Raw genomic sequence first — 141,877 nt, forward strand, 5'->3', positions numbered from 1 at the left:
CCCTAGGTATGCTTCCTTGAACTCCATCGTGGAAGAGCAACAAAATAAAAAGGCATGGGAGGTTTCTAGCCCATCAGGGCTTTAGCTCAGTGTAGAGCACATAGCTGCAGGATGCAGTAGCCCCATTCAATCAGGGGCATTAGGTTAAAAATAAAAGGCCCAAACAGCAGGTGAGGGGAACCGGGGCCAGCCATTTCTTGATACCTTGCAGAAGATTTTGCAGAAGAACAGACTTTTAGGGACTTTTAGAGGGAACGATTTCAAACTTTGAACGCTGGCTCTCAACAAGTAAGAGGGAAACTGAGTCATGAGGCAATTTGGGCAGGAGAGGAAATTTCTTCCTTACACCAAAGATAAGGGTCAGCCACTGAAGGCCATTTGACACGTGATGCAGTAACAAATGGGGGATTGCCACTAAGATGTACACTTGACTGTGAGGTGTAGCTAATCCCAGCTTCCTGATTTGTGTGTGTGTATTACAGTATTTTCCTTAGCATTTCAGTTAAGTCTGGCTAAAGAACCTGCTTAACATTACAATTCATTGAATATTACGATATATTAGCATCCTATATCCTATGCACATGCATACCTGGGAGTAAGATCCATTGAAGAAAATTGATTGCTAACATGCATAGGATTGTGCTGTAGGCAGTGGCATCATTAGGGTTTGCATCACCTGGTACAGGAGGCCAGCATGTCACCCTTATGATGGACCTCCTTCCACGCAGTGGGCGGGGCAATGTCCCAGGTGGTGGTTGTGGTGGTGCACCATTGCTCCACGCCTGCTGGGTGTTTTGCTATAACTTTGGATAGAATAGAGATATTTCAACCTGATTTGTTTCATTGCACTGTGCAAGAAATTGCACATCAAGTGATATATAACATGAAAGTATTATTCAAAAATACCAAGATTTTAAAAACTTTGGTGAGTATTGGTGTCACCCTCCCACGCAACACCCAGTGCAGCCTGTATCCCCTGCACCTCCTAGCAATGCCACTGGCTGTAGGATTATGTGGAAGTTCTTAAGGCGGTCTCTTCTTTTCAGATGTAGTTTGGTGTTAGTCCAGGTTCCAGGCTCTTCTAGGCTCCAAAAGGAAGAAGCAGATGGAGTAGAAACTGGCTTATAGTACCTCTTAGTACTTGAGGCAGCAGGCCAGATCTTACCTGGTAAGAGGCTAGCCACCACTTCCACTTCTTTGACTGCTTGGACTAAAAAAGGAAGTGGGGGGATGTAGTGGAATTGCAGAGGAAGTGATGGACAAGACTAGAACACTGGAGGGGTCAGACTTGTATGGTACAGACACCAATCTCCAGCACTGTTTTATCCATTCATGATGCACTTGTTTGCCCTGTTCCCGACACATACAATTGTAGTTCTACGCCTGAAAGATTGAATGTATGAATTAACACACATCCCTTGAATCTCCCCAGAAGGAGATTTTATTGGAACACAAGTACAATCAACTTCTCTCTGCTCAGGACATCATCTCTGATGACCTAGAAACAAGGAAAGCAACTCTTAAGTTGTAGGGAAGGAGATAATATTTTCCATATCCACTATTGCAGCACATTAAGGGCACAAGCCTATGCATGTCTGCTCAGAAGTAAGTCTCACTGTGTTCCATAGGGCTTACTCCCAGTTAAGTGTGTATAGGATTGCAACCTAAAAATAATAACTTGGCATAATCTGACTTGCAATCTATGTGCCACAACTATGTGCTGCAAAACTTTACTCTTCCATTAAGTAAAAACAGGCTAAAAATCTAAAGTAATCTAATTCACATTTATCTAGAACTGAGTCCCACTGCACTTAGTAGGCTTACTTTTGAGTGGACCCAGTGATGTAACTAAAGGAGAAGCAGGGGGATACATTGCCTCAGGTATCAGGTTTGGGAAAGGAAGCCTCTGCCCCGACCGCTGGATCGCTGTTTGGTTTGTTAAATACCCATTCCTACGGCCCCCCGTGACCTGACGGAGAGCCTGCGCCATCTGCTCTCTGGCTAGATCACTGCTTGGTTCTTTTAAAATCCTTTTCTTCCGCCTCTGCCAGATGCCTTAGCTACACCACTGAGTGTAGCACTGAGTATACCCTGCATTGGATTGCACTGTAATTTTGCAAGCCTTTATCTTTATCCTCCATATGCTGCAACTTTTTTTTATCTTTAGAGGGTAACAATATCTTGCCTCTGCTTCATTTTTCCTAAATCTTACATCACAAACAACATTTTCTCTTTGGGGACTGTGTGAATAGTTCCATTTTCAAGATCCCCAGATCTCTTGTTATTTTCAGTAAAAGATTTCCCAGGAAATAATCAGGTCCCCAGTGCAAGATTTGCTTGCTTGATGCAGTCTCCGGCTGAATTTCATTCCATTTCCATATTACAATACATCGTTTGGGTGCCCATTCAGTGTATCTTGAGTAACATCCATCTCCATTGTGAGGCATCAGTGCCTCTTAATGGCACCATTACAAATTTCGTGTTCACACTCTTACTTCCTTCTCTGAAATTTCCATAAAATAACATTGGACAAAAAGGATGTGTGAAACTGCTCTCAAGGGAAATTCCACTGATGTCTTCCCTCCAGTGTGAAATTTTTCATTTTAGTACCTCAGTTTCCATTTATGCATTCTTTACTCACCTTACAGCAATTGCACTGAGAACCTCTTTTCCAGCTGCAGAAGAAACTTCCTGTGTAGATTTTTATCATATGCTCTACAGTGGTTCTCAAACTTTTAGCACTGGGGACCGCTTTTTAGAATGAGAATTTGTCACAACCCACCAGAAGTGATGTCATGACTGGAAGTGACATCATCAAGCAGGAAAATTTTTAACAATTCTAGACTGCAATCCTACCCACACATGTATCCAGGAGTAAGCCCCATTTACTATCGTTAAAAGCATATACATAGTAGCCTGTTAAAAATATAGATCTGTAACATTTCCTCAAATGCAGTTACAAACTAGGGAGCATCAAATCTAATCTATTAAAAATGAAACATTGAAATGAATGGGGACCCACCTGAAATTGGTTCACAACCCACCTAGTGGTCCCGGACCACAGTTTGAGAGACATTGCTCTATGACAATTCAAATAAATTATATCTAGTGCAGGTTTGCATTTTCTTTGCACAAGACACTAATTATCTTGTTTTTAAAAACAAAAATACATACTACTACTATCAAAATTACCCCTGCTAATTGGGTAAGAGGCACTTTTTCAAGTGTGTGCTCCTTTTTTTAGCAGGGGGAGAGTAACTGGCCCACCTCACCCCAGCACTGTCTGTTCTAGTGGCTGTCTGCTGGTATTCCCTGGCATTTTTTTAGATTGTGAGCCCTTTTGGGACAGGGAGCCATTTGGTTATTTGATTTTTCTCTGTAAACCGCTTTGTGAACTTTTAATTGAAAAGCGGTATATAAATACTGTTAATAATAATAATAATAATAATAATAATAATAATAATAATAATAATAATAATAGCAATCTGTTGCTCTACATTAGGGGTGGACTGAAGGTACAGCAAGAATTACTGACAGATCTCTGGGTGATTTATAGTAGATCAGTAGGGATTTTTAATGCTCAGTAGTTTAACATCAGCAAACTAAGAGCCCATTCCTGAGGTCCGCAGCACAGCTCCGTGCCGCGGACTTCACACACAAACATGCCATAAGGCACATTTGCGGGGCTCACCGCCGGGCTCCCACCAGAGCTAGCGGTCGTGCCCGGTGGTCGCCTGGGTTCAGCAGCTCCGCGGTCTCCCAGACCGCTGGGCTGTAGAACAGGAGGCGGGATGTGGCCAGGGGCGTGGGGGAGGTGTTACGGGGAGGGGAGACAAGGCCGAGGGCATGGGGGAGGCATGTCAGGGGGAGGGGGAGAGGCGGATCCACGGAGCTGAGCTTTGCAGGATCCAAGGCGGTCATGCAGGGCTGCTCGCCCTACACGAGCGCCTTTACTTTAGCGCCAACCTTTTGGTCACCGTAGAGTGAGTAGCCCCATTGCAGGGCTGCTTCCCTTACTCGGGGGAAGAGGACAAATGTCCCCTTCTCCTGAGAAGCCTCCGTGGTGGCACAGGATCTGGCGGCAGCCCTCTGTGGAGCTGCCAGGTCCCGGAGCTCTGGGCAGCTCAGGATTGGGCTGTAAGAGCCCAATCCTATGCATGTCTACTCAGAAGTAAGTCCCAATATAGTCAATGGGGCTTACTCCCAAGTGTGGATAGGATTAGAGCCAAAATTTCAAGTAAAGCAAGCTCTCACCGTGGGTGACCTTGCACTAAATGCCAGAGTCTTGGTGTTCTTCAGTGGTAAAAATATCAATGTTAATTGGAGGTTGTTCATCAAGTTGAATGGTAGTGCTCCAATTGCCAGTTCAGCATAGAATCACTGATCTTTCATAACGTGGATGTCAATTTGTACTTGTATACATAAGTCATTCACAGGATGTGCTAGGTAACTGGCTCTGACCCCCTGAGCATTCAATCTGTGTCAGGTTTTGTCCCATCACTGTTTCCCATCTGGCTCTGGTTAGTTTGGTCTTCTGAGTTACTAAGGGTGCAGTCCTAACCAACTTTCCAGCACCAATGCAGCTGCAATCCAGCCTTGAGGTAAGCAAACAAATGTTCCCTTACTTTGAGGAGGCCTCTGTGACTAGCCCCATCACCACAAGATGCATCACACCCCCCATTGGCACTACTGAAAGTTGGATAGAATTGGGGCCTAAAACTCGGAGTTTTAGGGGGGAAAAATTGAAGTAGATCCTGCAAGTTTAAAGTCTGCCCTCACATCTGATCTACCTTTTGTGCACCGCTCCTTTCCTTCTGCTCTACTTGCTATTCTGCATGGTTATTTTTCTTTTAATATACAAATGCTTTACCTGCCACTGAAGTTACCTAAATTATCACAATCACTTATATTCTTTCTCATGAGCAAGATTTGCTGACTGCCTGCAGTGCCTTGGAATTAACCGATTTATTAAAAACTATTTCTAGTGGGGCATCTGTTTTATGTGTCACCTGTGTTAACAGGATGTAGTGGGAGAATGGAGCAGTTGCATCAGAAGGAAATGAAATTCAATACCAAGACTTTTCTACTGAATGTACAGAATTATTTCTAGCAGCAGCTGAAAGTGCTGACACTTTCCCTTGTAATCCTTCCCTGCATGTCAGAATACAGAATGATGTCCTAAATTACAGCTTGTCAAAGATAGTAACAAAGCAGGAGATGCAAAAGCTATTAATTTTCTGTAGCTTTGTTAATCAGAAATCAATTGCATTCACAGTGTTTGTTTTGTGATGTGCTTCTCACGCACATCACACAACAAACACAAGAAGCAACTTCCTCAGTTCCATATGTCCCTCAGTTGCTAACAAAAAAACCCCACCAGTTTTCTGCTGGTCAGATCAATAAAAGTTTCAGCTTTGAAATTTTTCAAGTATTTTAGAGCACAATCCAAACAGAGTGCTTGGCCTTCTGGACTTTCAGAAGGTGTTCGACACGGTCCCTCACCAAAGGCTACTGAGAAAACTCCACAGTCAGGGAATTAAGAGGGCAGGTCCTCTCATGGATTAAGAACTGGTTGAAGACCAGGAAACACAGAGTGGGTGTCAATGGGCAATTTTCACAATGGAGAGAGGTGGAAAGCAGTGTGCCCCAAGGATCTGTCCTGGGACCAGTGCTTTTCAACATCTTCATAAATGACCTGGAGACAGGGTTGAGCAGTGAGGTGGCTAAGTTTGCAGACAACAACAAACTTTTCAGAGTTGTGAAGACCAGAAGTGATTGTGAAGAGCTCCAGAAGGATCTCTCCAAACTGGTGGAATGGGCAGCAAAATGGCAGATGTAGTTCAATGTAAGTAAGTGTAAAGTCACGCACATTGGGGCAAAAAATCAAAACTTCACATATAGGCTAATGGGTTCTGAGCTGCCTGTGACAGATCAGGAGAGAAATCTTGGGGTGGTGGTGGACAACTCAAAGTGTCGACCCAATGTGCAGCGGCAGTGAAGGCGGCCAATTCTATGCTTGGGATCATTAGAAAAGGTATTGAGAACAAAACTGCTAATATTATAACGCCGTTGTACAAATCAATGGTAAGGCCACACCTGGAGTATTGCATCCAGTTCTGGTCACCACATCACAAAAAGGGCATAGTGGAAATGGAAAAAGTGCAAAAGAGAGCGACTAAGATAATTACTGGGCTGGGGCACCTTCCTTATGAGGAAAGTCTACGACGTTTGGGCCTCTTCAGCCTAGAATAGAGACGCCTGAGGGGGGACATGATTGAGACATACAAAATTATGCATGGGAAGGATAAAGTGGATTGAGAGATGCTCTTTACTCTCTCACGTAACACCAGAACCAGGGGACATCCATTAAAACTAAGTGTTGGGAGGGTTAGAACAGACAAAAGAAAATATTCTTTACTCAGCATGTGGTCGGTCTGTGGAACTCCTTGCCGCAGGATGTGGTGACGGCATCTGGCCTGGATGCCTTTAAAAGTGGATTGGACAAGTTTCTGGAGGAAAAATCCATTACGGGTTACAAACCATGAAGTGTATGTGCAACCTCCTGATTTTAGAAATGGGCTATGTCAGAATGCCAGATGCAAGGGAGGGAACCAAGATGCAGGTCTCTTGTTATCAGGTGTGCTCCCTGGGGCATTTGGTGGGGCTGCTGTGAGATACAGGAAGCTGGACTAGATGGGCCTATGGCCTGATACAGTGGGGTTATTCTTATGTTAAGGCAGGCTGGTGTGGAGGTTGGACAGGTGACAGGAGGTTGGAATGGAGGTGGGGAGGAGCCATTTTGGGGCAAAGGAGTGCAGTCTGGGAGGCAGTTTGGGTCCAGGAGAGGGGTTGGACTGGCCACCGTGGTGTGAGCCAACTCTTAACCCCCATTCCTGGACCGTGGCCTTACACAGACTGCTCAGAGTTGCACCAGCAACTTTGCTGGCTCAAATCTGAGTAGCCCCTTGGGTTGGCGGAACAACAGGATAAGGGGAAAAATATCCCCTTACCCTGAATTGACCTCCAGCCAGCACCTACCTTGTGCTGGATACAGAGCAGGCCACTTGGTCTGCCTGTTCCAGAGCAAGTTAGGATTGGGCTGCCCACCTTAAATCCTGTAAATGGAACAGTGCGGCAAGTGAAATGGTAAATCCTCATGGGACCTTCACACCATAAACAATATCTCAAAATAAATGAGATTTTCCTATTGCATCCATCCTAAACAAGAGTAGATAGCAACTGAAACCAAATATGTGTTAATGCACTGCTAACAGAGAGACTGGATAAAAAGCCAGAATCCTTGAATAATTCATGCCAAGATTTTAACATCTACTGCCATGAAACTTTGCTCACTTGCTTTCATTTTAACCAATCAGACAAGGCAAAATTGTTTTCCTATACTTTTTTTTTTTAGCTTGAGCTTTGGCCACAACCAGCTTGATTCCACCAAGTATTCTGGGAAAATCTATCTGTTTAGGTTAAATATCCAGTCTCCACCAACTAGAATCCCCTTCCATTATTTATTTATTTTATTATTATTATTATTATTATTATTATTATTTAGAAATTGCTCCTGGGAGCAAAGTTTGGGCAATCTGCCATTTTCCAATGGATGGTGTTTTGATCCAGCAGTTAAGAAGACACAACTAGACATTCATCACAACAGGAAATCTCCCTGTTTTAGATCAAATAGTATGGAGGTTTGTTTTACTGAAATAGATTGGTGCTCTTAGTGCTTAAAACATGCCAAATACTTCCTTGTTGTGCAACAGTTTGCTCTACAAAATTTCGAACCGCTTCCCAAAATGTGCCAGCCAATGTCACTACCACTCCTACTCTGATTCCCCAAAATCAAAGAGGAGAACAGAGAAGAAGAGGAAATGTGGAGGAGAAGAGAGTGGTGGCCAGAATGTCTCCTGCTCCTTGAATTCAAGAAACAGACACTCTATCCCTGCTCTCCCCTTCTCCTCTTCTGTTCCATTCCCCTTTTCTTTTTTATATCCAGGAAACAGAAGGAGGCTGGCAGGTGGATTCAAGCAGATGGTGGGTTGACCTGCCAAACTCTGATCTGTGGCAGCAAGTGGCCTCATGGATCAGCCAGTCCTGCTCAGGATTATTTTCTATAGAATGTATAGTTCTCTTGAAGTCTAATGACTCCATATTTGAGCTCTGTACAGCTAGGGAAATAATTTAGCTTTGAATTATTTAAAAACAAACAAAACTTGTCTGTCCCCATTCATTATGCCTTGATAATTTAGGAAATCCATCAACTGCATTAAAATTGATATTGTTCAGGTTGATAGGCCACAATCAAATAAAACAGTTGTTTCCTAAACTATCAGCCTGAACAACATTAATTTTAATGCTATGAATGCCACCCAAAATCTTTAGTATTTATATCAATCCATCAATAGTCAGATCTGAAATTCACCTGGTATCTTTAAGATGAATCTTAAAGATGAATCTTTAGTTCATCCATGGATTTGGAGGAATAAATCCCTAGATAATCCATTTCTACTAGGCATCCATTCTCCAAACCTGTCATCCAGAAAAACTACTTTTGACTGTCATAAACTATCTAGTCATGTTTACCTGACTAGATAATTAACCAATGCAATCAATAACCCAACAGCATGAGAAAATAGGTCTGTATCATCCATAAAAAGCTAACAGTGATAGTTTTGAGGCAAGGCACAGAAATGGACCCCCCCCCATATTTTCTGACAAGGGTCACGAGTCTCTACTATCTGTAGAGATCCTTGCTATTTGCAAAATTTAATCATTTTATTAAAACAGGGGTGTCCAACTTTTTGACAGGAGGGCCACATCATCTCTCTGACACTGTGTTGGGGGCTGGGAAAACAGAATTAATTTACATTTAAAATTTGAATAAATTTGCATAAATGAATATATTAGAGATGGAGCTTACATGAATGAATGAAGGTCTCGCGATAAGGCCTATAAAAGACCTTATACAAAGCAAGACTGGCCTTTCCTTTGCTGCCACTGCTGCTTCAGACATGAAACACAAGCAGTGGAAGGAGCCCTCGGCCCGCAGCTTGCGCAAGAGGTCAAACAGTTGACCCTCGTGCTGAGAGTCGTCGTGTTGGGCCAGCATGAGCTCCAGCAAGTCTCTCGAGGGCCAGAGGCTCATTGGAAACTGGGGGCTCCCTGAGGACCAGATTGGGCATTCCAAGGGCTGCAAATGCCCCCCGGGCTGGGGTTGGGGCACCCCCCATATTAGAACACCACAAAACCCCTCCAGTCACCCAAGATGCAGTTGATAGAAATGCTGCTGGTTGGATCAATGCATCTCTCAAGATCTTCCCACTTACAAAGTGAATAATGAAGCACTTTGGGAAGGTCACAATTCAGGTGTTGGGTTTGGAAGTGTGGTCGCCACTTCTTTCATGCTTCACTCAGTAGCTCTGTTCAATTGTTAATCACCTTGTGTACAGAACACTGCTTTATTGGAGGGTAGTAAAGCAAGCCCCACGAGCAGGACCATGCTCTCGTGCCACAACCCCCACTTTCTACAGTTACTGTGATCAGGGAGAGAATTTGGAACAGGGAGAGAATCAGGAGAATTTGGATCATCCCTGAGATTTGGAACACGGTGTTCTGATTCTCCTCCCAGGAACAATGTTTCCCTCTTCAGATAAACACTGTGACAATGGGAAGGGACAGCACTTGCATACCAGCACACTCTCACTGTCCTCAACCATACAGCATTCCTGTACATGTAGTAACAACTGAGAAGGGCCACTGTGAGATGTGTTTTGGGACACTGTGCAATGCAGTGCAGAGTACACTAGGTTTGCATGTGAAAGTTACAGATACAAATTCCTGCCCTGTAATGAAACTTACAGGACAGTCTTGGGCAAAATGCCATCTCTTTTCAGCCTGTTTTATAGGATTGTTGTAAGGACCAATGAGTTAAAAATGTCATTCTCAGAAGTCTTTGCATTGAAGTCTTGTTTTCCAGCGTTTCACCTGCCACGTTTCTTCAAAAGGAAGGGGGCCTTTCTCCCTTGTGCTTGCCCTAGATGGTTGGCTTATCTAAGCGATCCTCAGCTGCTCCTTGCCTTGAGTGGGTGGAAAGATCGACCCTCTCATGGGGGATCTGCCATGCTCTCCAATTCTTGCACCCTGCTTTGGAGGCATTGGGACATTTTGTGGCAGCGCTTGGGCATCAAGGATCACCCCAGTGACCTGGCAGCACACCAGCATGATTTACAGTCCCAATCTTATGCATGTCTACTCAGAAGTAAGTCCCACTGTGTTCAAAGAGACTCAGTCCCAGGAAAGTATGTATAGGACTGCAACCTTAGTTTCTTGGTGCTGTCACTGGTGGAGGGCTTAGCAACCAACAGGTGTTTCCCCAGCAAGTCCCAGCGAAGGATCCCTACATCCTAGTTTTCAACACTTCTACTTAATAAATGGTAGTTAACAAGACCCATAAAGAACAAGATGTGATGCATTTGTCCACTGAGTCTATGATGGTTATTTAGACATCAGGTGAGATGTTACGAAACATATTTCTGTTATTGCTGTCAGGAACTTCGGTGAAGCTAACAGAAACTGGCAAAGCAAGCTCCGACAGGGTCTAAAGGGGGCTGCTGTGATTCATTTCACAGATACCAAGAGTGCTTTAAAAAATCCAGTCATTCTTTTGGGAATTTTCTTTTTTAACCTTTTAATGGAAAAAAAATAACCCAACAGTACTTTCCCCATGCCCAAAGTCATTTTTTTTCTTATTGTGGAGCTTAAATATTTTAACCAAGATTTCCCTCTAAGAGTTCTCACTCTCCAAAATTTAATAAAATGAACCAGAAGAAAAAAAAATCCCTTCTTCACATTCTCCTCTTAAGGAAAAAAACAAAAACAAAACACCAACCCAACTGGAAGGGAGACCAAGCAGTCACCTGTGCCAGCTTATTGCTAGCTACAATCCTGAAGACCGATATATATATATATCCATATATATAGTGAGTAAGCTTGATATGGTTCTCAGCGTGCGGAGTCAATAGCCCACTGAGCCCCACGTTCCCAACATGCAACGGCACAACCCACGCTCGATACATCCAGGATGTCAGTGCTATACTCAAAGAGTAGATGGTGTTTGACTGTACGTTTTTCCTTTTCTTAAAAAAATGTGTGCAAGGCTTGAGCAATTCTTGTAACAGTGCCTATGGAAAAGAAAAACCACTGGGGAGGGCTATAAAAGAAAGAGCTGAGAATCAGGTTCTAGAAGCCACAGACTGGGCAAATAGGCTGAGGATACAAGCTGCAGAAAGATGGGGGGAAAGGGAAAAGGAGCTAAAAAATATTAAAACGAAAGCAAAAAAAAACAACAACCCTATAGCAAGTGAGTGATGGGTATTCTCTAGAATCTGGAGGGTTTGCTGTTTTATTCTCCAGAAAGCAGAATACCAGCTGAGTAGATAAGTCTGTATTTCCTGTGGCAGTTGGGAGCTGGTGAACAAGGAATCTGTTTACCTAGGATCACCTTCGTCCAGCAGTTAGATCAATTTCCAATTTTCTTCTTCAAGTACAACTGAGATGTGACAGAACCTTTTTTCAAACATGAATCTATGGACTGTATCACTCATGGTGCATTTTCATCGATAGTAAAGGCTTGTTTCCCTTCCACAGGGCTGGTTAGGATCAGGGAGGAGATTTTTTCCCCCCTTCCCTTCAGTGATGGCTTGCTTTGTACAGATGGAGCCTGCTCTCTCCCCATGTGAAAATAACTAAAAAAGAGAGACCCATAGGAACTTACCTGGAAGGCTGTAAAAAAAGAAGAAGAAAAAAAGAGTTCGAGATGAACAATTGAGCAAAAGAATAGTCTGGCTTCCTAACTAGTCTTCTAAGACCAATATCTCTACATTGTGGACCTGGTGTTGGTGTTCATCAACCTCAGCCACCACCTTCTCCTCAGTCCTCAATTCTGTCCCCAAAATCACAGCTTTGGCCCCCGATTCCTCTGTCTCGGCTTCTGGGTCAGGGGCTGGGTCTATTTCTATGATGGTCTGTCCATCCTCCGAGGTGCCCTCCACAGCCTGGATAGTAGAAGTCAGCCCAGACTCCATGGCAACCAGTTCCACAGGATTCACCACCGTGGCCACGTTAGCAAGGGTGCTGCTGTCCTGCATGGCTGCTGAACTCAGCAGGGCTAAGCTGGATGAGGGATGAAGGGTCACCGTGTCAGATGAGCTGGTCTTAGAGGAAGAGACCACGGTGGCGTAGCGGAAGAGCTGCGAGCCGGATGGCAAGGTGTGGACAGTCACTGGGCTGGAGCCCTGGCTGATTGTTGCCATCGGAATGTTGCTAACGGAGAACTGCTGTCCCATGGGTGCAATGGTGATGGGGGAAATGACGGTGAACTGAGGCTGCTGGATGGGGGTCGAGGGGCTCAGGACTGTGGCTGAGGCAGGACGCTGCAACCGAGGTCTCTTTGGAGGTTTGGGGGGACCAATGGGCATCAGGACGACATTCTGCACAGTCTGAGTCCTTGCCTTCTGATCCCTGGCAAGTCTCTTCTGCTCCTCCAGCTGGCGGTCTAGGTCTGGAAGAAGAATGTGTTGTTCAGAGAAACATTTAAACACTGCCAAGATTACAGGGTCTCTTTCCAAGCACAAAATAGAGGTGGGGAAAAAGTATATTTTCACAGAGGTAGCAAAGCAGCTTCTTGGCAGGGGGAGATGTTTTCAGCCACGTCTGCTGCTCCCACCACAAGGATGGAAAGGTGGGTGGAACAGACTGTCTCTGCAGACAGCTTCAGTGCTCTCAGAGAACAGAAAAAAAGAAGGGCAGAGAAAAAAACATAAAACCAAAAGCGAAGAACCACACGACTCTCTCCAGTTGCAGATCTATCACAAGGATAGAGAAAAAAGCAACAGAAACAATTGAAAGGAAGGACACATCACATGGAAGCTTGCAATGCGCAGTGTAAAGCCTCACAAAATATTACGAATGTTAAATGCCAGTATACGGCCATGAGACTTTCAGACAGAAACAAGCTTCCATGTGATGTGGACAGAAACATGGAAGATGAGTCACACTCACTGGCAAAGGACAAAAATCCATAACGACAACAAAATGCCACTCTGCTCACCAGTATAAAAGACAGTAAGGCACAAAAAACACCAAGGCACAATCCCTGGGACCAGACAGAACAGTACAAGTTATCCTAAAACAATGGACTGTAGTTCAATGGCAGAGCACCTGCACAGCCCACAGAAAGCCCCAGGTTTAGTCTCTGGTATCTCCAGATAGCGCTGGGAAAGGGCCATATAAGAAACCCTAGAAGGTATGGACTATATGAATGAAGTCATTATCTGCCAATGTAGATAGTTCTGGGCCAGCTAGACTAACAGCCTGAATCAATACAGGACAATTTCATATGTTTGTATGAAAACCACACATTTTACAACTAGAGTAAATGAGGTCAAAGATACATGTTTGTGCAAAGATTCTTGTTTATATACACAGGCATAAGGAGAGGTAGCATTTAATTATGAGGAAGACAGTAAGAATGGAGGGAGCTTTGAATGGCAGGAGGTGTCTGCTCCTTAGGTCCAAATCACTTCAGGACCTCATGCTGAAGAAAGTCTCAAATCTGGGTCCTCCTGAGAGCTGGAGCCTTGCTCCCTTGCCTACTGCTTCTTGCAGCCCAATCCTATGTGGCTGCCATGTTGAGAGGGCAGGAGCGCCAGCATGATGTCCACCAGATCCTATACTCTGTCATGGTAGATTAGTTGGTGGAAGGTAGGAGGAGTAGCACTTACATGCTTGTTTTGGCTGCCACACAGCTCCCTACGGGACTCCTCTGAGCTATGCCAGCTCTGTTGCTGATGTAAAGCTTTGCAGCCGGGGGGGGGGGGGGAAACGTGTCCAGCTCAGGAATAGGATTCAGGATCCATTCACCGACTCTGCCTTGTCCTATCGCACTCTCAGCATTGCTGCAGCCTTTCCACTGACAGGGTTGTACTGGTGGCCACTTTGCACCCCATTAATAGTGGCACATAACTTTCTGACTGCTGCGCTGGGTCTGGAAAGCACCTGCTGACAGGGGAACTTCTGCATTCTGCACTGGCAGGGCTGACTGTATGACATATGTGGCGGTCCATTGGTTTTTCCCCTGGGTTAGGATTGGGCCTTCAGTGTCTATTATTGTTTAAAAAATAAATATACTAACAAAATATCAGGGCACTGCTTTCAGAAAGGGGGAGAGGCTAGCCTTGTGGATGCTCATTGCTTTTATGAACAAAGAAGCACCTTTTAAAGTGGTGCTTCTCTTAAGTTAAGCAGAGGGAGAACAACTGTCCCTTTTTACTCCAGCATGGTGTCTTTCCCAGTGGCTGTTGCTGGTGTCTCTTCGGCATCTTTTTTTTTTTTAAAGACTGAAACCTCTTTGGAGATAGGGAAACATTTATTTAGCTACATAGACTGCTTTTAAAAACTACTTTTCACTGAAAAGCAGTAAATATTCTTGGCGGCAGCAGCCACCGCCTCATGTGAGGTCATGGGTGAAGGGGAGCACAAGGCCTGCAGAGAATATTGGGAAAGTAAAAAATTAAAAAGTCACAAACAGAGGGAAAAGGGCGATGTATTGCTTGCCACTAACTACATCACAAAAATATCAAACAGAAGCCCGTGATACTTACACGTTGACATCGCAACTCCCATAGCAATTAACGTAGCAGTCTGAGAGCTAAGAAACTGCACTTCTCTCTTGGACACATTGTCTTGAAGCAACACCAACACCCAGCAAAAGAAGAAACGAACGCACCCTTACTTATTGCCAGTAGTGTCTACTTACTTACTAGTGTGTCGTAAAAAATGTGCTCCCAATTTTGATCTTACCTGCAAGAGTGTAAAGAAACTGCTCTTCTCCCTGATCTGTTTGGCTTTTCCGGTTCTCCAGCACTTTCTTGACTGTGTCCATCAGGCCAAAAGTGTGTGCAACATTATTTAAAACAGCAGCATCTATAAGAAAACTTCCACAGATTATTGTCTAATATTCAACGTCCACCCAGAGAGATCACCCCACCAAATATAATTGGATCCCTCTGTATTTGCCAGTGTGGGATTACAGTATCTAATGCTTTAGGGGCTGTCACCTGTGACTATAATAATATCAGTATACACCCACATTACGAACACTTGAACACAGGGAACTGAAATAGCTGTTGACAAGTACCCTGGAACAGCAACTGGTGGCAGTGCTAGGAACTCTCCAAGAAAGATATCTAGCATATACACAGAACTACAGTTATGAGGATTGCTTGCAAAATGTACTGACGAACTGCTCCGACATATTATCTCTAGAAGATGGACATTAGTTTTGGAGTTGGGATGTTCAGTGTAAAAAGGGAGATGTGCCAGAATCTCTATCTGCCTTCTAACCGTGCCATGACATTCCCCCCCCATGTCTGCTTAGGAGTAGCCTAAGGCAACATTTCTCAAACTGTGGGTCAGAACCCGCTAAGAGTTGTGAGCCAATTTCAGGTGGGTCCCCAATCATTTCAATGTGTATTTTTAATAGATTTAGACTTGATGCTACCATGGTATGTGACCACGTTGGGGGAAACGTCCCAGATCTGTACTTTGGACGGGCTACTATGTATAGGTTTTTAACAATGATAGTAGGGCTTACTCGCAGGCACGTGTGGATACGATTGCAGCCTTTGGGATTCTTGGAGAATTTTTTTTAAGCCATTTCTGCCCAACATTGCATATACGCAACTGGGATCAAATGTGTACACCTGTGGGCTGGGCAGAAATGAGTTAAACAGATCAGCAACTGCTTGGGAAGGTTAGGAGGGTTCTTCTTTATTTTACACAGATTTTTAAACTTATACATATTGTAAACATTTCATTTACTTATTTAGGGTGCAATACGACCAGCAGATGGGCTTGCGCAAGCCCCTTGTGCTGGCCCATCGTCATCGCAAAAGTGCCGTAAAGTACTTTTGTGCTGACATAAGGTGAGATAGACTGGCACACGGACATGTGTTGGCCTCCCTGTGTTGACGTGGACCCCGGGCAGGGTGAGTTTGTGCTGGCCGAGTTCAACCAGTGTGGGGGGCGGGGGGAGCATGGGGAGGAGATGGGAGGGAGGCATTTCAGGGTGGGGGGAGGGCTGGTGGCAGGTTTTCCTGGGGGTGGGCAGCGGGGCCAGGATCTGGCACTTATGCCAGATCCTAGCCCTGTTCCTCCAGATCCTCCAGATCGGAGCAGTCCTGGGCTGCTTGGATTTGCACCACTGACTTAGTTGAGCTTTTGTGATCAATATATAGGTTGAGTTCCTCTAGGCCTGCACACAGCCCACATCCTTCTAGGGATGGCTCTGTAGGTGAGGTCCTCATGCATGCACAGACCCGACCGTCTTAGCCTCAGCACAGCTGCTGCATTATTTGCTTGGAAATAATGCCATGGTACCCAGGTATGCCTAGAGCTTGCCACATCTCAGCTGGTTGAGACCTGCCAGGAGAGGTAGGTCATCAGAACCCAAACGCTTAAGGAAAGGGTCAGAGTTCTTTAAAGGGTACTACGCAAAGACCAGTTGGGATTTTTCAAACTAGCCAGAATGCTTCCCAAAGGTAAAAAGAAAATGAAAATTGAGCCCCACTGGTAATAATTTATGGACATAGAGACTGCTGACCTCCTACCCACCAGTAATCTGAAAGGGTGACTGGTCAAGGCGCTGCTGAACACCTTTCAGCACCTCTTCTATCTCCTTTTGAATGTTGCAGACAACTTCTTCCATCAAGCCCACATCAGCAATTCCTTTCCAGAACATCAGCGTGTCCTCTGGCACAAGAAGGAAGAAACTCAGGGAAGATGGCACATTTGGCGATTGCATTGCAAAGCTACACTGGTAATCATTCCAGGAACAGAGAACTGACATGCAGCAAGCATCCTTGGAAAGTAGCTTGCAAAAATGCAGTTTGATCGGGGAGGCAGACAGCAGTAGCAGAGAGTGCCCTAGTGTTTTAAAAACTGCATTTCACAGCTTCTGAAACCCTACACAATACAGACAAAACATGACTTTACCCATTGGTTGCACAATATATCCTAGAGACAGAACTGGACCACCCTTAGGGGTTTTGCACATTTTTAACTCTTTTTTGCCATGCCTGTAGGTGTATACATTTGGTCTCGGTTGCCTATATGCAACGTTGGGCAGAAATTACTTAAATTCCAAAACCAGAGAACTTGCACATGAATTACTGCTGGATTGTGCAGTGGGGGGGGGGGGGGGAGATAATGCATTAATGCTCTTGTCTAGCATTGCGAGAGTCACTAACAGCATAGCAACAATAAACAGAAGAGGAAAGTGTATGGCTCATAGCAGGGGTTTGCGTCATACAGCCTTGCCAAGACGTTTCTCTGCAGCCTATGCACCATTGTCTAGAGATTTGCCAGCAGGCAATGCTTTTTCTCTGGGGAAAGGGCTTGTTAAATGGATCCTCCGCACTCAGAGTGCCATTGAGTACCAGTTGCTGGGGTGACAAGAGTGTCAGAAGCCTACTGCCCTCATGCCTCTTTATGTGCTTCTTGGATCCATCTGATTAGACACTGAAGGAAGTAGAATAATGGACTAGGTGGCCCTTTGGTTTGCTCCAGCCACACTCTTCTTCTATGCATGTTCATGACTTCAAGATTAAATGATACCTACAAAACATCTGTCCCTGATCAGACAGCAGAAACTGAACTTTTATGCCGTCTCAGACAGCATTCAACACAGGCAGCACACATGTTTAGATGTATACCACCAAGTATTTGAGGTACTGAGTGATGTACATGCATACATGAAGCAGTCCACAATGTTCCAGTAGTTACAGATGATGACAGGCCTTCAATTACATCTATAAGAATTTTGCTTAGGTCAGCTCTCTCTTCCTTCCCCACTGCTTTCTGGATATGGCATACATTTTTCTCATATAGTTCATTGCCCCATCTCTTACCATCCCAAGGATGCATTTGTAACTCAGGACTCCAATGCGAAATTTGGGAATTCAAATTCTGAATATAGATTTTTTTAAAAGAAAAATTACGTTTGGATTCCATGTGAACATTCACAGTTGAAACATTTGGATAAAATTCCACCATTTGTTCGCCCCTCCCCCGCAAACAAGTATATTTCACCTCTAATGTCAACCTAGTTTTGCATTATTATATTGACAGCGGATGGAGGGGAAGGGAGTGGGCAGGTGGACTGGGTAAACCATGCAAAGAAGGAACATACCTGAAATCTCTTCTGGGTCCTTTTTGATTCCCTCCTCAGTTGCCATGGTGACAGCTGCTGTCAGAGCAGAGTTCCATTCAATCCCTTCCTCCACACTCTCCTCAGACACAGCAATCTGGGCGATGCTTCCTGCAGGAGGAAAGAGACAAGGACGCCTTATTGGAAACTCCTTCCAAGTCAACAAATGGACTAAGAGTTGATTCATCATCACAACAGGCCAAACATTCAAAACTGTTTTCTCAGAGGCATTTCTGTGGATTCCCTCCTTTTTTGCAATTAGCATTCTTGCTGCTAAATCAGATCATATTGGTTATAGACAGCACAATCCTATGTATTTTTTCTGCAAAGTAAGTCTCACTGTGTTCAACAGGGTTTGCTCCTTGGTAAGTAAGCACAATTGCAGTTTAGGACCATAGGTTCCTTGTCATGGATACCCCAGTGTCATTTAAGAGTAACAGTTTGGGCATCAAAACTATTCTTCTCTCCAACTTTTCTGGAATGGCTAAGGGCCAATTTAAGATTAGGATTCCCACACAAAAGTTGGTGAAATGAACATATAACCCAGGCAACAGCCATACCAATGCTGCCCACACATTAGACGGCACATGTGTTAGCCCATCATGGGGAACTCCATTGTGGGTAAAAAAAATTTCGATGTCTCCAGGGGGAGGTTGTAAGTGGTTGGCTAAACCAAATCTCTCCATAACTGCAAGCAGTGCATGGTAGAGGAAGACAGACTACATTTTCCTAATTTGCCTGCAGATGCATGACAGGTTGCTGAAATATCTGCATGGTGCCTACACGCATAAAACCAACATGCAAAGACACAAACCACATAATTAATATTTCTTATACAACCAGGGAGTCAACCACATGATTTAGGCCTATGCATAAATACTATGCACATGTTACATCCATGTGTAGATGCTTGGCAGGTCGCAGAAAGCAGAGAGGGAGATGCGGTGGGCAGGCGAGGAATATCCTTGCTTCTCCACCACACACAGCTTGCATGTGTTGAAAGTTAATTCAAACTGGCTCATTGCTTAAATGCCCTAAGATGCATTTAAACATCTATGGGCACAATCCTAACCAACTTTCCAGCTCTGGCCTAGCCGCAATGCAGCCCCAAGGTAAGGTAATAAACATGCCCTTACCTTGAGGAGGTCCCCCTGACGGCCTCCCCACTACAGGATACTACAGTGCATGCCACATTGGTACAGCTATGTCAGTGCTGGAAAGTTGGTTAGGATTGAGCCCCAAGTTTAAGATATTCTAAAAGAAGGCAAAAAGAAACTGAGCCACACATGCACATTTACTCATAGGTAGGCAGCCATGTCTCAGCTCTTATTGAAGCCCAGGCAACAGGGAATGCAAGGCCACCAGAACGGCCCGAATCCAGTAAACACGGATCTCAACAAATGTTCCAGAAGGTGGCCCCTCCCAAAGTAAAAAGGATAAAAACAGAAGTTTGAGCAGAAAAATCCACATGGTTGTCCCGTTCCTCCTTTAGAGTTTCTACACTTGAAGTGCTTTGGTCTTCACAGAGAGACTACATGGTTCTCTCAAGTGAAATAAAATGAAAGGAGGAGGAAGGACTAGGAGGTGAGCAGAGAGAATGTTAGCATTACATAATAAGTTACAGGGACCTGGTGGACAGCAACGCTACAATAGTAGGAATCAAGTCTACACCTGTTCACCTGTGCCCTACCGTCAGCGGAAGTGGGCGTCTGTACCAAACTTTGCTGCCCTGGCACTGGTGCCCTGGCACTGCTGATCAGGAGGTCAAACTTGGTACTGCGGCAGGTGTTCGTGCAAACCTTGTCATGCTGGTAAAAGTCAATTTGCCCAGAGTCCATCATCTTCCTGCACAGTGGTAAAAAAACAAATTTATGGGTGTGAACTCGGCCTGGATATTTACCTGAAAAGTGCAAAATGGTGGAATGGCTTTGGCAGTCCATTAGAGACATCATCGCTACGCAATTCTTCAATCACACTACACACAGTGGCAAGTCTTGGGACTGAGCATGTTGTCCAGCATCCTGAGGATGCTAAGACCCTTTTCTTCCTGCTAAGATTCTCATCTGCACACTACATACACACTACATGTAATTTTCTTGCACTAAATGCAAACTTGAAAGTACATAGGTAACATCCAAGCATGTTGCTTGGATGCCAAAAAGGAAGTGTGCAGGATTTTCATAGCTGTGCATAGCTCTTTGCCCTTTCTTATGATTTGACAAGGCAGGGAAAGAAAAGACACCCTGTACAAATCTACATGCTTGATTTTGGTTGCAGAATTCAGTTTTGTCTGGCATTGTCCCATACAAACTGCTTGAATAGCAGGAGACACTGAGAGAGGCAGAGAAAAAGCCCATTTGCCTTTGTAGGTCCAACACAGTGGTGTATTACGTGAAAGGAAATAGCCTTTGCCACTCTTCAATCATATGTCTATAGCTCCCAGAGCACCTTTCTTATGTTCTCCTAAGAAGGACCATTCAAATGCTAAAGCATCAAATTCTATCATATCTCAAATGCATCACGCCGAACCCCCCAGTACCACTTGTCACTGATAGGAGATAAAAGGCATAGGGTTAATGAAAATAGTCCCAGCCAGAGGTCTGTGGCAGATGACAGACAGACAATTTCTGTGGCAGACAATTTCTACAATGGCAGAAGGCCATTACCTCAGCATGATTCCTCCCAGGCGAATGGCTCGCTTCCAATCCTTCAGGGTAGATTTGCCAGCCAGATGAACAAAGTGCTTTGGGCTGATGAGCTGGTCGTTGAACTAAAAAACAGATAGAAGAGAGCATCCGAATTCTCAGAAAGAAAAAAAAAACCAGGAGGTGCTTCTGTGTATAACAGATATACCACCCACCTCCATGTCAGTGGCTTAAACCAAGATTCTCCCACCCCAATGACCACAGATGCACATTGTTGGTCACACCATGAATTTGTTAATTCATCCTCAGTCCTAAATGAGGGGAAACGGCACTCTGGCTTGTCCATAAGTGTTCTAGGCCACCAGCCTTCACCCTTTTACCAATGCAGGATCCACCTTTAAGCTATAGTCTGCAACAAAGTGATCTAAAAAAAAAAAAACCTGCACAATCACCATCCTGCTTTTCTCTCTGTGACAACAAGGATGGACAGGAAGGATTTTGTATCTTTAACAGTTTCACAGAAGAGTAAATTTTGGGAGATGCAACTTGTTGAGCAGGCATGAGAAAATCAACCTTCTGCAGAACTATTAAATAGCAACCTTCTCTTTGGCTGCTATTCATCATATCCTTTCCAAAGACACAACAAAATGGTGGTGATGCCACGGCCCATTTTAGACAGGCCCGTGAGTCACTTGGCAACCACTGTTCTAGATAAAACATTACAACCTCTCCTCTTCCAAGACAGCTCTTAGAGCTCAAGGGACCCTGCTTGCCTACACCACCTCAACATGTGGCTCTCTGAGAAGCAGCAAGGGCCTCACTATTGTTCCCAGTCACCTCCTAAAGTTGTTACTACCTTGCTCCTCAGAGAACTCACCCTTCCATTTTCCTAGTAAGCCAACAGGGTTAGCCAACAGCAAACGGAAGATGCAGCTGACAAATCCCAGTAATGTGAAATGGGTTCCAGGCCAGGCTGGCCTGAAATCAGCAGGAGTGGGACAGAGACCAATCAATCAGATTTGCTGACTGCGGCTTCTGCTGCCCATCAGTCAGGACTGAGATTTATTAGGGGATCAGTAAACTTGACAGATGTGCCAGACAAACCTCAGCTACTCAAATACCCACCAACCTGCACTGCATCCATGGCCCAAATATACTGGATTCCTCACCGGTACAGTGAGATCCTTCCTTTCTTGCTCTCTCCCATTCCTCAGCAACATGGACTACAGCAAAGGGGAAGAGTGTATAGAAGACTATAGAAGCCTGCCCCTACAGATTTAGCAGATATGTCTTATGGAGTTCTGCAGCTCAACTTTAACCTGCACCAACATTAACCTGGTAAACACTCTGGGTTGGCGTGATGAGCTTCCTAGCCCTGGAAGGAAGGTGAACCCTTTGTGAGGCGCCTTTCTCCAGACTCTAACACTGAACTTGAACATTTGGTTTTTAAATTTGCTTTTCAAAGATTGATCACAAGACCTATGGACAGCTGGTGCCCCAAGGTATGGTGGAATACCTCCAGCATCCCATAGTCTCTTTCCCCAGAGCTGTCAGGAGATGATATCTACTGGTCCTAGAGCCAAAAGCATGAGATAAATTTCTCAGCATAAGGAACTGTTTAGAGGCAAAAATGAAGGATAATGAATTGAATGGCTTGAGGCTCCCAATGCCCTTATTGGGGGAGGGGGGGCAGATGGGATTCTGCCTTCTGAACTGACACAGCTGAACTTTGCTAGGTGTTCTGCATGTTCCAAACAAACCCAGTGAAGCAAGGAAAATAAAAAGGCCCTGACAAGAGAGACCTTCAACAAACAAGCCACCGAGCAGAGAGAGCAGCTGCCAAAGGCAGCCTGACCATGCTTTTACCTTGACACATTTGACATTGATTCCTGGGCAAACAAATTTCTTCCAGAGCAGTATGGCTTTACTCTCACCGCAAGTAATAGGATAGGCAATCTCAATCTCTTCACTGGTTTCAATGCTGCTGGGATCTGCAGACAGAAGTATGGAAACAGTGGAGATAATTCTTCAGGAAAGCACAAGGCATGCGTGCAAACCCATGAAGTTGCCTGCCTTATACTGAATCAGATCACTGGTCCATCTAGCCCAGAATCACCTGTTCTAGGCTTCAAGCAGAAGTCCTTCTCAGCTTACCGCCTGAAATCCTTCTAGCTGGAGATGTCAGGGGCTGAACTTGAGACTTTTTGAATGTGCTCTAGGAACACCAGAGGGGCCTTGCTGGATCAGACCGTCCTGTCTAGCGTCCTGATTCCAAAGGCGGCCAACTTCTGGGAAGCCCAGAAACGGGACATGCAGAGAGACAGCAGTCTCCTGCTATTACTTCCCCACAACTGGTGCTCAGAAGCATGTAGTCTCTGAACCTGGCATTACCATATATGCCAGATACTCTAGTTACGAACATCTGACTTATGGAAGACTCTTCTGCACAGAGCTGGCTGTTCTGGCTTACACTCATTCCAACTTTCAGACAAACCTCCAGAATGGAACAGGGAAACAGCTTATAGACTTAAGGCCAAATCCTTTCCAACTTTCCAGCACTGGTGCAGCCGTGCCAATGAAGTATGCACTGCATCCTGTTGTAGGGGGGTAGCCACAGAGGCCTCCTCCCAGTAAAGGAATGTTTGTTCCCTTTCCTCAGTGCTTCATTGCAGCTTCACCAGGATTGGAAAGTTGGATAGGAGTGGCCCCTAAGTATATTCATCAAGACAGGTAGCCACTAACAGCCACCATTGCATCTTATGGAAACAATTTCTGTTAATTATGCTTTGAAAAGAAGACCTTTGTTCCTCCACCACTGAGCTTCAGACCCCCTCCCAAAGGAAAACAAATGTGTTGTACATAAACTACATGCTACACTAGCAGGTCCACATGGCATCACATGACGAATGGAAGTAATCCTATGCTTGAAGGGGAAGGAAGTTAAAAGATACAGAAAAAAACAACATTTTAACACTTCAAGAAAGTGTGAATAAAACACGCCAAATTAAGCCTCTATGAAGATATGTAGCTAGATATGTAACTGACAGGTCACTTAACAGTGACAGAAACATTTAAGAGATGTTAAAAATCAGGGGTGCATGGCATGCTTTCTTTACATGCCTTTGGGTCCCTGGATTTTAATATCTGCTAACACAACTAGCTAAGAACATCCTGTTTGCAAAAGCCAAAGTGTCATTGAAATTAGAGACAACACAGCATTCTTGGTTCTACTGGTCTCAGATCCACACACCCCCAACATAGGAGACATTCAGTACATGAAAGTTACAAATGGCACTCAGTTGAAATGGTATTGGTGAACCCAACATTAATGTCAAGGTTAAAGTGTTGTGCTGGGGGCGGGGGGATAAAAATCCTCACCCAATCATGATCACATGGTTTCCTTGGGCCAGTTGCTACCTCAGTCTAACCAACTTTATAGGGATGTTGTGAGAATAAAAATGTGGGGGAGACGATGCTTGTAACTCCGAGTTCCTTGAAGGAAGGGTGGAATATTAAATGCAATAAAGAAATAAAGGGACTCACCGATGCCTTCTTCAAGCTTGTGGATAGTGTGTGTTTCAACAGCAACTACAGCTGTATTGGTCTCTGAGGCCTCTTGATAGATCCTGCTGTAAAAAGTACTCATCAGTAAACAAACTACAGTATATAGAGATGGAAAAGCTAAATATTTACAGTACAATTATTTGCTTTTAGGCACCCAGTTTAGGAAGTTCCCAATTCAAATTTTACTTCTGAAATGAATTTCCTAGGTAGCAAGAGGCAAGCCACACGCTCTCTCAGCCTCCCTGCTGCAATATGGGGGTAGTTCAGTGGTTCTCAAACTCTCTAGGAGAGTTTGACAGCCACTAAGTTCTTGCATGGGCGGCAGGCAGCAGGGGCAGGGGAAGGCAGCGGCGCGATCCCCACGTACCCAAGCCCCTACAGCCTCCCAGGGATGCGGGGAGCCCAGCGTGACCTGCAGCAGGGCTCCCTGCAGCAGTGAAAGTAGATGCGGAGCGGAAGTGGAGCATGATTGGTGATCGCGCTTCTGCCTCCTCCCTGCCTCCAGGCTGCCCCCGCCCCTTAAGGGGGCAGGGGCTAGGGCCCGCAGGCTGGGGTGTCGCAACACCCCAGTTTGAAAAGCCCTGGGGTAGTTGTACAGATCACAACATGATCATGCATATGAAGCACCTTGAACACTTGAACGTGCTATATAAATGCTGACTAGTATTTCGTCACCAGACTCTTACGGGTAAAAATGCTGTGCTACATTAATTTGAGGAGACATTTTTTGCAAATGCAGCCTCTTAAAGTAGCAGGTAGAGGGATCATGTGAGAGCCAAATGGTCCCTTAAACATCCTAAACACAAACCAGGTTAGGGTTTTAAAGGTAAGCTGTATTCAAGATGCAGTTAAGAATCCTGAAGTGGAATGGAAATTATGCCAGTCTTACCCCCTATGCCCATGCATTCCTACATCTAAGAGAATGAAATCACAGCTACAAAGGCATGTTCTCCATCTCACAGTGAAAATGGAATATCAAGATTTGTTATTAAAATTTAAAAGCTGCTTTTTGACCAGAAAGGCCCTCAAATTATCATACAGCAATAATGAAAAACAAATCATTTCCAAACCATTTCAACAGCAACAGCAAGACAGAAATTTAACAGCAACAAAACCCTTAATACAGAGAAACCACCAGCCCCAGCAACAAAACAGTCTGGTCAGGAAAGCAAATTATCTGTTATTATTATTATTATTATTATTATATGTATATGTAATTATACATATGTATGTATAATTATGTACAATATGTTACATGTTACATGTATAATTATGTACAATAATTATGTATAATATGTACAATAATTATATGTAATTGTTATTATTATTATTATTGTCTGTTATTATTATTAAACAAGCTGTTAAAAGCTTGTTGAAAAAAGAAGTTTCTGTGACCTTTTCTAAAAGTTGGGAGAGAAAGAGCCAACCAGGAGTTGGCTCTTAGAACAGGACACCAAAGCTTAAAACAGAGATCAAACTTTTCAGTATGAAGGCCACATTATATATTTTACACATTTTCGTGGGCCAAAAAAAAAAAATCGGTTTTATAAATGAGTGAAATTTAAATTAGCAAACTCTCTGACAAAAAGTTGCTGTGGTTCAGATAAAATCTTGTGGCCTGCCAGATGTGGCTCCCCCAGGCTGTAGTTCCAATATCCCTACCAGTCACACCTCAGAAAGCAGTGAAATGCAGAACAGATCCTCCTCTCAAAGATCTCAGTGTGCTGGCAGAAGCCAGTGGGAGCAAGCTGTCCTTTTAAAACCCTGAATCCAAACTGCTTAGGGCTGTAAAGGGAAGACTAACTCAGACTGCTCATTCTGATTTTATTTTATTGAAAACATCTTTAAAATTCTTCTCTATGTGAAAAGGGGTATATACATGTAATAGACAGATATAGAAATAAAATTTTGTGGAAGGAAGGATCCTGGATAAAGTGATCAGATGCAATAGAAGACAATTCTCCTGTACGCTAAACAGCAATTGTATAGAAGAGACCCTTTTGGTAGGTGCAGATTGTCACGTAGAGAAAAGCAGCAAGTCTTGAAACTCCATCTTCTGCACAACTATTCCTAGCTTGCAAACAGCCACAGAATACACCCAGCCCTAGTAATGGTTATCTCACTTACCCTTGCTGCACTGACTGTAGCTGTAGGATCACCTGGGTTTTGGTATCTTCTGGGTTTCCCCCTTCGTTCCCTTCTGTTGGCACCATGACCACATCCCCTACTGGGATGCTCACTTCGGCATTTGCCATTTGCTCACATGAAGTCCAAGAGGCTGGATAGCGAGCGTGCTGTAGCAGTAAACAAACAGCAAAGCAACTGTTTGCATTGTTTTCACAAGGAAGGCACAGTGGTTTTCACAAACAAACATAGTGTCACCTGCAGCATTAAGGGCAGATATTTTAAGTTAATGACAATTTGTGTGATCATAAAAATAGATTGCAGGTGACCATGTGCATAACAACTCACAGAAACATGTAATCAAAATAAATGTCAGCACCTTTTGAACTTCCTCTGATGGTCCTGCCCACCCCCTACTTCTTCAGGGCTGCCCATTTTTCATTAGACCAGTGTTTCTCAAACTGTGGGTTGGGACCCACCAGGTGAGTCATGAGCCAATTTCAGATGGGTCCCCATTCATTTCAATATTTTATTTTTAATATATTAGACCTGATGCTACCATGGTATGTGACTGCATTGGGGGAAATGTTACAGGTCTGTATCTTTAACAGGCTACTATGTATATGCTTGGAACAATGATAGTTAATGGGGCTTACTCCTGGGTAAGTGTGGGTAGGATTGTAGCCTAACAGCCCAATCCTATGCATGCCTATTAAGTCCCATTAGAATCAATGGAGCATAATCCCAGGAAAGTGTGGATAGGATTGGGCTGTTAAAAATTTTCCTGCTTGATGATGTCACTTCCAGTCATTACATCAGTTCCAGTGGTCCTGACAGATTCTCATTCTAAAAAGTGGGTCCTGGTGCTAAATGTGTGAGAACCACTGTATGAGACCATTAGCTGATCCGGCAGGCCAATATGTCAAGATCACTCTGACTGCCATTAGTTTAAGCTGCTCCAAAAGAGACTAAAGAATTGGGGGGAGGAGCAGCCCTAGCAAGAAGTGAGGCACATGCTATGCTGGGAAAGGAGAAGTCTACAAAAGTAACTTGGGCAGATACCGCTGTCTGAATCACCCCCCTTGACCAAGGAATTAAGTCAGATAGGGGTTTAAAGAGAAGAAATTACAGACCTAATTAACAAATTAAAAATCACAAAAAAATTTGACAAAATTAAATTGACAAAAAAAAACCCAGGCCCTGATGGCGTCCACCCATGGGTTATTAAGGAATTGAAGAATGAAGTTGCTGATCTCGACTAAAATATGCAACTTGTCCTTTAAAATGGCCACAGCGCCAGAAGATTGGAGGAGAGCAAATGTCACACGGATCTTTAAAAAAGGAAGGAGAGGGGACCTACGAAATTATAGGCCGGTCAGCCTAATGTCTGTTCCAGGTAAGATGGTGGAAAGCCTCAGCAAAGATAAAATATTAAAACACACAGACAAACAAGCCTTGCTGAGGGAGAATCAGCATGACTTCTGTAAGGGTAAGTCTTGCCTCAAAAACCTTTTAGAAGTCTTTGAAAAGGTCAATAGACATGTTGATACAGGATAACCTGTGGATATTATATATCTGGAATTTCCGAATTGACATGGTTCCTCACCAAAGGCTGCTGAGGAAACTCCACAGTGAGGGAATTAGAGGGCAGTACTCTCCTGGATTAGGAACTGGTTGAGGACCAGGGTGTCAACGGGCAATTTTCACAAATGGAGAGAGGTGAAAAGTAGAGTGCCCCAAGGATCTGTCCTGGAACGCATGCTAAGGGCTAAGCAGCAAGGTGGCCAAACGTTTCCGAGTGGTGAAGACTAGAAGAGATTGTGAAAAGCTCCAGAAGGATCTGGCAGAATGGGCAGCAAAATGGCAGATGCATTTCAATGTAAGTAAATGTAAAGTCATGCACATTGGGGCAAAGAATCAAAACTTTACATATAGGCTAATGGGTTCTGAGCTATCTGTGATAGAACAGGAGAGAGATCTTGGGGTGCTTTTGGACAGCTCGATGAAAGTGTCGACTCAATGTACAATGGCAGTGAAGAAGGCCAATTCTATGCTTGGGATCATTAGAAAAGGTATTGAGACAAAATGGATAATATTATAATGGCATTGTACAAACTGATGGTAAGGCCACACCTGGAGTATTGTGTCCAGTTCTGGTCGCAGCATCTCAAAAAAGACATAGTGGAAATGGAAAAGGTGCAGAAGAGAGCGACTAAGATGATTACTGGGCTGGGGCACCTTTCTTATCAAGAAAGGCTACAAAGTTTGGACCTCTTCAGCCTAGAAAAGAGAAGCCTGAGGGAGGACATGATTGAGACATAAAATATTATGTAGATGGATAAAGTGAATAGAGAGAGATGCTCTTTACACTCTCACATAACACCAGAACCAGGGGAAATCCACTAAACTTGAGTGTTGAGAGAGTCAGAACAAACAAAAGGAAATATTTCTTTACCCAATGTGTAATTAGTCTGTGGAGCTCCTTGCCACAGGAAGTAGTGATGGCATCATGCCTAGTTGCCTTTAAGAAGGATTGGACAAATTTCTGGAGGAAAAGTTCATCACGGGTTACAAGTCATGGTAGGTATATGCAAGGTAGAGGTAGGCTGCCTCCGAATGCCAGATGCAGGGGAGGGCACCAGGACACAGGTTGCGTCTGTTGTCTTGTGGGTTCCCTGAAGCATTTGGTGGGCCACTGTGAGATACAGGAAGTTGGACTAGATGGGCCTTTGGACTGATCCATCAGGTCTCTTCTTATGTTAACTGTGTGGGTTAACCAAGTCCATGGGACTACATGCATTTCCTGAAATATTCAAGTCTCAAGAAAATCTTTTTTGACATTGTAATCTCCCTATTACCTCTCCCTGTCACATTACAAAGATTGGCAGGAGAAAAGAACATCAGTCCCCCAAACAGTAGACCTGCAGTGATGGAGCGTTTGGCTGTGATAAAGAGGAAAAGCAATTTGCCTAGGGAAGGGAGAAGGACAGGGTTTGCAGTTCTTGTCTCAAAGAAATGTTTATACATGGCACTAAGATTTTGAGGAAGACTTGGCCTCCTTTGCTGTACTCCACCAACTGAAGTCTGCCTTACAGTGAGATTCTTGCAAGGGAAAAATCTTTCCAGGTCCACTTCTTTAGCACATTAGCCTTCAGATGTGGTAAGGCAGAACTTGAGCACTGCAAGAAAGACAAAGGCCAAATCTCTCCAGTGTCCTTTATTAGACAGAGGGATGAAGGAGAGCATTGGTAGGCCAACCTTTGAAACACCAAATTCAGAGCACAAGTCCTTCAAAAACAGTGTCAATCTCCAGGACGTCTGCACGAGATGTTGCCCAAAATTATTTTTAGCTTGCAGACAGCTGCTTGACCAACAAAGATAAGAGCAAAATCTAATCTTGCAGCCCACTACCATGGATTACAATCAGGGTCTTTGGTACTAATGCTGCCATGTTAGAAGACGGGGGGCCTATCTGATTACCGCAAAAAAGCAGCATGCCTTAGTTTTAAGGTGGTCCAAGAGAAGGTACAGTCACTTTTATTCCACCTTTAATACGGTTAGCAGCTGATAATTCTTTGGCCTCCTACCTGCATTTTTTTTTTTTTTTTTTTTTTGGTGAAAGGCTTTTCCCAATTAACAAAAAACACTTCCTCATTTTGGTGTCATCAGTGGGTGGAAAAAAAAGAGGGTAGCATAAGAACAACACAAAAAATATCTGTAAAAGGCAATCAAAACTATTTATTTATTAGGGTTATCCATGTTTGCCTGGTGTGTTTCAGCCAGAGCCTTAGAGACTCCCTCATATTGATACCACTGTGAGAAAATTCAAGTGGGTCCTTTGGCCATGAGACTAAGTGGGTCCTTTGGCCAACTAAGCCATGACCCTGAGACAACTTCATGAAACTCATTCTTTTAGGTGCCAAATCACCACCAATTCTCCATTATTGCATGAAGAACAAAGTTGGAGAAATGAACTCTCATTCATTCATGGAGAGGGGTTTTAAGGAGATGAACTGTCCCCAACTGGGCAAAAAAGGGATCTTCTAAAGTGGGAACTTTCTAAGGCTCATTCTTAGGAGTGCCCCCCAACAAAAAAGGACTTACTTCTGAGCAGATGCACCTGTTAGCATGAAGACAGCACCTGTCCCTATTCAACCCAGCAGTCAGAAGGGCAGTTTGCTGGTACCTCCCTTATTATTATTATTTATTAGACTGAGCGCCTTCAGGACAAGCAATCAGCTCCTTATTATGCTGTTATGTAAACAACATGGAAAATTTTCTGTTGAAAGGGAATATATGCACATTTATCATTCTCATAATCTATAGACCCACAGACTTAAGCATGTAAATAAGGTACAAACCCACAATCAGTCAATTTTTCTCTAATGCATAAGGACCCAATATATGTCCAAGTCACAAAATGTTAGTTTTATTCACTAACTCCAGTTGGTTTAAAACTCCAGTCCTATGCACACTGACCTGGGAGTAAGCCCCATTCAACACAGTGGAATTTACTTCTGAATAAACATGCATAGGATTGCACCTGGACAGTTGGGTCCCGTAACAGTTCTTTAAAAGGTATATATATCAGTTTGGATTCAGGTTCGACGTTAGGCACTTGTATAACATTAGAAGGACAACCAATTGTAATTTTGTACCTTACAATGCAATCTTATGCATCTTTATTTAGATGCAACTCCAATGTCTTCAATGGCACTTCCTCCAAGCAAGCATGCACAGAACTGCAGCCTCAAAATATTTAATTCAATTTTTTTTTTAAGGGGGCTTGCATCTCTGGTATGGTTCACCTTCTGGACTTTCCATTCTTATGGGACAAACTTCCTTTTGTGCAGTTTAAAAAGCTACAGGACTGGCACAAATTCGACAGGTGAAGTTCCCCTAACATGCGATTTCAATGGGTGAGGGCTGCCATTTGAACATCTGCCTGTGTTATCACACCTTGTGCAAAAGACATAAGCAAGCCCTGCCAGGAATAAATTAAAACAACAATAAATTAAAAGGTTGCAGGTTCAACAGGTGAAGTCCCTCCACTTTATGCAGCTTCCATGGTAGTAAGGAAGCCATGTGAAGGTCTACCAGTCACTGCACCTATTCACAGGCACAAGCAGGAAAAATAAAGATAAGATTAAAATTAATAAATTAAGACAAGAAATTAAGTAATAAAAGTGGGAAAAAGGTGTCCCCAGTTGCGCCTCCCTAAAGGCTGCCTCTCTTCCCTTTTCCCCCACAAGAAGGTTTCAGGGGGATTTTCCCTCAAACATCTGCTCTTTATGGCAATTTTTTTCCCTTTTGTGCATTTAAAAAGCTACAAGACAGGCACAAATTCAACTGGTGAAGTTCCCCCTCCCCCCAACCTGCAGCTTCAGCTGGTGAGACAGCTGTCATTTGAACATCTGCCTATATTATCACACCTTATGCAAAAGACACAGGTAGCTCTGCCAGGAACATAAATTGTAACAAGAAATTAAAAAGGTGGCAGGTTCAACAGGTGAAGCACCTCTCAAAAACTGAAAATAAGAAGAGCCCCACTGGACCAGGCCAAAGGCCCATCCAGTCCAGCTTCCTGCATCTCAGTGGCCCAGGGAGCACAAGATAACAAGAGACCTGCATTCTGGTGCCCTCCCTTGCATCTGGCATTCTGAGGTAGCCTACTTTAAAAACCAGGAGGTTGCACATACCCTTCACGGATTGTCACCTGTGATGGATTTTCCTATTTTCCTCCTCCACCACCCATCTGTCCAGTCCCCTTTTCAGGTCACTGAAGTTGCATGGGTGGGGGGGGGGGGGAAACGACTTCACCTGTTGAGTTTGTGCCTGTCTTGTAGCTTTGTCTGAGGAACTCCTTGCCACACAATGTGGCAAGAGGTTCCACAATGTGGCAAGGAATCACGTAGCAAGCAGTTCCACAGACACCCTGCGGCCAGGAGAGCTGTGGCAAGGAGTTCCACAGGCAGCCGTGGCGAGGGGTCCTGAGGCAAGGAGTTCCACAGACAAAGCTGCAAGACAGGCACAGGTTCATCAGGTCGAGTCCCCCCTGCCCCAACTCGCAGCTTCAGTGGGTGCGGCTGCTGCCATTGAACATGTGCTGGTGTGCAGAAGACACGGACAGCCCTGCCAGGACAAGCTGGCAGCAGCTCAACAGGGGGGTGTCCCCGACGGCGCCTCCCAGCCAGAGGACTGCTGGGGCGGGAGAAGCCGCAGCCTCCAACTTCTCCCCAGCACTCAAGACGGGAGGGGGCGTGGCTCCCGGAGGCCCCGCCCTCCCTCGCTGCAGGCCAGCGCACGCCAGGCGCAGCCTCCTCCCCCTCCTCCCGCCTTCCCCCCTCCCTCCACCCCACCCCCCCGCGGCGGCGCGGCGACGTCCGCTCTCCCAGCGGCGGCACGTACGGCGGCCGTGCGCGCTGCCCCCTCCCTCACCCCCCTACGCACTCGCGTCCGCGCCTGGCCCCTCCAGGCTCCCGTAGTGCAGCGGCGCCCTCCCCCCTTACCGTCTCCGAGCGGCCGAGTCCTGGGCTGCGGGGGGGGCAGGGAGCGAGGCTGAGGAGGAGGGGAGTGAGCATGCGCAGCAGCTGCAGCAGCGCGGCCGCCAGCACTTCCGGCCGCCTCCTCGCCTTAAAGGGGCCGCGGACGCCCGCTCCCCGAGCTTGCTTCCCTCGGGGCGGCGAGGCTGAGTGGGGAGGGGCGCGAGCCCCCCATGGGCCTGGCTGTCACTCGTACTGCGGCCGCTCTGAGGGAAGCGCGGCCCGCCAGCCCTGCTCAGGGCTCAGAGGGGCCGTGCGGGGGGGGGCCTAATGAGGCTCCCTCCCCTGCGTGTCACGTGACTGATGTGTGAGGCGACCGTTAACCTGAGGGGGTTCCCGCCAATCTGTTTGTCACGTGACTGAGGTGCGAGGCGACTGTTGGCCTGAGGGGCCTGAAGGGGTTCCCTCCTCGCTGCCTGTCACTTGACAGAGGTGCGAGGGGCTGATAGCTTGAGGAGGTTCCCGCCTCTGCATGTTACGTGACTGAGGTGTGAGGTGACCCTTAGCCTGAGCGGTTCCCACATCACTGCATGTCATGTGACTGGGATGTGAGGCGGCAATTGGCCTGAAAGGGGCCTGCATGTCACACAACTGAAGTGTGAGGCAATGATAGCTTCCCACCTCTGCATGTCACGTGACTGAGGCCTGAGAGGGTTGCACCGCATGGTGCGTCACATGACTGAGGTGTGAGGCAACAGTTGGCCTCAGGTGGTCCCACCTTGCTGCCTGCCTGCTGTGGAACTCTCATGAGGCCTGAGGAGATGTGGCCTTCCGTGGTCCAGCGTCATCCTGGACAGTCCCATCCAAGTGCACGGCATCTCACACGCAGAGAGAAAAAACAAGTCTCTGGCCTGAGGAGCTTACAGTCTACACCAGGGATTCTCAAACCTTTTAGCACTGGGCCCGCTTTTTGGAAAGGCCAGTCCGTTGGGGCCCACTGGAAGTGATGTCTTTAACCTGGTAGTGATATTGGGCCAGAAGTGACATGGTCAAGCAGGACAATGAAGGGATATCATTAACCTGGAAGTGATATCATGGCTGGAAGTGACATCATCAAGCAGGACAATGAAGTGATGTCATGGCTGGAAGTGAAATCATCAAATAGGAAAATGAAGTTATGTCATTAACCTGGAAGTGATGTTCTGGCTGGAAGTGACATCATCAAGCAGGAAAGTGAAGTGATGTCATTAACCTGGAAGTGCTGTCAGTGGCTGGAAGTGACATCAAGCAGGAAAATGAAGGGATGTCAGGAGGTCTGGTCTATAGGGTAGAGCTACTATTACACCCAAAGATCTAATCTGAAGGTCGCCTGTTCAGGATCACCAGAAGTCCCTGGAGTGGCAAGACCTTGACAAGCTGAGCAGAGCTCTTTTGGGTGAGAGCCAAAGAAGCTAGCTCTGAAGCTCTGGAAGGAGACGGCAGCCAGAATGTGACCAGACAGAAGATCCACCTGGAATGTACTCAGTTCTTGAAAGATAGAACTACTCTGTTCATTGTAAAAACTCTTTGGGTGGTTTAGAGAAAGCCTACCCATGTAAATTGCCTTGAATAAAGCCAAATCCATTGTCCATAAAGGGGGTATATAAATGCCTGGTGTTGGTTTTGTGTGTATCCTGGAAGTGATGTCATGGACAGAAGTGGCATCATCAAGCAGGAAAATGAAGTGATGTCATTTACCTGGAAGTGATGTCATGGCTGGAAGTGACATAATCAAGCAGAACAATTTATAACAGCCCCCCCCCTTGACAAAATCAAATCAATTGATTAAGTAAATTTAAAGTTTACAACAATAAGGTTAAAAATTTATTTAAACTAAAGAAGAACCCTCCCAAGCAGTTGATCTGTTTTTAAAAAAATTCCCCAAACATCCCAAAGGCTACCATCCTATCCACACTTACCTGGGAGTAAACTGCATTGACAGTAAACTGCATTGACAGTAAACTGCATATGGTTAAAATCATATAGATTTGTGTTTCTCAACATTTGTCCTCTACTGTACCACTTCACATGGTCCACCTATTCGAAGTACCACTGGAAGTAACGGGATGACATCACTGCCACCTCTGGTTTGGGAGGCCAGATACAATATAACAAACACAAGTAAGAGAGAGGCTCAGGGTGAATGGGAGGATTTTTTTGAGCATGGGAAAGCATGCTTTGGAACTCTGCCCGCTGAGCCAAGCCTCCTCCTGCTGCTTGTTGGGTAACCCCTGGTAATTGGGTAAGAGGCACTTTTTCAAGTGGGTGCTCCTTTTTTTAGCAGGGGGAGAGTAACTGGCCCACCTCACCCCAGCACTGTCTGTCCTAGTGGCTATCTGCTGGGATTCATTTGCATCTTTTAGATTGTGAGCCCTTTTGGGACAGGGAGCCATTTAGTTATTTGATTTTTTCTCTGTAAACTGCTTTGTGAACTTTTAGTTGAAAAGCAGTATATAAATACTGTTAATAATAATAATAATAATAATAATAATAATTGTTGTTGTTGTTGTTGTTGTTGTGTCGTGTTCCTGGTCTCGCTGCCAGGCAGCAGGTGTCCAAGGGTCCCATAAGTACTGCCAGACACTACCTTAAGTATCACTGGTGGTACCTGAACTACTAGTTGAGAAACACTAACAGCCCAATCCTATCCACATTTTCCTGGGATTAAGCCCCATTGACTCTAATAGGACTTACTTCTGAGTAGACATGCATAGGATTGGGCTGTAATATAGATATTAACCTGTTAAAAGTACAGATCTGTATCATTTCCCCAAATGCAGTCAGATACCATGGTAGCATCAAATCTAAGATATTAAAAATAAAATGCACATGGAAATGAATGGGAACCCACCTGAAATCAGCATAATTAATAATAGACTGAAATAACTGTGTTATATAATAAATATGTATAGTAATTAAATATATCAGTATATAATTATTATGTCTATTCACCATTGTTTTAGAGCAGGGGTGTCAAACTCATTTCAAACAGAGAGCCAAATAGCATCTTGCCTGCAGAGGGCCAGTAGAGATGTCATTAAATAGGTCATAACAAAAAAAATAAGCACTTTTTATCACTTAGGAACTCATTAGCTGCAAATGACAGAAGAGAAAATATGCAAATCTTGACCATGTTTCAAGATATGGGAGAGCCCAATTCAGCAGTAACATCTCTGCTGCCCTTTCAGCAGTAACATCTCAGTGGTGCTCAGCAGCTGAGCCCGAGGACCAGATAAAAAAGCTTCCACAGGCCTCATCCGGCCCCCAGGACTTATGTTTGACACCTCTGTATTAGAGAATTATATTATTTGATAATAGTATTTTATAGATATAGATATATATTAGCATGTGTTGATATATATTAGTATGTGTTGACCTTGTTGTTTAATCAAGCCTTCTGACTTCATGGCCTTTTTAACATCTTTTATACATCTTTTAGTTGCTTTTTACAGGCTTGATTCCTCTAAGTACTGCTGTTTTATGCTCTTTTATTCTGACTTTTATCTGACTACTGTTTTTATGGGTTCTGCTAATGTGTTTTTTAATGTGTTTTTATCTGTTTGTGAAAGTATGTTTTAATCTGTTTTATATGTTGTTAGCCGCCCTGGGTCCCTTTGGGGAGAAGGGTGGGATAGAAATAAAGTTTTATTATTATTATTATTATTATCATTATTATCATTATTATCATTATATAATGTAATAACTGTTTACATGTGATAATTTTGTCTAATGAAAAATATCACTGGGAACATCTCATGTCTACTGAGATGTAAATCCTATTCAGTTAAATTAGATTTACTCCCAGGTAAATAGGATGTGTATAGGATTGCAGCCTGAAACTATGCTTATATCATAACAACAAATAAATGTATTGTTGTATAATATTAAAATATAACTAATTCAATGTCTGCACCAGTATCTGAAGGTATGAACCTCCAGGAATTAATAACATGACATATGATGTGGGGGAGAGTTTCCAAGAATAGCTTAATGGCCCAATCCTATCCAGCACAGGAGCAGCAGTACTAAATGGCTATCTAGTTCTAGAACTATAGACAATACCTTGATACCTCATGGTGTATGTGTGCACAGTGCTGGTGCCAGATTGCTGGGAGCCCTGGGACAAAACCCTGCAAAGGCTGCCTCCTGGTGCACTAGACAGTACTGCCGCCATTGATAGTGAGGGTTTAGGGGTTGGCCCAGATAGTGGCCCCCAGCCAGTGTACCACCTGACCAACCTTTGATGCCTCCCTCCTTTGCAAGTGTGTTTGTTTAATTCTCTTGGATGTGCCACTCTCTGAAAATTCTGTCCTTTGCTACATTTTTTTTAAATCTGTCACTTCAGCTTGCAATTGTTCCTTGAAATCACAACTGCGTTTCTGAAGAAGGCCAAAGCAGACATCTCTGAACTCAAAATGTTTTAAAGTGCCCTCCACTCTGTCATCCCCTTGTTTATTTACATTACAGTTTTATGTTTATCAGTATCTTGCTGGGGCCCACAGCCTGTTTGTCTACAGTGCTATTAGTTTGCTTTTGTGATTAAATGTATCTATTCAGTGGAGCAGCAAGCTCAGTGGAGAAGCAATAACAGTGACATTCTGTGCAAATGTATACAAGATAAGCGAAGAGGTTATGGTTCAGCAGCAATAACTGGTGATAATAACACAACTTTCCTAACTTTGCAGTGCTAATCTGATACTTACAAGGGGGGGAACCTTGGTTATGTTTGAGACATAAACAAACACAGGCACCCTTGCTGATAAATTCTAAAAGAACAACATCCAGAGGTCTAGCCGTATTAGGGCGCAATCCTAACCCCTTAGGTCAGTGCTTTCCAGCACTGGCATAGCGGTAACAATGGGACATGTGCTGCATCCTGCAGTTGGGTGTCACTCACAGAGGCCTCCTCAAAGTAAAGGAATGTTTGTTCCCTTACCTCAGAGCTGCATTGCCCTTAGTGCTGGAAAGCACTGACATAAGGGGTTAGGATTGAGCTCTTAATCTGTGCAACAATAGCACACTAGAATCATGTTGCATCTTAAAGGCTAACCAGTGTATTCTAGCATAAGTTTCTGTGTGGAGTGCCATCCATTTCATACATTCATACATACATACATGATAAAGTGGACAGTAAGTTCACAAAATAACTTAATAGCAATAAATTAGGTAGCCTTTAAGGTGGGACAAGACTTGTTTTTGTAAATTCCAGAAAGGAAGCCCTGAGGGAATAAGTTTTCAGTCAATAAATTTTACTCTGATTTTATTGGTTTTTGAGTATTTTTTAAAATCCATTTTGATATAAGCAAAGTAGAGAAAGGTGAGGCATAAATTGAATGTCCTATCTAGACAGAATATGTATGGGTTCCTAGAAGTTAAGTCTTCTAAAAACCACTTATGATGACCAATTTCACGGCCGCATGATGGCGCCAAAGGCCACCTTGGCCCCTTGATTGTCCGCACCAACATCTGTTTTCAGGAAAATATGCCACTGCCAAGTTTTTAAAAGTGGCTGTTTAAATAGACACTGCCAAGTATTAGGCATGAAATGGAAGGAATTTCTGGAAGAAGGTCTCTCATAGCAGTAGATGTCTTGCTTTGGTTCCAAGGGAGGCATGTTAAAAGCAGGCGCAGATGTCTGTATTGACTTTCTGTAGCTGTTGGTGCACAATTTGAGGTACTGATTTTGACCTAGAGAACCCTAAATTGCCCTGTATCTTGACAACATCCTGCCTTTTGCTGTCCCATCACGACCATTAAGATACGTCCCTGTGGAGAAGGTCCACATTAATAGCCATCCAGAAGGAGTGATTGTTGGAACTGTATAAAAGCATTGTGAGGTCCTTTAATTTAGATTGCTTTTTGTCTACCAGACTCAGCTTTTTCAGGCTGTGAGATTTTACCACATTTAGTTTTTAGTTTAGATCTTTAAGGGGCGAAATCCTAACCCCTTATGTCAGTGCTTTCCAGCACTGTCGTAAGGGCAATGCAGTCAGAGGTACGGAAACAAACATTCCCTTACTTTGAGGAGGCCTCCATAAGTGGCACCCAACTGCAGGATGCAGCACATGTCCCATTGGCACCGCTATGCCAGTGCTGGAAAGGGGTTAGGATTGCACCCTAAGATTACTTTTATCAGCGGTGTTCATGTTCACTTATAAACTGCCTAGGTCTTTAAGGATGGATTGAGATATAAAACACAGAGAGCCCCTATAAGTCCTGAGGCATGGAATGTAGTCTGACAAGGGGAAGACTGCAGCAGAAGATGTTTGAAATATACATACTATACCACTTCAACAACAGAAGCAATTTATGTAGCATTCATAAAGCAATTTATGTAGCAAAATTAATGGGAAAATGATTTCCTGTCCTTAAGGACTCACGCTAACATTTAACGAAAAGCACAAATGACACCAGCACACTGGATAAAACATGGTGCAGTGGGTGTCAGTTGCTATCACTTCACGACCAGCCCAAGACCTCCTGGTGTCTGAAGTGGCATGCCAATTGCTGCCTTCCTTTACCTGGTAATGTGCCAGTCTTTGCAATTCCTTCTCCCTGGATTGGAATAGTATGAAGGAGAGTGGTGGGCTCTGGCTCAGCAACAGCAAGTAGACTGAGTAGCCTTCAACAATCTGCTGCCTAAGGTGACCACCTCAGGATGGGATGGCCCTGTCTCCCCTTGCTCAATATAAGAAAACGACCACTTAAAAGGTGCCTCTCCAGTTACACAGGCCTACAAACTTGAGGGTCAGAAAAGTTTCCCCCAAACTTTATGGTGGTTTGATATGAATTTGGGGGTGCAGATTCAAAAAATGGCATCCATTTTGCCCTATCATGTCTAGTTTTGGAGATATAGTATAGCCTCATTAGTGAATGGTTCAAGTAGCTTCCTCATGAGGAAACCATGGTGTAGGCTTCCTCATGAGGAAGCTGCTTGAACCATAACCTAAAGAGGCTATGCCGTGTCTCCAAAACTAGATGTGATAGGGCAAAACGGATGCCATTTTTGGAACCGGCACTCTAAATATACCCAGGAATTGGTGTAATGCTTAAGGAAGCAAAATGTGTGTTGGCCTGTGTTATCAGGGTAAATGGAGATATGGATAATGATTTGATTGATTAAAGAAGATAGATGGATAGAGCCATGGGCAGTAGAGAGACAGACAATGGACACAACATAGACCATAATCAGATAGGCAAAGTAGAGAGAGATAGATTAGATCAGTGGTTCCCAAACTTTTTAGCACCAAGATCCACTTTTTAAAATGACACTGTATCAAGACCCACCTAGCTTTACAAGACTTTTAAAAAGTGATCTAGAAAGAAACATTTGTTTATTTATTTATAAGTAATAATAACCAGAAAAAGATCCTCAAACATTTATCTGCCTCTATTTTCACATTCTTGCAAACTGCAGGAACTCAGCTCCTTGCAGGGCAGTTAGCAGCTATCTTACAAACTGCAAGAGCCAAGTTCTTTGCAGGGTAATTAGCAGCTACAATGTCTGATTTTTTTTAATAGCCTCAGGGCTTGAAGCAATTAGTTTTCTGATCTTTCCATCACCCTTTAGTGACCCACCAAAAATCAGATTGCAACCCACTAGTGGGTCCCAACCCACAATTTGGGAACCACTGGATTAGACAGATTAGTGGTTCCCAACCTGTGGGTCCGTAGCTCCCCATTGGTCAAGATCCAATTTTTGGTGGGACGTGAAACTGATACAAGGCAGATTAGGCAATGTGCATCAAGGGATAAACACCCCACTACTGGGGGGGGGGGGCACTGCTGCCCAGTCACCGTCGTAGCTACAGAGGCTTGAGAGGCAAGTAAAGTGAAACTTTGTGGGTACCACAAGGTTTGGGAACTACTGAGAAAGTTGATTAGATAGAATCTGAAAGTGGCCTCCATCCCACTCGGAGTTCAGTGTCAAGTGGAGGTGTGCGCGCGCGTGTGAGAGTTGCAGCTCAAGCCTATGCATGTCTACTCAGAAGTAAGTCCCATTATGGTCAGTGGGGCTTACGCCCAGGAAGGTGTACATAGGATTGGAGCCTTAGGCGGCAATCCTACGTAGTACAAACTTTCGTAGGAGTAAGGCCCATTGAAAGCTACAGGACTTACTTCCAAGTAGACATGCACAGGATTGCACCCAGGTCCACCCCACTGCCCAAACTTTCCACTCCTGCTGCTCGGGACCCCCAGGTGCGCCCCCCATCCCATCCCATCCTGCTCCCCTCTTCCACAATAGGACAGCCAGCAGCAGGGAAACCTCCCGGGCGGGACTAGTAGCCGAGGGAGGCTTGGCGCCTTCCAGCCAATCGGGAGGCGGCGACTGGCTCCGGGCGCTGCGAGGAGGCGCCGCTGCTGGAGTTGTCCAGAAGGGGGGAGAGGCACCCGCTGCGAGGACGATGCGCGCCCGGCTTGGCGCCCCGGGGATGCTCCAGCTGTTCCAGTTGCTGCTGCGCCTGGATTCCTGGCCAGTTCGCGGCCAGAGGGGTAAGGAGCGCACCTGGGACAAATGAGAGGCGGGGGGGGGAGAAGAAGCCACCCACCCCCACCACCAGCAGCCATGCCCAATGGTTCGAGCAACCATTTTCAACCACCGTGCCATGGCACATTGGTGTGCCGCGAGTGGTCCACAGGTGTGCTGCCGGAATTTGGGGGAAGGTCATTTATTAGAAGGGCCAGTGGGGGGTGTGAGCCCCCCCCCCACCGGCAGCATGATGTGCCTTGTCAGTGGTCCAAAAGTGTGTGCCCTGACAATTTTAGTGCCCTGTCAGTGTGCCATGAGATGAAAAAGGTTGAAAATCGCTGGGTCAGAGGCGGCACCAATCCCCGGCAATTCTTCAGGTAAGCTGGTGGGATGGAGAGAAGACAAGCACCCCTTGAGGAACATCTGGCTACTGCTGTCTAGCACATACCCTGCTGTTTATCCCTTAAGGCAGTGGTCTTCAGCCTTTTTTTCATGCCACGACCCCAATAAATAAATAAATGAATAATGAGCCTGGGGACCCACTGTTGATCTCACCCCCTCTCAGGACCCTATCTGCCCACCCCCACCAACTCCTCACCCATTTCACCCTCCCAGCACTGTTCACTGTAGCCAGATATTCTTGTTAGAGAGACAGCAGAAAAGCCTGGCACTGGTAAAAGCTATTGAAGCAGAACTGCTAAGAACTTGAGCAGGACTGGGACACCGTCTCCTGGTCCCTGAAGGGGTGCATCAGATGCCTCCCCCTTTACTGGTGGTGCTCTAACCAGTAGCCTTCAACTTTTTTTCAATCCTGTACGTTGCCACGACCCATAACTGAGGTTTTGTGACCCCATTGGGTCCCCAGCCCCAAGGTTGACCAACACTGACTTATGGGAAAACTCAAGAAAGATGAACTGCCTCTTACTTTCGATTGCTACATAGGAGGAGGAGGGAATTAGCAGTGCCCATATCCTGGAGAGATAAATGCAAGAGCCTCAGAAGAGTTCTCTCTCTCTCTCTCCCCCCCCCCATCACAGAAGCTGTACAACAGGATACAGGTCAAGGGTATGTGTGGAGCAACCCTGAGCAAGACCTGCTTGTGGATGAGAAGGCACAGATTCAGTTGTGGCTTGGGAAAGTGGTGGATTGGCAGGAAGTGCCCTATGCGCCCTGTGACTGCCACAGTAGTGGACCTAACACTTTTGGGGTCCTGCAGCTTGAACTGTTATGGGGGTTCCTTTGCAACCAGCAACAAGATCTGGTTAACCACTGTTATCTTCTTCAGTGGGGTTGTTCCACAACAGATCACAATTTTTCTTTTTCGAAATTAACCACTACTGTAACAGTAGACTCTAAATCAGCCATTTTCAACCACTGTTCCGGGGCACACTGGTGTTCTGCCGTGAATGGTCTGCAGGTGTGCCGCGAGAGTTTGGGGGAGGGTCATTTGTTAATAGGGCCAATGGGGGGTGTGAGCTCTCCACCAACAGCATGGTGTGCCTTGTCAATTTTAGTACCTTGTCAGTGTGCCATGAGACGAAAAAGGTTGAAAATCACTGCTCTAAATTTTTAAGTAATGTGCACTAAAGTTGCTTCTGCGGCCCCTCCAGGATTAGGGGCCCTGAAGCTTAAGCTTCATTTGTTTCATAGTTGATTCCCCCCCCCCCCCCGGACTGCCACCAGGCTCTGGATAGCAATCAGGAGAAGGTAATTGTGATGGTTGATGATGATGGCAGAAATGTTCTGGGGGGCAGAAGCCTCAGTCTGTACCATCCCTTCCCATCTTGATTGCTTTTTAGCTTGTGGAGCGTGATTGAAGAGTGGAAAGCATGACTGAGAGCCTGCAGGAGCATGAAACCATCCCCTGGGTAATCCCCCTCCCCGCCCTTCCTGTTCCCTCTCCAGAGCCTGAAGTTCACTTTTGCCAATACTCAAGCCCTCTTCTCCTCCACACTTCCTGTTCTGCTCCATTCCTCTCTTCTTCTTTTTTCAAATCGAGGATGTGCAATAGCAGCAGCTGGCACACCTCTGGTTCAGGGGAGTGGCATTTGGTGTGCTGCTACATGGGTGCCAAGGGATCTTGGACCCATGCTCCCTGGACCTGTAGCAAACAAGAAGCTGAACTCCTCACATTCAGCTACTCTTTCATAGCACGAGACCCCAGGCTCTAAACCCGGCAATTCATTCCCAACACCGCCCCAGTCATATCACCCCACATCTCCCAGCCTTGCTGCGCGTTAATATCTGACCCCAGAGAACATTGGCAAAACTGGACAGATCCATGAAAGTTACTAAATGTTCCCAGCTGTGGTGACTCTTCTCACCCAATAGGCTGAATATATGGAAAGGCTTCCATACATTTAGGGGTGGAATTCTAACACAAGGAGAAGGTTAGCTAATGAACCATTCTGGGCAAGAAGTTGGAAGGTGTGTGCAGACATCACATGTGCCTGAGAATTCTCCTGCACAACTGCTTGATGATAAATTAAAAATACTAATCAAAATTATGTTGCTGGTGGGCAACATTCATTACAGTGGAGAAGTAATGGAGCATTTGAGGGGGTGGAATGGGAAACATATCAGGGGAGAGAGGGGGTGGATCTAGTGACACCCAGACACGACAGATCCTATTCCCCATTTTTCAGCCTGCCCTACCCCCAGCTCTCCCCAGACTTAACGCCAGCTGTAGATTGCAGCATAGCTAGTGTAAGTCTGAAGAGACCCATAGTTTCATCAGGGGGTTTATGTATAGGTAAGAAAAAAATACTTCCCCTTAAGTCTCTCAGGTCTCCTGATTGTCCCGTCCCCCCCACCATAGCACTCCCCACCATAGCATGCAGTGCATGCCTCTGTGGTGCACCAGCATGATACAGTGTGACGGGGGTTAGAACTGGACTGTAAGCCTAAGAATTGTTAGCTTACAATTCTGTAAGCCTGTGAATTGTTCCTCATTGGAAATCTTCAAGCAGAGGCTCCACAAGTACCTGCTAGAAATGCTCTAGTAGGATTGCCTGCTACAGGCAGGGGGTTGGACTAGATTACCTTTTAGGTCACTTCCAACTCTATGTTTCTATGATTCTATAAGATGCACATCAAATGATTGCACATTATTTTGTTCAATTTAGTTCCATCAATGTACATGCCAGTTTACACAGAATGAGAGGTCTCAGCCCCAAGGGGTTTATAATCTAAATAGTTGCAACAGAGGAAAGGGAGGGAAATAAAGCTTGGGGGAGGAAGCTGTACTCCTCTCTCTGTCTCTGTTGTGTCTCTTATTAGATCTTATTAGAGGAGGATAAAAATCTGCTGAATAAACAAATGCAAAATATACTGTTATCAGTAGCTGTGGTACACTTTACTTTGTTTTTATTTAGCAAATTTATTATTTTATTTCTTTTATATTTCACATTTTTATACTACCCTTCTTCCATGGAGTTCAGTTTCTTCCCTCTCTTTGTCCTTGCGACAACCCTGTGAAGTAGGTTAGGCTGACTGGCCCAACGTCACCCAGGAAGCATCTTGACTGAAAGGGGATTTGAACCTTGGTCTTCCAGGTCTAAGTCCAACTCCAGAACTGGCTCTTCTCACCCTCTGTTCTGAGCAGCTTCGACCTGCTTTTCCAATTGCAAATATTTCTGTCCCAAAGCGGCTCACAATTTAAATGGCTGGGGGATAAAAGAGACCAAGGGCCCAGGGCTATCCCACTTTCTAGCACCAATGCAACCACAATGCACCCCAAAGGTAAGGGAACAAATGTTCCCCTCTTTAGGATGATGTGCACACCCCCATTGGCATGACTACATCAGCCAGTGGTGGACCTGACTCCTCTGCTGCCTGGGGCACAGAACTGCAACTCCCCCCCCCCTGGAGACTCACTAAGCTGTACAAAGACTCACATGATGTCCCCATGCACTTCAAAAGCATTCTGAAGCCTCCACAGTGCCATTAAACAGTACTTCCGGCCACTTTGGAGGCCTCAGAAAACTTTCAGAGTTTCCAGGGATGCAGTGTGGGGCCTCTCTGGCCGATGTAATGGCCCCAGAGAGCTGGGGGGCAGAGGCGGAAGCAGCGGCATGGCAGGCATGGTGGTGCCGCCCCACAGTCATGGCACCAAGGGCTTTTGCCCCCTGACCGTCCTCCCCCCCCTGCAGAACCACCACCGACATCAACCCTGAAAAGTTGTATAGGATTGGTCCCCAAATCATATTTATTATGGTTAATGTTGCCATTGATAATAATGCAGATATTAATATTGTATCCTGATGCGTGTGTTTTTGTCCAGTGCCATTACAAAATGTTAATTCATAGCTCTGTCAGGTCCCATTTCAGTAGACACTGGAACAGATGGGGAGAAAACAGAAACTGCCTTTCTGTGGAGCTGTCCCATCCTTACCATGCTGAGCCAGTGCAGTGATGATATGTGGATGGGCTTCGCATCACTACTGAGAATCAAAGCCAATGAATTACATATCAACCTACCAATACGCCCACTGCAGGCCACAGTGGCCACAGGAAAGCATTCCTGGTCTTTAGAGGTTTTATGTCTAAGCCAAGGGGGAGCATTTTTCTGCAGCATCTGTTCTGTTTTGTCTTTCCTGCATCCTGTTGAAAGATATGCTGGTAGGAACTTGCTGACCAACATCAAAGGGTTTTCCTGCTGAACAGGGCCCAGAAAAAGAAATTTTGTGACGTGTGAGTTAAACACACTTAGATCTGCATTGCAGTGTCTTGAAAGGGGCTTTGGCACTGATGTGTCTCAGGAATCAGGATTTCAACACTCCCTGGGAATTTCCCCTGTAACATTTTGGGAAAAGGTCCTCAAGGCCAGACATGGAAGCAGACTTGGGACAATATTTTGTATCTGACTCAAGCCACAAGAGATCTTGGGGGCAAGGGCAAGAGGACCACAAAAGTGCACAAGGAAGATAGTACCCATTAGGAGAGCCAATAGGAGGCTCTCCTGAGGTACTCATTAGGAGGCCAAGGGTAGACAACACACAATGCTAGAGGTACGTGGCTGGATATGACCACGTTTTCCTTAAACATAAAGGCAGTTTTGGATGGGGTTCTCCATGGGGAGAATTTCACTTTGTTGAAGGCAATGACCTGGAGTGGTGAGACAAAGCATGCGGCCTCCCCAGGCCTCAGAAAGCATCCCTTGGTATACAGAATTTTCCTACTCCAAATCTATCCCTCAAATCACCCCACCGGAAAACAACCAGGCAGTTCTTGGGCTGTATTTTTCAAGTCCTCACCGATCAACTTTCCCTACAAACGCTTACCATCGTCCATGCGGGATGCAGATGGAGGCAAATTCTATTTATTCAATGTTATGTCTCTGTGCATTTGCTTAGGATAAAACAAAAATATTCTATAGACACAAGAAACGTGTCTTATTTCTTGCTTCATGCAGTAGATATAAGACATAAGCTGATAAATCAGAAAAGCCAGCAACTTGTGGGATCATAGAAAATCTTCCAGTCACCACTTTTGCCAAGCAGATAACCCTCTCTCTCTCCCGGACCCTTGATTAAACTTTAACCCTCGGGCATAATCTCATTCATCTGCATCTTTAGTCAGTAGGGAGTTGTAGTCATAAAACCAATTCTCGTAAATCCCCTGCTTCCCAACCAAAGGAAAATTACGCTGATTCCTCCTGCTCGACCGATTACTAAAAATGAAGTGGATGAAATGACTGGATAGCTTAAGGCAGTGATTGTCAACCTTTTTCATCTCACAGCACACTGGTAAGGGGCTAAAATTGTCAAGGCAATACCATCAGTCTTTTGACAATTGACAAGGCATACCAAATGGCTGGTGGGGGGCTCACATTTCCCAATGCCTTAGTAATAAATGACCCTCGCCCCAAACTCCCATGTCACACCTGTGGCACACTGAAAATTGCTGGCTTAAGGGAACTGAAAACAGACCTGAAGGGTGCAATCCTAAACCCTTATGTCAGTGCTTTCCAGCACTGGCATAGCAGTGCCAATGGGATGTGTGCTGCATCCTGCAGTTGGGTATCACTCATGGAGGCCTCCTCAAAGTAAGGGAACGTTTGCTCCCTTACCTCAGAGTTGCATTGCCCTTATGTCAGTGCAGGAAAGCACTGATATAAGGGGTTAGGATTGCGCCCAAAAGTTCTTTCCGATCCAATACATCATGTGTAATGCAATCATTGTCAGGCTGCAGGAGGGGACTGCTCCAGGTGGTTGGGTTCTGAGACCCAGAACCCAGGGCTGGCTCATTCATGAGGCCAACAGAGATGGTTGTCCAAGATGGCTCTCACCTCCACCTACCCATCCATCTCCACTGCTCTTCCCACTTCATGATTTCAAAAAGGAAGAGGGACGTGGGAGTGGAGGAGGTAGAGTGGTGAATGAGAGCACTGCAGATCCTCCAACATTGTGTCTCACATTAGCCCACCACTCTCCTCCACACTTCCTCTTCTGCTTCATTTTCCTCTTCCTTTTCAAATCCAGGGAGGAGGTGTGGCAGTGGTGGCTGGTGCATCCACTTGGTACAAGGGGGTGGCATTTGGTGTGCTGTCCCGGTGAAGAGTTCTTGGGCCAAGTTTGTCTGGGAGAGCTGACTGTCAGCCCAGGATATGGAGACAGGGGTGGAGTCCAAACAGGGAGGTTTAGTTGTAGAAAAAGTTAAATCAGGATCCAAGAGAGGTGGACAGGGCAGGTGCGTAGCCAGGCAAAAGGTCAATTTCTGAGGCAGCAGTACTGGAGGGGAAGGACCAGAAAGACACTGAGGAGATGTCAGGCCCAGCCGGAGACATGGTGCAGAGGTCAAGGTCCCAGGAGCAGAAGCTAAACAGACTGAGGAATTAGCTCTGGTGCAGGGTTTACTGGTGTGCTGGGGCTGGCCAAGGGGTTGAAGCAAGCCGGAACCTAAATCAAGAGACTGACTGAGAGAGGTGTTTTCAGTGAACTGAAACTGAATTCAAACCTAAAGCCTTGAATTCAAAGTGGAACCAAACTACTAAGCCGTGAAACATGGTTTTTGAAATAAGTGGTTCGCTAATTGGATGGTCAGCTTTCAATAGTATGATGGATGTTTTCTTTCTCTGGTGCTTGTCCGGTTGTGGACATTTTGCATGTAAAATGCAAAACTTTAAATATTCAAAAATTGAAAAATCATTGTTTTCTTGACATAGATGGTTACTGTGTTCATTTTGTAAAGTTACCCTGCAAACAAAAACTTCAATATCTGTGGATATGAAATATGTCTAAACCGATTCAAAGTGCCTCTCCGTAACTTCTGTTCTACAAATCAGGTTACACCACTCATGGTTTGAAGCGGACCAGACCATTCTACCCCTTCAGGACTCTGCTGCTCCTGACCATTTCATTCTGTTGCATGCTAGACCTACCCTTAGTCTTGACTGCAGCTTCCTCCTTTCTGTTCAACTTCCCTAGCCATTTTGAGACCGTTGACTAATATGATACACAGTACTGAAGACATGTATGTACCTGATCATATCTCATTTCCTTCCAGGGGATGGTTGTGGCCACTCAGTGCTGACACCTTACAGTGGGACTCTGACCTCCAAAAACTACCCAGGCACCTACCCCAACTTCACATCCTGTGAGTGGAAAATTCACGTGGCTGTGGGGAGCTACCTCAGCCTGACCTTTGGTGACATGGACATTGAAGCCTCAGAACAATGTAAATCAGGCTTCTTATTACTCTTTTCTCCATCTGATGGTTCCAGCTATGGTAAGGACGTGCTTGATTTGTTTTTGTTTTTTTAATGGTGACAAATGCAGAAGTAAATGCATGGAAAGCTGAGGCCAGGAATGGCAGTGCACCTTGCAATGGGGTTGGGGAGGTAAAATGATGGGCGGTGCAATCCTAACTTGCGCTGGAACCGGCAGGCTGACTGGCCTGTGCTGTATCCAGTACGAGTTTTGGACTGGTTGTGGCCCGGCCCAAGGCAAGGGGAAGTAATTCCACTTACCCCATGTAGAGCTGCAGCAGCCCCCATGGGGCTACTCAGATCTGTGCCACCTGTGGCGCAGATCCAAGCAGCCCCAGACAGCCCTGGGCTGCCCAGGGATGGCGATAGGATCTGGCCTAACATCCCCCTTTCCCTCCCAGCCCGCCCATGGGCCCACCTGCCACCCACCCTGGAACACTTCCCCCCCCCCGCCCGCCCTCCCAACCCCTGCACTGGCTGTGCTCAGCCAGTGCAGACTCACCTGTTTTCATTGGTGTGGAGGCTGGATTCAGCTTCTGTGGTCCCACGGCACACTGACATGGCACTAAAATGGTCAAGGCACACCATCAGTTTTTTTGCCAATTGACAAAAATGAGGTTCACCTCCCACAATGGCCCTACTAATAAATGACCCTCCTGAAAACTCTTGTGGCACACCTGCAGACCATGCATAGCACATCAATATGCCACAGCAGAGTGGTTGAAAATTGCTGCTGAGTGGTTCTTACAAATATTAGGTGAGTATGTAAACCTGCGTTGTAGCTTGCTTCCTCTTCTCTTGCAACACTGCATGTGCTGCAGGTGGGGGAAATCACATGATGCGCTGCTCCTGCATGGAAAAAAAAAATTCTGCCTTGGGCTGTATGAGTTTGAGTTGATGCATCAATCCATTAGGGCACCAGCTGAAGCCTTGCACTGCCAAAACTAGCATTCTAGCAGTGCAACACCCTTTAGGGCAGAGTAAAAGCAGGGCCACTGCCATGTGCTTCCAGGCTGCTGCCACAAATGGGCAGTGGCGCTGTGCATGTAGCAGCTGATCCAAAAGTCTACATTGGAGCTGGTAAGTTGGTGGTGGAGGCATGGCATTCATGGGGAGGGGATGTTTCAGGGTGGTCTGGGGGAGAGCAGAGGTGGGGAGGATGGATCTTGGTAGCATCGGCATGTACTAGAGCTTATGCCCTTTTTCCCAGGCCGCCCCTCTCCTTTCCCTCCTTGGATGTATGCAAGCAAAATGGCTGGGATATGCTCAAGGAGACCCACAGGTGATTGGGCAGCCCGATCTTGTCTGATCTCGGAAGCTAAGCAGGGTCAAGCCTGGTTAGTACTTGGATGGGAGACTGCCTAGGAATACTGGGTGCTGTAGGCTTATACCATAGTCTTTCGAGACTGAAGGTTGCCAACCAACCAGGGAGTAAGTAAAAAATATTGTTATTGACTGGCTGTCCAATCCCCCTCCCCACCATTGGATGCACTGGGAACTCAGCCAGCACAACTGCATTGGCACCAAAGGATTGGGCAGTAAGTTTACAAATGAGAAAACATAAATAGTTCTAAGAAGTTCAGATTTGCTGTGGCTTTCCCAAATAGAAATGACAACCAATGGAGACCCTCTGCAACAGGGCCAACCTAAGACCTTCCAGCATGTGACCTGGGATGTCAAATGCTTCCCCCCAACCTGGTGATATGACAACCTCTGGTCCTCCCACTCCCTGGATTAGAAAAGGAAAAGAGGGACCGAGTGGAACAGGAAGTGTGGAAGAGAGGAGATGGTGGCCTAGAGCAGGGGTGTCCAAAGTTTTTGGCAGGAGGGCCACACATCATCTCTCTGACACTGTGTTGGGGGAATTAATTTACATTTAAATTAATGTAAAGAATTAATTTACATTTAAAATTCTTAATGTAAAGAAATAATTAACAATTAAAATTTGAATAAATTTACATACATTTACATTAATGAATATATTAAAGATGAACTTATATGAATGAATGAAGGTTTGCAATAGCTCAAGACCTATAAAAGGTCTTGCCCAAAGCAAGGCTGGCCTTTCCTTTGCTGCTGCTACTGCATCACAGATGTGAAACAGCAAGCGGTGGAGGAAGCCCTCATCCCACAGCTCATGCAAGTGGTCAAACATTTGCCTTCATGCTGTGTTGGGCCAGTGCAGGCTCCAACAAATCTCCAGAGGGCCAGAGGCTCATTGGAGACTGGGGGCTCCCTGAGAGCCGCATTGAGAGGCCTCGAAGGCCACATGTGGCCCCAGGGCTGGGATTTGGGCACCCCTGGCCTAGAGCATTGAAGACTTTCTAGATAACCACTTGCCTCCTCCTCACATCCTCTTTCGCTTCATCCCCCTGTCCTTTTCCAGTTCAGGAGCTGGAGGAAGAGCAGTACAGATGAGTGGGTGGACCAAGATGGGCATCTCCCATCAATCAGCTGCCTGAGGCGACTGCCTCAGTTGACCTCACGGATGGGCCGGCCCTGTTATGTAAAGTTGACTGAGGGACCACTTTAAACTGTAGGGAACGATCCAACCCCGCTTCCTTATTCTCCTTAAAATGGGAGTCAATGAACTGTTATGTGTTTTCCTTCTTTGATTTCTTTGAGTATTTAGCCAGATGAATGACTACCCTGCAGACTTCAGACGTCACACTGAGGGAGCACAAAAGGGCCTTCTCTGTGCTATCCTCTGGCATTCCTAGATCCTTGTCACTTCAGTGCCTCCTTGTCTTGCAGTTTTCTTTCTGCCATTTGCTATATTTAGCTCGGCTTCCTCTTGGTGTGGCGGAGGGGGGGGAGGCTTGTCCACCCTTCCTTTCACCCCTTGCCTCTCTGCCTCCATCACCTCCCATTCCTGGCAGAAGGCCAAGCAGGATTCTGCGAACAGCATTACAGGCAGGCATTTCCAAAGGTCAGCCTTTATTTCTTCTTTCCTCTCTCAGCTCCCACTCTTCTCAGGTCTATCCAGTCCCTCTTCAACCCATTAAATCTCTCCCAGGAAATCCCGAAAACATTTCGGCTCCTGCTCCTCAGGGGCAAACTGAATGGATTGGCAGACACATCTGCTCCTTGTGTGAGCTTCTTCTCTGCAGTCCATTTCCTGCACAGAAAGAAAAAAACTAGATTTTTTTTTACCCTATTCTTGCCTAGATCATTGAACGTTGCCCATTGCACCCCTTTGGAGGTTACATCTCTCTATCCACTCTGTCCACCCCCTGCATAATTTTGTATGTCTCAATCATGTCCCCCCTCAGGCGCCTCTTTTCTAGGCCGCAGAGGCCCAAACGCCGTAGCCTTTCCTCATAAGGAAGGTGCCCCAGCCCCGTAATCATCATAGTCGCTCTCTTTTGCACCTTTTCCATTTCCACTATGTCTTTTTTGAGATGCGGTGACCAGAACTGGACACAATACTCCAGGTGTGGCCTTACCATCGATTTGTACAACACTATTATAATATTTGGGATCAGAGTTTTCCTTCTCTCAGATGAGCTGCCTTCCCAGGCAGACGAGTCCCATCTACCCGGTGGCTGTTTAGTCACCTCTTACGACAAGTACAGCCAAACTGAGGGCCTATTCTTATCCCAAACCTCCACTGCCTTGTGGCTACATCCTGTTATGGAAAAGGCTTCAGGAGTCATCCTCGAGGCAAAATCCGGAGCCGGAGTCCCTGAGGCAGTTCATGGCTGAACACAGTTATGTTCTGGCAACTCCTGCGACTTCTGGCTGGAACCAACCGTATTGGCCTCTGCCTTTCCATTGGACCATTTCAGCAACGTGGAGAGGGGGGATTTGCTGCATGGGTAACAGCCTGTCCTCCATACCTACTTCACGCAGGCTTCACGCACTGGAGAGGACACTCTGTTCCAGAACACTATTCAGAGCGTGATACCATAGTCTTCCGAGACTGAAGGATGCCAACATTATATTAGCTGCTTTGTTCTCAATACCTTTTCTAATGATCCCAAGCATAGAATTGGCCATCTTTACTGCCGCTGCACATTGGGTCGACACTTTCATCGACCTGTCCACCACCACCCCAAGATCCCGCTCCTGATCTGTCACAGGCAGCTCAGAACCCATTAGTCTATATGTGAAGTTTTGATTTCTTGCCCCAATGTGCATGACTTTACACTTACTGACATTGAAACGCATCTGCCATTTTGCTGCCCATTCTGCCAGTTTGAAGAGATCCTTCTGGAGCTCTTCACAATCGCTTCTGGTCTTCACCACTCAGAAAAGTTTGGTGTTGTCTGCGAACTTAGCCACCTCACTGCTCAACCCTGTCTCCAGGTCATTTATGAAGAAGTTAAAGAGCACCGGTCCCAGGACGGATCCTTGGGGCACACTGCTTTTCAGCTCTCTCCATTGTGGAAATTGCCCATTGACACCCACTCTCTGTTTCCTGGTCTTCAACCAGTTCTCTATCCAGGAGAGGACCTGCCCTCTAATTTCCTGACTGTGACTATGGAGGTTTTTCAGTAGCCTTTGGTGAGGGACCATGTCGAACACCTTCTGAAAGTCCAGATATATAATGTCCACGGGTTCTCCCGCATCCACATGCCTGTTGACCTTTTCAAAGAATTCTAAAAGGTTTGTGAGGCAAGACTTACCCTTACAGAAGCCATGCTGATTCTCCCTCAGCAAGGCCTGTTCGTCTGTGGGTTTTGAGATTCTATCTTTGATGAGGCATTCCACCATCTTACCCGGAATAGATGTTAGGCTGACTGGCCTATAGTTTCCCGGGTCCCCCCTCCTTCCTTTTTAAAAAATCGGTGTGACATTTGCAATCGATGTGACAAGAGGAAAAAGGAGTGTTTACAAGAAGGAAAGGGTTGTTGGTCCAGGGCAGTAGGCAGCCACTACACAGAACATGACTTGGGAGCCGCAAGTCTCAAGCCGCGCACTGCAAATACGGTGGTTGCACAAAGTGTCAGCCTGAACAGAAGGCCTTTATAAGTCCCTCATTAGGCTGAGCTAACTGCTGGCTTGGGTGCTTAGCCATAGAGAGCAATAGTTTGTCCTTGGTCTCCTAGCTGAAGTCTGCCAACCAAAGCCACAGAGAAGCAGCAGTTCTTTAACTCTTATAATGCCTATTTTTGGCATTCGCTTGCATGAAATACCTGTGTATCGTAATGCAGCAGACAGGTGCTTGTCAACAGGTGCATCTTGCAGGTAAAGTCGTCAGGGGGTTGGGACTGGCTGAGCATCCCTTTGGTGGCAAACCCAGGGTTGCCTCTGCAGAATGTGTGACTGGTCAGGGCTGGCCCTACCACGAAGTAGGGTGAAGCAGGCCATTTTGGGCAACAGACTGTGGGCCGTTTCTTGGGGTGGCAAGAAAAGGAAGGCACCATGCTGCATTCCTTCTCCTCCTAAGAGGAGAAGGAGGAAAGGAGAGGACTTTGGATGTACAAAGGAAATGGGATTGTGAGTGTGTGTGTGTGTGGGGGGGGGTGTAATTGGGCGCTCAGCAAAATGTACAGGCTGGCACTGGAAAGGAGACTTCTGTGAGTAACACTTTTCTTTTGTGTTGGCTGGACTTTTTCATCCCTCCCTTAGTTGGCCTGTCCTTACTTCTGGCAGAGGCACCAATAGCAGCCTCTGGCTCCAAAAGGCGGGGGGGGGGGTGTCTTTTGATGGATTTCAGCTGTCAGCAAAGCTGGGTTTTGGCTGCCTTTCTGGGAAGTTCTTCTCCGTGCCGGAAGTTCTGTGCAAGCATGACCTTGGAGCGACACGATGTGTGCACAGCGAGGAAGAGAGAGACGCTTTTGGCCGTAACTCTCTATCATTGTTTTTCAATCGGCTCGCTGTGGGAAGTGATGCAGCTGGCAAACCCCATAGGCTGAGGCAAGCAGTGAGGAATGAAGGATTTCACACCACGGTGCGGCGGCCAGGAAGAACTGTGAACAAATAGACCCAAGAAGGATCTTGCCTTGCACACATCTGCAGTTGAGGCTGATCATCACACAGGCGTCACACTCACTGGGCCAATCTTTTTCCTTGCAGAGCATTCAATTTAATCCAATTCAAGAATATTTGCTCTAATACAGTGTTTCTCAAACTGTGGGTCACCACTGAAAATACAGGGTACAGAGCTACTGGGCAGGGCATGCTCCTGGTGGGAGACAGACATGGTGCTTTACCCTGAATAAAGATGGGACACTAGAAAGGGGGGAGGGCTGTGTGGTTGGAGAAGGATCCAAGTCTGCATTCTGCCTTGACTTCCAAGCTGGAATGTTTGAATTCCAAGCTATGCAAAATAACAGGACAAGTGTGTAATCGGACCTTTGACTAATCACAGCTTAGGTTTCAAGCCTAAACTTGATGATATCACTTCCAGCCATGACATCACTTCCAGGTTAATGGCATCACTTCTGGTGGGTCCCAAGAGTTTGTCATTGCAAAAAGTGGGTCCCCAGTGCTAAAATGTTTTTAGCACTGCTCTAATTCTATAGGTCACTCCAAAGCAAAAGAGATTTGGTTTTGGGGAGAGGCGTGGAGGCATTTATGACAGTGTAACCCTGTTCCGCTGTTATAAAATGGCTGCTAAGGGTGCATGCAGTGCTCCATTGGTGGCCCTTTTTCATGCGCTGCTGCAAAAGTCAGCAGTGCTGCAGCCTCACTACTAGAAACCGCTGTGCCCACCAGAGCCAGTATGCCGGTGATGGGGGTAGGGGGTGGGTGGAACGGGGTGAGAGGTGGGCAGACTGGGGATTGGGGCCTCAGGGGGTGTGACATGAGAAGCTGGTGGGTTGGTATTGGTAGAGCCTTCTCCATCGATATCCCCTGACCACCTTGTCACCTTTGACACGCTCCTTTGGGTCTGCTTAGACTTGTGCCAACAAAAAAGCTGGTGCAGATCCAAGTAGACCCATTGGGAGAACAGTAAGTGAAAAAATTTTTTTACTTTCATCTCTGCCCTAGAATTGTCTCCAACTGCCCATAGGATGCAGCAGAGCCTGTGCATTTAGTTAGGATTTAGTTAAGATTGGGCCCTAAGATAAATGCACAACCACCTCAGTCAGTGGTAGAGCACCTGCTTTGCATCCACAAGGTCCCTATTTCAATTCCTATAATCTTCTGGTAAGGCTAGGAAAGACGCCCCATCTAACCTTACTGGAAATACCAAGCTAGGTTGGCCAGTGGTCTGGCCCCATAGAAGGCGTCTCCTTGTGTTCCTAATTATAACTAGGGTCAAATTAGATATGTGTCTTGTTGCACAATGGGGGCTGATGACCCAATCCTATCTGCATGGTATGTTGGTGGATCCTGGGGAAGGGGAGGGAAGTGGAAGCAGGGAGAACCTGGGGAAGAACATGAAGTTATTTCATGTTTACATATTTAAGCTTAGTTACAGTTTGATGCAAGGACCGTTTGGACAGCCATGCCTGCCACCTTTTCTTCTTCCTGGGCGTTGTGGGCTTAAAGGCAGTGAGCTAGTTTTTGAGTGAGTGGAAGAGACTCCACCAATTCATGCTGGCATTATTGCTGGGGTCAGGGTGGGGTGGGAACTAGGAATTTTTGTTTTTTTGCAAAGCAGTGTTTGGTTAAGATGAGGATGTGGGAAACATTAATTCTGACTCAACCATGGTTTGTGGCTGCAGATTGCCTTAATCAGAGTGATGGATCATCAAGATAGTTTGGTGCCAGAAGTTGGAGTCACACTCTAAGTGCAGCTTCACCTCAGGTGTCCCCAATTGTTCAAATTAGCCTGTGGATCTATAGGCAGTCAGAATACTATATGTTAGAACAGTGATTTTCAACCTTTTTCATCTCGCGGCACACTAAAAGGACCCTAAAATGGTCAAGGCACACCATCAGTAATTTGACCATTGACAAGGCACACCATGCTATTGGTGGGGGACTCACATCCCCCAAGGGCCCTACTAACAAATGACACTCTCCCAAATTCCCGCGGCACACCTGGGGACCATTTGCGGCACACCAGTGTGTCACGGCACAGTGGTTGAAAATAGCTGTGTTAGATGGGTTAGAAAAAAATGTCATTTTCTGCCAGACTCTAGTGGTTTAGGACCACTGACATTGTCAGTGATGAATACCTGTATTTATATACTGCTGTTCAACAGAAAGGTTCACAAAGCAGTTTACTTCAGAGAAAATCAAATAAGTAAATGGCTCCTTGTCCCAAAAGGGCTCACAGTCTAAAAAGATTAAGGAGAAATACCATCAAGAGCTGCTAGAAAAGACAGGTAGTCTCTGCCTGCTAAATGTAAGAGGAGCTTTGCTTTAAAAAGTGCCTCTTTGTCCAGTTAGCAGTGTACATTTACAATGCAATCCTATGCCTGTCTATTCAGGAGTAAGTCCCACTGAGTTTAATAGGATTTACTCCCAGATCAATGTGTATGTATTGGCAACCTTCAGTCTCGAAAGACTATGGTATCGCGCTCTGAAAGGTGGTTCTGGCACAGCGTCTAGTGTGGCTGAAAAGGCCAATCCGGGAGTGACAATCCCTTCCACACCGGGAGCAAGTGCAGTCTGTCCCTGGTCTGTCTCCCTGGCTGTGGGCCTTCCTTCTTTGCCTCTTAGCCTCAGACTGTTGGCAAAGTGTCTCTTCAAACTGGGAAAGGCCATGCTGCACAGCCTGCCTCCAAGCGGGCCGCTCAGAGGCCAGGGTTTCCCACTTGTTGAGGTCCATCCCTAAGGCCTTCAGATCCCTCTTGCAGATGTCCTTGTATCGCAGCTGTGGTCTACCTGTAGGGCGCTTTCCTTGCACGAGTTCTCCATAGAGGAGATCCTTTGGGATCCGGCCATCATCCATTCTCACGACATGACCAAGCCAACGCAGGCGTCTCTGTTTCCGCAGTGAATACATGCTAGGGATTCCAGCACGTTCCAGGACTGTGTTGTTTGGAACTTTGTCCTGCCAGGTGATGCCGAGGATGCGTCGGAGGCAGCGCATGTGGAAAGCGCTCAGTTTCCTCTCCTGTTGTGAGCGAAGAGTCCATGACTCGCTGCAGTACAGAAGTGTACTCAGGACGCAAGCTCTGTAGACCTGGATCTTGGTATGTTCCGTCAGCTTCTTGTTGGACCAGACTCTCTTTGTGAGTCTGGAAAACGTGGTAGCTGCTTTACCGATGCGCTTGTTTAGCTCGGTATCGAGAGAATGAGTGTCGGAGATCGTTGAGCCAAGGTACACAAAGTCATGGACAACCTCCAGTTCATGCTCAGAGATTGTAATGCAGGGAGGTGAGTCCACATCCTGAACCATGACCTGTGTTTTCTTCAGGCTGATTGTCAGTCCAAAATCTTGGCAGGCCTTGCTAAAACGATCCATGAGCTGCTGGAGATCTTTGGCAGAGTGGGTAGTGACAGCTGCATCGTCGGCAAAGAGGAAGTCACGCAGACATTTCAGCTGGACTTTGGATTTTGCTCTCAGTCTGGAGAGGTTGAAGAGCTTTCCATCTGATCTGGTCCAGAGATAGATGCCTTCTGTTGCAGTTCCAAAGGCCTGCTTCAGTAGGACAGCGAAGAAAATCCCAAACAAGGTTGGTGCAAGAACACAGCCCTGCTTCACTCCGCTTCGGATGTCAAAAGGGTCTGATGTGGAGCCATCGAAGACAACAGTGCCCTTCATGTCCTTGTGGAAAGATCTGATGATGCTGAGGAGCCTGGGTGGACATCCAATCTTGGGGAGAATCTTGAAGAGGCCGTCTCTGCTGACCAGGTCGAAAGCCTTTGTGAGATCTATGAAGGCTATAAAGAGTGGCTGTCGTTGTTCCCTGCATTTCTCCTGCAGTTGTCTAAGGGAGAATACCATATCAGTGGTGGACCTGTTGGCTCGGAATCCACACTGCGATTCTGGATAGACGCTCTCTGCAAGTACCTGGAGCCTCTTTAGTACAACTCGGGCAAACAACTTTCCTACAACGCTAAGGAGAGAGATGCCGCGGTAGTTGTTGCAGTCACCCCTGTCACCTTTGTTCTTGTACAGCGTGATGATGTTTGCATCCCTCATGTCTTGAGGTACTCCACCTTCTCTCCAGCAGAGACAGAGGATTTCATGCAGCTCAGTGACGATGATCTCTTTGCAGCATTTTAGGACTTCAGCAGGGATGCTGTCTTTTCCAGGTGCCTTGCCAAAGGCAAGGGAGTCCAGGGCCACGTGAAGTTCTTCTAGGGTTGGTTCACTGTCAAGCTCTTCCAGCACAGGCAGGCACTCAATGTTGTTCAGTGCTTCTTCGGTGACTACATTTTCTCTGGAATATAGCTCAGAGTAGTGCTGCACCCAGCGTTCCATCTGCTGCGCCCGATCCTGGATGACCTCGCCTGTGGCAGACTTCAGAGGGGCAATTTTCTTCTGTGTTGGACCTAGGGCCTGCTTGATACCATCATACATCCCCTTGATGTTGCCCGTGTCAGCTGCTATCTGTATCTCGGAACAGAGCTGGAGCCAGTAGTCGTTAGCACATCTCCTGGCAGTCTGTTGGACTTTGCTGCGAGCAGTTCGGAGGACCTGCAGGTTGCACTCACCGGGTCAGGCCTTGTATGCTGCTTGAGCTCTCCTCTTTTCCTCAATGACTGGTGTCAACTCCTCAGAGTGGGCTTCAAACCAGTCTGCCGCCTTGTTGGTCTTCTTGCCGAATATGGACAAGGCGGTGTTGTAAACGGTATTCTTGAAATGTTCCCATCTGTTGGATGCGTTTGCGTCAGCCGGGCCTGGAAGAGATTCCTCAAGCGCTTGTGCAAATTCTTCCACTTTTCTCTGATCCCGGGTCTTGCTGGTATCAATGCGAGGCCTTCCTTCCTTTTTCGTGTGATACAGTCGCTTTGTTTGCAGTTTCACTCTGCTGCACACCAGGGAGTGGTCAGTGTCGCAGGCAGCACCATGATAACTGCGTGTGATCTTGATGCTGGGAAGGCTGGAGCGTCTGGTGAGGATCAGGTCGAGCTGGTGCCAGTGCTTTGATCTTGGATGTCTCCAAGAGACTCTATGTTGGGGCTTTGTGTTGAAGAACGTGTTGCTGACACAGAGACCGTGATGACAGCAAAACTCTAGCAGGCGTTGGCCATTTTCGTTCATCCTCCCAGTGCCAAACTGACCTAAGCAAGTGGGCCATGAACTGTTATCAGCACCAACTCTAGCATTGAAATCGCTGAGGATGAACAATGGCTCTTTTACAGGGATTTTCTTGACAGTGGTGGCCAGGTCATCATAGAATTTGTCTTTGGCTTCTGCTGGAGACGACAGAGTCGGTGCATAAGCACTGATGAGAGTGATAGGTCCTGCTGATGACTGGAGCTGCAGGGACAAAATTCTTTCACTTCCCACAGTAGGTGGGATGATGGATTTCAGCAGGGTATTTCTGACCGCAAAGCCAACGCCATGCTCCCTGGTTTCGTTTGGTGGTTTTCCCTGCCAGAAAAATGAGAAATTTCTCTCCTTGACAGATCCGGAATCTGGCAGCCTAGTCTCTTGAAGGGCGACGATGTCCATCTGCAGTCTGCTCAGCTCCATGTCGATGACAGCTGTTTTGCGTGCATCGTCTATTTCTTGCAGGTCATCAGAGAAGCCAGGTGTCATTGTCCTAACGTTCCAGGTGCCCAGCTTTAGGGCAGTAGTTTTCTGTTTTCTGTTGCATGGTGCAGAGTTGTCGATCCACTTGTCGGTTTTCACCCTAAACCCCACGCACCCCATGAGGTTAACGGACCGTGGCGAGGCAACACCTTACTGGCTGGGGACTGCCCAGCTTAAGGCGGGCGGTAGCTGCCCAATGAGATGCAATGATCTCTCCCACCGTCGGAAGCAGCCCCTGGCGTCATGCTCTACGCCAATCGAGCAAAGACTTATAACCGGTAAACCTCTGCTTCCCGTGTTGTGCCGACGCCGTATGGTGAAGTTGGAGTGTCCTCTCCAGTGCGCGAAGCCTGGGTAAAGAAGGTATGGAGGATAGGCTGTTACCCATGCAGCAAATCCCCCCCTCTCCACATCGCTGGAATGGTCCAATGGAAAGGCAGAAACCAATACGGTTGGTTCCAGCGGCGTCGCAGGAGTTGCCAGAACATGACTGTGTTCAGCCATGAACTGCCTAAGGGACTCCGGCTCCTGATTTTGCCTCGAGGTTGACTCCTGAAGCCTTTTGCAGAACTGGATGTAGCCACAAGGCAGTGGAGGTTTGAGGTCAGAGTTTCCTTCTCTTAGATGAGCTGCCTTCCTAGGCTGATGAGTCCCATCTACCCGGTGGCTGTTTAGTCGCCTCTTACGACAAGTACAGCCAAACTGAGGGCCTATTCTTAGCCCCCAGCCCCCAGGGTATGTGTATGTACAACCTCCTGATTTTAGAAATGGGCTATGTCAGAATGCCATATGCAAGGGAGGGCACCAGGATGAGGTCTCTTGTTATCTGGTGTGCTCCCTGGGGCATTTGGCAGGCCGTTGTGAGATACAGGAAGCTGGACTAGATGGGCCTGTGGCCTGATCCAGTGGGGCTCTTCTTATGTTCTTATGATAAGGATGATTTCAGTATTTACCCTTTCTTTCAGCTGAGCATTTTCTTGTCATCTGTGGGATGTCAAGTTGCACCTGCTGAAATTCTCTCTTCTATACACTTGTTAAAGGTCCAGCATCCCTAAAGTTGAAAGTTTGAGTACCCCTGGTAGGAGAAAGGTGGGATATAAATCATATAAATAAATAAATAAATAAATAATCCAGACAAGAGAGGTATTGGCTGGCGAATTGGTCACTCTGGGTGAAGGAGCACAGCCTTGTTTCAGATGGGATTGTGCTCCCCTGAAAGACCAAGGCTGCTGTCCAAGTTCACCATCTTTGTTTAGGGATTTCAAGAGGCGATTGTGGGGTTGCTGTAACACAGAGGGAGTCCAGGCATGTGGCAAGGGATATACAGGACGGTTCATCCAAGGTTGATGCCTCCGTGACTCAGGGCACAACCCTAACCCCCTTTCCAGCATCAACATAAGGGCAACGCAGCTCCAAGATAAGGGAACAAACACTCCCTTACTTTGAGGAGGCCTCTGTGAGTGACACCCAACTGCAGGATGCAGCACATGCCCCATTGGCACTGCTATGCCAGTGCTGAAAAGCTGGTTAGGATTTGGGTCTCAGTGCCTCAAGCTGACAAGGAAGGCCTGCCTCTGTCCACTTGCTGGCCTCCACCAGTTCTCCTCCCACTGCCTGTATTCAAGGAGGGGAATGGAGCAGAAGCATGGAGCAGAGAAGAGCAGAAGAGGGGAGAGGAGAGTGGTAGGCTGGAGGGGTGCTCTAGCCCACCACTCTACTCTCCTTTACATGTCTCCTTTTGCTCCTTCCCTCTTCCTTTTCAAATTCAGGGAGCAGGAGACGTGATGAACTGTAGCATCATTGGTGGCATTGATTCATTGGTGGTGGCATTCAGCATACTGCCTTGGGCATCAGGATTTGGTACATGTCTAAGTCCTTGGCTTCAGTGGGGTCTAAGGTCTAAAAGGGGAAGCTAATTTTTCCTGGTCTCAGCAGGTACTGGGATCTTCAGGGAGCTTACTTTCTTCTTCTGAGCAGGTCCCATCTGCCTCAGGCTAGCAAGCTGTAGCAGAATGGCACAAGCCCTTATTGGATGTTCTGCTAGAGCAGGGGTGCCCAAACCCCTCAATGCAGCCCTCAGGGAGCCCCCAGTCTCCAATGAGCCTCTGGCCCTCTGGAGATTTGTTAGAGCCTACACTGGCCCGACACAACTGCTCTCAGTGTGAGGACAACTGTTTGACATCTCACGTGAGCTGTGGATGAGGGTTCCCTCCACTGCTTGTTGTTTCACATCTGTGATGCAGCAGCAGCAGCAGCAAAGGAAAGGCCAGCCTTGCTTTGTGCAAGGCCTTTTATAGGCCTTAAGCTACTGCAAGACCTTCATTCATTCATATAAGTTCCATCTTTAATATATTCATTTATGTAAACTTATGTAAATTTATTCAAATTTTAAATGTAAATTAGTTCTTTTTTCCCCTGGCCCCCGACAGAGAGACCATGTGGCCCTCCTGCCAAAAACTTTGGACACCCCTGTGCTAGAGTAAGAGTCAAGCTTTCTAGCTCAACCTTACCACATCCTAAGGAGGACTTTCCCGCCAAGTGGTTTGATGCAACAGCACTGACAGTAACACTCGCAAACAATACAGCAGCAGGATCATGTTACAGGCTTTGGAGTGGGTTTGGACTATTTTGGTGCGTCTGCAGAGTGAAGGGTTTTGGCACCGTGGGTTGGGAATAGCAGATTTCCACACAGCCTCCCGGCCCCTGCCTGGCTTGGAATGGCACATACCAGAAATGTCGGTCATGCTTGTGTAACATCTGGTGCGTGCGAGATGCGTCATAGGCCACCAGCCGGCAATAATGCAAACCGAACAAAAAGCGGAAGAGAGTGAGAAGCATCTCCAGATCCAAGAGTGGTGGCTCCTTCTGCCCTGTTCTCCCACCCCGTTGCCAAATCCAAGCCTTTACTGGAAGGAAGTTCATCCAGGCAGACGTTAATGATTCTTTGGGGATGATTCATTGGGGAGCAGAAGAAGCCAAGAAGCTTTCAAGAGTAGGAAAGTGAAGGGTTCTGAAGAAAAGCCTTGTCCTCCCTCATCTACAGGCTGACTTACTTTTCAAACGTAGAAAGCTGACTTACAGCACATCAGACCGTTCCTCCATCTGGCTCAGCGTTGTTATCGTGACCGACAGCCATTCTCCAAGACTTCTGAGAGGAGACTTGCCCAGCCCTACCTGGAGAATCCAGGGATTTAACCTGGGACCTTCGAAATGCTAAACAACTGCAGCCCAGTCCTAACCTGGACTGGAATAGGCAGGCCAACAGGCCTGCGACAGGTCCAGCACAGGTGAGAAGGTAGAAGAAGTGCAACTCAAAGTAAGGGGACATGTCCCCTTACCCCGAGTAATGCCCCAGCCACCACAATGAGACTATTTGGATCTGTGCCAGCAAAATCACTGGAGCAGATTGAGCAGCCCAGTGTAATGCCAGGCTGCTCAGGAAGGGGCTTAGGATGGGCCTAAGTGCTGGAGGCTGGTTCCACCCCTCTCCCGTGCCTGGTCCACCTTCCCCCTGCCCCGAAACGCCCTCCCCTTCCCAAGCCCCCGTGCCATCCTCCCCAGGCTTCACAACCTTACCTGCTCAGGCCAGCGTGAAGGCCAGATGTGGCCTCCGCTGGCTGGTGCACAATCTCGCACTGGCCCAGCTGACTCTCCCGGAAGTGTAAACATGACTTGGGGCACGCTTGCAACACTCTTGCACCAGCCCTCATTCATTCCAGGATTGTGCTATAATCTGCCCCACTTAGCTGCACCCCCCCCCCCAAAGGGTGGTGCCTTCCGCTCTCATTCCTTTTGGCCAGCTCTGTCAGGAGGCAGATTGGTGGAGGGTGACCACTTCTGTCCATCCGTTGGCTTCCACTGTTGTTCCTCCTTGTCTTGCTCCCTGGATTAGAAAAGGAAAAGGTGAATGGAGTGGAAGGAAGTGCGGAGGAAATGAGAATGAGTAGTGGGCTACAGCTTTGGAGAGACTCTTCACCTCTAATGCTTCCTTTTCTGCTCTGTTCACCTCCTCCTTTCCTAAACCACAGACCAAGAAGAGGAAAAGGAACAGCACAGGCAGTGGTTGATGTGCCCAGTAGCGTAGCCAGAGGGGGGAGTCGTGGTAAGTATTGCAGGTGCCACAACATGTCATGTAAACGGCCCCTCTCACCAACCATCAGAGCAGTTGGGGCAGTGACAGCAATGCACAGGCGCTCACATTTTGACAAGTGCCTGCATGTTGCCATCGCTGCTCCAATGGCGAGTGGCAAGGGGCACTTCAACAGTGTGTTGTGGCTCCTGCAACACTTACTGTGCGAACCCCCCCCCGTGGCTATGCTACTGGATGTGCCACCTCACGGGGGTGGTTTATGGGGTGTGCTGTGTCAAACACTGAGAAGTTTGGGGCCAACTTTGTTCCTTCTTTCCTTCCCTTCTTAATAACAGAGACAAAAACTCTTCTGTGTGTAACTGGGGACAGGCTGTTGCCAACAAACAAGCAAGCAAGCACTCTGTTTGGAAGTTTCAGGGCATAAACACAGACCAGCGCAATCTAAAATAACCAGACATTTGGTTTGTCATCCAGCTTAGCTCACTGCTGGCTCAACTCAGGCTGCTTGTTAACACAGCCAATCAAGCATGCCCCCCCCCCCACTGGGGCCACATGCAAACTCTTACCCCTTTTCCTCCCCAGCAGCGGTGGCTTTCACTGCCTCATTCCACTTCCCTTGGCAGAGCCTGGGGAGCAGAAGAGCAAGTGAGAAGAGTAGAATGGTGGTAGCTTAGAGTGTCTGTTTGGAGACACTCTAGCCCCCAACATTCTACTTCTCACTTCATTTTCAGAAGAAGAGAAGGGGCAGCTGACTCAAGCCCCTGGCACTACATGAGAAATCAGCTGGCCAACAGAGGAGAAGGTGGGCAGCTTGGTGGCAGAGACCCATAGGGCTCCCACTGCCTCTGCCATTCAAAGCATTTGCTTCACCCAGCCCCATCAGCAGACGGGCCTGCGCAAATCCATGTGTGGCTGAATCCAAGGGCTGCATTATTGCTTGAGCTCAGTAATCCCAATATGAATTCTGCCCCAACTGCTTTATTCATTCAGGCTGCCCTTCTTCATGGATATTATATGATTGGTTCAAAGCACTGGCTGCTTTTCTTTTAAGGGTTTGTTTTTTAAAAAAAGAAGAAAGTATTTTCAACCATAAAGGGGCTTTTCAACATCAGTTCATTGGGTTTCTTTTAAGTCAAAGCCAGAGCAGAAGCAGAGTAGATTAAAATGGGTTTTTTGGTTCTTGGCTTATAGGCCGAAATGACAGCTGGGGGCTGGGGGAAGGGGAGACGGTGATGGGCAAATCTGCCCTTTCGCAGACTGAACACTAAGCAGACCCTCCCCATAAAACGCCAAGCAAACGCAGTTTGTTAAGCTGCCGTCTTAACAGGCAGAGGGAGATTGCAAATTAATTTGGATTAAATGGGCTGAAAGCATAAAGGATTTATTTTTGGAGTTCTTTGGAGCCAAGCAGAAGAGGATCGTGATGCTGAAGAACCCCTTCTGTAGGCTCACTGAACATATGAGGAGAACAAATGGACAGATCCCTTTCTGGGGGTGCAGTTGACCCACGGGGGATATCATGGCATGTGACACAATCTTCTCCTCTGGGCTAGACATGAGAGTGAACTAGGCTACAGCAGCTCTCCAGGTCCATAGCAGATGCCATGTGGGAGAACCATGATCTGACTTGAAATATATATTTTAAAGTCAGAATGTTTGTGGGAGGAGCTCCGTTTGTTAGCAGAGCAGTGGCTCTAGAGAGGGTGTTTAGATCTTTTTCCCCTGCACTTTTTTTCTCAGTCTAAATGAGATGCATGTATACACACATGGGAGGGGGGATATAGATATCATACAAGCACGGGGTGATTTGCCCAATTTCTTCAAACTGCGCTTTGGAGGGCCTTGCACTGGTGCGGTGGGCAGGTTGCCTACTATCACAGTTAGCATCTCAGCATCCCCCCCAGCCTGGGAGGGCAGTGCAGTGAGCACAGCGTAGGCTCTTTTAGACCCACTGGGACCCACTGCCCCCGAGTCTATTTATGGGCCTCTCCAGAAGCAGTTGGCAGTGATATGATGACACTAACTATTGTGGGGTCCCGCACTTTGCACGTGGGAAAGCCACAGGTGTCTGGCTTGCCACAGCTGCGTTGCCGCAGCTGCCTGGTGAGTGGGCCATGGGGAGGAAGGCCCTGTGTGAATGCTCCACATCGGGGTCCACCACTCCTGGGTCCGGCCCTGTACCTTGGTTGTTTCCCATTGAGTTAAAAGCAATTGTGGGGTATTTAGACAGGATAAATGGGGTGCGGGGAAAAAGTTAAACTTCCTCTCCCACAATGTTGGTGCGTTCACAAACATCAGAATACCTTTCCATATGTGCTTTAAACGTTTTTTTTAAAACCATCCAACCATGGGAGGGAATGATGTGTCATCACTGTTTTGGCCCTTGGGTTGGGGCGATTCTCTGCTGCCCATCTGATGAAGACAACTCGTGCTTCCTGAGCACTGCAGTCCAGGGATCTGCTCTCTCTCTCTTTCTCTCCAGGCCCATACTGCAGCAACTCGATTCTGCCACGCACAGTCTTGGTGCTAAACTCCAGCTCAGTAACCGTCTTGTTCAACAGCACGACCCATCGCTCGGGACGGGGTTTCCTGCTTTCTTACGCCAGGGGCAACCGGTCAGGTAAGGATCGCGGTTCCACTGCACGCAGGAGAACAGTGAGGCTGAGTGAGGCAGTGCTGGAGGTGAGCAGATGGGGCTGGCAGGCGGTCAAGCCAGGCAACAGCAGGTGCTCTCATGCCGCATGCAGGAGCAGGAAGGCAGGCTGGTGCTCTCTTGCTGCCCCACCCCCTAATAATCCTAAATGCCGTACCTTCCAGTCTTCTGCAGTGGAAACTTTGTTCCCATTTGGTACTGTTTTCTCTCTCAAGATGTCATATGTTTATAATTGAATGATAGCTGGGAACCTTTTCCAATGGAGGATATTGCCTTCCCAGGTGGCCCACCCATGAGGCCAACTGAGGCAGTTGCCTCAGGTCATGGATAGGCAAGGGTACCTCCCACTTGCTGCCACCCACTCACCCCTGTCCTGCTGGATCCCTGGATTCAAAACAGAAGAAAGAAGCGGAGCTGGACATAGGGAGGAAAGTGCTTGGCTAGAGTGTCTGTAGTGTAACACACACACACCTCTCCTTCACACTTCCTCTTCTCTTCCGTTCCCCTCTTTTCAAATCCAGGAAGTGGAAGGGACAACAAAGTAAGTGTTGGCTGATCTGCTGCTAGGTAGGGGGTGAGACAGGAGGTCTTGGGCCTGTCCTCCCTCCCACGGCGAAGGACAGCAAGAGCTTATGGGGCAAGAGCTAATGCAGCTCCAAAATGGTACAAACGAGCCTTTACATAAATGAGAATCCAGCCTTGGGCTTTGATTCTGTTGTGGGCAGAATTCCCAGGGGAGCATCTGCAGCTTTTGAAGGGTTCAGGCATCAGTCATTAATTGGGTTCATACCACAAAAATTCATGAGTCATTTCCCCCCCCCCCTCTTCAGTCCTTTGTGATTTGTGGGTGGAATTGTGAGAGGAGGCGGTTGAAAAGGAATGACGGGAAGCTTGGACTTCGGATCTCTTGATGCTTCTCTGAGTGGGAGAAACAGCACCCGCTGTCTCTCCATTGTGACAGGCTGCATTCTGGAATCTAAATTACCCTCCAGTCAATTCCATGCTTGCCTGAAGTAGCAGTTTGCTCCTCTGTTTTTCTTTTTTCTTTTTTAATCTCTGGTTCAAGTACTAACTGTAAAAAAAAGTGGTTGGGTACCACTTTGAACCAGTTCTGAAACACTTGAAATACTCATATGGATAGGTTTGTCAGGGTTCCCCTCCTCCCACAAGTCCCCAACTTACCCAGGGAGAAGGCTTCTGGGCCAGAGGATCAGGGAGGAAGCCGGTGGAACATGGGCCCACCTCCCCATAGGCTGCTGGGGCACTCCTGTAGGCGGCAAAGCGCAGCAGAAGAACATGGCGCGCTGAACCCCCCCGCTTATCCCTCTGCCTTGGAGGAAGGAGGGGGGAGACAGGATGCAGGCCATTCGGCTGCTGGGCAGTCACCCCTCCCCTGCCTCGGGGGAAAAGGGGAGCACTCCCTCACCCAGCCAGCCGGGACCTGCCTTGCCGGGCAGGGCACCTGGCTATGACGTCGGGGGCCCACAACTGGACCTCCCGACGTCATCTGCAGAGCTACAGGACCCAGGTGGGCAAGGCCAGCCCAACCCCCAAAGGCAGAGACCAGAGCAGAGGCAGCAGCCCTCTCAGGAACAACCCTGGCAGCTCCAGGTGAGAGGAGGTGGGAGGGAAACAGAGAGAGGAAGGGGAGGAGTGCTGGTCATCCCAGGGGAGGGCAGTCCCAGAGACAGACCCTTTCTGTACCATCCCTGTGAGGGAAGGGAAGGGGCCAAAGGGGAGGGGTCTGCCCTACATAAACCTGGAGGCCAGGGATGACAAGGCAGTGGGGAGTCAGAAGAGCAGGCAGGAGGACCTGCTGCTAGCAGCCCCTGCTCCTGACTGGTGAATGCTGCCAACCCAAAGAGGGGGAACTGGGTGACACAACCCCCCCTTCTTCTGGTGAACTGTTTGGAGGCCTCCACAAGGGGGTCCCCCTTGGAAAGACCGGGTGGGCCCTCCCCTCCCCCCAAAGGGAGGCCTCACAAGGTTCATATTCATGAGTCTGTTCTTAGGGTCCGATTGGTTGATAGATGGGCAGCTCTCAACTATGGAGCTCACAAAGGGCACAGCTTATACAAGAACCTAGTAGAAAGTGGGCAAGATAAAGTTCAGTGTTCTTGGACCAAAGAGCTGGATTTGCTTCCCAAAGCTGTTGAAAGGTGCTTGCATCCTGACATTTGGCATCTGGAGGGGGGGGGTGCATACTGCCCACCCCCATTCCCCAGGTACTCATCCCCCAACCCTTTATCCTGCCGTTCCTGCCACACCGACTCTGCTCTTTGGTGCTGTGTTGGTGACTTGTGGAAGCAACGCTGTGGCCAGCAGTGGCAGCCACGTAAAAGCAGGAGAGGAGACAAAAAGAGTAGTCCACTAATCTTGGCCTGGTGTGGTGCTACCCTCTGAGTTGGTTAGAATGCTGCCACCATCTTGGTGGTTGGGGCCAGCACAACCATGAAGTGACTGAGATGCTTGCCTCAGCCAACATGCTGAGAGGCCCTCCGCCTACCTCCACCTGCCCACCTGCCTGTGGCTCTCCTTCTCATTCCGTTCCCTGAATTGAAAAAGAGCAGAAGAGGTTAGAAAATGCAGTATGGAACAGACTACAGTGTTTGGGCTAGAGTAACCCACCACTCTTTTCTCCTCTACACTTCCTCTCCTGCTGTTTCCCTCTTCCTTCTCTTTTTTTCAGTCAAATGTAGACTTATTTTTTTGAATCTAAGGAACAAAAGGCACTGGGGGAGTGGAGGTATTTTATCATCTCAGGCACTGAGAAATCTTGAGTCAGCCCCCTCTGTGATGCTACTAGCCACAGCAGAGGTGACTAAGAAAAGGGATGATGGCATCTGGTGGGCCACTGTGGGATACAAGAAACTGAACTAGATGGGCCGTTGGCCTGATCCAGCTTTTTTTATGTTCTTATACAGGTGTGCGCCACTTAACAATGGGGATACGTTCTCCAATCCCTGCTGTTATGCAGTTAGGTTGTTAAGCGAACATCCCACCCAATCTAGTACCTTTGATGTGTAAACAGACACTCCTTGCCAGACACCTGCTGACTGTACAGGCTACTGAAGATAGACTGCCACTTCTTTGCATTCAGAGCCTCTCTGTTGTGTAAACACTCTGCTGCAGGCTATGAGAGACTTGATTGCCTCATTAAGAACCTCTTTGTTGTGCTATGGCCACCATCATATATTAGGTCCGTCATTATGCGGTCCATTGTTAAGCAGCACATGCCTGTATTCTTAAGACTTGGTGGAGAGGATGGGATGGGGGGAAGTCTGCCTGCCCCGTGCTAGGCCAAACCAAGTCAAGCTCCCAGAAGGCTGGGACTAGGAGTGATGGGGAGAGTGGCAAGTAGGGGTCCAGGTAGATCCCTTGTCCAAGGACCTAGAGCTCTCTGGCACCAACCCTGGGTCTCTCCCCTGCTGTCTTTTAGATTTGATTTCCTGCTTGCAGAAGGGAATCCATTACTACACCGAACAAATCAGGTAGGTGTCTCCTACAACCACTATTTACTATCCCGCTAAAGTAGCCATTTTAAATCTTTTTCATCTCATGGCACACTTTAGAAGGCACGAAAATTATCAAGGCACACTATCAATTTTTTTGACAATTGACAAGATAGGGTGCACTGCCGGCCGGGGACTCACATCACCTTATGGTGATGTATCATCAATATATGACACCCCCCCACAAAGCCTCATGGCACACCTGCAGACCATTTGCCATGCAGTATGGCACAGCAGTTGAAAATCGCTGCACTAAAGTATGATAATTACAAGAGTTATAAAACAAACACATTCACAAACCTCCATCCATCCATTTATCTCCACCACTCCCTGCAACATGAGGCAGAAATGGCTTAAAATGTGCTTACAGTAGATCCATTTGGTCCATTAATTCACATGCACTTTTTAAGCTCACAATTTTGATTGCTTTCCTTTCGGCCATAGAGATATAAAGTCTATGCAGTTGGCCCTCGAGATTCACAGGGGACCTGTTCCCAGACCGCCAACATATACCAATATCTATGGATAATGGAATCCATGGGGAGGGCCTCAAGGACCTCCCAGATGCAACTAGAAATGCCTTTCAGTCATGTCCAGAAGGTGTTCTGAGTTGCGGAGAAGCCACTCTTGGCCTCCCTGGACCTCAGAAAGCTTCCTGGAGGCACCTGGAAGGCACTTCTGGTTTTGGCTTTCTGAGACCCGGGGAGGGCAAGCATCACCTCAGAACACCTCTTAGTCATGATCAGAAGTCACATCTGGTCACGTCTAGGAAGCCTTTAAGGCCTTCCAGATGCAGCTGAGTCAAATCCAGCTGCAGTTGAGTCAGCTGGAAGTTGAGTCAAATCCAGTGGGTACCGAACCCACAAGTAAGAAGGGCCAACTGTAATGCGTTTTATTTATATCTCTAAGGGCGCAATCCTAACCCACTTTCCAGCGCCGACATAAGGGCAGTGCAGCTCCAAGGTAAGGGAGCAAACATTCCCTTACCTTTAGGAGGCCTCCACGCATGTCGCCCAGCTGCAGGATGCAGCACATGCCCCACTGGCACAGCTATGCCAGTGCTGGAAAGTGGGTTAGGATTGCACCCTAAGATTCTACAGACCTTGGCTGTGAACATGGGGCCTGCCAAAATATGTTTCCAGTTGGGCCCCACAGCTTCTATGGCCAGCCCTGCTCTCATGCTTTGCCATTTGACTAAAACAAATTCCTTGCACAGTATTTCTCAGCCGTATAAAGGATCCCCTCCAGCATCATTGTTACTACCTGATGCAGCTGCTAGCACCCTGATGTAAGGGCTTGATTTTGCATGCAGCTCACTGGGATAGCTCACTGGAGACTCCTAATGGGTTGGTGCCTTCCAAGTGACCACAGGACCCAATTCATTCCAAGTGCCTGACAGAGCCATTCTTTGTAGTGTGTATCTCCAGCCCAACTGTGGACTTGTCAAGTTCCCTGAACAAGCTGCTGAATAATTCTGTTGGTTGGCATCCAGACCTGCTGCCACCTTGGCAGGGAGGGGGGGGGAAGGAGCTCTCATGATGCTATCTGTTATTCTGTTGTAGAGCATTTTGTCCTGCAGGCTGCAAGGGAGTCACAGGAGACATCTGGGGGAACACAAACCAAGGCTACCGAGATGTGAGTACCACTGAGCTGAACTACATGTTACATTCATAAGTGCTTGACCCCTGATGGTTTTCCTTTCTTTTTTCAGTTAAACGTAGGCTTGCTTTTTGTTCACAAAAGAGAACAAGCAGAACAAGGCCAATACAACATGGCGAGAGTGGGGGAAAGACATTGGATTGGGACTGCAGGGAGCTAAGGGTTTGGCGCATCAATGAAAGCTTCATTCCCAGGGCTAATATCCATAGTGGGGAGGTCAATCCTGATTGGAACCATCGTGGGGCAAAGTGTTAAAGCCTCCTTTCTCATGCCAGGCTCTAGATCAAAGCTCTCCCACCATGCTGTGCTCCCAGCCCAGATCCTTGTTGCCTCCTGTACCTGATGTTTAGAGGGCAAATAACAGTCAGTAGGTTGGAGAACTGCTGGACCAGGGGCACATAGCCTCTGCCAGAAGGGGCTGTTCATACAAACTTGAGTTCTGCTGGAATATATTTTTACTGAGTCAGATCTTTGGTTCATCTAGCAACACTGGGAGGTGGTGGTTCTCCTAGGTTTCAGGCAGGAATATTTCTCTACCCTCTAAGGATGCTCTAGAGATGCTCTTGTCTCTGAGTGGACCCTTCTGTGGGTGTAGGCTACAGGCCTGTGCCTGAGAAGGCCCCTTCCAGTGACACCACCTGCCCTCAAATCATTTTTCTCTTTGTGTTTCCTTCAGACATCAGTTCTCTGCAAAGCTGCAGTTCATGCTGGGGTGATTGTGGACGAGCAAGGAGGACAGGTGATGCTGTCTCAGAAAAAGGGAATCACTCTCTATGAATCGACCTTTGCCAACGGACTCACCTCCAAAAGGTGAGTGGCCAACAAGGCTGATAAACAATCTCACAGCAGCCCTTCCAAGGAGTAGGTAGGGGGGGATGCTCTGCTTTTGACTAGAGAGGTGGCACTGGGGGAGAAGGGATTTAACTGTACCCCATACCATTTCTGAGATCTAAATCCCCTGCCCTCTCCAAAGCTGTTGTTAGCCCTGCTGGGGAAAAACACAGGCCTAATTTTTGTCCCCAGCAGAGCTAACAGCAGCTCTGTGTGTATAGAGGCGCTTCAATCAAAATTGAAACTGCTTGGAAATAAAATAAAAAGTTAGCTGATAAAAAGAGAGCCGATCATATATTTGGTCATACGTTTATTTGCTGCATTGTTCTATTTTAGTCTGGATGGGGGGCTCTATATCCATCCTGTTGTCGGTGCACATGGGCTGGGAAGTTGGTTCAAGTGGGCACTTCTCATCAGTTGCGCAGCTTGGTCCAGGCTGAATGTCACCATTATTCCTGGAGTAATGAAGGGGGACTTGGTGAAACAGGAGTCCTGCTGGGTGATGTTGGATTCCCTGATTCCTTGGGCTTCACAGGGGTGTGTTCTACTGGGAAAATAGGCTTTGGCTGCCCAAGGCTTTGGCTGCCCAAGCTCTGCTGGACCCTGATCTTCCTCTAACTCTGCAGAGGTGGTCTCCTTGCAATATGTGTCTAATTGGATCCTGACACTTATCCCTCCTTTTTTCCCTTCCTGTTGAACAGGGGACCCTTATCTGAGAAGCGGCTCATCTTTCACAAAGGTATGTCATGCATAATCATTCTACCCTTTGAGCTGAGTAGGTTGGCTCTCTTGACCACCCAGCTCAGTGCAGAGAGCACCAATCGGCTTCAATGCATCTCTCTCTCTTTCACTGATCAATTTCAAGATTTGTTCCTTTCTTTACTTTTATTCATTGATGGCATCAGTACATCCCCGGTCCATAGTGCTTTCAGTGAAAATAATGTCATAATGTGATGTCATAATGACTGCCTCGCGGTGACTTGCCGGGTCATGAAGACCAAGAAAGAAAATTAATTTGCTTCTTTTTGCAGCCTGTGATGGTGCCCTGGAAATCGCCAATTTCAACGCTTCGTCCTATTGGCGTGAGCAGACCGTCACAGGGGAGACAAAAGCCTGGACAGCTGAGAAAGCAGCTTTCAGTGCTGATGGCACCTCCTGGGTTGCAGATCAGAGTTCTGCCGGCGAATGGCTGGAGATAGACTTGGGTGGAAGGAAGAACATCACAGGTCAGTAAGTATCAGCAGCCTTTTTCTTTGCCTAACTGGGGAACACAGTAACAGTGGCGTCACTTGGGTTTGCATCACCTGGTGCAGGAGGCCAGCATGTCACCCCTGTGATGGACCTCCTCCCATGCAGTGGGCGGGGCACCTCCCTGAGTGGTGGGTGTGATGATGTACCTTCACCTCACACCTACTGGTTTTTTGGCTATAACCTTTGATTGATTAGAGATATTTCAACGTGGTCTGTTTCATTGCATTCTGCATGAAATTACGCATTGATTGATATATAACATCATGGTATTATTTGAAAATGCCAAGATTTTAAAAATTTTGATGAGTAGTAGTGTTACCCCCTGTGCGCGTCACCTGGTGTGACTCGCACCCCTCCTAGCAATGACACTGCACAGTAATTATCAAATTATTTATCAAATTATGCCTTGGGTGGAGAAAGTAGACAGAGAGACATTTTGCATCCTCTCTCCTAATAATACTTAACATCTTAGTAGCACTTTCTGAGTGGGCAAAATGCTCACATATATTATCTTGATGTCCTTACGACAACTCTCTTGGAGGTATAAGTAGCAGTAGGGGTTTTTCTGCAGCTTGTCAGCAGCACATATTAAAAGGATCAAGGTATCTACCCAGATCTGGGTAGTCAAGAGAGCCCACATGCTCAGGCTAAAAGGGCCCGATGGCAAACCTTTGTGAAAAATGAGATGCTTTTCAGATAATGGTCTTCGATTCAAAATGAGCAAAACAAACAAACAAAAAAAGATGGATTGGTGTCAGAATTTAGTCAGACACATATTGCAATGAGATCACCTCTGTGGAGAGAGAGAGGAAGATCAGGGCCCAGCTGAGCTTTCCAGCGCTGATGGGACTTTCCAGCAAACTGAATGGGAGCCTGCAGTGTGGTGCAACTGCAATAAAAGCTAATGCAATGCTGGACTGCAGTAAGAGAGACATAGAAAAGTGATCCTGGGAAGTGATCATTCCACTCTTTCTGCGCTCGTCAGACCTTACTTGGAGTAGAGTGTCCAGTTTTGGGCACTGTATTTTAGGAAATATGTTGATACACTGGAGTGGGTTCAGAGGAGGGAAATTAAAATGGTGAAGGGTCTGGAAACCTATGAGGAACAGTTAAAAGAGCTTGGTATGTTTAGCCTGCAGAAGAGAGAACTTGAGGGTAGATGTGATGGCTTTTTTCAAACATCTGAAGGGCTGTCATGCAGAAGAAGAGGAGGACTTGCTCTCTGTGGTTGCTGAGGAGAGGATTAGAATCAATGGACTGAAACTTCAGGGAAGTAGATTTAGGTGAGACATGAGGAAGAATTTCCTGACTACATGAGCTGTCCAGCTCTGCAACAGTTTGCCTCTTGCAGTTGTGAACTCTCCTCATAGGAAGGTTTTTAAGGAGAGGCTGGGAAGCCACACACTAGGGATGCTCTAGCAAGTGCCTGCAATGAGGAAGGGGTTGGACTAGAAGTTCTTCAAGGTTCCTGTCAAGTCTAATACTCTGTCAAACTCATTTCATACAGAGGGCCGATTAGCATTCATGATGCCTGCTGAGGGTCAACAGTGATGTCATCAGGCAGGAAGTGATGTCATTAAACAGATTATAACAAAAAATAAGCACTTTTTCTCACTTAGGAACTCATTAACTGCAAATGACCGAGAAAATACGCAAATCTTGCTCTTATTTCAAGATATGGGACAGCCCCATTTTCATGTGGGCTACCCTTTCAGCAGTAACTCCTTAGCATTGCTCCGCAGTTGAGAGCCTGAGAACCAGATATAAAACTTCTGCGGGCCACATCCGGCCCCCAGGCCTAATGTTTGACACCACTGTTCTAAGTATTATTCATACCATATTGCAGATGGAGAATATGGAGGCAAAGAGGGAATGGCTTTCCTAGGGCCCCCCAAGTAGCATAGGCAGGATTCAAACCAGGAAAATTCCCATTTGCAGTCTAGTCTCCTAGCTCCTCCTCTACAGCACCTCTCAATACTGAAGTACTCAGTAGTACTAGAACTCTGGGTCATCCAATGAAACTGACTGGCAGAAGATTCAGGGAAGACTGAAAAAGGACTTCTTCGCACAGTGCATCATGTCTGTGGAACTCACTGCCACAAGATGTGCTGACATCAACCATTTAAAAATGGGAGGGGAGCAGAGATGAAACCCCTATCAGTTTTCAGGGGTGGATCTAAAATTCACTGTAGTATGGGGGCAAAATTACACGTTTTTAACCTTGCATGTAGTTTGGCTCTGAATACTAAATTTTTCATGGCAAACCAGTCCTTCTCATTGGACACTACTGCCCTGTTGAAAATTGCTAAGCAGCCTCAGAGCCTATAATGATCCTTTATACCCTTCTCCTCCCTCCCTCCCTCCTTTCTTTGTATCCATTCAGTCCTATTAGTCTTTCCTTCCTTTTCCTTCCTTCCCCCACCCCTCATCCTGGTAACCTCCTGGATACAACTGTTATTGCTCTGAACAAGTTTAATATTGTGTCCCAACACATTCCCTTTCTTGTTTCCAGAGGCTTGTGGAGAAGTGGCGGCTTTTGTGCATAAGCCCCAGAATGTGCTTGTTAATTGGCCTCACGAAAAATAGATGCATTGTGAAGCAGTGTAGCTGGAGGCAGAGTGGAATGCAGGAAGAGAACAGACTGGGGTGGGGAGGAAAGGGGGTGATCTGATCGCCTCTCAAACTGGTGCTTAGGCTTAAGCATTCAAGTTGTTGGCCTGCATTTCTGGATTGGATCTCAGTGGCCAATGGAAGTGGAAGCAATTGAACATGGACATGTAATTGGGCTAGAAGGCTGAAATCAGGATTTCCTAGGTTCACATCTCACCTCTGCTACTAGATGACCTTACAGAAGCCAGTTTCCATCTCAGCGGCTGTAGGGGGATATTAATAATTACCTTACAGGGTTGTTGTAATAGTTATATTGAGAGAATACCTGTGAATGTCTTTTTGGGGAGGGGACATTAGCAAACAGGATCAGGCCAAGAGTATCCTGTATCTAACAGTGGCCCACCAGATGCCTCTGGGAGAACACAAGATACCTATATCCTGTTGCTACTCCCTTGCATCTGGCATTCAGAGATAGCCTACTTTTAAAACCAGGAAGTTGCATATACGCATTCTTGTTTGTAGCCTGTGATGGCCTTTTCCTCCATAAAACTGTCCAATCTCCTTTTAAAGACATCTAGGCCAGGTGCCATTACAACATCCTGTGGCAAGGAGTTCCACAGGTTAATTATGAACCTGGGTGAAGGAATCTTTAAAATGAAGAAAAAGTAAACATTATTAACAGTGCAATCCTATGCATGCCTACCCAGAAGTAAGCCCCATTAAGTTCAGTGGCACTCACTCCCAGGGAGGTGTGTGTAGAATTGCAGCCTAAGTCCTTCTGAGGGAATAATTTGGCCTAAGTGTCTTACTTATGCATCATTCACATATTTTTAGGTACAAATGTCACTGTTATCTATTCCAGGAATTATAACAAAGGGATCTTCTCATCAACAAAACTACTATGTCAAATCCTACCGTATTCTCTCCAGTAAAGATGGCAAGAACTGGAAAGTCTACAAGTCCAGCGATGGCAAGGAGGATAAGGTGAGACTGTTGAGAGTTGGGGCTTGGTTATCATGCAGAAAGTGGAGAAGAGGGATGGCCAAGTGCACACTGAAGATGTGGTTGAAGGCTAAAGGCCACAGGGGTCTGAAACACCTGAAAGTTAGGTTCAGAGACCTAGGAAGAGTTAGGAAAGAGACCCTCAGAGTAATCCTGTGCATGCTTACTCAAAAGTAAGTTCACTGTCTTCAGAGAGGCTTACTCCCTAGTAATTGCAGCACCTGCCATGCACAGCCATTATTATAAATCCAAAGCCAAAACGACAGATCCAATTTCTCAGTCTACCTAGAGCAGGGGTTGGCAATCTATGGCCCATGGGCTGGATCTGGCCCATGCAGAGTTTGGCTTGGGAGGCAAAGTCTCCTGCCCAATTTACAGTGTGCAAGATGGAATGGCAGAGTCACCTGCCCGAGCCCACGGAGTCCCTGTGCCACTGCACACAGGGACTCTGAGTGCTAACCTGAGCAGATGGCTCTGCCGTTCCCTGAATGGGGGATGGAAAATTGGGTGGGAGTCTTTGCCTCCCCAGCTGATCTCCATGCAGACACTTCCGGGAACTTGGCAATCCTGAAGTTCAGTGATGATGTGATGATGTCATTGCTGGACCTTTGGCCGCTTTGCTGAAAAGGTTGCCGACCCCTGACCCAGAGGATGCAGTGATTCGTGGTTAAGGTGAGGCAAGAGCAAACAGAATCTAAATGAAAATGAGGCCAGAGGATAAGCCTGGTCCATCCGTCCCCCATGCTATTCTTCCTGCTTCCTGGATTTGAAAAGAAAAAAGGGAATGGAACTGAAGAGGAAGTGCGAAGGAGCAAAAGAGGAAGTGCCTCCAATATTCTTTCCCAGGCCTCTCTTCTTTTCTGCACTTCTTCCATTCAGTTCCCTTCTTTATTTTTGAAGCCAGGGAGCAGGAAGTGGAGAAGGATCAGTGAAAACAGCAGGTTGTGCACCACTGGGTAAGGGAGAGGGGCATCATAGGAACATAAGAACAGCCCCACTGGATCAGGCCATAGGCCCATCTAGTCCAGCTAGACTTATTTGCCCACCAAATAAGGTGGCCTGGGCATCATGAGGCCTTGGGCCAGCTCTGCTTGGAGTAAGCATGGCACAGTCTCTGGAATTGTCTCCACCCAGCTCCTTCTCTGGAATTTTTTTTAGGAAACCGAACAAAACACTGCTTTATTCCTTTTGGGTTTTAATGGCAGTCAATATGTGTTGTTGGGGCTGTTGGCTGATGGTTTGGCACTGGTTCAGCACTGGTGGTTCTTACTACTATTCTTATTATTCTTATATTACTATTCTCATTAGTTGTTGTGAAAATCCTTATAGTTGAGAAGGATGTAACTATCTTAACTAAATAAGACTACGGGAGATGTGAAGATGAAGAGTGGACTGAGATGATGACCTGCATGCTCCTGTCTTAAACTTCTGCAAATCTGGCCTAACAACATTAATTTTTATAGGGTTACCCTGGCTTGACCAGCATAGCCCAGGTCAGCATCAATCCCCAAGGAGGGCATGTTAAACCAACTTTTGTACTGTCTGGAACAAAGATGTAGGGCTGGCCTAACATCAGTGATTTCATTTCTGCTACTTTCTTCTTCTGCTCTCTGGAATGAAGAGGGGAACAAAACAGGAGAGGAAGTGTGGAGGGAGAGAGGAAAATGGTGGGCTAGAGTGCCCCTGATGAGAGCCTAGCACTCTCCTCTCCTTCACACTTCCTCTTCTGCTCCATTCCCCTTTTCCTTTTTGAATCCAGGGAGCGGGAAGAGGAAAAGAAGTGGATGGGGAGGCACTGGCCAGCACCACCAATCTATGGGCTGACCCTGCACTGACAAGAACAAAAGAAAGGCATTGATAAATCATGCCCCTCTTGCATTGTCACTAGTAGTGACCCTCTGCTTGTTGACTTCTGTCTCTACTTCCTCCTCCTACCAGATCTTTGAAGGAAACAGTGACAGCCATGAAGAAGCCTCGCACACTTTCATGCCTCCCATCCTGGCCCAGTACCTGCGCATCGCACCTCTGAGCTGGAACAAGAAGGTTGCCCTGAAGGTGGCACTGTTGGGATGCCAGGCCGCTCACCAGAAGGCTGTGCGCCCATATAGCGACAGTGGAAGTAAGGACCATAAGGAACATAGACAGGCTATCCATTTGGATTGAGACTTGTCCGTCAACTGATCCAGCCAGACCCTCTTCCTTTAGTCAGACTGGATTAACTTGTAGCCATTATAAGTTTGCAATCCTGTGCGTACATTCCTGGCAGTAAGCTCCATTGAATATAATGGGACTTGTTTCTGAGGAATCTGTATAGGACTGCTGCGTAAGGGGATTAACACATGGGTTGCATATATGTTAGGGAGAGTCCCATGCTTGGGATGCAAAAGGTCTTGATTGCCCTCTTTGGGGGGGGGCCTGATTTTGAGTTGAGCAGCTGTACTAGTGAAGGGGGTTTTAGAACTCCTATATGCTACATATAAGAACATGAGAAGCAGGAAGACTAATGGAGAGGAAAGAAGCAAAATGGACAGAGAGAAGAGGGGAAAGATGGAGATGAGCAGTCTGTAAACTCTTTGGGGTAAGGCCTGGGATTAGAGACTGTGCCGGAGGAGTGGTATGTTAAAGAACCTTCATGATACTTTTCTCATTGCAGTCCGCAGTGCCCCCAAAGAGCTCCCCATCCTGACCAGCAGTCCTGCCATTTTCACTCCAGTTCCTGGAATAGTCATCAACCCAGAAAAAACAGGTTTGTGTTTCCCAGCTTCTTGGTCACAACAGGGTGGAAGGATTTTTTCTGGTGCCTCTGACACTGGTGGTGGAGTGGGGGTGCTGCTTGCCACATTATATGTTTTAGACCTCCCATGAGCCATTGGAGCCTGTGTCTGCATGTGCCCATGCTCGTGCACACATCAGTGCATTTCATCTGATGGGTGCACGTGATAAGAACAGCTCACCAACACAGCGTGGAGCTTCAAAGCTTCCCCAACGGTGCAATTCTGTGTGCAGCTGCTCGGAAATAAACCCCACTGATTCAGCGGGACTTACCCCAGGTAAGCGCATATCAGATTGCTGCCCAAGTCTTGCAGTTTGCAAGCATGGTTGAAAGCTCCCTTCTGGCATCACTTAGACCGGAGAACTTCAAGAGACAGGTCAGGATGCAGAAGTGGGTCACGTCTGGACCTCAGGTGGATTCTGGCAGCTGTGTTCTGTGGCTCAAGCCTGGACAGTTTGAACTGTAGCCAATGCTGGGGTCTTAGAGAAGGTAAATCCCACCTCTACCTGGTCTGTACAACTCTCTACTTGGGGTTTGGTGGGGTTGCTTTGGTCCAGCCCCCCCCAACCTTCAACAGGCTCCCTTGATCTCCCACTCATCTGCTTGCATTTCCCTGCTCTATCTTGCCTTTCTGCCTCTTTCTCTTCCCCCTCCCCCATCTCTCAAAACTGAGTGCACACAGTTAGTGTGCCACTCCTCGCCTTCCAACTGACTTGGAAGAAAAGACAGATCAAAATGACACAGTAACGTCACACGTATTGGCTGACCCCAGGCAGGAGAAGAGGAGGAAAATGAGAAGGAAGCAGAACCATTGTCCTTCACTCATCCATCCCTCTCACCCGCTGGTTCTCAAAGCAAGGTCTCATGTTGCAGGTTGGGTTTGAGGTAGCTCCCAACCCTTCATAAGCTGAAGACTTGCCTTAGGCAATTGATATTCAAAGATGTGATGTACTATTTATATATCCAGGTAAGGATGGTGTAGTGGTTTGGGAGTTGGACCTCGACTTGGAAGATCCAGGTTCAAATCTCCACTTGGCTTCCTGGGTGACCTTGGGCCAGTCACTATCTCTCAGCCTCACCTACCTCACAGGGTTGTTGTGATGACAAAAGGAGGGAAGGAAGTATGTACACCATAGGGAGGTATAAAAATGTGAAAAATAAACAAATATCCCCACCAATGCAGGGTTTTCAAATTACCCGAGAACAAGTCTCTGTCCCACGAGCTTATAATCCCCAAAGCATGCTATAAGGACACAGAAGAGTGAAACGGAAATGGAGGAAGGGGGAGAGAGAGAGGAAGAATGTGTGTTTATTTGTTATGTAATCCTATACATGTCTACGCAGCAGTAAGTCCCTTTGTGTTCAATTAGACACTCCCAGGAAAGTGTGCATAGGATTGTAGCCTTAATCACAGATGTGTACGAAGACAGGGACGATGTGATAAGCTGGCAGGAATGATGGCCTTGGCTGGTCTTGAACTGGCTCTGCTACTGTGTTCACAGCAGGTGCAGGAACATCCTGTTCAAACACTACAGTAGCATCTTCCTGCTTGGAAACCCTTCCTATATCCTCTGCCTAGTCAAACACCCATGTGCTGATGAGTTCCTTTTCCTGTTTGGCAGTTCGTATCAGTGCTTCATTTCTCCTGCCGTGAAGAACTGAGTGAAACTCAGTGAAACTGAGCCAGTGGTGCTTCCTTTGCTGGCCCTGTCCGTCCTTGTTGTCTTCTTTATAGCCTCTTCTCAGGTCTTTCCTGGAAGATCTCCGTTGGCTGCTTGTGGTCTTAATGGATGATCCAGATATGACAAGATCCAAAATAGACATGAAGCAGGCTGCCTGTGATTAGATCTCCCGGCTTTTTAATTTAAAGCAGCTTTGGAGGGGAGTATCCAATTGTGATTGGGTGCAGCACAGGGGAAGGGTATTTAACCCCTTTCACCTTGTACTTTCCCCCCAGATTTAAATCCTACCCTACCCAACACTGCTATTAGAAGATGATGCTATTAGTTCCAATATACATATATTAAGTGTGGATAAAATCAGTTAAAGGGGCAGAACTTAGAAGTGAAGCTTTTAGTTAAAGACATAGTAGCCCTCAAAAGCCACAACAGCACTGTGCTAATCTACACTTTAATTGAATTATATTGCACACATTACAGATCAGAAAAAAGCAGCACAGGAGGACAAAAGAAAAAATATGGGAATGTAATGTAATAATGTGGTTTCCCGCAGTTGGTTTCCTGTAAAAAGTGAGCAAAGAAGGACTAGTGTGGAAGTTAACCACCACCATCTTTCCCTCCCAGATCAATTATATTGGTCTTACTGATCTTTCTTTTTCAAGAAGATTCTCAAAGTCACTTTTTACTCATTGAACTCATTACTCATTGATAAAACTTGGAGCTAAAGACTCTTGAGCTGTGGGTCTTCCTTTGCCAGTATGTACATAGAGTGGTGGAGGGGGGGAGACAAATTCAACCACTGTTATCTACAGCTATGTTCACCCTTACCCATCCTATCTTCATAGTATGCAACCTTTTCCTCTATCTAACAACAAAACCACTAAAAGGACACCAAAAGGGCACATTGATCCCCTGGATAGGTGGTAGCTCAGTGGCAAAAATGCATGCTTTTGCATGGCGCAGGCCCCAAGTTTAGTCCCCAGCATCTCCAAATCACTCCTGTCCTGACTATAAGCCCACAGTGATGTCTGAAGATGAAGAAAACAGGCCTACTGTAGACAGCTACAACTAGAGGACCTTGGTTAGTTCAGCATAGACTACCTGCTCCAGCACTGCAAGGCTCAACTGAATTCTTAAGTACTTCTCTTGGTTGATAGCCCTTCCCAGGTTCCACCTCCTTTCCTGATGAGCCTACAGCCTGTGGAATCCCTGACAATTTCCTTTAAAGGGCAAATAGCCCAATCATATCCACATTTTCCTGGGAGTAAGCCCCATTGACTCTAATGGAACTTACTTCTGAGTAGACATGTCTAGGATTGGGATCTAAATCAGGAACCAGGCCACTCCTTCACCTCTCAGATACTTCCTTCCTGGTACACTGTCAGAAGAATTGAGCAGTGCTGAGTGTAAGGATGCTGGTGCAGAGGAAGCCTGTCCATCCAGAGGCTCAAACACAGGAGACATAGATCCAGTCACAGGAGATCTCCACTGACATGCCCAGCTCTTATTGGGGTGTGGGTCAGGCTACTCTAGAGTTGGTGCTGCCATGTTTCCTGGCCTGGTTAGCTCCTCCCCCATGCCTCCTAACGTTGGTGTCACAACACCTTGTGTGAAAGCCTGTCAGTCAATATTGAGCTAGAGAGACCAATAGGCTCACACAGTACAAGACATCTTTGCCTGTTCAACCGCATTCTCTAACTTAATGGTGGACCCAGTTCTGTGGTCCAGCCCAAATGCACAGTTGGTGTCCAAGAGCTTTTGCTGAATTTACTCCCTTTTCCCTCCCAGGACCCCCATTCCTGGTGATGCTGTTGATTGGGGGGGCTGTGCTCATCTCCTCTTTCCTCTTGCTGCTGGTTTTTCTCTGTCGCAAGAAGAGGTAAGAAACACATTCACTTCCTCAACCCTGCTGTTGGTGGGAGCCCCTCCAAACCCAACCTTTTTGGTGGTAGCCCCACAACATTAGAACTCTCCCTTCAGGGAGCTACAAGAGGCTCCCTCTCTCCCTGTCTGCAGAAGGTTCTTGAAGTCATCTGTCTTTTGCAAGACCTTCAAACAGTTGTTTTGAATCAGTGAAAATATGGTCTTTTTATGCAGCTGTTTGAATACTGTGTTCTGTTGCCTCTCTTCATAATGAGACAGTTCATGCGTTATTTAATGTTCTGAAATCTGGGCTCATTTTATGAGGAAGGGTGAGCTATAAATCTCTGAAGCAGACAAATAAATACAGTGACAGCGGTTGGGAAACGACCAAAACTGAAATGGTAAACACATGCCTCAGACAGGATCCTATACATGCGAACGCAGAAATAGTCCCATTGTGTTCACTGAGGCTTACTCCCTGGAAAGTGTGTATCAGATTGCAGCCCAAACGTGCAAAGCCTTAGTGTTGCTTGCGTCGCACAACACTGGCACAAAGTCTTTTGGGTGTCACTCGGGAGCACTGAATGCTTTTCTGACTTGCGATTTAAAAGCAGATCTCCTTGCCTCTTTTCCAAAAGGGGCTACAAAACTGCACCGTGTGCTTTGGGCGCACCAGGCTCTGTGTGCAAGAGCTGCTGTTGAATTCATGTAATTCTTTTTTCTTTCTCTCTCTCCCACAGCAGGAAGACAGCAGTTGACCAGGAGTGCAGCCTCATGAAAGGTAAAACACCCAACAGCGCACAAAACATGCATTAACAGAGAGGCAAGGTGATCACTGATCATATTCAGGAACTGGCGATGAGCAGATCATCCTGTATTTCCAGCCATGAGGCAGAACAGGCTTGGATTTGGTGGTGTTGAACTCAAGTCTTGAAGTAACTCCCCAATTCATTTTTAGAGATAACAGTCAATTCATTTTGGGCAGTTACTGAAAGCAGGTTACTTTTCCTTGCCACAGTTATTTCTGAGTTTTTATAATAAGAACCTTGATATCATCCTCGAAACTATTTACTACAGTGGTTCTCAAACCTTTTAGTACCGGGACCCACTTTTTACAATGACAATCTGTCGAGACCCACCGGTAGGGATGTCATTAACCTGGGAGTGATGCCGTGGCCAGAAGTGACATCATCAATTTAGGGTGCAATCCTAACCCCTTATGTCAGTGCTTTACAACACTGACATAAGGGCAATGCAGCTCTGAGGTAAGGGAACAAACATTCCCTTACTTTGAGGAGGCCTCCATGAGTGACACCCAACTGCAGGATGCAGCACATGTCCCATTGGCACCGCTATGCCAGTGCTGGAAAGCACTGACCTAAGGGGTTAGGATTGTGCCCTTAGGCTTCAAGCCAGGATCAGCCAAAGTCCCATTGCACTGCAAGCTTGTATTGTTATTTTGCATAGTTTGGTATTCAAGCATTCCAGCTCTGAAATCAAAGCAAAACACAGGCTTGGATCCTTCTCCAACCACACAGCCTTCTCCCCTTTCCAGTGTCCCATCTTCCCACTTATTCAGAGCAAAGCACCCTGCCTCTCTCCTACCAGGAGCCTGCCCTGCCCAGTAGCTCTGTACCCTGTATTTTCAGTGGTGGTCGAGCTAGGTGCTACATGACTCACCTGAAATGGTCTCATGAGCCACCTAGTGAGTCCCAACCCACAGTTTGAGAAATGCTGACTTACTATGTATTTATAGCCAGGGCTGGCCCGTACCTTAGGGAACAGCAACTGATTGGCTGTTCATGTGTGTGTCATTTCTCAACTCTATTTTTTTCACTTTGCATTGAGTATCAAACCATCCCTCCTTCCCTCTCATCTACGGAACTGGCGCTTCTAAACACTGGACTCATCGTAAAACCATTAAGAAATATTGCAAGAAGTATCATCGCCCAATAATTTGGTTCTTTTTCAAGAGGGAAAACAGGTCTGCAATGGCTGAGCTGCTCCATCCTTTTATTGCTTCTGCTGACTGTGAATTCCGTGTTAGGTTACTCAACATCAGAGGCCAGCCAGGTTTGTTCCGGAGGGAGCCTGCACCTGTCTACCTCTGAAATGGGCTCATTTCCTGGAGCTGGAATGCCAGGGGACCTCAGCGAAATTCAGTCCCCAGGTAGGTTCCATCTGTCTGCCTGTTTGGTTTATTGGAAGCTCTTGTGCCCTGCCTCAATCCAAAGGCACTGAAGGCAGATTAGAAAGATATTAAAAAGCAACAATTGAATCAGAAACACAAAGCACAAACAACAGGAGACAGCTGATTACAACCAAGCCCAAAATTCATCGCCCAGAGCGAGGCCAAACATTAACAGCAACACTGAGGAAAAAAACTCTTTCACTTCTTGTAACATCAGCAGGAAATAAGTCATTCAGGAAAGGTCAGAAGGTTGGCTCAAAACCTCCTAGCAGCTAAGGCAGCGCATCAAATGTCATTCCCTCCTTACCAAGCAGCACACCAGCAACAACCTCCACCAGTCCTCTTCCTCCCCCCCCTCCCAGAATTCAAACAGGAAGAGATAGCGGGGTGAAAGAGGAAGTGTGAAGGAGAGATGAGTGGGAGACACGCCAGCCCAGTAGTTCCCAAACTGGTGAGTCGCGACCCACCAGGGGAACCTGAAGAGGTTCATTCCCCCTTAAGAGGAGTGGCCCAGAAATGGGTGCCCCAACAGCACCACAGCAATCACGCCACCGCCAGAAGCAAGGGTTTTTCTTAACTCACCCAGGTGAGACTTGCTACCCCCTCTGCAGGCCTTTCCGCTGCTCCAAATAGTTCAGATTGGTGATCAGAGCACACTCGTGCGAGAACTGGAAGTGAGCCCTGATCCCCCATTGGAGCTATTTGGAGAAGGAGGGAGGCCCGCAAAGAGGGCTTTGAGCCTCCCAAACTGTCCCAGAGGCCAGCGCAACCCTCCCCCAGGTAAGTTTTAAAAATCCCTTGCTCCTTTAAAATCCCTTGCTCCCTTTAAAAATTGCTGCAGCACCACTGATGGCTCCCCCTCCCTGCCCCCACCAATACTTACTGTGGTCCCAAAGTCCAAATAGGGCTTTGGAAACCACTGCTGTAGCCCATACCCTTCTCTTCTTCTGTTACCCTGCACATGCCCGATCTCGTCTGATCTCGGAAGCTAAGCAGGGTCAGGCCTGGTTAGTACTTGGATGGGAGACCGCCTGGGAATACCGAGTCCTGTAGGCTTATACCATAGTCTTTCCAGACTGAAGGTTGCCAACCATCTCCCTATACTGAACACTATCTCCCGATCTTGTCTGATCTCGGAAGCTAAGCAGGGTCAGGCCTGGTTAGTACTTGGATGGGAGACCGCCTGGGAATACCGAGTGCTGTAGGCTTATACCATAGTCTTTCCAGACTGAAGGTTGCCAACCATCTCCCTATACTGAACACTATCTCCCGATCTCGTCTGTTCTCAGAAGCTAAGCAGGGTCAGGCCTGGTTAGTGCTCGGATGGGAGACCGCCTGGGAATACCGAGTGCTGTAGGCTTATACCATAGTCTTTCAAGACTGAAGGTTGTCAACCAGTCTCTCCTCCACACTTCCTCTTCTACTCTGTCCCCCTCTTCCTGTTTGAATCCAGGAGGGAGGAGGTTAGGAGGAGTGTTAGTTGGACAGGTGCCCCCATCAAATCTGCTGCCTGAGATGACCACTTCAGACGGCCTTGAGGAGCCATGCTGATCTCTTCTGGGAAGGAATTGCCAAGATCTAGACGTGGTCACGCAAAAGAACCTATTATACTCTCTTGTCCCAGTCAAATGTCAGATGACAACAGGATATGCAGAAGAGCCCCCCCCCCCCCCAACAATTCTAGAGAGCAAGCAGGTTTGTTCAGGAGAAAAGAAGTGATGAGATGTGCAAGCTAATATGAACCAATGGAGTTGCACATGTTTCAGCAAATTCAGAATTTTCTGATTCTGGACATTGTCCAAAGAATGCTAAGTCCAGAGTCTAACATGTCATGCTCATTTCAATGATGCTTATTTGAGATTGACTTTCTCTGGATACAACCATGAGAAAGGAAAGGGCTCCTTAGTATTTAAGTGCTATCTGTGTGCAGGGCACTGTAAACTGAATTGGAGGAAGGTCCCTGTCCCAACAGGCTCACATGAGAAAGAGGGAATTCAAGAATGTGGTGGGGAAGTGTGTATGCAATGCAATTATGTGCATATTTATGAGCATTGGTATTCTGAGTGCATCCACATCACCTCTGTCTTTTTCCCTTAGTATTTCCTTTCCTCCAAAGCACGGGGGGGGGGGGCAGTCCTGAATGGCTTGTTTGTTCCACCTTGATGGAGCAGTCAAAGGCTGAATTCTAAGAGCCTGGGTTTGTTTGTTCATAAATCAGTCTCAGGCCAATGCTGCACATTGTCCAGAAGCAACTCAGCAGGCCTGGAGCTTAATTACAGTCCCAAGGGCAACCCCATACATTTGCCCCACACAGATGGGCCCATTGACTGGTGATTTCCATCTGTGATGCAGAGTGGGGCGGGGGCGGAGGAATTGGGCCCAAGGCCAACAGCAAACATCTGCATTCTGGAGCAGCTGGGCATAGATGCCATTTGCGCAATGAGCCAGGCCGCCACAGAAGCAGGAAATGGGGGCTTCAGAGAAAGTCCCCTTGGCAGTGCATCAGAGTCCATCACAGCTGGATCCTATGGCTGAGTGTTGTATTCAGTACAGGGCATATGAGTCGTGCTTGCAGGATCTGGGCCAAAAGAAGTACTCACGCAGTGCCACCCTGGACATGTTCACTGTTCATTGTGGGCAATGGGACTTACTCCCAGGCACAAACAGGCAGTGTGGGGTAGCCGGTGAGGCAGAACAGCTCCATTGTAATCCATGAAAAAGCACTGCAGCTGTCCCACCTACTTACACCTGAGGAAGCTCTCTTTACACCCAAGAAAGTGGATGTAAAAGAGCTTCCTCAGGTGTAAGAAGGAGGGGCAGCTGCAGTGCTTTTCCACTGACAACAACTGGGCAGTTCTGCCTCACCTGCTGCCCCTGCACTGCATGTCCCTACTCCCAGGTAAGTATACATATCATCGAAGCCTACTACAGATAGTAACAGAAAAATAAGCCCCAGGCAATGAGAATCAGTTACGGTAAAAAGGCATGATAATGAATGAGGCAATCAATGCTGGACATCACTTGGCTCCTAAAAGATAGTCATGAAGGCACCAGGTTAATGTCTCAGGATGTTCCACAATTTGGGGGTCCCCTTCTCTCCAATAAACTTCCGTTTGGTCCTGAACTACAAATCCCAGGTTTCTTGTTTCTCAAGTTCTCCTTTTTGCCCCTTGACAGAATATGCGGAACCAGATGTGGTGCAAGTGAGCCCCGTCAGCCAGACTGCGCCCTCCACTTTTAAGCCTGCTCCGGATGAAGGCTACACACTCCCCCTGGTGGTGAATCACTATGATGTGCCAGGGAAATATCATGAGTACGCGGAGCCCTTGCCACCTGAGCCAGAGTACGCCACCCCCTTCGTTGAGCAAGCCGCAGAGCCGGAGGGAGGAGCTGGCCGGAAGAACATCTGTGTTGTCAGAGTCATCCCCTCTTCTCAAAGCCAGGCAGGGCAGCTGTCCTCGCCGGGATGCCCGGAGCCTCAAACGCAATATGACTTCCCCACTCAGCGGCCAGTGGGGAAGCAAGACAATGCAACAGGTGAGGCTGGCCCTCTGGAAGGACCTGTGGAGGCTGGCACCCTCTACATGGAGCCCCAAGGCGATAGGACTCTGAGCCCAAGAGATGGGCACCTCGCAAGCCAGCCAGCGACCTCTCCGCAGGGTCTGAGCGTCCAGCTCCAAGACTCCCCCCTTGCACACGTCTATCACGAGCCCTTGTGAGCCACACAGGAGGAGGCCTTGTGTCCAGGCTGTGTAGAAAGAGGTGGCCAGCACTGACGGCACAGCTTCTTGCCAAGGACTCTCTGTTGTTTCTCCCACCAGCAACACTATATGTTAGGGAAGCACTTCCTGGAATCTTTGAATCCTCTTCAAGGAAGTCTCAGCCCTTTGGACTCTTGGGGTGTTCAGTTCCTTCACCATTGCCTGCCCCCCCCCCCCACTGATTTTCACAAACACCTCAGGGTCATCTGCACTAGGACTTGAAGGAACCAACGGTGGGAGGGAATTCATATAAATATGCATGTGTGTATATAATTCCTGCTCTTTACATTGTTGTTATAAAAATGTTTTTTGTTCGTATGACACATATAATATATATTGACATACAGTCATGAACTTCCTGTGTGGAGGGGAAAGAGCCAGACCTTGTCCCGTGAAGCTTGCTAACTCCCCCCTTCCCCCCCGTCATCCCATTATTAAAACCTTGAAGGTGTTCTCCAAACCAATTCAAAATCCTTTGCTTTTTCTACCCCCCCCCCCGGGGGGCCCTGGTTAGTCCTTATTTCCATTTTTGGGACATAATTTTTCTCCATGTTCTGATTCAAGGCAGGCTATTTTTCCCCCTTGGAGTGCTGAGAAAATATTCCTTCACTATGTAAGAAGAATATAAAAAGACTTGGCATGTGTCCACCTCTCAAAGCAAGGAAAAGAAAAAAAAACACATTCAATTTGTTGTTGGCATCCTTCAGTCTCGGAAGACTATGGTGTCATGCTCTGAATGGTGGTTCTGGAACAGAGTGTCCTCTCCAGTGCATGAAGCCTGGGTAAAGTAGGTATGAAGGATAGGCTGTTACCCATGCAGCAAATCCCCCCTCTCCACATCGCTGAAATGGTCCAATGGAAAGGCAGAGGCCAATACGGTTGGTTCCAGCGGCGTCGCAGGAGTTGCCAGAACGTGACTGTGTTCAGCCATGAACTGCCTCAGGGACTCCAGCTCCGGATTTTGCCTCGAGGTTGACTCCTGAAGCCTTTTCCTTAACTGGATGTAGCCACAAGGCAGTGGAGGTTTGGGATCAGAGTTTTCCTTCTCTCAGATGAGCTGCCTTCCCAGGCTGAGGAGTCCCATCTACCCATCTACCCCATCTTCCCCTGGGGGCTGGGGATAAGAATAGGCCCTCAGTTTGCCTGTACTTGTCCTAAGAGGTGACTAAACAGCCACATTCAATTTAGTGAAAGGAATATTTGGTGAAGTTGCAGGAACTGTACGATATGAGAAGTGGCAATTCTAGTGAAGCCCTTTCTCTGCTGCTTAGTGTTTTTGAGCATACAGAACTGCTGTCCATAGAGTCACTACACTGGCTGGTAGCAGATCTGCAGGATTTCAGATGAGGCTCTTTTACAGAAGACATCAGAGGTGGGACTTTGGGAGAGTTTCTGTCTGTCGTGATAGTCCTTGTAGTAGCATCACAGGGGGCTGTGGGAGGGGTGCAAGCTGTACAGGGGAGGTGATGCACAGCATGCGCAGGGGAGGTTCATATAACCATCATCCATGCTCAAGGGTGCTGTGTACATGACTCGTGACTCACGCAGCCTTGAACAGATAACCGGCAATAGCTTCTTTGAGCTTCATCTTCCCCATTAGCACAGAATGAAGTAAGAACCCACTCTTATGCCTACTCTGCTCGGAAGTAAGTCCTGTTACAGTCCATGGGGCTTACTCCCAGGTAAGTGTGGATAGGATTGCAGCCCAAGACTGCAATGAACCTCCCCTCTCTCCCCAACCAGATGTGCAAGTGCTGAAGAGGACAGAGGACATCTATTGGGCATTTAGTTTTGAGCAGCTATGTACGAGTCTATGTATGAGTCTCGTACTTCCAGACTGGGGAGCCATATTCCAGAGTTCATGGCCATGACATCACTTCCCAACAGATTATCATCCCAAAAGTGGGTCCTGGTATAAAAAGTATGAGAACCACTTTATTTTTAATAGAGTAAAAAAAAATATTAATGAAATCTACACAAAGTTGGGAATTTAGCAAAACAGGTCACAAACCAATTTCTGGTGCGTCCCCGTTCATTTCAATGTGTATTTTATTGAAATGAATGGGTATGCACCTGAAGTTGGCTCATGACCTGTTTGGCTAAATTCCCAACCACCCAGAGAACCTATGCCCGTTTTAAGCTCATCAGCTTCCCTGTGTTCCCCAACAATGGCCCTAGGTCTGCATTGCAGCACGGCTAGACACCACCACCAGGGTAGCTCAGCTGTTCAACCTGCAGAGGTCCTCCTTCCTCCCCTCTCCTGCCAGCAGCTTCTCCAGCCACCACAGCAACACCTTGGTCCTCAGAAGCTCTTGGGAGTGGCACAGGGCCTCTGAGAGGAATTTTAGCAGGGGGTACAAAGTTTCTTTTGAACCCCTTTGCAAAGGGGGAAGGGTGAAAGAGCGGAGGAGGGTAGTGACAGGTGAGTAGAATGGGGGCAGGGAGGGGTGAAACAAGATGGAGGGAGAGTGGAGATAGCTGGAAAAGTCTTTGGAGCCCTGGTCTATCCAACCACGTGGCATCAGCAACTAGATACAGTAATACGGAAAACCAAACACACTCCTAAGTCTCTCTAAAATCTTTTAAATATAGAAAACTACGCAGAAAATTAGCATCATTGTATTTAGGCTCACACTAGAATGGAAAGTGTCCAGTGCAGACCAAAACTTGCTCTTGCAGCAGCTGTAGTCTTGCAGCTGTGCCCCTGAGCTCCTACACACTCCTTCAAGGCAAGCAGATCCACAAGCCAAGGAGCTACTGCAGCAGGCCAGTTTCCTCCCAGATTTGACACTGTGTTAAGGAATGTCATGTATGCATTCCTAGGTCCAAGGTATATGGCTTTCCAGTGGCTGCAGCCACGCGCTTGTGGTAGTGTCCCCAGCATTCTGTGCAGGCAACAAGTGTGAGTAGATGGGAAAATATAAGATCCCAGGAAATTTCTGGGCCCCCTCCACTGGCTCCTGGGCCCCTTTTGAGCCTGGGCCCAGGTACAAATTATCCCCTTTGCCCCCCTCTCGTCAGCCCTGGAGTGGCAACCACACACCAATCTCCAGTGTCTCCAGCAGTCTTTGTTCCAGCAATCCTCAGAAGTCCATTCACCCATCTGTCCATTAGTCAGTTAGTCCATCAGCTATTAGTTCCTCAGTCCATTAATCCATCAATTCAGTCCAGTCTCCTTCCTTCAAGCTCTCCTCCTCCTACTATCCACCAAACTCTCCCTTCATCAGGTGTTGCTTTTATCCCTTAATGACCTGCTTGCCTCTAGTGCAGTGATTCTCACACATTTCGCACTGGGACCCACTTTTTAGAATGAGAATCTGTCAGGACCCACCGGAAGTGATGTCCTGACCAGAAGCAACATCATCAAGGAGGAAATTTTAATACTTCTAGGCTGTAATCCTACCCCCACTTACCCAGGAGTAAATTCCATTTACTAAAATAATATAGACTGTAATTTGTTAAAAGCAAAGGTCTGTAATATTTCACCAAATGCAGTCACATACCATGGTAGCATCAGGTCTAATATATTAAAAATAATATTGGAATGAATGAGGACCCACCTACTGCATCCCAGCCCACAGTTTGAGAAACACTGCTCTAGTGGTTGCAGCTGTGCAGCAGACCCACTGCTAGTTAGAGCCCTGGGTTTAACCCTATGCTTGCCTGCCAGAGCAAGGGGCCATTGCTGACACTACACCCTATCTCCTTGAGGGGTCTTGCGCATTTCCATTACGCAACCCACCTAGTGGGTCCTGACCCACAGTTTGAGCAACACTGCTCTATGAACTTTGAAGTAGCTGAATATCCATGGGAGCAGTGGTTCTCAAACATTTCACACTTTTTAGAATGAGAATCTGTCAGGACCCACTGGAAGTGATGTCATGACCAGAAGTGACATCATCAAGCAGGAACATTTTTAAGAAGCTTAGGTTGCAATCCTACCCACACTTTCCCAGGAGTCAGTCCCATTTACTACCATTGTTAAAAGCCTATATAAGTTGTTGGCAACCTTCAGTCTCGAAAGACTCTGGTATCGTGCTCTGAAAGGTGGTTCTGGAACAGCGTCTAGTGTGGCTGAAAAGGCCGATTCGGGAGTGACAATCCCTTCCACACTGGGAGCAAGTGCAGTCTGTCCCTGGTCTGTCTCCCTGGCTATGGGCCTTCCTTCTTTGCCTCTTAGCCTCAGACTGTTGGCCAAGTGCCTCTTCAAACTGGGAAAGGCCATGCTGCACAGCCTGCCTCCAAATGGGCCGCTCAGAGGCCAGGGTTTCCCACCTGTTGAGGACCACTCCTAAGGCCTTCAGATCCCTCTTGCAGATGTCCTTGTATCACAGCTGTGGTCTACCTGTAGGGCGCTTTCCTTGCACGAGTTCTCCATAGAGGAGATCCTTTGGGATCCGGCCATCATGCATTCTCACGACAGGACCGAGCCTGACATGACATAAAAGCCTATATAGCAGGGGTGTCAAACTCATTTCATACAGAGGGCCACATAGCATTCATGATGCCTGCTGAGGGACGGAAGTGATGTCATTAAGCAAGAAGTGATGTCATTAAACAGGTAATAACCAAAAATAAACACTTTTTTCTCACTTAGAAACTCATTAGCTGCAAATAACAAAAGAGAAAATATACAAATCTTGATCATATTTCAAGATATCGGAAAGCCCAATTTTCAAGTGGGCTGCCTTTTCAGCAGTAACACCTTAGCACTGCTCAGCAGCCAAGAGTCTAAGGGCCAGATAAAAAGCTTCTGTGGGCCACATCCGGCCCCCTGGTCTTATGTTTGACACCCCTGCTATATAGGTTCCTCCCAGCATTAAGCCTAGTCGTTTCCGACTCTAGGGGCAGTGCTCATCTCCGTTTCTAGGCTGAAGAGCCAGCATTGTCCATAGACAATTTCCGTGGTCATAAGAACATAAGAACAGCCCCACTGGATCAGGCCATAGGCCCATCTAGTCCAGCTTCCTGTATCTCACAGCGGCCCACCAAATGCCCCAGGGAGCACACCAGATAACAAGAGACCTCGTCCTGGTGCTCTCCCCTACATCTGGCATTCTGACTTAACCCATTCCTAAAATCAGGAGGTTGCGCATACACATCATGGCTTGTACCCCATAATGGATTTTTCCTCCAGAAACTCGTCCAATCCCCTTTTAAAGGCGTCTAGGCTAGACGCCAGCACCACATCCTGTGGCAAGGAGTTCCACAGACTGACCACGCGCTGAGTAAAGAAATATTTTCTTTTGTCTGTCCTAACCCGCCCAACACTCAATTTTAGTGGATGTCCCCTGGTTCTGGTATTATGTGAGAGTGTAAAGAGCATCTCCCTATCCACTCTGTCCATCCCCTGCATAATTTTGTATGTCTCAATCATGTCCCCCCTCAAGCGTCTCTTTTCTAGGCTGAAGAGGCCCAAACGCTGTAGCCTTTCCTCATAAGGAAGGTGCCCCAGCCCCGTAATCAGCTTAGTCGCTCTCTTTTGCACCTTTTCCATTTCCACTATGTCTTTTTTGAGATGCGGCGACCAGAACTGAACACAATACTCCAGGTGTGGCCTTACCATCGATTTGTACAACGGCATTATAATATTAGCCGTTTTGTTCTCAATACCCTTCCTAATGATCCCAAGCATAGAATTGGCCTTCTTCACTGCCGCCGCACATTGGGTCGACACTTTCATCGACCTGTCCACCACCACCCCAAGATCTCTCTCCTGATCTGTCACAGACAGCTCAGAACCCATCAGCCTATATCTAAAGTTTTGATTTTTTGCCCCAATGTGCATGACTTTACACTTACTGACATTGAAGCGCATCTGCCATTTTGCTGCCCATTCTGCCAGTCTGGAGAGATCCTTCTGGAGCTCCTCACAATCACTTCTGGTCTTTACCACTCGGAAAAGTTTGGTGTCGTCTGCAAACTTAGCCACTTCACTGCTCAACCCTGTCTCCAGGTCATTTATGAAGAGGTTGAAAAGCACCGGTCCCAGGACAGATCTTTGGGGCACACCGCTTTTCACCTCTCTCCATTGTGAAAATTGCCCATTGACACCCACTCTCTGCTTCCTGGCCTCCAACCAGTTCTCAATCCATGAGAGGACCTGTCCTCTAATTCCCTGACTGTGGAGTTTTTTCAGTAGCCTTTGGTGAGGGACCGTGTCAAATGCCTTCTGAAAGTCCAGATATATAATGTCCACGGGTTCTCCCGCATCCACATGCCTGTTGACCTTTTCAAAGAATTCTATAAGGTTCGTGAGGCAAGACTTACCCTTACAGAAGCCATGCTGACTCTCCCTCAGCAAGGCCTGTTCGTCTATGTGTTTTGAGATCCTATCTTTGATGAGGCATTCCACCATCTTACCCGGTATGGATGTTAGGCTGACCGGCCTATAGTTTCCCGGGTCCCCCCTCTTTCCCTTTTTAAAAATAGGCGTGACATTTGCTATCCTCCAATCTTCTGGTATTGTGGCTGTTTTGAGGGACAAGTTGCATACCTTAGTCAAGAGATCTGCAACTTCATTCTTCAATTCCTTAATAACCCTTGGGTGTATGCCATCAGGGCCCGGTGACTTATTGATCTTTAATTTATCAATGAGGTCTGAAACATCTTCTCTTTTAACCTCTATCTGACTTAACTCCTCGGTTAGGAGGGGCCGTTCGGGCAGCGGTATCTGCCCGAGGTCTTCTGCCGTGAAGACAGATGCAAAGAACTCATTTAATTTCTCTGCCATCTCTAAGTCTCCTTTTATCTCCCCTTTCCCTCCCTCACCATCCAGAGGGCCAACCGCTTCTCTGGCGGGTTTCCTGCTTCTAACATATTTGAAGAAGCTTTTATTATTCCCCTTAATGTTGCTGGCCATGCGTTCCTCATAGTCTCGCTTGGCCTCCCCTATCACCTTCTTACATTTCTTTTGCCACAGTTTATGTTCCTTTTTATTCTCTTCATTAGGGCAAGACTTCCATTTACGGAAGGAAGCTTCCTTGCCCTTCACAGCCTCTCTAACTTGGCTGGTTAGCCATGCGGGCACCCTCCTGGATTTAGTGGAACCCTTCTTTCTTTGCGGTATACACCTCTGCTGGGCCTCTATTACTGTTGTTTTAAGCAGCCTCCATGCACTCTGGAGAGACTGGACTCTTTTTACCCTCCCTTTCAACCTGGTCATGTGGCCAGTATAACTAAACTAAGCTCACAGAATGCCTTCCCACTGAGGTGGTACCTATTTATCTACTTGTAGTTTTACATGCTTTAGAACTACTAGGTTGGCAGGAGTTGGGACAAGCAACCAGAGCTCACCCTGCCACACAAATTCAAATTGCCAACCTTGCAATCAACAAGCTGTGGACTTAGCCACTACCTCCCCAAAGCCTACATATAGTAGTCTGTCAAAAGTACAGATCTGTCACATTTCCCCAAACACAGTCACATACCATGGGAACATCAAATCTAACATATTAAAAATAAAATACACATTTGGAATGTTGCATTAGAGAAATTTGGAGGAATACTCAACCCAGAACAGTGGTTCTCACACATTTAGCAACAGGACCCACTTTTTAGAATGAGAATCTGTCAGGACCCACTGGAAAGTCATGTCATGACAGAAAGCGACATCATGAAGAAGGAAAATTTTTAACAATCCTAGGCTGAAATCCTACCCACACGTACCCATGATAAGTCCTATTTACTGACATTGTTAAAAGAATACACATAGTGGCTTGTTAAAAATACAGGTCAGTAACTTTTCCCCAAATGCAATCACATACCATGGGATCATCAAGCCTAAAAATAAAATATAGTAATGAATGTGCACCCTCCTGACATGGGCCACCTAATAGTTCTCTTGAGAAACACCAGCCTAGGGCAATTTCTATAGCTAAATGCTACCAACTATAATACTGGAACACAGCTGTAGTTAAGAGACATCCAAAGCAAGTCCAAACCTACTATTTGACTTAGCAAAACAGGGAGCCGGAACAAGCGATTACCAGCTACCCACAGCACAAAAATTTTGCTTCCGAAATCTCTTGATAGCGATTCCGCACAGAGAGCAGTAGCCGCAACCACCTCCCTCCGTGTGCCACTCACAGCAGAAGCCCTTTTTAAACAAAGCTTCCGCGCACCCTCTACTAACTGTTGTCTGACAACCACTGATATCACAGTGAGTAACTCAAAGCGGTACCAACAAGACTAAAAGAAATAAAATGCCTCGAAACATCATTTGCCGGATTTACTTTACATTTTTTTATATGCACTCGTTTATTTTGTAGAACAAAACCTGTTGCTAATCCCGCCCAGGGAATATGCAAAGTAGCACAGGGCATTCTGGGTAAGGAGAGCTGGCTCAGCCTTGCAGGAGGAGGAGGGAGCCTGGAGGGAGCTGCATGCAAAAGGCAACAGAAAGTAGCTTTGGGTAAGATTTCAGTCTTGCAAAGGGATATTTAGGGACCTGTGGGGATAGGAAACAAATGAATCATTGACAACCCAAGCCTAGGCATGTCTACTCAGAAGTAATTTCAATTCTAATCAATGGGGCTTACTCCCAGGTAAGTGTGCATACGATTGCAACCTGACAGTTCAATCCTATGCGTCTCTACTGAGAACTAAGTTCCATTATAGCCAATGGGGCTTACTCCCAGGTCAGTGTGGATAGGATTGAACCTGACAGCCCAATTCTATGTATCTCTACTCAGAAGTAAGTTCCATTATAGTCAGTAGGGCTTACTCCCAGGTAAGTGTGGGTAGGATTGCTGGCTGACTGCCCAATTCTATGTATATCTACTCAGAAGTAAATTCCATTATAGTCAGTGGGGCTTACTCCCAGGTAAGTGTGACTAAGATTGCAGTCTGAGAGCCCAATCCTATGCATGTCTACTCAGTTTAATCAGAATGCAAGTGTGGATAGAAAGTCAGCCTGACTGTCCAATCCTTTGCATGTCTACTGAGAAGTTCCATTATAGTCAGTGGTGTGCTTACTCCCAAGTCAGTGTGGATAGGATTGCATCTTGACAGCCCAATCCTATGCATGTCTACTCAGAAGTAAGTTTCATTATAGTCAATGGGGTTTACCCACACTTACTTGGGAGTAGACGCTCTCTGCAAGTACCTGGAGCCTCTTTAGTACAACTCGGGCAAACAGCTTTCCTACAACGCTAAGGAGAGAGATGCCGCGGTAGTTGTTGCAGTCACCCCTGTCACCTTTGTTCTTGTACAGCGTGATGATGTTTGCATCCCTCATGTCTTGAGGTACTCCACCTTCTCTCCAGCAGAGACAGAGGATTTCATGCAGCTCAGTGACGATGATTTCTTTGCAGCATTTTAGGACTTCGGCAGGGATGCTGTCTTTTCCAGGTGCCTTGCCAAAGGCAAGGGAGTCCAGGGCCACGTGAAGTTCTTCTAGGGTTGGTTCACTGTCAAGCTCTTCCAGCACAGGCAGGCACTCAATGTTGTTCAGTGCTTCTTCGGTGACTACATTTTCTCTGGAATATAGCTCAGAGTAGTGCTGCACCCAGCGTTCCATCTGCTGCGCCCGATCCTGGATGACCTCGCCTGTGGCAGACTTCAGAGGGGCAATTTTCTTCTGTGTTGGACCTAGGGCCTGCTTGATACCATCATACATCCCCTTGATGTTGCCCATGTCAGCTGCTATCTGTATCTCGGAACAGAGCTGGAGCCAGTAGTCGTTAGCACATCTCCTGGCAGTCTGTTGGACTTTGCTGCGAGCAGTTCGGAGGACCTGCAGGTTGCGCTCACTGGGACAGGCCTTGTATGCTGCTTGAGCTCTCCTCTTTTCCTCCTCTTTTCCTGCGTCTATCCAGAATCGCAGTGTGGATTCCGAGCCAACAGGTCCACCACTGATATGGTATTCTCCCTTAGACAACTGCAGGAGAAATGCAGGGAACAACGACAGCCACTCTTTATAGCCTTCATAGATCTCACAAAGGCTTTCGACCTGGTCAGCAGAGACGGCCTCTTCAAGATTCTCCCCAAGATTGGATGTCCACCCAGGCTCCTCAGCATCATCAGATCTTTCCACAAGGACATGAAGGGCACTGTTGTCTTCGATGGCTCCACATCAGACCCTTTTGACATCCGAAGCGGAGTGAAGCAGGGTTGTGTTCTTGCACCAACCTTGTTTGGGATTTTCTTCGCTGTCCTGCTGAAGCAGGCCTTTGGAACTGCAACAGAAGGCATCTATCTCCGGACCAGATCAGGCGGAAAGCTCTTCAACCTCTCCAGACTGAGAGCAAAATCCAAAGTCCAGCTGAAATGTCTGCGTGACTTCCTCTTTGCCGACGATGCAGCTGTCACTACCCACTCTGCCAAAGATCTCCAGCAGCTCATGGATCGTTTTAGCAAGGCCTGCCAAGATTTTGGACTGACAATCAGCCTGAAGAAAACACAGGTCATGGTTCAGGATGTGGACTCACCTCCCTGCATTACAATCTCTGAGCATGAACTGGAGGTTGTCCATGACTTTGTGTACCTTGGCTCAACGATCTCCGACACTCATTCTCTCGATACCGAGCTAAACAAGCGCATCAGTAAAGCAGCTACCACGTTTTCCAGACTCACAAAGAGAGTCTGGTCCAACAAGAAGCTGACGGAACATACCAAGATCCAGGTCTACAGAGCTTGCGTCCTGAGTACACTTCTGTACTGCAGCGAGTCATGGACTCTTCGCTCACAACAGGAGAGGAAACTGAGCGCTTTCCACATGCGCTGCCTCCGACGCATCCTCGGCATCACCTGGCAGGACAAAGTTCCAAACAACACAGTCCTGGAACGTGCTGGAATCCCTAGCATGTATTCACTGCTGAAACAGAGACGTCTGCGTTGGCTTGGTCATGTCGTGAGAATGGATGATGGCCGGATCCCAAAGGATCTCCTCTATGGAGAACTCGTGCAAGGAAAGCGACCTACAGGTAGACCACAGCTGCGATACAAGGACATCTGCAAGAGGGATCTGAAGGCCTTAGGAGTGGACCTCAACAAGTGGGAAACCCTGGCCTCTGAGCGGCCCGCTTGGAGGCAGGCTGTGCAGCATGGCCTTTCCCAGTTTGAAGAGACACTTTGCCAACAGTCTGAGGCTAAGAGGCAAAGAAGGAAGGCCCATAGCCAGGGAGACAGACCAGGGACAGACTGCACTTGCTCCTGGTGTGGAAGGGATTGTCACTCCCGGATTGGCCTTTTCAGCCACACTAGACGCTGTGCCAGAACCACCTTTCAGAGCGCGATACCATAGTCTTTCGAGACTGAAGGTTGCCAATACATAATACTTGGGAGTAAAATCCATTGACTATAATAGGACTTACTTCTGAGTAGACCGACCAAGGCGTGGCTGTCAGGTTGCCATCCTACCCACACTTACCTGGAAGTAAGCTCCACTGAGTATAATGGGACTTACTTCTGAGTAGACATGCTTGGACCCCAACAGTGGTAAAAAAAGAACTGCACCCTTAGATACAAAAGCATCCAGTTCTGAATTGCAAAGAAAATCCTTTCCCAAAAACCCCAGGCTACAAAGAATCATTTGTTTTTCAACCAAATTGTATGCACATCGGGCATCAACCTATCAACCGGCACCAGGCAAAAAAAATTGACACGTGCCAGCGGGCGCACCAAACAGAAAAACGAAACACGAACATAAAACGGCGCGGGCGGGCGCAACAAACCAGAAAACAAAGCACCGCGCTTCACTGTGCCAGCCGCCCGAAAAACACTTGGCGCATGCGCAGTTTGAGAGCGGGCGGCAGAAATACGAGGGCGAGAAGTCGTCTCTGAGTGGTTAGTGGGTCGGCGGGGGGCGGAGCTTTGGGCTGGCACGTGTTTCCTGGCGCTGGAGGGTCGTGACCGCGGAAGTGTTGTATAGAGGCGGCACAGAGGGAAGGAGGAGCTGGAGGCAGAGCGGCAGTCGGTGGGCGCGCGCGAACATGGCCGGATAGGCGGCCGAGGCGCCGGTGCGTGGCTGGGGCAGCGCGGGAGGGCCGGGCAGCGCTCACAAGGTCTGTGGTCACTGTGGGAGCCTGCAGGCCCCCCGCTCCTCCTTCCCCCCGGGTTGGCTCCCTCAGGTGCTTCTCTGCCTGGCCACAGCCCCCCCTTACGCACAACAGCCCTGCTGGGTCGGCCAGAGGCCCACCCAGTGCCTCCCTGTGGCAGGGGGTTCCACAGGCCAGTCCTGCAGAGGCCCATCCAGTGCCACCCTGTGGCAGGGGGTTCCACAGGCTAGTCCGGTAGAGGCCCACCTAGTGCCATCCTGTGTCAGGGATTCTACAGGCTGTAGGCTCAGAAGCTAGATGAGGCTCTGCAGCTTTATGGGAACTGACCATTCTGGGAGCACACAAGAGACTTGCTTTCAGGTGTCCTCCCTTGGTTCTGGCGTTCTGAGGTAGTCTCAGCTAGATCAGGATTTTGCACATGGCCTATAACCTGTGATGAACTTTTCCTTCAGAAATTTGTCCAATCCCCTTTTAAAAGAATTCAGGCCAGATGCCATCACTACATCCTGATGGCAAGGAGTTCTGCAAACCAATGGAGCAGAAGTGACAGAAATGAGGCAGGCAGGTGCATATGGATCCTTCAGGGAAGCTGGTGAGGAAGGGCTTTGCTGCAGCCTGGAATAAAACCCACACCCTTGGGAGAGGAGAGATTCTCTCAAAGAAGATATAAGAACATAAAATATGGTTTTGAATCCAGGGAGCTAGAGGAGGAGCAGTAAGAACATAAGAAGAACCCTGCTGGATCAGGCCAAAGCCCCATCTAATCCAGCTCCCTGTACCTCACAGTGGCCCACCAGGTGCCTCAGGGAGCACACAGGACAACAAGAAATCTGCATCCTATTGCTTCTCCCTTGCATCTGGCATTCTGAGGTAGCCTTCTGGAACCAGGAGGTTGCACATACTCATCACAGCTTCACACCTGTGATGGGGTTTTCCTCTAAAAATCTGTCCAATTCCTTTTTAAAGGCTTCTAGGCCAGATGCCATCACCCCATCTTGGTGACAAGGAGTTCCACAAGCGCGTTATACACAGGATAAAAAAAATTTCCCTAACTAAGATCAACCTCCTGAATCTTCTAGTAGCTTAGCAGAGAAATTAAAGGCAGTTCAAATGCAGGTACCTGGCCTTCTACCCCCTTCTCCCCAGAATCTTGTAAAGTCCATGAACAAATCACTGTCTCAGTTCACCCCCAATGGCAGGCACACTTTCAGCAGCCTTGTGGGGAATGCCTGTCCTCTCATTGTGTTGTGCTTCTGTTAACAGTACTATTTTTTGCAGCCTTATCGAATGATGGAGAATTATAATGGTGGCAATATTGACCATTCAGGGTGTGTTTGCTTATGTAATTGCTATGTGATCAGCAGATCTTCAAATCAATTTCCTGATTTTTATCTTTATCATTCAGCCTTAGCTTCTTGCACACTTGCAAGTCCAGGACCTTAGCCCTCACTGTGGGCTGTGGTTCTACTGTAGCCATTTGCACCACAAATTCTTTTTCCAAAAAACTCACATAGTGTTCAAAGCATGTGCAGGTAGCATTTTGAAAATCCTTACAACTGTTCTGTTAATTCCTGCTCATATATCCTACATTGCAGATAAGGGGGGGCTGAGACCAAGAGAACATTAGCTTGCCACCTGGTAAGTTTCTGACTGAGGTGATTCCCTGCTTTACAACAAACCTGCTTGCCCACTACACACTTGACCAGCCAAAATTGATGTTACACACTTGGATATCCTCCAAAGCAGCAGCTGGATCAGTGGAACCACACCGTGCACCTTTGCATAAATCAGATGTGGGTGATAAGAACAAGCTCTCAAGGCAAGACTGTGTAACATCATTTTAAAATGATTTTATTTCCATTTATTAGGTTCCCATTAGGGCCACATTTTGGACAGTGGCCCCTGTGTAGCAGTGGCTTGTTGTCTGTGGAAGTCTGTAAGCTTGTATAGTGGCAGTGATGCTTTGGGGAAAGGTTGTATACTGTACATTGCAGGGGTGGTCTGGGGAAGGACAGGTCTGTAGGTTAACCATGATTGTTTACTTTCAGGATCTTTTTGGGGGGAGGAAAAATGGCCTCTCCATTCACTGGGCCCACAGCAGTTTCTGATGTAATTAAAGATCTAGATACTCAGATAGCAGTAAGTAAGCTGGCTTGTGCTCACCCTAACATTAGCATGCTGGCATCCTGGTGCAAAGCAGTAGACTGGCTTCTTTGGCTTGTTTTGGTCTTGTGACAAGTTTGAAGTGTGATGATAGCAGGTGGACTTCTGCAAAAAGGTATTGCCTTCCGCAATACAATTTGAAAACTCTTTGCTCAAGGTCACCTGGCCTGTGTTGGAGGCATATGCTCTCCCTAAAGCTTAACTTAAGGCAGAGGTTTTCAGACTGGGGCATCGTGATGCTCCAGCCTGAGGGCCCTGGCCTCTTTCTCCTTAAGGGGCAGAGGCAGGGAGGAGGCGGCAGCCCAGTCCCCAGGAGCTCAGGGGGCTTGGCTACACTTACCACAGCCTCCTGGGGTGCGGGGAGCCCTGCATCAGCATCTGCAGGGCTCCCCAGGTCAGCAGCAGTGAAAGTGGAGCAATTGCACTCTACTTCCGGTCTTGTGGAGGCAGAGCGCAATTGCTCACTTTCACTGCTGCTGACCTGGGGAGCCCTGCAAACGTTTGCACCCCAGTCCCTGCAGACCCGTGAGTGGCACAATCCTGGGGATCGCGTTTCTGCCTCCCACCAGCCCCGCAAGGACTTACTGTAGGTTTCAAACTCCGGGACAGTTTGAAAACTGCAGACTTAAGGCATTGCCTTAAGTTTGGTAAAGCTGAGCCCTGGAATCGGTGATTTCCTTCAAGGTGTTCCTAGCCCTGGAACCTAGGCTTATCAACATAGGAAGCTACCTTCTCCTGTGCCAAACCATTGTTTCATCTAGCTCATTGTTGACTACACTGATCATCAGCAGCTTGCCAGGATTTTAGGCAGGACTCTTTCCCAGCCTTACTGCCAGGGTCTGAGCCTGGGGTGTTCTGCATGCAAGGCAGAAGCTCTTCCACTGAGCTATGCTCCCCTCTCTCCATCTTTTCTCCTTTAGGAAGTGCAGCTTCCTAGCACTTTTTTCCTGCTAGTGCTATTTCTGTTCTCTCAAGATGCATGTAAATGATAAACATTTGTAGCTTGTCCCCACTGGGAGGAGAGTAATACATCTTTCCAGTTGCCTTATTTTGATGATTATATAATTGGGCAACTACTGCTGCATACAGGACAAGTTACTAAGGGGCACAGGACAAACTACTTGGCAATTTACTTTCCTCATTTGTCACACTTGGACTTCAAGGACAAGGGGTTTTGCTGAAGGTTGGCAGGTGGAAAGGGAAAAAGTACTGCATGTTCCATTTGAAAAAACCTGACAGGCAAGGTGACTTCTTTGGAAGTAGAAGTGGGTGAAGCGGCACAGAAGGGAATTTGAGAAACAAGGTAGAAAATGGACAGATATGGGGACGATCGGAGAGCGAAGACAGGGCTTGACCAGAAGATTAAAAGTACCTCTGTAAGAGTGGAGGGAATGAGAAAGAATGTAGAAAGACAGGCTGAATGAAAGGGAGCATTATAGGTTGGTGAAAGTAAAAACAGAAAACTGAGGCTCTTTTCATAGCAAGGCAATAGAAGAACCAGTTTTCCTGCTTGACTTTAGTTAGTGTTCATCTTTGGAACCTAGTTAGTATGCATTAACTGGAACTGTCTTAGTACCTACCAGCTGTTTGAGGAGAAAATCTTGGTTAAGCCTGTGTAAATGCCTTTTGCTCACCATGAAGTAGCTAAATGTGCACTGGCAGGTGGGCTGAGCGAGTTGTGACTTCCAGGCAGAGCGAAGCCCCTTCACTAAACAAATGAAGAAGCAATTGCTCATCTGTGACCTTGTGGGCAGAACCCTGAAGTTCTTTCCCCTTGTTCAGGCTCCACATTTTATATGCCATTGGCCTCTCTGATGTCTCTCTCTGTCCCCCTCTGAGCAGGCTGCTCTTAGTGGGAAACCTGTCTTAGCACAGATTTAAGGATTTGGCTTTGTTTGAAAGCAGTCATTCTGGACTAGGATTTATGTTCTTGGAACAAACGTTGCATAATCTCCCTGCCACAGTGTGTTGATTAGTGTCGTACACGATTTTGTGCATCCTGGTGGAATGAGACACTAACATTGGTCTTGTGTGGATTAGCATTAACAGAGAATGTGCTCTTGTTTTTTAACTTAGTGGAGAGTAATCTGCATTTCCTTCATATTGATCTTCTTGCTTTTGGAGTTGTGATACTGTAACGTGTTTGGCATGCCTGGGATCTTGATGTTGCATCAGGGGTGTGCCTTGGAGAAAACATTGGGAGGAGCTGCAGGGGAGTGTAAGAGAAATTAATATGTAACATTGTGCAATGTCTCAACTATTGGTAAGTTGAGACACAGAAAACTATAATTTCTGGGAACTTCACCTCTTAAATCCTCTCTGTAGCATGTCTGATGAATGGTTTCATATGATAAAAGTTTTTACTGAGATGGTTTGGTATCCATGCACTGGAAGGTGACATTCTTTTATAGAAGGAAAAATATTTTGGATAAAAAGTCTCTTTGACATTCTCGTGATCTTTAATATGTTGTACGATTGGTACACCTGATTGGTCAACAGACAATATGTGGCCATTCAGTGTAGCACTTGCTACATGACCACAGTCAAATATTTCATGAAATCAAGAATGTCTCTTCATAGGTTTTATTTTTTCACAGATTTGGGTTTTTTTAAAACAAAATTGAGAAGTGCGTAAAGCAGTGTTATGTGCTTTTATTTCATTATCACCTTGACCCATCAAGTTTTGAACCTCTGGGGTCCTACATGCTGGGTATCCTTCTAGAAGAGGTAACTTTTGAAGCTTCTTTCCTGCTTTCTAAAGCTGCACCTCTTCCACACTATTTGACATTGGGGTTTGCTTTTCCCTTCAGCTGATTGGTTTGGGCCCCCATAATCCCAAGAGGAAGCAAGACCTTGACAAACTGTATGATCTGAAGGCTAAAGCCCAGCAGATTATGAATCAGTTCGGCCCGTCTACCTTGATCAATTTATCCAACTTCTCCTCCATCAAGCCAGAACCAGCTAGTACTCCTCCACACAGCTCCATGGCAAACAACACCACTGTGGCAAAGATGCCAGGGACCCCTAGCAGTGGGGGGCGTCTCAGCCCTGAAAGCAATCAGGTAAGTTCATTTGAGGTGGCTGGAAAAGCTGTGGGGTGGGGGAAACTGTCACTTTTGAGCATGCTTAGAGCCAAAACTTTTTGTCTTGCAACTGGAGAAGAAGAAAACAAAGTGTTTCAGATTGATGGATACATTGTCTTTGTACAGCATCAAATGGCCAATATATTTGCTAATAAATTTCAGTGTCTGTGAAGCTCTTCTTTTTGCTGAACTAGCCATTTCTTGTGCCCCTGGTGAAATTACTGTAGCTGGAAAGGGTAGAAACCTGAAATGTTACGTTCTCAAATAAAATATTGGAACAGCTGAGTTTGTTCATAGCATATACAACAGATAAAAGTCCTGCTTTCCTTCCTTCTTTCCTCCCTCCCTCAAGCTCATTTCTGTTCTACCAATTCCCCAGGTCACTGGCTCCTTCCAGCATAAGAGTTGTCCAAATTAACAGAATAGTTACTACTGTAATAATGTTTGATGATTCCCCCCCCCCCCAGATCTTAACCAAGAAGAAACTGCAGGATCTTGTCAGAGAGGTGGATCCAAATGAACAACTGGATGAAGATGTGGAAGAGGTAAGCCTTCCATAAAATGTGCCTACTTCTGAATGGTTGCACATCCCTTGGTACTTACCCTTGGAGGTTGCTTGGTTCAAAATGGCTTCATTTTGATTTGTTGGGATTTGTGAAGTGACTGCATGTATGTGCACCAAAAGTGCACATTTTCCTTGGTGGTAAATCACTGAGATAATCCTGAGGGAGGTCCTGCAGCATTTAATATTGGAGAGTGAGAAGCTTCTGAGGCTGTGTCTTTTATTCCATCTACCACATTTTCTGATGCCAAAACCCATCCCTTAATTGCTCAGTGTCTTCCTTTTGCTGTTTTTGACAGTTGCTGCTGCAGATTGCTGATGACTTCATTGAAAGCGTAGTGACGGCTGCCTGCCAGCTTGCACGGCATCGCAAGTCCAACACCCTGGAAGTGAAAGACGTCCAGCTGCATCTTGGTGAGTGTCTCTCTGCTGATTTGCCAGTTGTAGTCGTTTCTTGAAGGCTACTTAAAATCACCCCATAGTCATCATATGGTGAGACCTCCGTATTTAGTGATTCAGTGGGAGAATTTTCTCCATACTTTTCTCCATGTCTTGACAGATTCCTTTCCCCGTCCTGCTCCCAAATCATATGGTGGTGGTGACAAATTAGCCTGATCCTGGTAGTGAGTCACTACACACAAACAGCTAGCCACATATTGACACATGTATGACAAAATACTGTAGATAAGCAATATAGCATTTAGATAAATGTATTGTATACATGATATATTATACAAGATATGATATGATAGATAAATGATATTAAGAGGCTAAACTAGAATAGAAGATATGTATTGATTGATTAGATGTATTGATACATGATTGCTCGCACCCTCCAACAGTGTGTTTCTGTGTTTGTTTTTTTGTGTTGTGTATTGAGTTTGTGTTTTTATTTTTGTTTGTTTTTGTTTTGGAAAATAATAAAAAAATTTTAAACAAATAAAATACAGTAGATAAAAACATTTGAATTAAAACATTAAAATAAAACCATTAAACAATATCCTGCCATAATAATAATAAACAAAACAAAATGCAGGCAATGAACTCCTGTTAAATGGAACCTCTTCTAATTTCTCCCTAACATAAGAACATAAGAACAGCCCCACTGGATCAGGCCATAGGCCCATCTAGTCTAGCTTCCTGTATCTCACAGCGGCCCACCAAATGCCCCAGGGAGCACACCAGATAACAAGAGACCTCATCCTGGTGCCCTCCCCTGCATCTGGCATTCTGACATAGCCCAATTCTAAAATCAGGAGGTTGCGCATACACATCATGGCTTGTACCCCATAATGGATTTTTCCTCCAGAAACTTGTCCAATCCTCTTTTAAAGGCGTCTAGGCTAGACGCCATCACCACATCCTGTGGCAAGGAGTTCCACAGACCGACCACACGCTGAGTAAAGAAATATTTTCTTTTGTCTGTCCTAACCCGCCCAACACTCAATTTTAGTGGATGTCCCCTGGTTCTGGTATTATGTGAGAGTGTAAAGAGCATCTCCCTATCCACTCTGTCCATCCCCTGCATAATTTTGTATGTCTCAATCATGTCCCCCCTCAGGCGTCTCTTTTCTAGGCTGAAGAGGCCCAAACACCGCAGCCTTTCCTCATAAGGAACGTGCCCCAGCCCCGTAATCATCTTAGTCGCTCTCTTTTGCACCTTTTCCATTTCCACTATGTCTTTTTTGAGATGCGGCGACCAGAACTGGACACAATACTCCAGGTGTGGCCTTACCATAGATTTGTACAACGGCATTATAATACTAGCCATTTTGTTCTCGATACCCTTCCTAATGATCCCAAGCATAGAACTGGCCTTCTTCACTGCCGTCGCACATTGGGTTGACACTTTCATCGACCTGTCCACCACCACCCCAAGATCTCTCTCCTGATCTGTCACAGACAGCTCAGAACCCATCAACCTATATCTAAAGTTTTGATTTTTTGCCCCAATGTGCATGACTTTACACTTACTGACATTGAAGCGCATCTGCCATTTTGCTGCCCATTCTGCCAGTCTGGAGAGATCCTTCTGGAGCTCCTCACAATCACTTCTGGTCTTCACCACTCGGAAAAGTTTGGTGTCGTCTGCAAACTTAGCCATTTCACTGCTCAACCCTGTCTCCAGGTCATTTATGAAGAGGTTGAAAAGCACCGGTCCCAGGACAGATCCTTGGGGCACACCGCTTTTCACCTCTCTCCATTGTGAAAATTGCCCATTGACACCCACTCTCTGCTTCCTGGCCTCCAACCAGTTCTCAATCCATGAGAGGACCTGTCCTCTAATTCCCTGACTGTGGAGTTTTTTCAGTAGTCTTTGGTGAGGGACTGTGTCAAACGCCTTCTGAAAGTCCAGATATATAATGTCCACGGGTTCTCCCGCATCCATATGCCTGTTGACCTTTTCATAGAATTCTATAAGGTTCGTGAGGCAAGACTTACCCTTACAGAAGCCATGCTGACTCTCCCTCAGCAAGGCCTGTTCATCTATGTGTTTTGAGATCCTATCTTTGATGAGGCATTCCACCATCTTACCCGGTATGGATGTTAGGCTGACCGGCCTATAGTTTCCCTGGTCCCCCCTCTTTCCCTTTTTAAAAATAGGCGTGACATTTGCTATCCTCCAATCTTCTGGCACCATGGCCGTTTTGAGGGACAAGTTGCATACCTTAGTCAAGAGGTCTGCAACTTCATTCTTCAATTCCTTAATAACTCTTGGGTGGATGCCATCAGGGCCCGGTGACTTATTGGTCTTTAATTTATCAATGAGGTCTGAAACATCTTCTCTTTTAACCTCTATCTGACTTAACTCCTCGGTTAGGAGGGGCCGTTCGGGCAGTGGTATCTGCCCAAGGTCTTCTGCCGTGAAGACAGATGCAAAGAACTCATTTAATTTCTCTGCCATCTCTAAGTCTCCTTTTATCTCCCCTTTCCCTCCCTCACCATCCAGAGGGCCAACCGCTTCTCTGGCGGGGTTCCTGCTTCTAACATATTTGAAAAAGCTTTTATTATTCCCCTTAATGTTGCTGGCCATGCGTTCCTCATAGTCTCTCTTGGCCTCCCATATCCCCTTCTTACATTTCTTTTGCCACAGTTTATGTTCCTTGGTATAGTTATTTTTCACATCTTTATATCACCCTTCCTCCAAGAAGCTCAGAGTGGTGTACATGGCCCTACTCTCCTTTTATCCTCACAACAACCCTGTGAGGTAGGTGCGACTGAGAGATAGTGACTGGCCCAAGGTCACCCAGGAAGTTTCATGGCTGAGCCTGGATCTTGCAGGCCTACGTTCCACTCCCAAATCACTACACAGACTCATTTTTCACTTAATAACCAATTTCAAGAATCGGCTTTTGTCTTAACAAGCTTTTGTATGTAAGCAAATTAAGTTTTTTTACACACTCTTTCTTTCCTATCCCTTCCCCATTCCATGCTTTATTTCAGAGCGTCAGTGGAATATGTGGATCCCAGGTTTTGGTTCTGAAGAAATCAGGCCTTATAAAAAAGCCTGCACTACAGAAGCTCACAAACAGGTAAGAGCCCCTTTCTGCAGAATAACAGTCTGGTCTAAAGAAGCTGAAGCAATGTAACAGTTTGGGCAGTGGGCACCTGATAATTCAGGCTAGATGAGAGAGGAAGCTGGGGAGAACAAGGTAGGTGGTCATCCTTTAACGGTACTCTGCTATAGGGATCCCCTGCAAGAAATCATTTCCATCAGCACCATTCCAACTGGAGTTTTACAATTCTATGACTTCATTCAGGACGACTCTAGGGCTATAGTGCATTCAGGGTTGGGGCAGACTATTAAGTTTCAAAGCCTGATGGTTGAAAGTATTTGGCTCAGAAAAGGAGGCTGCTTAGCATGTGAGCTTCACAACTCTATACCTGCTCTGCAGTCAGGCTTAAATAACTAAGTATGTGAGGGAAGTCTGAACATCTGCTGTGCCCATATGAATGTTTGTATGAAGCCACCATTAAAACATGGGCCGGAAAATACAATCTGTGTTATAGGCAAGATGCTAAACTCACAAGAGGATGTTTTCAAAATAGGGTCTAATATAGTTTGGTGCAAACAAGCTGCTACAGTGTATCAGCAGGGGGAAAAAAATTAGACCTGGATCTTCCCAGTCTCTTGAAAATCATTGTAACTTCCAGTTAGAGGAACTCTTCTTCCCAGTTTGTAATGAGTGCAAATAGCACAGCAGATGTATCTTTAGTTATACATTGTATGATGCCAGGCAAAGTAGGTTGGGTGTTGGATATCATAGGAATTGCCTGTGCAAGCTAGTCACTGTTGTGCCATACATTCTGCACTCTGTGTATTGCTCCTTTGCACTGATGCTGGGTTAGCATTGTGTGCATGTTTGCCTCTGCTTTCCTAGTGAGCCGACTGCTAGCCGCTCGTTTGGAGGACTTGTGAAAAATGTGGGGCCTTCAAGGAAGGCTCCATGACTTCCTTATCCCACTTCTGGTTCACCATCCCATCTTCACAGTGGTCCAGGGGTTCCTGTGCTCAGTGCAGTAGGGCTACAAGGCCCTCCACCCAGTGATATGCCACCACCTCAGCCCCCCAGGGCTGCTGAGATCCTATGGTCATCATCTCTCAGGAACCCACGGACTGTAATTTGGTAGCAGCCTAAACAGCTAGGCCAGACTAGCTGAATTCCTGTTCTTTAGTACTCAAGACCACTCACAGGCTTATTAGAGAAAAGGTTATGGTCACACATAAATCTAAAAGCATTAAATACATCCAAGATAAGACTTGCAACACACAACAGTTCAAAACAGTTAAGATAACTTCCTATACTTACATACCCCTCTCTCTTACTGGGCTCTTCCAGACCTCAAAGAGTAGGCAAGGAGGCTCTCTGACCAACCACCCATGTTGGAATGAAGTGAGCCTTGCCCATCCCTTTTAAGGGTTCTTCTTACACCAGGAGTGGCCAACTTCTCCACTTTAGGGGTCCTGGACCTTTAACAATTGTATAGAAGGGCAATTTCAGCAGGTGCAGTTTTTAATCTCACAGAAAAAAGTGCACCTGCTGAAATCCCCCTCCCCCTACACAATTGTTAAAGTTCCAGGAGCCCTAAAGTTGAGAAGTTGGCCATCCCTGCCTCAGTTGAAGCTGTCAACCAACCAGAGATCAAGATGCTTAGACTCTCCTAGAAGGCTGATGCCGTCTGGGCTACTCATGGTCACATGCTCCCACCCCTCCCAGCCAGAAAATCTCAGCTGGAAACAATGTCCCATAATTAGCATGTCCTTGAACAACTGGTCACGTTGAACTTCTTTATCTTGGTCCTCCTGGCCACTGAGAAGCAAGATAACAGAAAGTTCCCCACCTTCCAATCAGCAAGATTCTCACCAGCTAGAGAGGGGGTTGCAAACTCCAAGATAGTCACAGAGTTAGGCCTGGATTTTACTAGTACATGACAGAACCTCTTGATGTGGATAGAGTTTGTGGGGTGATGGTCAGGGAGGATAGCAGTGTGTGGAGGGCTTTGTTTTTGGCAGGCATTTTAAGGGACATCTTGTGGTGGTTTCTGTCCTTTAGATGCCTGCCACTAGTACATGCTGTGTTTCCCATGGGACTCAGCACTCACACTACTCTTGTGCTTTGAACTGGGCATTGTGCATAACTTTGATAGGTGCAACTGTTGCAGTTCTGGAATTGTGAGTGGGTTGTGACTAACTTATTTCCCTACAATTTTTCATATCACATGTTCCCCTTCCCCAACTCCTATCTATTGTAGATTGTAAGGCTATGGGCAGGGGGTGTGTGTGCAAGCACTGTCTGAATAAATAGTTAATATCACCTCTCCCATCCCACACCCTGTGTCAGACCCCTTGGGTGGACCCTAAGGTCTTGCACTAATGTGCTGTTCCATTGGTAGTATATGAGCTGCTTACATTTCTTTTTGCTTGTGCAGCGAAAGAGAGCTCTGAGTGCACTGATGTAAAGACTGACATCCTTGCATAGTGTAAAGCCACTTAGGTGTCTTCCCATCCAACTCGCTTTCAGATGGGATTGGGGCCATGGAATTCTTTGCTAATGAGACCTGTGGAAGTACCTATCTAGCTTTCATTAGGTGACATCCCATCACATCTTCCTAGAAAACTGTATTTCTGACGCTCGCTGTCCTCCTTTGTTCTCTCTTTCAGAGGATGGCACTGATCCGCAAAACAACCAAGAAATAATGCCTGGGAACGGCGGGGAGATACAAATGGCTCTTCTGGGAAAATCTTCCTGTGAGCTGCAGGGTCCTTGCGACATCAGCGGGATTGTTTTCTTAATGCTTGAGAGAAACATCTGTTTAGACAGTGCAGCCGTATCTGACTTTAAGAGGGGTTCTGCCAAAAACCATGAAGACCTGCCTGCCCACCACTCTTTCCTTCCCCAAAAGAAACACAGACTTTTATTTTCTGCCTTCAGAGTGATTTATGGTGTGATTGTCCAAGGGACATAATATTTTGTTATGGGGGGAGACCAGCCTTAGAAGCAGCTGTAGATATGTTCATTTCCCTTTACCTCTTTGTAATGTCAGTGTTTATAGATATTTGGATTTGTTTCGAGTAAAGAAATTATGGCTCTAAAACTAGGTCACGGTATTGGCACAGGTTGTAAAGAACACAGTACAAAGGGCAGCAGGCTGGAGCCGGAGATGGGGCCCATCACTGCAAATCTGCTCAGAGCAAACTTTTTTTTAAATACTCGGCTTGGAGGCGGCAGAAAACTGTGTGTTTCTTGCACTGCAGACCTTTTTATCTCAAAGGATGTGATGTAAATCCCACCCGAGTTGCTCACAAAGCAAAAGGTCACCCAGGATGGCTTGTTAAGTTGGAATATAGTGGTGCGGTTCCCAGCATGTCTGGGTATTTAAGTGACAGCTCCTGCTGAAAGACTGAAGAATGGGAAAGAAGAACCCTGAACATCCAGGGTTGTGTGTATCTGGGTTTATACCACTTGTGGCTTGTTTTTCTCCTGTATATGCTGGTAAAAAATGGTCTCTCAGATAGACAGACCAGATGCTGCTGGAGGTCTTAGGGCAAAGCCTTGCAAGCTGTGGCACTCCAGTGTGACAGCAGGTCCTCCCTACCTCCTCTTTGATGAATATGGGGGGAGGGGAGTAATGTGCTGCAGCTGATGGCAATGGGGTGCTTCAGGGAGTTGGTTCAGCCTGGTGGACTCCCTTTTGGGCATGTGACCTTGGTCAGTGTCCTACTGGTCTGATGCTGCCCCTGCTTCAGCATTTCTAAAATCAGACGGACACTTGCATTTAAAAATTGAAGCTAATTGATGCTAAACTGACAGCAGCCTCAGTTTTTTTAATGCATCTTGAAGGCTGTTCATTATTCTGAGTGTTTTGCCTTTTCACTGGTTTTTTTTTTTCCAAGTCCCCAACCAGTTGAGAAACTTCTCTCCCCATTTCACATGTGGTCGGCTGAGGAGCTGCTGCCGCTGCACTGTGACTGTACTAAGGTGGTGAAAGGGACACCTGGTTCATCATTCAGTCTTTGCAGCTCATCTGTTTTGTGTCAGAGGTTCTGTTCTGTTCTGACTATATTCAGCAGCAGTTAGTTTCCATGCTGGTTTAAACTGCAATAATAAATGAGCATCTGAATATACTCTGTATGTATGAATGAGCCAAGGTTTTCTGTGAACTTTGCCAGGTTGATGTCCAGGAGAATACAGTGCTTAAATAAGAACCATTACGAAGCATAGAACTTATTACTGTATACGATTCTGTTTGAAAGGAATGAGTCATAATTGTGAAAGCAGCCTGCACCAAGCCTTGTTTTCCCCCTTGGCTCCCCTGGAAGGCCAGCCAGAATTCCACCCATACCATATCCTTGGTTGGTAAGGACAAAGACGCCTTACGTTCACATGACAATCTGCCAACTGAAAGCCAAAACAAACGTTCAAGTCCAGTGTGGGGGAATTCTGTGGTGGGATTGCTCCTGCAGTTATTTTTCATATGAAAACACACTCAAGCATTAATAGAATGGAATTGTTCACTGTTTGGGGGAGGATCTTGGTCAAGTCTCAGCCCTGTCTGTGTCAATTTGATCAGAGCAGCCTGGTTCCAGGCAATTTTTTTTGTCCTGTATAGTGATTTCAGTTGTCCCTGGGGGGGGGGGTCTAGAAGTGGAAGAGGATGGCCATTCTCCTACTAAATCATGGGACTTTGCTTATTGTGGGAGGGGACTTGAGGGGAGAGAGAGAGAGGTCGGCAGACATGCACAAACACATGGTATATCAAGAAAATGTACATCACTGACAGAATTGATTATGGTAATGGTTCCCAAACTGGGAGCAGTGACTCCTGGTGGGGGGGGGAGGAGCCAGGGAAGTCATGGAATCCTTGTAAAAAACATGCCACTTATCAAATGTATAGGATTGTAGTCCTTGTGGGGAGTCACGGCCAATGGGCCCAGTAGGTCAAGGGACTCACCAGTTGAAAAAGCTTGGGCACCACTGGATTAAGGGATCTGTAGGCCTCCACCAATGTGTGTGCTGGGATGGTTTGTACATCCCTTTGGTAACTTCCTGCAACCTGAGATTTTTTTTTATTGCACCAGGCAGAGTCTAAGCTACTGAAGCAAGCAAAGCACCTCTTCATTCCACTCTGTTACCAAACTAGACTCCATCGTACCCACCAATGTTTTCTTGAGATCTCCCACCTTCTCTCCCCCCTTGCCCAGTCACCCAGCCTTTGAGGCTGGTTGCTTTGACTCCATCCAGCCTGAAACAGCCTGATGATTTTGAAAGTCTTTTTGCTACCCGATGCAGTCTGTGAGGCTGCTTAGAAAACCTTTTTGTCATTTTTCATTAACCTGTCACATAAAATAACCAAGGTATTGACCTTTATTAGCAGAGCCCCTGTAGGATGTTAACAACACCAATGGCATAAGGGTACCCTCAGACAAGATGGGCAGATCAGTGAGTAGCTCCTCCATGTTTGTTTTCTTAAGGAAAATTGCAGGTGGGGCAGGACAAGAGGGATGATTTGGATGAGTTATCCTAGGTCTCCAAAATCTCATCTAGTTGCATCCTACACAGCAGGTTGTTGAGTTGTCCAACCTGTCAAGTCAAAAGGGAATTGATCAACCCAGGTGACTTCTCTCTTTAGGTGGTAGGCTAAGCCAGGAGGGGGTGTGGGCTTAGGTACTAGATTCCATAATGGGAAGCGAGGTATATGCTTCTGTACATGGTCATAACAGCTCAGCATTTTTTTGGTCCAGCTCCTTCCATTGCAAGGTGGGCTAGAAGGGAGTGAGGCAAAAATCAGAAGGTTGATCCAATAGGCTGACTACATGTATTTCCATAGGCTCAGGGCATGCACAGGTCTGAAAGACACACACACCAGCAATTGTCAGTGAATTCCTGCACCCCAAGAAGAGCCTTTGATTCATACTTTGTGAGCACAGAATGTCTTGCCGCTGTGCAAATGTTAGATTAGCAATAATGAAAAGGGAACCCTCTAAGTATATAGCAGCCTACAAGGAGCTTCTGCCACCTTCATTGCAATGGGGCAGCATAGCAGTGATTATATTGAGTTGGGCCTGTACAGAATCTCAGGTGCAACTGGAGGTGGCTAGCATGTGCATGTTTTTTCCCTTGCCTGTTCCTGAACTGTGGGCTGAACCTCAAAGGGGACTTTGCTCTTCACCCCGTCCCATTGTTTGTTGAGGTTCATTTTCCCACTTTTCAGGGCCTCGTAGATTGCCGAGGTTAATGTCTGAAAAGCCTCCTCCACCTTATGGTTGGTCTTTGCGGACGTTTCAATGTACTTTGCCTCCAGTGAAGAAGCCAGCTTCTCTGCCTCTTTTTGCTCAACCTTTCGCTCAGCCCCCAGGTCACTCTTGTGCCCGATCAGCACAAAGACAATGTGGTATGGCTTCACTGTCTCCATCACTTCCTGGTGCCACTTTCGGATGTTCTCGAAGGATGCTCGGTTGGTCAGGTCAAACACCAGCACTCCTCCAGCTGAGTTGCGGTAGTAGGACCGTGTCACGGATCTAGATATCAATAAGGAAACCCAGTTAAGAGCTAGATCAGGAAGTCCTTGGGTTCATACCTCTGTCATAAACTCAGGGAAGAGACTTTAGGTCAGTGGCAGAACAGCTGGGTGACATAGAGAAAGTTCCAAGTTCATGAGTTCACAGGCATGCACCACTTAACAACCTTCCACTTAAGGATGGACCTGATATATGATGAACAAAGCACAAGGAAGAGGGTCTTAATGAGGCAGTCTGGACTCCCACAGTCTGCAGCAGAGTGTCTGTTTACACAATAAAAAGGCCCTTAATGCAAAGAAGAGGCAATCACTCTCCCACTAGCCTGTGCAGGCAGCTAGTTTCCTGCAGGGAGTGTCTGTTTATGGAACAAAGGCACTAGATTGGACTGAATGTTTGCTTAACAACCTAATGGCATAAAAATGGGGATTGGAGAACATAACCACATCACACCTGCTCCAGCCAATTGAACATGATCATCCTTAACCCGCATGATCATCATTTTTAACTGCCAAGATAGGTTTCCAAAATGGCTTACAATTTAAATAATCACACATAATTAGATGGGGAGCTTATAGGGGTCTATGGTAGGTGAAGAAGGTGCAGATGGACTCAGCTGATGTTCAAGCTTCCAGGCCCCAAAGGCAACCACCACCCTGCAGAGGCTACCAAGAAATTATATGTTAATTTTATGTCACATTCACCTGTCCTCTCAAGGGTTTGCCTATATATGCAGCAGAATAAGATGGTAAAAGGCTGAGGTGGTAAATGGAACTAAACAACCTCAGACTGCAAGCATTTTGACTGAATGCTCCTTTATGCAAAAAGATCTACCTGCTGTTAGAAAGCTAATAGAGCAGGCAAAGCTCTTCTATTCCCTAATGCCCTAGCTCAGTGCTTCTCAAACTGTGTGCCGGGACCCACTAGGTGGATCGCGAGCCAATTTCAGGTGGGTCCCCATTCATTTCAATATTTTATTTTTAATATATTAGACTTGATGGTCCCATGGTATGGGACTGCATTTCGGGAATGTTACAGATCTGTACTTTTAACAGGCTACTATATCTGTGCTTTTAACAATGATAGTCAGTGGGGCTTACTGCTGGGTAAGTGTGGGTAGGATTACAGCCTAGGATTGTTAAAAATTTTCCTGCTTAATGACGTCACTTCCGATCACGACATCACTTCTGGTGGGTCCTGACAGATTCTCATTCTAAAAAGTGGGTCCTGGTACTAAAAGTGTGAGAACCACTGCCGTAGCTGGAACAGAACAGAAAGGGAAACTCTTTCTTCTCTACCTTAATTTCTTCAAACTCAGAGAGAGGGAGGAAGTGGAGTAGTAGTGAAGACAGGCACGTAGACAGAGATGTGCGTCCCCCTGACCAACCTGTCACCTTAAAAGACCATCTCAGTTGCCTTCATTGATGGGACAAGTCTGGCAAATGTTATTTCCCTGCTGTGGGATTCTACGACATCCTTCCCAGCACACCTGGCAGCCTTAGCCACATCAGGCCTTAGCCCTCCTATTCACCACCCCAACGTTGACTCCCCAGCACCATCCAGCAGCGCACAGGGAGTTCAGGCTGTACCCCACAGGTTATCTCACTCCTTCAGATCAACAGGATCCAGAGCAAGTGGATTTCAAAAGGACCTAGAGTTGACCTGCCCACCCGTATCTGTGAGAAGATCCTTTAGTTCCAAACCTACCTGAACCGTTCTTGGCCAGCCGTGTCCCAAAACTGTAGCTTGACATGCAGGTCGGGCTTGATCTCCACAAAGTGAACGTAAAAATCCACTCCTACCGTTTGGTTCATGGACTCCAGAAAGACCCCTTCAGCATAGCGCTTCAAGAGGGACGATTTGCCCACGGTCGAATCGCCCAGCATGATAATCCGGAACTGGTAGTGCCAGAGAGAATCCACTGCCATTCAGAGACCAGGAGGGACGGGAACAAAGGGTGGGAAAGACTGAAAAAGTTTGCAACAAAACCAAATGTTGACTGACTGTCCCCTAGAAATTCTTCCACCACAGAAGCGGGGAATGCGTCTGAGCTGTGGCAGAGGTGAAATGCAGCTCAGGAGCTGGTTGGGACTTGCTGGAGTTGGAGGCAGGTTGATTCCAGCTAGAGCCTGGGGCTGAGTCTTGTTTTATTCCAAGTTCGGGCAGGCAGCTGCCTCACCAGCCTGAATGTTCACAGTCCTGTATTCCACCACACCCTGAATGTGCAGTGTTTATGGAAGGGGAAGCTGGTCCGCGATAACACACTTTCCCCCACATTCTTCCATCGGCAGCCCCAGTTCTCCTTTCTGTGGCCAAATTACATTTTCAGAATTGGCATGGCAGGGGAACAAGCTAGACCTTGAGAGAACTAATGAAGCTAATGCCCATCTCTTTAGAACAATTACTCCCTCTGTGTGCGCATGTGTTTGTTTCTGGGGAACACAGATCCAAGCCTTATGCTGAGAACTACCAGGTGACTTCCTGCATACACTCCCAATATTTCCATTCAAGAGGATCAGGCCACAATCCTATATGCATTTACCTGAGAGCAAACCTCATTGAACAGAATGGGACTTACTTCTGAGAAAACATACATAGGATTGCACTATTAGTCTCATTTTTCTCCTCCCCATCTCTGGTGAATCACCGTCCTTCTTCCATCCAATCACACATCCATCCAATCACACATCACTTCTTGTCTAGACAGGCTGGTAGATAGTGATGGGGAGGAGGTAGCGGTTGTGGTGCATGTCGGCACCAATGACGTGGGCCAGTGTAGCCGGGAGTTCCTGAAGGCCAAATTTAGGCTATTAGGTAGGAAGCTGAAAGCCAGGACCTTAAAGGTAGCGTTCTCTGAAGTGCTACCTGTTCCACGCGCAGGGCCAGCTAAGCAGGCGGAGATCAGGGGTCTCAATGCGTGGATGAGAGGGAGGCCAAGAGAGACTATGAGGAACACATGGTCAGCAGCATTAAGGGAAATAATAAAAGCTTCTTCAAATATGTTAGAAGCAGGCAACCCGCCAGAGAAGCGGTTGGCCCTCTGGATGGTGAGGGAGGGAAAGGGGAAATAAAAGGAGACTTAGAGATGGCAGAGAAATTAAATGAGTTCTTCACATCTGTCTTCACGGCAGAAGACCTCGGGCAGAATGCCTCATCAAAGATAGAATCTCAAAACACATAGACGAACAAGCCTTGCTGAGGGAGAATCAGCATGGCTTCTGTAAGGGTAAGTCTAGCCTCACAAACCTTATAGAATTCTTTGAAAAGGTCAACAGGCATATGGATGCAGGAGAACCCATGGACATTATATATCTGGACTTTCAGAAGGTGTTCAACACAGTCCCTCACCAAAGGCTACTGAAAAAACTCCACAGTCACAGTCAGGGAATTAGAGGGCAGGTCCTCTCCTGGACTGAGACCTGGTTGAAGACCAGGAAACAGAGAGTGGGTGTCAATGGGCAACTTTCACAATGGAGAGAGGTGAAAAGCAGTGTGCCCCAAGGATCTGTCCTGGGACTGGTGCTCTTCAACCTCTTCATAAATGACCTGGAGACAGGGTTGAGCAGTGAGGTGGCTAAGTTTGCAGACGACACCAAACTCTTTCGAGTGGTGAAGATCAGAAGTGATTGTGAGGAGCTCCAGAAGGATCTCTCCAGACTGGCAGAATGGGCAGCAAAATGGCAGATGTGTTTCAATGTAAGTAAGTGTAAAGTCATGCACATTGGGGCAAAAAAATCAAAACTTCACATATAGGCTAATGGGTTCTGAGCTGTCCTGTGACAGATCAGGAGTGAGATCTTTGGGTGGTGTTGGACAGGTCGATGAAAGTGTCGATCCAATGTACGGAGGCATTGAAGAAGGCCAATTCTATGCTTGGGATCATTAGGAAAGGTATTGAGAACAAAACAGCTAATATAATGCCGTTGTACAAATCGATGGTAAGGCCACACCTGGAGTATTGTGTCCAGTTCTGGTCGCCACATCTCAAAAAGGATATAGTGGAAATGGAAAAAGTGCAAAAGAGGGCAACTAAGATTATTGCTGGGCTAGGGCACCTTCCTTATGAGGAAAGACTACAGCATTTGGGCCTCTTCAGCCTAGAAAAGAGATGCCGGAGGGGGGACATGATTGAGACATACAAAATTATGCAGGGGATGGACAGAGTGGATAGGGAGATGCTCTTTACACTCTCACATAACACCAGAACCAGGGGACATCCACTAAAATTGAGTGTTGGGAGAGTTAGAACAGACAAAAGAAAATATTTCTTTACTCAGGCGTGTAGTTGGTCTGTGAACTCCTTGCCACAGGATGTGATGACGGCATCTGGCCTGGAAGCCTTTAAAAGGGGATTGGACAAGTTTCTGGAGGAAAAATCCATTACGGGGTACAAGCCATGATGTGTATGTGCAACCTTCTGATTTTAGAAATGGGCTATGTCAGATGCAAGGGAGGGCACCAGGATGCAGGTCCCTTATTATCAGGTGTGCTCCCTGCAGCATTTGGCAGGGTCACTATGAGATACAGGAAGCTGGACTAGATGGGCCTATGGCCTGATCCAGTGGGGCTGTTCTTATGTTCTTAACTACAATTCCCAGGAGGCCTTGCAGGTCTTCTTGTTATCTGGTGTGCTCCGTGGGGCATTTGGTGGGCTGCTGTGAGATACAGGAAGCTGGACTAGATGGGCCTATGGCCTGATCCAGTGGGGCTGTTCTTATGTTCTTTCTGCTTTTTGAAGAGATGTTAATGTGCTGTTTCCCCGTTGCTAGTGACATTCCTCAGGATTCAGCCCCCCCCTTTTCACCATGTCCAGACATTGAATCTCTGAATGAGAAATGGATTAATATTTGCAACTTCCTCCTCCTGAATCAGAACATAGGTTCATGCAACAGTCTGCTCTGATTGGCAGGGGCTATCCAGTTATCAGACAAGGGTTTTTCCCAGTCCTTCTGGGGATGCTGGATTGGACCGGAGACTTTTATAAGTTACCACTGAGCTACCATCCTTCCCTAAACCCATCTGGCCTCTGGCAGGCATCCATGCAAACACACACACTCAAACATAAGGCACTCTTGGATGCACTACACTTGATGACAAAGACGAATGCTTACCAAATGTTGCCAGACAATGTCTGTTGTTCTGCCTGGCATCCCTCACCTATTACACCAGTAAGAGGCAAGTGATTGCAGTGTAACCAATACATTACACAGGCATACAAAACTGAGGGTCAGAAAAGTTTTTCCCAAACTTTATGATGGTTTGATATGAATTTGCGGTACCGATTCCAAAAACGGCATCCGTTTTGCCCTATCAGGTCTAGTTTTGGAGATATAGCTTCATCAGTGAATGGTTCAAGCAGCTTCCTCATGAGGGAGCCAAGGTGTAGGCTTCCTCATGAGGAAGCTGCTTGAACCATTCACTAATGAGGTTATACCATATCTCCATATCATGGATGGTTGGCAACCTTCAGTCTCAAAAGACTATGGTATAAGCCTACGGCACCAGCTATTCCCAGGTGGTCTCCCATCCCAGTACTAACCAGGCCTGACCCTGCTTAGCTTCTGAGATCAGTCTTGGAATCCAGCTGCAGCGAGGCTATACTATATCTTCCTGTTCCAGGAAGCAACAGGTATGTGCAGGTGGTCGCCAAAGTAAATGGCATCTCCTGCACATTGCCATTGTTGCCCAGAATAGCTCTGATGTGGGGGGGGCACTTACATGACACAGTGCCTGCAGTACTTACCAGTTTGCCACCCCTCCAGCTACTCTACCGCTCATTATTTAGTTTAGAGAAAGGGTCTTGAATCAGTTCTGGTGTGTGTCCCCCCCTGCTATGCTGAGTGTGCTTTACACCATCTTTCCCTTGTTCTCAAGGAAGAGAGTTACATTAAATAAAAACTCTACGAAGTGGTGTAGCTAAGGCATCTGCTACCCGGCGGCAAAGATTTTGTAGCCCCCCTCTACGATGAATCAAACTTAATTAAATAAAGAAATAAAAAGTGTGCCCCGTATTGGTTAGACACACTGTGCTGGAGTAAGATGGATGGCTTTTCTCATCCCTGTTAAATATAAGAAGAGCGCCACTTGAAAAAGCACCTCATTGTCCAGTTATCAGGGGTAAATGTATTATGATACATGGAAATGAGAGCTGACTCATATTCACACCTTATTGACTCCCTGCTGTCTCCTAACACCTAATTGGCTCTCAGAACAATCAGTCTCATGGGTCCGTTTTGAGTTAAGAAAATCCAGTTTGTTACATAATGCAGTTGTGTTTTTATTTTATGTTTATTTGGCTCTAACTTTTGAAAGAATAAAGATACTTTGACAGTTTCCTTGCATTCTGCATTAAATTTCACATTAAGTGCTATATAACTTGATGGTATTATTCAAAAACACCAAGATTTTCACAATTTTGGCTACTACTATCAGGTTGTTAACCCCCCCCCCCCCCCCAAAAAAAAAAAACTTGTTGCCTGGTGCAATTGCTACCCCCTGCACTCCCTTAGCTATACCACTGGCTCAACATGTGGGTTTTATGGTCCCTACAATGATCTCCGTGCCTGGAGAAAAAAAACAACACTATTTCAACTAGTTTCTGGCTTGAAGCAAGGCACTTTTAAAAAGACATTTCTCCCATTCCAGGCATGGGCCAGCATGTTTGTGAACTGTGGGAGAGCAAGTGATTCAGGACTCTATGGAGAAACGAGAGCATTGATTTAAAATGTCAATAAAGCGGAACAGAGCAGGAATTTCAAGCTTGTTTATCCCGACCTGAACAGCGCAGCCTCTGTCATGGTATAGAAACTTTATGGAACTCAGCCAAGAGTGCAGTATGACTCAGCCAAGGTCAGCTTTCCAAGCAGGGCCGGCCCAGCTGTAAAGCCAACTGAGGCAGTGGCAGCAGGCAGCAGATAGCAGGAGGTACCTACCTTCTATCCATATGCTTGCCTCCTGTGTTGTTCCTCCTCCGTCTGCTCTCTGGATTTGGAAACAAAGAGGGAGACAGGGCAGAAGAGGAAGCATGCAAGGGAGACAGGCTGGAGTACCAGCCTTCTTCCATATGAGACAGCCCATATGAGACAGCCCACCCATTCTGCCAGGAATACATTTATTCTGTTTATCCTTTGCATTTACTTTGCAAATCTACTCCACACTAGTAATTTCCAGATTAATTTTACCAGAAATAAATAAATGGAGGCAGTCTTAGGTTGCAATCCTATCTGTACTTACCTGGGTGTAAGCTCCATCATCTATATGGGAATAACTTCTGAGTAGACATACATAGGATTGGGCTCTTAGTCTTGTGTTTAATTAAAGAATACAAAAGGGAATTAGTTTGTAACTTTTTTAACCTTAAAAAAGGACAATGCATTGTGAGTACACACACACAATCATTGACTCAGGCCATTAAAAGTGAAATGGTTGTGCAAACACATCTCTTGTCTTGCTCAATTAGCCACATATCATTCTACTGCACGGGTTCCCCAACTGTGGGCCTGTTTTGCCAAATTCTCGTTCCAAGCTTTACCTAGAGAACTTCTGCCCACTTTAAGTTAATTAGTTCCCTAGCCTCAAACCCGACTTGCTCTATCGGCATACAAAACTACTATCGATCCTCAGCTAATGGGACAGTAACCAGTAGGTAGCTTGCCTGTGGGGCTTCAGGGTCCCCATTTTCGGTTCTCAAAGCAACATTTCTTCTGGGTATAGCAGCACCTCCTCAGCTCTCCACCACACAGCAGTCTCCAGCTGTCCCTGTTCCAATCCTCAGTAGTCCATTCTGAGTAGCCCATCTGTCAGTCAACCAGTCAATTAGTTCATTGATCAGTCAGCAGGTCCAGTAGTACACCAGCCAGTCCATTAGTACCCAAGACCATTAGTCAGTATGCCAGTCAACTAGTCCTCTCTCTCTACTTCCTCCAACCTTTCCTCCTTCTGCTACCCACAAAACTCTCCCTCCTCCTCCAGGTGCTGCTTATATTCCTTGGGGCCTTGTTGCCTCTAAGTGGCTGCAGCAGTGCAGCACACTCACTGCAATCTAAGGCCTTGGTGTTAACCCCTTGCTTCCCATACCTGTCAGAGCAAGGGGCCACTGTTGACATCACACCCTGTCTCCTCAAGGGATGTTGCGTGTTTCCACCACATAAGTAAGGGGAGTAAAAGATGGCACATCCTTCCTCAGGATCTCCTCTACTCTGGTATCACTTATAACAGTGGTTCCCAAACTTTTTAGCACCAGGACCCCCCCTTTTTTTTTTAAATGACACTCTATCAGGACCTAGCTCTACAAGACTTTAAATAAAGGAGATCTAAAATGAAATAATATTTTTTTTATTTATAAGTAATAATGACCAGAAAAAGACCCTCAGACTTTACTTCTCTATATTTACACAAGCTTGCAAACTGCAGGAACTCAGCTCCTTGCAGGGCAGTTAGCAGCTATCTAGCAAACTGCAGGAGCTGAGCTCTTTGCAGGGTAATTAGCAGCTACAGTATCTCATTTTTGAATAGCCTCAGAACTTGAGGCAATTAGCTATAATCTTTCCATCACCATTTGGCTACCCACCAAAAATCAGGTCGTGGCCCACCAGTGGGTCCTAACCCAGTTTGGGAATCACTGGCTTATACTATTTTGTATAGTAGCCCACATTGTATCCCTCATTGTATCCCATGTCTGCCCATCTCTGGGCCCTACACAGTAACCAGTTTCATATTTTCACTCTCATACAGCAGATGTGATAAGCCAGCAGAAGTACCATAAGAACATAAGATCAGCCCCACTGGATCAGGCCATAGGCCCATCTAGTCCAGCTTCCTGTATCTCACAGCGGCCCACCAAATGCCCCAGGGAGCACACCAGATAACAAGAGACCTGCAAGGCATTCTGGGAATTGTAGTTAAGAACATAAGAACAGCCCCACTGGATCAGGCCACAGGCCCATCTAGTCCAGCTTCCTGTATCTCACAGCGGCCCACCAAATGCCCCAGGGAGCACACCAGATAACAAGAGACCTCATCCTGGTGCCCTCCCTTGCATCTGACCTTCTGACATAGCCCATTTCTAAAATCAGGAGGTTGCACATACACATCATGGCTTGTAACCCATAATGGATTTTTCCTCCAGAAACTTGTCCAAACCCCTTTTAAAGGCATCCAGGCCAGATGCCATCACCACATACTGTGGCAAGGAGTTCCACAGACCAACTACACGCTGAGTAAATAAATATTTACTTTGCTACTTTGCTGGTAAAGTGTATCTTTTGATATATGTCATATCTGGGATATCACCCATTCTGTACTGTGACTTTGAATAAGAACATAAGAACAGCCCCACTGGATCAGGCCAGAGGCCCATCTAGTCCAGCTTCCTGTATCTCACAGCGGCCCACCAAATGCCCCAGGGAGCACACCAGATAACAAGAGACCTCATCCTGGTGCCCTCCCTTGCATCTGGCATTCCGACATAACCCATTTCCAAAATCAGGAGGTTGCACATACACATCATGGCTTGTACCCCGTAATGGATTTTTCCTCCAGAAACTTGTCCAATCCCCTTTTAAAGGCGTCCAGGCCAGATGCCGTCACCACATCCTGTGGCAAGGAGTTCCACAGACCAACCAATAGATACCAGAGCATAAGTTGATCTTACAGGTAAGTCTAGGGCAGGTTTTGAGCCAAAAGTCATGGAATTTTCTATGACCCTTGGATAAATTGGGGGGAGGAGTTTAAACTTAGGGGGGTGTCTGACTATAATTTTGTCTGATTTTACCCAAGGCCAGATCCTGAAAAATAACCTACCAGTAATTGTCACCTAAGAACTGTACAGTCTCTAATTTATTAAAAATATAGTAAAAAATCCTAAGATGCATTTTTATTCATTCACTTTTTAAATTCTGGTCTTCACAACCTTTGTGTAAATACTATCAGATTAAGTGCATTGTAAACAATATACCAGTAGAACCATTAATCAAATCCTTCCTTAAGGTGCCTGGTGTGTTAAGCCAGAGGCTCTAGATATAAAATACAACATATAATGCATAACTGGGAATGTGCAGTTCAATTCACAGTGGAGAGACAAGCAGCAAAGAATGACTGTGAGCTAGTCCAGCCTATTTCAACCCTATTTACTCAGAATTGCTTCCCATGGGTGTTATACATAAGTAATGGTGCCCTAAATTGTAGCCTGGGACTTTGTTTCAGATGGAAACAAGATCACATCCTGATGTTTAAAAAAAAAAACACAAAAAACCGATGTCTGCCAAACATTTGCATCATGGAACCAGGTTAAAGAGAACAAGGCTTGCTTGATTTCAGTGGAAGCTTTCAGCTCTGGCATATGTTTTCTTTGCAGGAGAAGAATAAAAGGTTGACTTTGGCTGCAGCTTCTAGCCTCATTGCCTTGGAGACAAATCGCCCTCTCATTATCTCTGATAATTGTCCTCTTGGTCAGACTTGCCAGACCCTGAGTGACCTCAAAGAAAAGGCAAGGAGATAAGCTTGAACTATTGCCACATATTTCTCACCCTATAGGCTGAGTTTCTATCCCCTGAGGGCTGGGGATAAGAATAGGCCCTCAGTTTGGCTGTACTTGTCCTAAGAGGTGACTAAACAGCCACCAACTAAACAGCCACCTGGGAGATGGGACTCCTCAGCCTGGGAAGGCAGCTCATCTGAGAGAAGGAAAACTCTGATCCCAAACCTCCACTGCCTTGTGGCTACATCCAGTTATGGAAAAGGCTTCAGGAGTCAACCTCAAGGCAAAATCTGGAGCCAGAGTCCCTGAGACAGTTCATGGCTGAACACAGTCACGTTCTGGCAACTCCTGCGACGTCGCTGGAACCAACCGTATTGGCTTCTGCCTTTCCATTGGACTATTTCAGCGATGTGGAGAGGGGGGATTTGCTGCATGGGTAACAGTCTATCCTCCATATCTATCTTACCCAGGCTTTGCGCACTGGAGAGGACACTCTGTTCTAGAACACTATTCAGAGCGCGATACCATAGTCTTCCGAGACTGAAGGATGCCAACATAGGTGAGTTTCTATGGTGTATAACATTGTGAGGGTCAAACAAGCTGATGGAATCTCCGAAGCTGGTCTTTCAGGGACTTGGCACTGTCTACTGTTTTTCCTCCAAAAAGTCTGCCCAACACCCACTCCCCACCAGTCCAGCCTGATCCAACTTGATCAACACTGGCATTTTTCTTCTGGAAGCTGCTTCTTCTGCTGGGGTTTGATGGCCGTCTTTTTATGAATCACCTTCACTCCCTCCCATCCTTCCTCCAGGCTGATCTCCTTGTTTCTCAGTGCATCATAGATAGCACTGGCCATCATTTCGAAAGCCAAATCCACATTGCGGTTCTCCATTGCAGAGGTTTCTATGAAGTGAGCGCCCAGGGAAATAGCCAGCCCTTCAGCTTCCTCGGTAGTGACTCTGTTATATGATCTAAGGTCACTTTTGTGGCCAATCAGGAGGAAGATTAGTTTCTCCACCACCTGGGCATTGGACACTTCATTGTACCACTCAAAGATGTTCTCAAAGGACCTCCGATTGGTCATGTCAAAGACCAAAAACACACCCACCGCATTCCGGTAGAAAGACCTGGTGATGCACCTAAGAACAAAAGAACACCAAATTCATTGAAATGTTTTCCAAGAGATCAGGGATTCCAAGTCACTCACCATTTGTATGCCATACAATACACCAACCCCCACTGCCAACGTCCAGGATATTGTTCGGAAGCACATTGTTTCCAATGCACCAGACTGATGAGGTGTGAAAACAATGTTCTAAAACTTATATGCTTCTGCTGAATCTCTCTAGGAAAGTAGATGCTCATTATTGGATAAACCTTTTAACCATCAACAGAGAGAACTATGCAATACAACTCAAAATTCAAGGGTAACTCCTTGATTAGCAGGGATGGGGAGTAGCAGGTTGTTTAACCCTTGATGCACATTACCTAATCCACCTAGTCAGTTTCGGAACCTACCAAAAATTGGTTCATGACTCACTGGTGAGCCACAGACCCACAGTTTGGGAACTGCTACACTAGGGGCTAACCCACCACTCTCCTCTCTTCCACATTTCCTCTTCTGCTCCATTCCCCTCCTTTCAAACCCAGGGAGCAACAGGAGGAGTGGCAGAAATGGAAAAATGAGGCTAGCAAATCTTTGGCCAGGCCACCTGGATCAGTACTTTCCTTACTGCCCTTATCATTGCTCAACTGGAAAACCTGAACCTTGCTGGCTACTTTGTGATATTTTAGTTGGTCCTGATCAATAGGGACGGGTAAATTCAGCACGGCTTGACTCAAGTCCACCCCCCCCCCCCGGTGACTAGAGTTGAAAACAAGTCCTAACAAGGGCACTTTCCCAGTCACCTAGAGCGTTTGTTTTCACAACTCGAAAAGACACTGCTCTCCAATCACCATTATAACCACAAGAGGTTCTAATCAAGTGAAACTTTTTTCTTTAGGTGGCTTCCAATGCTAATATGTTTTAGAGCCACTTCGATAACCCGTTCCTCTCTCTCTCTTTCAGATCTAGACAGTGGGAGCAATGCAGATTGCTAGCCAGATGCCAATTAAGGAATGGTGTGGTAAGTTGCCAGACAAGGGGGGATAGCATCTGGCCCCATTCCTGAGGTCTTGAGCCATTCCCGGGCTGCTAGGAATGTTTGAGATTGCTATGCACACCACTGAGTCACTTGGGAGTCATTGGGTACATCCAGTCATTTGATTCTTGCTTATGTCTCTGCAACCTTTAGGTTTGGTACTAATCACCGGACCCTGTTACTCAAGCCAAAAGCTCTCTCTGTTAAAGATTAAACGCAACCATTTCATTCCCTTGAGGGCTGCAGCAGCTCACCCTTAAGGGTGAGAGGAAAGAAAAAGAGGATTTGCTGTAAATACAAGATACAGTTTCTCCCTCCCTTAAAAGTATAAAAGGTCAATAAAATCAATTATATTCCCCTTCCCCACTTGCAATCCCCTCTACTTTAACAGTGTTTTCCTTCCTCCAAGGAGCTCAGTGTGGTGTACATGGTTCCCCCCTTCCTGTTGTCCTCACAACAACCCTGTGAGGTAGGTGAGGCTGACCATGACTGGCCCAAAGTCATCCAGGAAGCTTCCAGGCTGAGCAGGGGATCTGAACCTGGATTTGAACCTTGTTTTCAAGGACTGGCAGTCTTGTAACTTCATTGGACGCTAACTCAGGTTTTTAATGCGGCATCTACCCTGACCAGTACAATATTGACAACTCTGCTTGAAAGTTTGTATTCAGCCAAGGTAAGATTCTCTTTGACCTAAAGTGATGCATGACAGGCCGTATATGGGACTCAGAAGTCACTCTCCTATCTCTTTTGTTCCAGGAATATCTGGATAATAAATACCACCAACATTATTAAACACCATGAATGACTTTTCAAAGCAGGAAATATATGTGGCTTCTTCTTGGGTTTGTAGTTTGCCATAAAATTGGCAATCATGAGCACATTTAAACTGCATTTTGCATTTTAAAAATATTTGACCCCCCCTCCCTGCCATCCTAAACACAGCATGTGACATAAACTGTCCCTGAAAAGGAATAGATAAGAGGGCCATTGTTTGCTCAGAAGGAATTAGTGGAGCTGGTTCCATAATTAGATTAGCAAGGTCACATCTACACATTCCACAGTTCTGCTGGGCTCTTCCACATCATATGGCCTCAGGGGCTGCATTTTTTTTTTTTTTTTTTTTTTTTGCATGCCCTTGTGATCTCAGAGGAAAAATGTGCCTATGAAGGGGTCTTGATCCCCTGGCCAGGACAGTCTTATTCAGAATACAGATAAGAAACTGATCTTGTGCCAAGAACACTGTGCAACTTCCTCCCTCATTTTGCTTGGACCCTGATTCCCGATTAACCCCTTCCTCAGTCCTGACATCAACAGTGTAGCAACTGGTTTCCAAGGACTACACAGCTGGACCAGAGCCACTGTGCAAGTCTTGGACCCACAAAATCCCTGCTCAGTCACGAAATTCTCTGGTGGCCTTGGAATCCAGTTAGTCTCTTTCTTATCCTACCTTATAGGGGTATTGTGAGGATTCAAAAAAGGAGATAACCCCCATATTGCATCCCAACCTACTTGGAGGAAAAGAGGGAGAAGATGAACCCATAAGAGGGAAGAATTTTTTTTTAAACAGTAGAATACTAGAGGTTGAGTAAATGGGGACATGAGAAGAAATTGCATTCTTGAGCATCATTGACTTGGCTGAAGGTATGTGGATGGAACAAGCAGTGATGATACAGAGATGAAGGTGGCACCAACATGGTATAGTGGTTAAGAGAATAAGCTGTGAGCTAGGAAATCCTTGCTTCTGATGTCACTTCAGCTGCCTGGCTCATGAATATGGCCTTGGTCAGGGTTTCAAAGGGTCCTGTATTCTAATCCTCTCCAAAATTGCCCAGCAGGGTAGATGGAAACAGACACAGTACACAACCAGATAGCAACAGCAGTGGGCTTCCCATAAATATTTGGGTGGCCAGTGTGGGGATCTAGAAAGACAGCCCTTAAGACCCTAAGCAGATTTGGCTATGTGGACAACTGCATTTAGTTTATTACACGTCTATCCCATATGTCCTCCAAGTGGTTCAGGGGCAGCACTTATGATTCTCCATTCCCCCATTCATTGTATCCTCACAACAAACCTGTGAGTTAGATTAGGCTAAAAGAGATTAACTGGCCCAAATTGACCAGCAAGGTCCATCCACACATAACTGTGAATTCAAATTTGGGAATTCCCAGTCTGGCTCAGACACAAGCAACATTTCAGTTCAGGTGGTGTATTTCCATCCCTCCCTACTCAGGCTAGAGCAGCAAGAATGGGGTGAAGTTAAACCCCTTAAAAGGGAACTTACAAAAGCAAAAAAGAACACTGACACTTTCGTGAAACACCTGTATTTTTGGCCTTGGGCTTCCTTCTCACCTGAACCTCTCCTGGCCGGCAGTGTCCCAGAGCTGCAGTTTCACCTTGATGCCAGGGGGCAACTCCATCACCCTGCTGTAGAACTCCACACCCACGGTGGGGCACGGGGAGGGGCTGAAGCGGTGCTCCATGTAGCGCCTTAAAAGGGAGGTCTTGCCCACCATGGAATCTCCCAGCAAGAGGATTCTGAACTGGTAGTGCCAGCTGCCATCCAATGGGACTGGTGGTGTTGGCTCAAATTCTGTGGCAAGGGTGTCTTCCATTGCCAGCAGAGCCTTTATGTGCTTGGAGTAGCCTCTGCATGGGGCACCTGGTCAGGAGGCAGACTGTGGCCTCTGAGCAGAGCCTTCCTGGCAGGAGAATTCTTATCTAATCAGAAAGTCCCCACCCTCCTAGACATCAGCCTTTCCCACCTATCTCTCTTAGAGTAAAAAGAGAAGCCAACTGCTGATTTGGGGACAAGACCCTCCACCCTTATCTGCCCCACCCACATTTTCATCTACCTGTGTCTGCCTCCTCCTTCCAGTTTAACAAATAGCTATATCAGGTTTCTTTCACATACAAAGTTTGGGACTGGGCTGGACAGAAAGAAATATATGAGCTGGAATGATCAGACCAGTTCTTATTCAGAAGCACAGAGATTTGCCTTCTGGGTCAGGCTCAGCACTGTTGACTATGGCTGGCAGTGACTCTCCAGGGTTTCAAGCAGGTATTTTCCCCCCTCTCTGGAGATGCTGTCCTGGTTTGTACCTGGTACCTTCTGCATGCAGGTTCTTCGTGGGTGGTACCACCAAGCTACAGACTCACCTTGCCTTCCTTCTCAGGCTCACAAGCAACTCCACTGCTATCCAAATTGTCCACCCTGAACTGCTAGGCTATCTCTAAGGCACAAATGTAGCCCCCTTGTTGAAGGGAGGTCTGACCAGTGCCTGAATAGTTCACCTGGATAAAGACAGACCATAATGGGAGGGAAGGGAAGACATTCAGGTCTCAAACCCCCAAAGAATTAAATATAAAACCTAATACAGGTCCAGCCTTGTTTAAAACAAGCCTTCTGACTTCATGGCCTTTTTAACATCTTTTATACATCTTTTAGTTGTTTTTTTTACAGGCCTGATTCCTCTATGAACTGCTGTTTTATGCTCTGTTTTATTCTGACTTTTATCTGACTACTGTTTTTATGGTTTCTGTTAATGTGTTTTTAATATGTTTTTATCTGTTTGTTAAATTATGTTTTAATCTGTTTTTAATATGTTGTAAGCCGCCCTGGGTCCCTTTAGGGAGAAGGGCGGGATAAAAATAAAGTTTATTATTATTATTATTAATTATTATTATTATTATTATTATACACTGATTTTTTATACATGGATTTGACTCAACATGAATGGCCCCTGCAAATGAGAAGGAATGTGCTGATCCCTGAAGAAGGGGAAAATGCACCCCTTTAAAATTACAGTTAAAAAAACTGCTTTTTACTGTCGCAGAAAGACAGTCATACAAGTGATTACAGGTATAACCTAAGCATCCACAGATTTTTCTATCTCAAAGCTCATGAGAAGGGCCCTTTAAATTAAATAGTTTAATAATGCCAAAGAGGGCAGCCGCTGACAATCCATCAATCATTCTCTCTGCAGACTTCTCCCTTCCCCCTGAGCACATGAAAGAAGGCTAAATGACAGAGATTATCACCTTCTCCATTCTTTTCCCCTTGCTGGGGCTCCTGGTGAAGGGAGGGATTCCCCTTCACTTAGTGAAGCCTAAGTGCCTGGGGAGACACTGACTACCTCTGTGTGCATTACAAAGCTCATCAAGGCTGTTTTTAAATCACCAGAGCAAAAAAACTTTAAATTGATTTGCTGTAGTGCATTTTTTGCCATCCATGTGAGTTCTTGGAAAGGAACTCTTGCGAATAATGAGACTCCTGTATACTATTTTTGTATTCATGGACAACAGGAACAGCAGATTGAACTAAAACCTTGTGCAGTGGGCCCTTCTTATTCGTGGACTCAGCGACCACAGAGTTGAGCATCTGTGGGTGTTGAGCCCTGGCTCAGAGTGCCTCCCAGACATGACCAGAAGTGTCTTTTGACCACCTTCATGAACGGAGGATGCAGAAGGCCCATGGAGTTGTCCATGGGAATTCCCTGCCCTCAAAGTCCTTCTAGATGCAACCAGAAGCCACCCAGTTTGCACCCGCGATTTCCAGTTGCATCTGGGAGATGTTCTGAGGCTGGGAAGGCCCACAACTCACCATGGACCTTCCTGGCTTCGGAACATCTTCCGGACATGATTGGAAGTTGTGGGTGAGACCTGGAAGTAACTTCTGGCCACAACTTGGAGGCCTTCTGAAGACACTGAGACGCCGGTGCAACCTCCAGAGGGCTCAGTGTGGCCTCCAGGTGAGTTCCTGGAGCGCTATGACCCTGGCCCCCTGCAGATTTCATTATTCATAGATTTTGGTATGCGTCCAGGGGCTTGCGTCCTGAGTACACTTCTGTACTCCTGTAGTGTACTCCTGTACAGAAGGAGTACACTTCTGTACTGCAGTGAGTCATGGACTCTTCGCTCACTACAGGAGAGGAAACTGAACACTTTCCACATGCGCTGCCTCCGATGCATCCTCGGCATCACCTGGCAGGACAAAGTTCCAAACAACACAGTCCTGGAATGAGCTGGAATCCCTAGCATGTATGCACTGCTGAAACAGAGATGCCTGCGTTGGCTTGGTCATGTCGTGAGAATGGATGATGGCCGAATCCCAAAGGATCTCCTCTATGGAGAACTCGTGCAAGGAAAGTGCCCTAATTGTCACTCCCGAATTGGCCTTTTCAGCCACACTAGACGCTGTTCCAGAACCACCTTTCAGAGCATGATACCAGTCTTTCGAGACTGAAGGCTGCCAACATGGTATCTGCAGGGGGGTCATGGAACTGATTCCCCCCCCCCCCGATACCAAGAGTCCACTGTAACATGCAAAAAAAGCCTGCTAGCATCAGAGATATGGCCCCTACCTCCATCAGTGCTTTGACTTATTTTTTTAGTAAGTAGTATTGTCACTCTAGGTAGAAGATAAAAAACTTTCATTCCAGACCAATGAGATTCAGCTTGAATAGTTAAAGGTCCTTTGTTCTTTCATACAATTCCTGAGGAACACCAGATTCCATGCGAGTTCTTCCAGCTGTTAAGATCACCTTGAAAGGTTCCTTTCCAGATGGCCCCAGCCCTCCCCAGTTGGGCTATAACAGACCCCAGGTTGCAGGATTCTCTCCCCAACAGATGCTGAACTGGCACTTACAGGTTGTGTCTCGACGTCTGCGGGGGTTCCGTTCCTAGAACCCCTGCAGATGCTAAAAATTGTGTTCAATGAAATCAATCTTTTAAAAAACAATGTCTCTTTAGCCAGCTGTTTAAAAATAGCCTAGCTTACCACTGTATTTTGAAGAGTGGTAGCAGGCAGGCAATCAATCCATCCATCCACAGTTTAGTTTCAGTTCACTCCAAGGCAAGTTACCCTCCCTTCCCCCTGGAGCTCAAGACAGAATGCAAAAATAATGCAGAGGAGGTGATATTCGTTTTGCATTCTTTTGCAAGGGGGGAGGGAGGGGTCACTTGCCTTGGTGTGAACTGAAACTAAGTTCTTCTAAGACCCTGGAGAGAGAGAGAGGTTGAGATAAAACCACAGGTGAAATATCTGTGGATAATTAGGTCATCATACCTGTATTTTGATTATTTTTCTTTGGCCAAGCATTTGTATTCCTAAGTGTCTCTATACAATGACAACAGTTGTTTTACTATTGGCTTTCAACAGGGCACTGCTGTCTGTTTTACTGACACTTTGGGCCAAATCCTCTCCAACTTTCCAGTGATTCCAGTAGGGAGTGTGCTACACCCTGCAGTGGGAGGGCAGTCACAGAGACCTCCTCAGGGTAGGAGATATCTGCTCCCTTATTTCTGGGGTGCATTGCAGCTACATTGGTGCTGGAAAGTTGGGATAGGATTGGGCCTTTTGGTTTCATGAAGTTAAGGGTGAGATTAAAGAATTGTTACAAACCCTGGCTTTGGGTTCCTTCCCAAACTCTTTAAATTCGGAGACTGGGGGGAGGGGTGGGGGGGTTGAAGGATGACTTGGTTTTGAATTTCTCTCCAGACACAAAGGGAAAGGAATTAAATATTGCTAAAGAATATATATAGCAGGAATGTCAAACTCATTTCGTACAGGGGGCTGAAGCATTCGTGTTGCCTGATGAGGGCCAGAAGTGACATCATTAAGCCGATAACGGCCAGAAATATGCACTCTGTTCTCATTAAGAAACTCATTAGCTGCAAACGACAGAACAGAAAATATGAACAAATCCTGTTCATATTTTCAAACGATGACAGAACCTAACTATCAAGTCAGGAGAGCCCAATTATAACAGGAGCCGGATAAATTGCTTTTGGGAGCCACATGTGGTCCGTGGGACACTCCTGATTTCAGGGCTAGCCATTCTAGGCAGGAAGATGGAGTTGGCAAAAGTAACTCCTTTTGCTGAGATTTCTCACTGCCACATTGTACTGATTTTCTTTGTAAACCACTTATGAACTTTTTTTAATTGAAAAGCTTTATAAAAATATTCTTACTAACACAAATACAAATGACGGGAATACGTTCTCCAATCCCCGTTGTTATGTGATTAAGGGTGCAATCCTAACCCCTTGTCAGTGCTTTCCAACACCGGCATAGTGGCGCCCATGGGACATGTGCTGCATCCTGCAGTTGGGTGTCACTCACTGAGGCCTCCTCAAAGTAAGGGAATGTTTGCTCCCTTACCTCAGAGCTGCATTGCCCTTAGGTCACTGCTGGAAAAGGCTGACAAAAGGGGTTAGGATTATGCCCTAGGTTGTTAAGTGAACATTTAGCCCAATCTAGGTTGTTGGCATCCTTCAGTCTCGGAAGACTATGGTGTCACGCTCTGAATGGTGGTTCTGGAACAGAGTGTCTTCTCCAGTGCATGAAGCCTAGGTAAAGAAGGTATGGAGGATAGGCTGTTACCCATGCAGCAAATCCCCCCTCTCCACGTCGCTGAAATGGTCCAATGGAAAGGCAGAGGCCAATACGGTTGGTTCCAGCGGCGTCGCAGGAGTTGCCAGAACGTGACTGTGTTCAGCCATGAACTGCCTCAGGGACTCCGGCTCTGGATTTTGCCTCGAGGTTGACTCCTGAAGCCTTTTCCATAACTGGATGTAGCCACAAGGCAGTGGAGGTTTGGGATCAGAGTTTTCCTTCTCTCAGATGAGCTGCCTTCCCAGGCTAATGAGTCCCATCTACCTGGTGGCTGTTTAGTCGCCTCTTAGGACACGTATAGCCCAACTGAGGGCCTATTCTTATCCCCAGCCCCCAGCTCAATCTAGTGCCTTTGTTATGTAACCAGATACTCCCTGCTAGAAACTAGCTGGCTGCACAGGCTACTGGAGATAAATTGCCCCTTTGCATTAAAAGTCTCTTGGTTGTGTAAACAGATTCCGCTGCAGGCAATGTGAGTCCTGAATGCCTCTTTAAGAACCTCTCTGTTGTGCTTTGACCACCATCATATATGTGGCCCATTAAGGGAAAGGTTGTTAAGCGCCACATGCCTGTAATAATGTTGTTGAGATGAATATATTACTACCAAGTGGTGATTTTAAGTAAGCCTGGTTTTGTTTGAAGAACTGTGTTGTTTCTGCTTTCATTCCTGCCTTAAGTTCTGGTGGAAAGCCAAGTTGAGAATGAACCAAACTTGGTCATCAAGAACCCAGGAGGGCTGCACCCCTGCTATTCCCACATTCTTGCAGTGAGCTGAGCCCTGGTGAGTGGGAAATCTCAGTGGCCATCATCTCCGGGCCCTGGGGCAGGAACTATGCAACCCTACACATAATGAGGTTCATTGTTTTGTCTTGCTTTAATGTATTACTGATACAAGTCCTCAATTTTTTCCCTCCATAATGCAGATCAGAAGGATTTGTCTATACAGGAAAGCTTGCCCATGTCAGCACATCTGCTCCAAAACTGCCCAAGCATGCAACTTTGATTTAAGCAGAGAACCTTTCATCACACTTAAGATACTGCCAAAGGCAGGAAGCATGGAGAGAGATGCTGCCTCCTGTAACTCTACAAATTTAGGAAAGATGCAGCCAAAGTTCAGAGAATGATCAAAGGGCTGGAGAAAAAGCCCTAGGAGGAAATGTTGAGGGAACTTGATATGTTCCGCCTGGGGCAGCTGAGAAGGGCTATGATAGCACTCTTCAAACCTCTGCAGGAGGGATAAATGTCTTATGAAGAGACAGATTTGCTCTCAACTACCTCTGAGAGCAGAGCTTGCTCAAATGGGTAACTGAAAGAGAGATTCCAGCTGGTCATCAGGAAGAAATTCTTGACAGTCAGGACAGTTCAGCAGTGGAACAGACTACCTAGGGATTCTTCCTCACTGAAGAGCTTCAAGCAGAGGCTCAACAGGCAACTGCCGGAGATGCCCGAGGAGGATTTCCTGCAACAGGCACTGGGTTCGACTAGATGACCTTATGGGTACCTTCATATTCTATGAAATAGCAAGTTTGAAAGCTCAGGTATTGCCCACTTAGCAACGGAAGAGGCTGGATAAGACAAAACATTCATCTAGCCCAGCATCCTACTTCCCAGGGACCAGTCAAATGTTTCTAGAAATCGATCAAGTTGGGTAAGAATCTTAAGTCTTCCCATAGTTGCTTCTCAAGGACCAGTACTGAAGAGCATAAGAACATAAGAACAGCCCCACTGGATCAGGCCATAGGCCCATCTAGTCCAGCTTCCTGTATCTCACAGCAGCCCACCAAATGCCCCAGGGAGCACACCAGATAACAAGAGACCTGCATCCTGGTGCCCTGCCTTGTATCTGCCACTCCGACATAGCCCATTTCTAAAATCAGGAGGTTGCACATACACATCATGGCTTGTAACCTGTAATGGATTTTTCCTCCAGAAACTTGTCCAATCCCCTTTTAAAGGCATCCAGGTCAGATGCTGTCACCACATCCTGTGGCAAGGAGTTCCACAGACCAACCACACGCTGAGTAAAGAAATATTTTCTTTTGTCTGTCCTAACCCTCCCAACACTCAATTTTAGTGCATGTTCCCTGGTTCTGGTGTTACATGAGAGTGTAAAGAGCTCATGTAAAGAGTCATGGACTCTTCGCTCTTATTTGAGATGCAGCAACCAGAACTGGACACAATACTCCAGGTGTGGCAGGTTTGGAGGATAGACTGTTACCCATGCAGCAAATCCCCTCTCCACATCACTGAAATGGTCCAATGGAAAGGCAGAAGCCAATACAGTTGGTTCCAGCGGCATCGCAGGAGTTGCCAGAGCATGACTGTATACAGTCGCGAACTGCCTCAGCGACTCCTGCTCCAGATTTTGCCTTGAGGTTGACTCCTGAAGCCTCTTCCATAACTGGATGTAGCCACAAGGCAGTGGAGGTTTGGGATCAGTTTTCCTTCTCTCAGATGAGTTGCCTTCCCAGGCTAGAGTCCCATCTACCTGGTGGCTGTTTAGTCGCCTCTTAGGACAAGTACAGCCCAACTGATGGCCTATTTGTACATCGATTTGTACAACAGCATTATAATATTAGCTGTTTTGTTCTCAATACCCTTCCTAATGATCCCAAGCATAGAATTGGCCTTCTTCACTGCTGCGGCACACTGGGTCAACACTTTCATTGAGCATATGGAGATTCTTTACAGTCCATCATGGCCTAATCCCTGCTCCAAGCAAGCCACACGAGGGTTTATCACCCCATCTTGTGGCAATAATTCTGTAAGTTGTTTCTGCATTGTCTGAAATACTTCCTCATAGCCAAACGCACTACAAATCCATCTAATTGGATGGTCATACCAAAAATAAGTTCTCCATTTACTTCCTATGCACCCTGCATGATTTTATAAACCTCTATGTCTTAGTAGCCTTTTTTCCATAAACGGAATTCTAATCTTTTTGTTTCCTAAAAGCAAAGTTCATTCAGCAGATTAACTACTTTGGGCACCTTTTCCTTGGAGCTGGAGTAGAAATCTCAATGGACAGCTGCAGAAAATTCCTGCGTTCTTATCCTGACCAATATCCAGTTAGACAGAAGCTATCTTATAGCAAAGTATTTATTACAGTATTTATATACATCTCATAGAAGCTTCATTCTCCCACTGCTTTCCCTTTATCATGTTGCTTTTGCACTTTCCAAGTCTTTTGCAGGCAGCCAGTGGCAACCAAGCTTCAAAGCAGCACTTATAAGGAATTTTGTTCTTCCCAGCACTCAAATCTGTTGACACTTGATTTTAATGACAAGACAAACTTGCTATCCAAACAC

General features: G+C 46.6%; 5 protein-coding genes, 1 non-coding gene and 1 pseudogene across 16 annotated transcripts; 3 read left to right on the forward strand and 4 right to left on the reverse strand.

Annotated features, from left to right (window-relative positions):
* Positions 1-10,720: 10,720 nt before the first annotated feature.
* Positions 10,721-33,135, reverse strand: GMEB1 (glucocorticoid modulatory element binding protein 1). 2 transcript variants are annotated; one of them, XM_066638955.1, is made up of 10 exons: positions 33,117-33,135; positions 26,611-26,777; positions 24,463-24,545; positions 22,786-22,910; positions 20,941-21,044; positions 19,965-20,119; positions 18,257-18,385; positions 16,681-16,818; positions 14,869-14,991; positions 10,721-12,568 (listed from the first exon to the last, which is right to left on the reverse strand). In XM_066638955.1, the coding sequence occupies exons 2-10, from the start codon at positions 26,736-26,738 to the stop codon at positions 11,862-11,864; spliced, it is 1,692 nt and encodes a 563-aa protein (XP_066495052.1). In that variant the 5' UTR covers positions 26,739-26,777; positions 33,117-33,135; the 3' UTR covers positions 10,721-11,861. The 2 variants fall into 2 exon arrangements, with proteins under 2 accessions (XP_066495052.1, XP_066495051.1); XM_066638954.1 differs by having other exon boundaries at positions 24,463-24,548.
* Positions 33,136-41,513: 8,378 nt separating this feature from the next.
* Positions 41,514-91,192, forward strand: LOC136661684 (discoidin, CUB and LCCL domain-containing protein 1-like). The gene is made up of 15 exons (XM_066639057.1): positions 41,514-41,621; positions 49,105-49,326; positions 67,430-67,567; positions 71,040-71,091; positions 72,675-72,747; positions 73,448-73,581; positions 74,304-74,341; positions 74,634-74,828; positions 78,326-78,447; positions 80,404-80,584; positions 81,119-81,211; positions 84,706-84,796; positions 85,521-85,561; positions 86,828-86,950; positions 90,149-91,192. The coding sequence occupies exons 1-15, from the start codon at positions 41,534-41,536 to the stop codon at positions 90,688-90,690; spliced, it is 2,133 nt and encodes a 710-aa protein (XP_066495154.1). The 5' UTR covers positions 41,514-41,533; the 3' UTR covers positions 90,691-91,192.
* LOC136662022 (5S ribosomal RNA) lies at positions 87,914-88,027 on the forward strand (annotated as a pseudogene).
* A 7,504-nt stretch (positions 91,193-98,696) lies between the features above and the next one.
* LOC136661862 (U11 spliceosomal RNA) lies at positions 98,697-98,836 on the reverse strand. The gene has a single exon (XR_010794961.1). It is a non-coding gene; the product is annotated as a U11 spliceosomal RNA (small nuclear RNA).
* A 3,749-nt stretch (positions 98,837-102,585) lies between these two features.
* TAF12 (TATA-box binding protein associated factor 12) lies at positions 102,586-116,247 on the forward strand. Of its 10 annotated transcripts, none has more exons than XM_066638718.1 (8): positions 102,586-102,737; positions 104,327-104,369; positions 104,780-104,870; positions 107,705-107,956; positions 108,445-108,522; positions 108,839-108,953; positions 111,984-112,072; positions 114,703-116,247. In XM_066638718.1, the coding sequence occupies exons 3-8, from the start codon at positions 104,802-104,804 to the stop codon at positions 114,736-114,738; spliced, it is 639 nt and encodes a 212-aa protein (XP_066494815.1). In that variant the 5' UTR covers positions 102,586-102,737; positions 104,327-104,369; positions 104,780-104,801; the 3' UTR covers positions 114,739-116,247. The 10 variants fall into 10 exon arrangements, with proteins under 10 accessions (XP_066494815.1, XP_066494819.1, XP_066494820.1 ...); XM_066638720.1 differs by having other exon boundaries at positions 102,594-102,692; XM_066638722.1 differs by lacking the exon at positions 104,780-104,870 and having other exon boundaries at positions 102,587-102,737.
* A 1,141-nt stretch (positions 116,248-117,388) lies between these two features.
* LOC136661394 (ras-related protein Rab-39B-like) lies at positions 117,389-125,536 on the reverse strand. The gene is made up of 3 exons (XM_066638614.1): positions 125,490-125,536; positions 120,265-120,524; positions 117,389-118,560 (listed from the first exon to the last, which is right to left on the reverse strand). Exons 2-3 carry the CDS (start codon positions 120,483-120,485, stop codon positions 118,137-118,139), a joined length of 645 nt encoding a protein of 214 aa, XP_066494711.1. The 5' UTR covers positions 120,486-120,524; positions 125,490-125,536; the 3' UTR covers positions 117,389-118,136.
* Positions 125,537-129,317: 3,781 nt separating this feature from the next.
* Positions 129,318-139,429, reverse strand: RAB42 (RAB42, member RAS oncogene family). Its single transcript, XM_066638798.1, has 3 exons — positions 139,416-139,429; positions 133,526-133,729; positions 129,318-130,173 (listed from the first exon to the last, which is right to left on the reverse strand). The coding sequence occupies exons 1-3, from the start codon at positions 139,427-139,429 to the stop codon at positions 129,747-129,749; spliced, it is 645 nt and encodes a 214-aa protein (XP_066494895.1). The 3' UTR covers positions 129,318-129,746.
* Between the last annotated feature and the right edge of the window lie 2,448 nt (positions 139,430-141,877).

This window comes from Tiliqua scincoides, chromosome 10, assembly GCF_035046505.1.
Source record: "Tiliqua scincoides isolate rTilSci1 chromosome 10, rTilSci1.hap2, whole genome shotgun sequence".
Classification (NCBI taxonomy): Eukaryota; Metazoa; Chordata; class Lepidosauria; order Squamata; family Scincidae; genus Tiliqua; species Tiliqua scincoides.

What these genes read in the sequence shown, in the direction of transcription:
- GMEB1 (XM_066638954.1), bottom strand. Translation starts at nt 26,738, where the DNA reads ATGGCAAATGCCGAAGTGAGCATCCCAGTAGGGGATGTGGTCATGGTG. An exon ending in GACGCCCACTTCCGCTGACG is followed by an intron (nt 18,386 to 19,964) that starts GTAGGGCACAGG and finishes TTCCTCCTGCAG; the next exon opens with GAAGCATCGCCCAGATTGCT. An exon ending in GGACCCAGAAGAGATTTCAG is followed by an intron (nt 16,819 to 18,256) that starts GTATGTTCCTTC and finishes TTCTTGTGCCAG; the next exon opens with AGGACACGCTGATGTTCTGG.
- LOC136661684 (XM_066639057.1), top strand. Translation starts at nt 41,534, where the DNA reads ATGCGCGCCCGGCTTGGCGCCCCGGGGATGCTCCAGCTGTTCCAGTTG. An exon ending in AACGGACTCACCTCCAAAAG is followed by an intron (nt 73,582 to 74,303) that starts GTGAGTGGCCAA and finishes CCTGTTGAACAG; the next exon opens with GGGACCCTTATCTGAGAAGC. An exon ending in TTTCTCTGTCGCAAGAAGAG is followed by an intron (nt 84,797 to 85,520) that starts GTAAGAAACACA and finishes TCTCTCCCACAG; the next exon opens with CAGGAAGACAGCAGTTGACC.
- TAF12 (XM_066638718.1), top strand. Translation starts at nt 104,802, where the DNA reads ATGGCCTCTCCATTCACTGGGCCCACAGCAGTTTCTGATGTAATTAAA. An exon ending in ATCTAGATACTCAGATAGCA is followed by an intron (nt 104,871 to 107,704) that starts GTAAGTAAGCTG and finishes TTTTCCCTTCAG; the next exon opens with CTGATTGGTTTGGGCCCCCA. An exon ending in TCAGCCCTGAAAGCAATCAG is followed by an intron (nt 107,957 to 108,444) that starts GTAAGTTCATTT and finishes CCCCCCCCCCAG; the next exon opens with ATCTTAACCAAGAAGAAACT.
- LOC136661394 (XM_066638614.1), bottom strand. Translation starts at nt 120,485, where the DNA reads ATGGCAGTGGATTCTCTCTGGCACTACCAGTTCCGGATTATCATGCTG. An exon ending in GCTGGCCAAGAACGGTTCAG is followed by an intron (nt 118,561 to 120,264) that starts GTAGGTTTGGAA and finishes ATTGATATCTAG; the next exon opens with ATCCGTGACACGGTCCTACT.
- RAB42 (XM_066638798.1), bottom strand. An exon ending in GCCGGCCAGGAGAGGTTCAG is followed by an intron (nt 130,174 to 133,525) that starts GTGAGAAGGAAG and finishes TTTTGTTCTTAG; the next exon opens with GTGCATCACCAGGTCTTTCT.